Genomic DNA, 130,666 nt, shown 5'->3' with positions numbered 1-130,666 from the left:
CATCCGACTCAGGCACTGAAGAGACCCCCGCACCCGCGTGCTCGGGGGGCCACGGGGCTGCTGGCACGGCGCTCGCCCCGGCCCCCCGCACCGCGGGCGCACGGACACGGAGCGGCAGCAGCACCTTTTCCAGTGTCACTTGCCACCGAGGACGGGGGGGGGGCGCCCCCAGCAGCCCCCCAGCCCCGATTTTGGCTACGGCGAGCCCAGGGATGGGCACGCAGCACCGGGCAGGGACCCGGCCGACGGGGAGGAGGCGCACCGGGACCCCCGGGCTGCGCGGGGAGGGGGACGGAGTGGCTGGCGGGACCCGCAGCACGGGCATCCCTCCCCGGGGGCACGCGCCGCCCCGGCGGGTCCCCCCTCCCGGGGGCTGCGCCCGGGCGTTTGGCACGGTCCCAGGGCAGCGGGCGGCCGCGGGATCCTAGAAGACGTAGATCTTGTCCCGCTGGACGCAGTCCAGGTCATCGTCCAGCGTCAGCAGCACCTGCGGAGCGAGGGGAGTGGGGCGGCGGTGAGCCGGGGCGGCCGGGGGCCGGGGGGCAGCCGTGCCGGCGGCAGCCAGCGCCTACCAGGAAGGAGCCGAACATGGCGATGGAGGAGAGAAAGTGCCAGATGTCGTGGTCGTCGAAGAAGTCGAGCAGGATGCAGTCGCGGTTGTGCTCTCGGGATTCGGCCGGCGTTTTCTGGCGGGGACAGGGCCAGCCGTCACCGCGCCGGCCCGCGGCCCCCGCGCCACGCCGCGCCGCCCTCCCGCTCACCTGCCAGGTGCTGAGCCCCTGGAAGAAGAAGAAGAGGGCGAAGCCCCAGACCACCGCGGTGCCGATGATGCAGAGCAAGGGGATGAGCTTGATGCGCTCGCCGCTGCGGAGCTGCGGGAAGAGGCCGGGGTCAACGCGCAGGCAGGAGCTGGCAGGGGCGCCCGTCCCTGCCCTGCCCTCCCCGCCGGGCCGGGGGGGGGCCGGGGGGGGGCCGGGGGGCTCGGCTCAGCTCGCACCTTCATGATGATGTAGAAGGCGAAGTAGAGGAGGAGGTTGCAGATGCCGATGGCCAGCAGGTAGGAAGCGAAGTCATTGGGGCGCACAATGAGGCCGTAGGCAGCGCTGGGGAGGCGGGGACAGGCAGCGGGGTCAGCAATCCTGGGGCGCCCCCCCACACACACACACACCGTGCCCATGCGCCCCGCTGTCCCCCCCACCCCGGCACGCCGGCAGCCCCCCGGGAGAGCGGGCGAGGCACGGGCACACCGGGGCTGCCACAGCTATGGGGAGCGGGGGGGGGAAGTCGCCATGCTCGGCTCACAGCTGTCACGAGCTGGCTGTCCTCAGCCCAGCCCCAGCGGAGGGGACCGCAGCCAGGGGGGCCGTGCTGCGGGAGCGGGGTGGGGGCGGCAGCGGGGACGGGGCCGGCCGGCCCGGCCGGGCACTTACAGCGACCAGTTGACGATGTTTCCCATGACCAGGAGCACCATTCGATCCTGCGAAGGGCGAGGGGGGCTGTGAGGGGCGGGCGGGGGCTCCGCAGAGCCGGGGGCCCCGGTGCCGCCGCGGCGCCAGCACTCACCACGTACATGGGCCCGCTGCACTGCCGGACGCAGTCCGTGTACAGCACGTGCAGGATCCTGCGCAGGATGCCCGAGTCTGCGGGGGGCGGGGGGGGAGAGGAGACGTCGTACCGGGGGGCACCACCACCCTGCCCCGCTGGCGGCGGCGCCCCCCGCCCTCACCCAGCTTCCAGCGCCCCATGTAGTAGAGCTGGGTGCTCAGCAGGAGCGTGGCCACGATGTGGATGACGGAGAAGACGATCCAGAAGGCCGTGTTGCCCTTGCCGAAGACCTGCGGGGGCGAGCGGGGTGGCGGGCAGCGGGGGCGAGCGGCTGCCCGCCCCCTCCCCCGCCAGCGCCCGCCGTACTCACCACGCCGACGACGGAGAAGAAGATGACGAGGGCCAGGCAGGCGTAGGCGCTGTAGGCGCTGGCGTTGATGTCCGGGTGGCGCTTCTGGTAGAGCTTCAGCATGCAGAGCCCCGCGATCATGTACATGAAGGAGGTGTCTGCGGGGGGCGGGCGGCGGTGAGCGGGGCGGGGGCGGCCCCGGCGCGGGCGGCGGGGGGCCGGGGGGGCACTCACCGAACTGGAAGTTGGTGTAGTTGGGGCAGACGTGGTAGCAGGCGCTGAGCAGCCCCTCCATCATGAGGGCGGTGCCCATGGCGTAGAAGAGCCCGAAGTGCTTGGGGATGCCGCACTCCTGGGGGGGCAGGAGGGGAGGAAGCGTGGGGGTCCTGGGGGGGGGTTGGGGGGGGGCGGCGAGACGCCCCCCCTGGGCGCAGGCGGCCCGGCGGCCGCCCGAGCCTTACCAGGGCGTGGGTGTCGTTGCGCATGAGCGCCCGGTTGTAGTTGATCTCCCGCTGGAGGATGATGAGCAGGAAGAGCAAGCCCAGCAGGACGTAGCCCAGGTTGCTGAGGATGTTGTTGAAGGCGCTGCGAGGGGGCAATCGGGGCGCGGGTGCTGCGGACCCCTCTCCCTCCCTCCCTCCCTCCCTGCGGGCACCGCCGCAGCCCTGCCCCGCGCGCAGGGGACCCCCGGCGCCCCGCCGCCCTCCCCGAACCCACCTGAGGTTCCCCAGCGGGTGGGCGCACAGAAAGTTGTAGTAGCAGATGTCCTGGTTGCCGGTGACGTTCACCACCTGCGCGCGCGGGGGCACGGTGAGAGCAGGCGGCGGCGGGGCGCGGGGGCACGGGGGACGCCCAGGGGCATCCCCGGCGCGGCGGGGGAGCGGCCCCCGGGGCTCCCGGGAGCCCCGTTGGCCGCCGCCGTGGCCCCACTTACCGTCTGGTAGGTGATGACGAGCTGGATGACGGGGAGGGCGTAGAAGACGGCGATGGTGGCGATGTTCCTGGGAGAGGCGAGGGGGTGTCAGGGGGTGCCCGCCGCCCGCCCCGGGTCGGGACGCTGCTGCGCAGCCCCCCGTGCCCTCTGCCCCCCCCCCCCCCAGCTCACCAGAAGTAGATCTGGTACTTCTTCCGCAGCACCCGCTTGTCCTTGCGGGCCAGGTCGGCCACGCAGAGGTATTGCTGGAAGGAGAGGCAGGTGGAGGGGCTCGCCCCGGGCAGCGCGGAGCGGCCGGCGGGGGGCGAGGGGGCGCGGGGCGGGACGCACCTTGGTGCGGATGACGTTCTTGTCGTAGTCGATGTCGGCCAGCGTGTCGTAGTCATCCTCCTCGACGGAGCTGAGCGAGTCCAGGCGCGGCCGGCCGGCCACGTTCTCCAGCGACCGCTCCCCTGCGGCCGAGCAGGGGCCGTCAGCGGAGCCCCTCGGCCGAGCCCGCCTCGGCCCGCGCCCACCCGCAGGACCCCAATCACCCCCGATTAACCGCTCGGCCGCCTCCTCGCCAGCTCGCGCTGGGGACAGGCTCCAGCTCCGTGCGGAGCCCCGCGCTGCCCCTGCCCGCGCTGGCTGTGCCGGCGTGGACCGGCAGCGCCCCGTGCCCTTGACCCCCCAGCGCCGCTCTGCCGGGCTGGGGACAGCGGGGGTCCGGGGGGACGGCGTCCTCCCCCTGCCCTTGCTCCGAGGGAGGGCAGGAGGGAGCAGAGGGGCTCGGCGCCCCGGGCTTGCGCAAGCTCGGGGCAGGGCAGATTTTGGCTCGATTGGCCCGTCCCTGCCCGGTACCAGCATCTACCCATGGCAATGCTCAGCGGCCTCGTCGGGGCGGAGGGCGTGCGCCGCTTGAACTGCTCCTGCCCTTCAAAGGAAAGCGAGAGTTACTGGAGCAGGAGCGGGGCTGAGCCCCGGGGGGGGGGTTCCCCGGCACGTGTCCGTCCCGCCGGCCACCGGCGCCGATGGAGATCCCGCCGCGGGCTTGCACGGAGGGGCCGGCATCCCAGGGACCCTTCCCGGGAGCCGGAGCAGGGCAGAGCTGGGACGCTGCCGGCAGCGCGGCACCGTCGGGGCAGCCCAGCAGCAACGCCGGCCACCGCGCCGCTGCCCCGGCACTCACCCACGTAGCCGTAGGGGACGTCTGCCGAGCCCACGCTGTCCGTGACGCCCTCGGCGCTGCTGGAGGAGCCGTTCCCTGCAAGGACGGCCAGACGCGGTGGGCACGGCCGCCCGCCGACGGCCACGGGGGCGAGGGGACGGCGCGCGGCACTCACCGAAGGAGCCGTAACCGTAGCTGTCGTAGGGGCCGTGGCCCAGGAAGGAGTCGGGGATGCTGCGGGCGTGCCCTGCGAGACAGGAGGGTCCCCGTCAGCCTCCCCCAGCCCGGGGCCGCGCAGCCATTTGGCAGGGAGCAGCGCCCCGTGCCCGTGCCCCTGCCCTGGCACAGAGCCGGCGACGGCACCTACCCAGGAGAGACGCTGGGAGTCCCCGGAAAGGCGTGGAAAGAAGGAGACAGACTCAGTGAGACGCCCAAGCCCCAGCGCAGCCCTGCCAGCCCCAGAGCCGTGAAGCCCGAGGCCCAGGACGCCCCTGTCCCCCTGACACGCTGCCCCCCCCCGGGGAGCTGGGGGACAAGTGGGGCTCAGGGCGACAGCGGGGAGCCCCTGCAGAAGCGAGGGCTTTGCCACAGGCTCGAGAGGGGAAAACAACCGGGAACGCCCCAGGCAGACCCCGCCACGTGCCGCGGCCTCCAGCCCCTCACCCGTGTCCAGGCTGGGCGAGTCCATGGCTGCCAGGAGCCCCTTCCTCTTCTGCCGCCTGCCGAGGGAAGCGGCCGTGAGCGGCGCTGCGGCGAGGGGCCGCGGCACGTCCCCGCGCCGGGGACAGGGCGGCACGGCACCCCCGGGCTCAGCACCCGGTGGGGACAGGGCGGCCGGGGCAGCGACGCCCGGGAACTCACCGGCAGCTCTCCCAGCAGGCGATGAGCAGCGTGAGGACGTAGAAGGAGAGGAAGATGCCGAGGCAGAAGAGCACGCTGCTCACGTAGGCCTCCGCTGCGCAGAGCCGGGACAAGCCCTCAGGGGGGAGCGGCAGCCCTGGGGACCCGCCGCGGGGTCCCCTGCCGACCCCAGCACCCCCCTCCCCCCCCCGGCACCCCTCCCAGGCTTACAGGTTATGGCGGGCGACACCATCACCTCCAGCATCTTCTGCCGGTTGTGCTGATCCATGGGCTCATCTGGAAGAAGGCAGGGGCCAGGGGCTCAGCCGGTCCCCAGCACGCAGCCCACGGTGGCAGGGACGTGCTCCTGGGCGAGCGCTTCCCCCAGCCCCCCCCCGCCCCCGGCGTACCTGGGGAGGCATCTTTGGAGAGGGGGTAGTAGGGCAGAGCCCCCCCGCACGCCTCATCCTCCGTCTTCACCACCACCACCACGTAGAAGCTGTTGCTGGGGAAATCCTTCTTCTGCGGGGTGAGAGATGAGGGTCAGGGGCGCCCAGCCGGGGAGGGGCTCGGGGCCACCCCAGAGCGGTAACTTCCGCAGGGTCTCCGAGCGCCAGGCAGGGTCCGGGAGCGGCACGGCCCCGCGCCCACCTGCACCGTGATGGCCGCCTTCTTCGTCATGGTCTGGTACATCCCGATGAAGGCCACGTTATTGTCCAAGTCGTAGACGGGGCACTGCGGGGGCGGAGGGGCCGTCAGCCCCGGCCGGGCACCGCGGGTCGTCGCCCGGGGGGGCGAAGAGGCGCCGTGGCCCAAACCTACCAGGATGTCCTGGATGGAGATGACGGAGCAGGGGAAGGCCATGGCCGAGGTCACCTTCACGATCACCGAGTCGACTCCCTCGGGGAACTCGTACTTGAAATACTGCGGGGGCGGAGGACAGGGCCCGTCACTGCCGCGGCGGCCGCGCTCCCTGGGCGCGGACCCTCTCCCGCGCCGCGCCGCGCCATCTCCTCCTCACCTGCGGCTGGGCGGCCGTGGCGTTGAAGCCGAACCTTTCGTTCGTCCTGCAGAGAGCACGGCAGAGGTGACGGCGGGGCGAGGGGAGCCCGCAGCCCCGGCCGGCGGCGGGGCAGGCAGGGGAGGCGGGCCGGGGGGCGCGGGGGTTCCCCCTCACCGCAGCACGAAGTTCTCCACGCGGGTGACCCGGAGCTGGTAGGAGGCGTTGAGGGCCAGCGTGGAGACGTCGACGTAGAAGTGCTGGGTCTCCACCTCCGCCTTGGTCTGGGGCTGGCAGAGCGTGCGGCTCACCTCCTGGTACGCGTACTTGCGCTGGTACCTGGGCGGGCAGAGCTGCGCTGTGCCCGCTGCCCCCCGCCCCAGCCCTGCCCGCCGGGACCCCCGCCCGCCCCGCCGCTACTCACAGCCCCCGGAGGATGAGCGGCACCTGGAAGGAGACCACCGCCTCCTTCTGCCGCACCACGAAGAGCACGGGCAGGTCCTTGTGGTCGGAGAGGACGTTCACCGACACCCGCACGCCCTCCGTCTGCGGGGAGAGCGGGGCGGCGAGGCGTTGGCCGGGCACCACCGGCCTCGTCCGCGCCGGCTGGACTTTGCCCGGCCCTCGTGGCAGGCGCCGCGGCCGCCGCAGCCCCCCAGCCCCCCCCGGGGGTGACCCCGAAGGGCACGAGGGGCCCTTTCCAGGCGCCGTCCGGCCCGGCCGCCCCGCCGGCTCACCCTGTTCCTGCGGACGCTGTGGTTGAAGGCGTAGATGTTGAGCAGGTCGGCGTCCACCCAGTCGGTGTAGGTGGTGTTGAAGAGGGCCTCCTTCTCCGCCACCCACCGCGGGTGGTGGGGCAGGGGCTGGGGCTGGGGCTGGGGCTGGGGCAGGGCGGGCGGCAGGGCCAGCAGCGCCCAGGCCAGCAGCGCCCGGGCCAGCGCGGCCGCCCCGGTGCTCGCCATCCCGCGGGCATCCCCCGCCGCTCCGCGGCCGGCCAAGGTCCGCCGGGGCGGGACGCGACGCGATGCGACGGGACGGGACGGGACGGGTCGGGACGCGCCGGGTCGGGTCGGGTCGGTCAGCCGGGGCGCGCCCGGGCTCCCCGCCCCATGGCGAGCCCCGGGCCGGGCGCGGGGCGCTGGTGCGGGCGCTGCGGGCGGGCCCCCGGTGCCGGTGTCCGCGGGCGGTACCGGGTCCTGCCGCCGGAGCCGCCGGTGCCGCCGGTACTTCGTATCTCCCCCGGTCCGCAGGCGGCTGTAAACACGGGCCGGCGGTGACGTCACGCACCGTCACACGTGAAAGGGGCCAGCTCGGGGAAGTGACGCGGCGGCGGGCGGCGCCGGGGCGGGGATGGCGGCGGCGCTGGGGGGGGACGGGGACGGGGACCGACGGGACCGGCCGCCTCGGCAGCCCCCGGCTGGCCGGGGAACCCCCGCGGCGAAGCCCTTGCTCCATGGGGCAGCCCCCGCCCCCTATAGGAGCCCATAGGGAAGCCCCTGCCCCATAGGGGCGCCCCCGCCGCATTTAGGATCCCCCAGGGCGGCCCCCGCCGCATTTAGGACCCCCCAGGGGAGCCCCCCCAGCCTGCAGGGCAGTGTCCAGCCGCAGGGGCCGGGCAGGGACAGCCGCCCCCCGTCCCCAAACGACCCGCGGGGTCGCACAGACGCTGCCCGAGCCCCTGCGATGGGACGAGGCGCCGTCGCACCCACCGAGCCCCCCAGCCTGGGGAGGGGGCCGGGAGCGAGCGAGGCCGCCCCAGCCCCAGCACCGTGCCCGCCCCCCCCCCCCGCCGCCGCCAACGTCCTCGCATGTGGGGACACGGGAAAAAGTCACGGCGAGGCGGGGTGCGGCACGGCGACCCCCGGCCCCTTCCCTCGCTCCCCGCCGGATTTCTGCGCAGGGGCTCCCGCAGCCGCCCCTCCCGCTCGCAGCCCCCCTCAGCACCCGCGGGTCGAGGGCATTTCGGAGCGATCTGAAGTGTTTCCCACGGCTCCGTTCCCGGGGGGCGGGGGGGGGGGGAGCGGGAGCGGGAGCGAAGCCGCGCTGCGTTTGAGTCCCGCGGCCCCTACATCCCGCTTCGTGTCCCTGTGACTGGGTTGCTCTGGCTTTAAATCCCCCCGCTGGAGCAGCTCAGCCCCACGCCACCTCGTAGGAAGCCCCGTTCTGGGCCCGAGCCGCCAGCCGAGAGCTGCGCCGGCGGCTTCCCTCCGCTCTCGGCGGGACAAAGGTGAAGAGACAAGGGCGCTGCTGCTACGGTGCACTTTATTTCTGCAGGGCCCCGCACCGAGGAGCCCCAAGCGCTTTTCAGCCCGCACGCTGCTCCCAGGCTACGGGCGGTGACGCGGGCAGCAGGTGGAGCGACTTGCCGGGGGACAGACGGACGCCCATGCAGGAGCGGGAAGCAGGGCTCCCACGGGGCTGCCGAGCATCGCCTCCGCTGGGGTGACTGTGCGCTCCCTGGTCGTTCCAGGGCTACGAAAACCAAAGCGCCGCGCCGTCCCGCGCAAGCTGCCGTCCTGTCGAGGGCCGCGATCCCCGCCGCCTTCGCCGCAGACCCCTGCTGAACCGCTGCGGGCGCAGGACCTCCGCTCTGCACGGTGGAACGGGAGGAACAACGAACCCAAACCGGCCCCCAGCAGAGCGGGGACCAGGCCAGGTACCGAGCGAGGAGCCCCGGAGCGCGGCCGGCGGGAGGGTCGCGGGGCGGCCCCTCCCCGGCCCCCGCAGACAGGGAAGGCGACGCGGGGGCAGCGGCACAGAGGGCAGGCGAGGCGCGGGTGGGCACGCACGCACGCACACACACACACGCTGCGACACGGTGGGGTGAAACATTGACGTTTATATCGAAGTATGCACTAACAGAGTGAGCTCTACCAGCCGATGCATTTTTGCCAAAGCAGAATCACAACTTTTTTGGCCCGGGGAAGGCCCGGGGCGGTGAGCGGCGGGAGGGCAGCGCCGGCAGGGCAGTGCGGGTGGGGGGGGGGGGTGTGCCGCCCCGTTTCGCCCACGGCACGGGCTCTCCTCCTCGCGGGCCCCATCCTGCGGCCATCCTCCCGCGAGTTACCAGGGGCTCCTTCTGTCCTTTCACGTCTTTCGGTTCTTTTTCCTCTCCGCTGCGACGAACGCGAGACCGGCAACGCTCCCGCCGCGGAGGCGGCAGGCTCCGGCACTGGGCTGCCCACCGCAACCGGGCTCTTCCCTGGAGTGGAAGCCCCGCAGGGCCGGTCCTTTCCCGGCCAGCCCTCAACAACGACCCGGGCAGGGGGGCGGCCCAGCCCCAACCCCGAGGGACATCGGCCGCCCGGAGCTGGAACCGAAGCTTTTCCGCCCCCCTCGCGACGAGGCGCTCGGTTTCTAGTCCTGGCGAGGAGGGAGGGCCCCTCCTTGCCCGCCCGGAAAACCTCGCAGCCGTGACGGGGCCTGGCTCCGACCCGGCAGCGACCAGGGAGCGGAGAGGCAGCCGCCCTCGCCGCCCGCACGCAGCGCCAGCAGGAGCAGAGGCGGTGACGGGAGCTCCGAACCGAGCGCCTCGGCGAGCCGAGCCCCAGCCTAGGCAGAGCCGCCCTCGGTCACGTCGCAGGAGGCGCCGGAGCCTGCCAAACCTCTCGGTCCCCTCGGCGCCCTGCCCAGCGGGGTGATTCACAGCCGAGCGCGGCGTTGGAGCTTGTTACTGGAGAGCACGTTCCTGGGTGGCACCTCCGCGGCCCAACGCGGGGAGGGGCGCCGGGAGGCACAGCTTCAACTGGCCGCCCGCCCGCCCGCTCACGCCGGCCTCGGCGCCTGCAAGGCCCGCCGGGAGCGGAAGGCGGTTCGGCAGCCCGGCGGGGGAGAAGTCCTCTCCCCGGGAACCCTCGGCTGCAGCGCGTCGCGTTTCCCACCCCGCCTCGCCCCAGCTCCTCCGGCAGGCGTCCCGGCGGGAGCAGCGCTCCCTGCGAGCCCGTCCCGCCGGGCCGAGCGAGCCGCGGGGAGCAGCGCGTCCCCGGCCCGGGCCGCAGGCCCTCGGAGGCGTCCCGCTCCCGCTCCCGGCGAGCGCCACGCCTCGCCTTCCCTCCAGCCGCGCGCGGCTCACGGGCACTGCCCGCAAAACGCACACGCCGCATGCGATCCCGGCGGGAATCCTGCTACGAGCACGCCTACGGGAGGAGGGGGACGTGGCGGGGAGGGGACAGCGCTCCTCGACGCCAGGGTACAGATGGCATCGGACACCAGCACCCGTCAGCGCGGCCAAGGGCCGCGCCCGGCGCCGCCGCGCTCCGCCGCGGCGGGCCACGGCGAGCCGCCCGGCCGCCCCTCCTGCGGAACGCCGCGGGAAGCGCCCGCCTGCCCAGGAGCGGCCCGTTCCTCGCCGGTTTAGCTGCCGGGGAGGCGGCGTGGAGGCCGGCGTTGGCGGCTCTCGGCCAGCTGCCCGCTCCGGCAGGCAAGCCAAGGAGGAACGGGCTTCGTGTAAAAGCGGTTCATTTCTCTGCTCGGCTACAGCTCTGCCTTTTGGGTCCAAACCAGCTGCTTTCTGGACAAAAAAAAAAAAAAAAAAAAAAAGAAAAAAACGACAGAGAACCTTTTGCTTTTAAGCCAAAGGCTGTTTTCCTGTGATCCTCAGGAGGCTCCGAGCAGCCCCCCTAACACCAGGACCAAACCAAAGGCGAGGGGCGGCATCCAGGGTGGGGAAAGCGACACCTTGACTTCACTTTTTACTGGGAGAGGCTGGAGTCGCTCGACGAATAAGATGTTTATACAGGCAAAATGGGAGCGATCGGGAAACATACCCCTTGGAATCGATAACGCCTCAGGCTGGCTCAGGCCCTGCAGACAGGGGCTACTCGTCTGGGTTCCCTCAGAAAAGCAAGGATGGAACGGCCACACGCCAAGAACCAAAGACCAAGGACCAGCACTGCCGAGAGCCCTGCGGCACCGTGGGCACCCGGCGGGACGAAACGTCGGTTCCAGAGCAGCGAGGCAGCGACCGGGTAACTAAAATCCCGAACCGAGACACCGCTAAAAGCCAGCGACAGCGCGCGGGGGCGGGAGCAGGGAACAGGCGGCCAGCGCGCCCGGCCGGGACGGCCCCCGGGGGGGGTGGCGTGGGAGGAGGGCCGCCCCGCGAAGGAAGCATCAGAGGAGCTCGGCGAAGCGCTCGGCGCCCGCCACCGCGGCGTTCCAGTGTCGTGGCAGGAAAGGAGGAGCGAGAGGGCAACGCGTGCCACTTAAAGCGCCGCCACCCCCCGCCCCCCGCCCCAAAAGGAACAAAAAACCGCAAGCCAGGCTTTAAAAGGTGGGACCGAGTTTGGAAAAATGCATCTGTTCCGGCGTTTGCAAGTGGAATGTGACTCTTGTTGACGGGCTAACACACAGGGCGCGAGCCCCGCGGCCGGGCGCGGCGCGGCAGGGGCCGGGCGCGGTGGTCGGACAGGCTACGGGGGGGGGGGGGGTCTAGGACAACCACAGAGCAACGAGACACGAGAGGGGCACAGAGCGGCAGTCCTGATGGCGGCGGGAATGAGGAATGGTTGTACAGTAAAACTCTCCGTCAGCTGATCTCCTCCGGCGGTGAAACCAACCGCGCCGGCCCTCGGGCGCGCGAGAGCGGCGAAACATTCGCCTTCCCCCTCCAAACACTAGGGACGAACATCCGGCAACATTCTACAATGGAAAGTGCTTTAAGAAAGAAGGATTCTGTAGTGCCAGTGACAGAACGGATCTGATGGGCTGGGTGACGCTGCTCACGGCGGCGGCGGCGGCTGCTCAGGCCAGGGCCGCGCGCTTCTCCTCGGGGGTCTCCTCCAGCAGCTGCATGATCAGTTCGTGGAGGGGTTTGCAGATCTTGGCGTAGCCCCCCCCCGTCAGGTGCAGGAAGTCGAACATGTCGTGGTAGGAGATGGTGCCGTCCGAGTGCACGAAGCCGGCGTCCACGTCCAGCAGCTGGACGTGGGGCAGCTTGGGGAGCGCGGCTTTCAGCAGGTGGTTCACCTGGGCGTTCTTCTGCCGCAGCGGGTTGGGCTTCTCGCCGCGAGGTAGCAGGCCCTGGCGCGACAAAGAGCTGCTCAGGACCCCGACGGCACCGGCACGGCAGCGCCCGTGCTGCCCCCCCGACCGCGCCTGCCTCGCCCGAGCGAAGGCGGCCGCGGCAAGCGGGACCCGTCCCCCGCCTCGGGCCGCGTCCGCTCGGAGCCACCACGGATCCGAAGGAGCCAGGTGAGCCGCGAGCCCAACGGGAGGCAGGGCGCCGGCTTGCCCTTCTCCTGGCGGTTCGGCGTCTGCCTTAACCGCGCTCCCTCCCGCGGCGAGCCTGCAGCGGCACTGACTGCCGTCGCCCGGCTCCGCGGTAAGAGGGGCCCCAGCCGAGCTGCCGAGAGCGGGAGGCCCACCGGGACCACCGGGACCGCCCGGAGCCGGGCGCCGCCGCGGCCCTCACCCGCGCTCCCCGGCGGGACGGCCCCGCTGCCAACGGGAGCGGTGGCACCCGCCTCCGGGGGGGGGGCCGCGAGGGCGGCTCTGCGGAGCGAGGGGAGGCACGCGCCTCCCCAGTAAGCACCCGCCGCTCCCAGTACCGCAGGGGCACGGCACCGGGAACACGGGGCTTCCTCCCAGCCGCCCGCTTCCCCAGCGCTCCGAGACGTACCAGCACGATCACTTTGGCCTGTGGCTGCTGGGCGTTTATCAGGCGCACGATAGCCTCGATCCCACCTGCGACTTCCTCTGCCGTGTTCTCGTGGTTATTCGTCCCAACCCAAACAACGATGACCTACAAGGAGAAAAAACGGCGGGCAGCTCTTCCAGAGGGAGCTCGCTGACCCTGAAAACCCCGCGTAACCATCGCCTGCGGCCGGCGAGCTGCCGGAGGAGCCGGGCTGAGGGCGCAGCTCCGGCTGCCAGGCTTCTGCTCTCGGGAGCATCTGAGGAGCTTCTGCTTCGGCCCTCGGCACGCACGGAGAACGGCTGCTCCCGACGCCCTCCCAGCCAGCCCGAGAGGCGTCCGAGCCCGCCGCGCCACCGAGCCGCTGGGCCCGCGGGAGCCGGGACCGGTCGAAAAGAGGGGAGCGCAGGTCCGCGCCCCTGGGGGCAGGGACAACGGCACGGCCCCGCTTTTAGTGTTCGCAAAGCGCCACGTCTCCGCGGCTCGAACACGCGCGCCCCCGCCGCCGCCCCACCGGGGCGCCCGCCGCCCAGCGCTCCCCCGGGAAGGGTTTCGGCAAAGACGCCGGCGCGAGGGCTGCAAGCGCAGGGGAGGCCGGGGGGGCTGGTCTGCACCGCGCCTCCCGAACGCCTCCACCGCACCCTTCAGCCCTTGCCGAGGCCAGGAACGCGTCTCAGGCCCGAGAGCCGCGCTGCGGCTCCCGCCCGCGCCCAGCGACGCCCCACCACGGCGCTGGCGGGCACGAGGGGGGCGCCTCTGCCCGCCGACGCCCTCCCACGGCCACGCTCAGCAGCGGGGGCCGGGCGTACGAGGCGTACGGCTCTTCCCAAGCGTTGGCCAAACACGTCTCGCTGCCTGACGCGCCAACGGCTGCTCAACCAAAAAGTCCCGCTCGGAGGAGCGGCCCCAGCACCCCGGTCTCTGCCGGGGCAGCACGGCGTGGCCCGCCGTGGTTTTCCACTCCTACCTTCGGTTTGATGTTCTCCAGCTCGCCGTTCTTCAGCCTCCACAGGACGTGGCCCGTGGTGTCTCCGCCGATCCCGAAATTCAGCGCGTGAAGCGGCGAGAAGAGCTCTCGCCATATCTGCAGCCAGAAACCCATTTGCCATTTCGGGGCGGTCCCGGTGGCGAGAGGGAGACGCCGCACGGCGCAGCGACGCCTTCACGGGCACCAGAAGCAGCCACGAGGCCTCCCCTGACGAGCCCCTGGGGTAAAAGGCTCCTGAACACGGGGCGAGGCTTCACCCGTGGGGGGGGGTTGTTGCCCGAGCACTCGGTCCCGGCCCAAAGGACGGGGCAGCTCTCTCCAGCAGCTCTGGGCCCAACTCGTGAGAGACCCAGGGCGGGCTGGGTCTCTTGCGGACCACCGTGTCCCTACCCCGAGGGGTATCTCGGGACCCGAGGAAACCCTTCCATCACCAGGAACCAAAACCGGACGACACGGAGGCGGCTCTCGCGGGACGCCGCTGCCCCGGCGCCGCCGCGGCGGAGCAGCGGTTCAGCGGAAAGCCAGCGTGCCCGTGCCCACAGCGCCCCACGGGCGGGAGGGTTCAGCGCGTTCTGGCCCCGCAGGACACACCTACAGGGAATCCGGCGGCAGCCCGGACCAGGAGGGCCGAGGAACTAGTGAGGGGCTGCGTTCCGTGCCAAAACGGGGGCCGGCAGCGCCGGCTCCAGAGCAAGCCCACCATGGAGACCGCGGGGCAGGCTCTGCCCCAGCTCTGGGAAGCTCCGGGCGCGGGGCAGAACGAGCCGAAGGGGCGGCAGCGACGCCGGGACAGAGGAAACCCGCTGGTGTGGCATGCGGCCGCCACCCCCTCGGCCGGAGAGAGGAAGGCCCCAGCTCCTCCCCGCCGCCCTCCTCCCTCTGGGACCGTACCTCGTACTGCTGTAGCAACTGCACCATGGAGTCGCCCACGAAGAGCACGTCGGGCTCCTTGTCTTTGCAGTCCAAGACAAACCTGTTGTGCTGTCAACAGAGAGCAGCGAGGTCAGCGCCGGCCAACGGCTCCTCACCGCTGCCTCCGCCGTGGGATGGAGGGACGTGGCTGCCGAACCGGGCCGCCCCCTCCGCCGCCCTGCGCTCCCCCCGGCGACACGACGCCCGGCGAGACGCTCGGGGCCGGTCGGAGCAGCCGCCAGCCCCTCAGACGCCCCTTGGATTTGGGACACGGACGGCCGCGAGCATCCTCCGGCTGCTTCTCCCTGCCGAGCCAGCAAGGGACGGGCGGCCCCGCCGCCTCGCCCCTGCCGTGCCCAGCTTTGCCACTCCCTCGTTTCCCCCAGCGAACGGGCCAGCTGGGAGGGTTTTCTGAAACGGCTTCACAGCGCAGCGCTCGGGTCACGCCACGATGCTGCTTCATCGCGACAAGGCAGCCACGTGCCGACAGCCTCGGGGCAGCAGAGCCGCCACGGCCCCAGCATCCGAAACGGGGCCAGACAGCGCCCCTGCGGCCCCCCCAGCAAAGAGGATTCAACCTCCTACGCCCCCCGCCCGCCCGCCCGCCGTACCTGTGACATCCACCTGCCGTCTCCCTGGATATCTTCGGCGGCGTGCGGGACTGCCGCGGGGTTCGACTCGCCCCGGCTCATTCTGTTCCTGCGGGGAGAGCGGGTCAGGGGCGCGGCTCCCGCCGGGGAACGGGCCGACCGGCCGCACACCGCTCCCGCCTCCCCCCGCCCCGCGCCTCGGCTGCCGGCTGACCGCAGGTTACGGACTGACGGCGCCCCCGCAGCCGCCCTCCGCCCGGGCAGCCCGGGGAGCGACGGCCGAGCAAGGCTCACGGCAGCAGCACACCTCGGCTGTGCGGGGCTGCAACGCCGCGATCGGGAGCGCCGGGAGCCCGCGGATTAGCCCCTCTTAGTATCGAGATCCGCGGCTTACGGCCGCTGAGCTCCGCCGCGCAGGTGGATTAGCCGGCTTCAGGGCCCAGCGCGCCGCAGCCGTACTGATCCCGGGGGATCCCAACCGGGAGGCGCCCCGGGCGGCTTCCAGCGGCCGCCCTGCGCCAGAGCAAGGCCCGGCCCTGCCTCCCGCCGGCCCTGCGGGCCCGCCACAACACGGGCTGCGGGAGAGAGGCCGCAGCGACACCGGGGCTCGCCCGTCGGGCGGCGACCCGGCCCCTCCCGCTCCGGGCGGCGAGGAGAGGTGACAGCCACGGGCCCTCCGCCCACCTGGGCCCCCCGCGGGGCGGGGCGCCCCGCCCGCTCCCAGGTGGCGGTCATCGCCGGGCCGCGGTGATAAGGGCGGCTGCCCGCCGCCCCGCCCGCTCTCCCGGGGCAGCGCTGCCGCCGCCGCCGCTTCGGGCGGGGCCTCTCCGCTGCCAGAGCCGGCCCTGCCGCCTCCTCGCGGCCCTCCCAGCCATCGGCCGGAGGAAGCCCCCACCACCACCACCCGCTCCGGAGCCCCGCGCCAGCTCCGCCGCGGGGCGCGGCCCGGGCCTCCCCGCTCCGCTGCCGGCGGGGGGGGGCGGGATGGCGGCTGGGCCTGCCCGGGCCGCGCTGGGCCTGCCCCGGCCCCGCGGACTCACGGCGGCGGCAGCTCCCCCTGCGACTCCATGGCGCTCTCGGGCGGGCGCCTCCCTCCCCTCGGCCCGGGCTCCCACCGCGCCTGCGCCGCCGCCGCTTCCGCTTCCGCCCGCCGCCAACCGCCGCTCGAGACGCCCCCCCCCACCCCGTCGCGCCGCTTCCGGCCGCGCTGCCGGAAGTCCCGCCCAGCGCGCCGGCGGGGGCTAGCCTCTAGGCGGCGCACGGCCGCGGCGGCCTCGCGATGACATCATTCTCCCGGCCGTGACGTCTGCGGCGTCATTCTCCCGGAGGTGAGACGCGGGGGCGCCTCGGGGCCTGGTCTGTGGGGCTGGGCCTGCAGACCTCGGGGAGGGGGTGGTGGTGGGGGGGGGGTGACCGGAGGGCGCTGCTGGGTGACGTCAGGACGGAGCTGTGATGCCACCAGAGGAACAGGGCGGGGGGGGGGGGGGGGGGGGCGTGGTCCCTCCCCGCCCTCGTGTGGGTTTTTTTTTTTTTTTCCTTTTTGCCGGGTTTAGCCTCAAAAGTGCGTCCCGGCGCCTCCCGCCCGCCACGCGGGGGCGCCCGGCCCGGCCCCGCCCCCCTGCCAATGCGGAGCGGCGGCGGGCGCTGACGCGCGGGCGCGTCACGGCGGCGCTGGCGTCACTGGGCCCGCCCCCCCGGGGTTGCCATGGCAGCCGCCCGCCCCCCGCCCCCCCCCCCCCCCCCCCCCCCCCGATGAGCTCACGCGGTGCCGCAGCCCCGAGGGGGGGGGGGTTTGCTCCTCGCAACAAGATGGCGGCGGCGGCGGCTGCAGCGGCGGCGGCGAGCGGAGCGGGGGGGCCCCCCCCGGCCCCGCGGCTGCCCCCGGCCCCGCCGCCCCCGCGGCCCCCCGGCCCCGCCCGCATCGGCTACTACGAGATCGAGCGGACCATCGGGAAGGGCAACTTCGCCGTCGTGAAGCTGGCCACGCACCTGGTGACCCGCGCCAAGGTGAGGGGCCCGCGGCGCGCCGGGCGCCGGGCCGCCCCCCCCCGCCCCCTTCCCCCGGGCCTCTTCCCCCGCCGGGGCCCCGCGGCGCGGCCCGGCAGTGCGGGAGAAGCGCCGCCGCCGCCCGCCCCGCCGCTCCGGGGGCCGGCCCGCAGCCCTCGGCCGGGGCCCGGCGGAGCTCCCCGCGGCCTGCCGGTCCGCCCGCCCCGCGCTGGCGGCGCCGATGCGGGCGAGGGGCGGTTGGCGGCGGGTCGGCGGGGCAGCGCCGGGGCCGCTGTCAGCGGGCCCTCCGCCTCGGTGACACGGCGCCGGGGCGAAGCTCGCCGCCTCCCCGGGCGCGTTTTTCGGTCGCGGGCGGTCCCGCGGTCTCCGCTCGCCTCGTTTTACCTGGGCAAACATGGAGGTGGAGCGGCGGGGGGTTTCGTGGCCGTGGGGGTGCCGGCTGACGTCAAGGGCAGCACCGCCAGCCTCGCCCCAGAGAGGAGGCTGGGGCTCGCAGATCCCCCTGCCGGGGCAGGGGCTGGCTGGCGGTCCGGAGCGCAGGTGCCTCCAGGGACGGGCTTCACCCCCCGGGTCGGCGGCCTCGGCCGCTCCGTCAGCCCCTGGAAGGGGGCAGGAGGCCCGTGCGGAACCAGGACCGCGCTGCCACGGCCCTCGTTTTGTGTGTGTGACACCCCGCTGCTGGGGAGGGCTCGTCTGGCCGCCCGTGCCAGCGTGGGCTGGCGGCGGCAGTGCCCGGGTCTTCCCCAGAAAGCGCTGCGGGGTGAAAATCGTGGTGGAAGCAGAGCTGGGGGCGGGAAGGCAGCGGGCAGGCCTTAACGAACCCCCCCCCGGCCCCTGCGACTGCCCTGCCCCGGCTACCGTGGCAGCGCCGCGGCTGGGGGCCGTGAAGACGGTTTTGCCTCGCGTGCTTCCGTTGTCCTCCCGTGGATTTCAAGAGTCACGTCGTATCGAGACACGAGCGTAGCTCCACAGCTGCTTTCCTTCGGTGAAACGCTGGCCTTTTGCCCAGGTAACGAAATGAAATCGGTCTCGGGGGCTGTTTGAACGTCAGGTCCGTAACGCCTCCTGGACGGTTCGGTGCAGAACTGGGCTGTACCTGCCCGTCTTGCGTAAACCGCTGTCTCTTTCTGCGCTTTCCAGCGCTGGATGCTGCAGTTCAACCTGCGCCTCAGCTGCTGCTGTTTTGTGCAGGGCCTGGCCGCTGCTTCCCCCGTTATAAAGCTGAACTTGGCTGATAGAGGCAGGGGCGGCCAGTTCAGATGCTCCAAGCGCAGGAGACTGAGCCTCTTGAGCAGAGATGGTTCCTGTTCTCAGCCTCCCTCGTTGAGTCAAGGCCCCTTCTGAGCGGCGCGAGCTCTGCAGGTCGCCGGTTACCAGAGCGGGGGTTCACCTCTGCCTGGGAACGGTTGGTTTTTCTGACGGGTGGCAAAACGCACGCCGGTTTTGTCTGGAAATCCTCCTCCACGTTGACGGGGCTGCGGCTGGCTGTGAGGCGTTGTTTACGGATGGTGGAAGAGGATGCTGAGCCTGAAGGACTTGGGCTTTGCCGCGCAGCGGTTTACAGGTGTTTCTACGGCCGAGAAGGGACTGAGGGTGGCTTGTTGGCTTTAGGAGGCTCTTCTCTGGGGGGGTGGTAGGCTCGCTGGTTGCCTCTGCCGCTGCGCCTGGTCGAGCACGGTGGGTTGGGTGTGCTCGCGCGTTTCCCCGCGCTGCGGCGGGGGGGGGTGGGGGAGATGCACGCCCTCCGGACCCCGAACGCTCTCCGAGACCCGGGGGATACCTGTGCTAGAGCAACTGCTGGCTGCCCGGTGGTGCCGGTGCCGGCGAGGCTGAGCGGGGATCGCTCGGTGCTGAAACTTGACCTGGGAGCTTTCTCCGCTCTGGGGTCAGGCTTCCTTTCAGATCCCGGCCCGTGGAGAGGGGCGCGAGCAAACGGCCCGGGCTTTGCCCGCAACCCCCCAGCGCTGCGGTTTCAGGGCTCTCCCTTCGCTGTCGGGGCTGGCTCTGGGAGGGGAGTGGGGAAGGAGAGGAGAGCTCCTGGCTTCGAGCTCTGGGGCTCGTGAGGCTGGAGGGGAGGTCTCGAGGCAGAAGGCGCTGGAAAGGGGCAGAGTACAGAGTGCCGCTGCCCAGCGCTCGATTTCACCGCGGTGGCGCTTTTAGCAGTTCGGCTTCGTGGAAGCGACTCAGAAGCCTTGGCGAAATGGTCGCGCTTCGTGGTCCGAAAGGGCTCTTTGGTCCCACAACGCCAGCGCAGCCCCGTTGCGGAGCGTGCTGGCGGCCCCTTCCGGAGGCGATCCCTCTCCCAGCAGAGGCTGCACAGGCGAACCGGGCAGCGGTCAAATATAGCCACCAAATCCCTGCGCAGACCTGACCCCGTGTCACAGCCTCTTAGAGAAAAGCTGGTCCGCTTGTCCCTGCCCCTCCTCGGGAGCTGCGCCCGCTGGATGTCTCTGAAGGAATTCCAGCGCGAGTGTCTGTGCAAGCCTGAAAATACTTTGTACCCTGTCGTCTTGGGCCTCCTCAGGCAGGTGAGGTCAATAACTGCGTAGCCTTGTGTTCGTCGCCTGCGAATTTCGGGACAGGGTGGGGGGTCTGTCGATGAGGCATTGGAGCCCGTTTTCCTCCCCTGTGGACACTTGCCAGGTCAAGCGGACTTTGATGTGACATCTGAAGATAACAGCGTGAGCGTTCCTGGCTTGCGTCCCCTTTCCCCCTGAAAAAGAAAAGCAGGGAATAGTTCGGTGTCTGTTCTCGCCCTGAAGGACCGGGGTTTTTCTAGCGGTTTGGAAGCTGAGGATGGCGTTTTTTCCGCAGAGGGGAGGCGAGCGTGTGCTGCGTGCGCCCGGCTCTCGTGGGCCGGCGCGTACGGCTGACGCAGACCCTCGCCGTTTGCCCACAGCCGAGTTTCGCCGGTCGAATGTGGGTCGGCAGCGTTGGGGACACAGTAAGGAAAGGGAGAGTTGGTCGTCCCGGGGGGCGGGAGGCCTCTGTTCCTCACTGTCCGTGCTGGAACCGGTGAGGCACCACAGTCGGCAACTTGCGTACGGGCCGAGGCAGCAACGTGCGTCCGGTCCCCGCTTGTGCGGAGCGGGAGTCTCGCGCTCTGCCAGAGCCGCTCCGGCGGCTGGCGGGGAGCTGGAGCCGCACCCTGGCGGGGATTCGTGGGGCACCTGCAGGCCAGCTCGCTGCCCCCCTGTCTCCTGCCTTTGGTCCCCCTTCCCTTTGTCTCGCCTTTCCCGAGAACCCCTTTCTTGTCGCTGTTCTGCCAGTCTGCCGGGCGACCTACTGAAGGAGTCGTTTTCCACGTAGTTTCCACTTGGGAATCATCCGAGTGGCTTCATGAGAATTCCGGCTCCGTTCAGGCACTGGAGGTGGTGTGGACACCGCGGTTTTCCATCAGGGCCCATCGGTGTGCCTTAACGGAGAGGACGGCACGCGGAGCCTGTGCCTTGCGCTCCCGTGGTCTCTGCCTGTTGCGTTTCGGCCCTCGGGAGCTGTTGGGGGTGAGGAGGGAGGAGAGGGCCCGCTGTGGCTGCTGGGCAGTGCTGGAAGCTCGCTGCTGTGCTGGTTCCTTCCCTTGGCCGAGCTGCCCCCGGCGCTGTGGCGAGTGACGGGTTCCCGTGGGCGCTGAGCCCTCCCTCGCTCTGCGAGTGGGAGTCGCTGCGCTGCGCGGCGCTTCCCTGGGAGGGGAGTGTTAATTCTCACCTCCATTTTTCTCTTGAACTCGAGAGAGGAATTCACGGTCCTGGGAGAACATGGCGACCTCCCAAGTCCAGGGATCTTCCCGCTGTGCTGTCTTAACTTCTTCCAGGCTGGTTCTCTACTGAAGTTCCTGGGCGTTTTGAGTGGTAGCTCGGTAAAGGGCAAAGCCAGGAGCAAGTCTGGCTACCTGTGCCTAACGGCACTGCTCAAGGGGCTCGTGGCAGGCGCCGATTGTCCACGGACCCCAGCCCGTGATGCTTTGGACCTGGCAGAACGTGGCCCTTCTGCCATCACAGCTGGCGGAAGGGTAGAAGAACCAGGCTGGTTTTTTCCCCGAGGTTGTGAAGGAGCTGAGCCTTCTCTGGAGAACGGGAGGCGTCTCCGCTTCTGCGTGGAGAGGGTGTTCCCTTCCGCGAGAGAACCTGCTTGGTGTCTGTGCCTTGTCTTCGGGGGAGCTGGCGCCGTCAGCAGAGCAAAGCTGGCGCTGGAGCTCTGGGAGGCGGGCGCTGTGGCACTGAGCAGCAGGGTGAAGGTCCGGCTGGTGGGCTTTCCTGCTGCCCTGGAAGGGCTCGGGCTCGCCTCGGCCGCCGAACGCGGGAGGCTCCAGGAGCCGCGGCGACTCGTCGGGATTTCTGGCTCCTCCAGCGCGAAGCGCGCTCGGCCTGCGGGGTGCGAAAGCCTCGGCGGCTCCTCGGTCCTGCTCTTCCCGACCTGCCGCGCGCAGCAGCGAGGCGCGAGGCTGCGGGATGACCGCAGGTCCCTTCCTCTGGTGCCGTGGCCTCCGGGCAGGCTGCGTGCCGGGGTGCCCTCGTTCATCCCCCGTCACGTCCCGTGGGAGTTGTTTGGTACCGGCGCCGTGCGCTTCGTGAGGAGCCGTGCGAGGGCCTCGCGGGGTCACGGATCGTTTTCCTGCTGTGTTTCAGTGTGTGTTGGTGCCTCGCCTCTCCCGCTGCGTATTTCTCTTGGCCGTAAGAAAGGCTGGCGGTTGCGGATCACCGGTTCCTCCGGCGTCTCTCACGCTGCCGCTGCTCACGTGGCCTTTGGTCCCGTCGCTTGTGTGCGGTGGAAGAGCTGTGTTTTAGTCCCTGCTTGGTGGGGAGGTTTGGTAAAAGCCTAAAAGCTGGAAAGGGACTTTGGCTAAGCAGGGTTGCCACAGTGAGGGTAAGAGGGAATATTTCTTAAGGCCTCACAGAGGCATTGGCTGTCTCAGCTGCAGCCCAAAGTACTGACATTATCGTTTCGTTACAACATTTTTCTTGCTGCAGCAAATAACATACAATTACCGAGAGATTAATGCAAGAGCGCGATTAAATTTGAGACCAGGCTTCTTCCTGATGAGCCTGACGGTGCGAACGTGTAGGAGCGGGGCCAGGAGAGGCAGCTGACGGCGGTAACGTCCCTGCAGGGGCCTGGGGCACCTGTCCTGCCTCGAGCCTTTTCGGGCAGGGGGAGCAGGCTCAGAGAGCCCTGGTGACCAGGGCTGCTTCGCAGCTCTGTTGCCGGTAGCTTAGTTGAGGGGTGCGGCGGGTACGCCTTTTCTGCCTCTCGGGCCTGGCTGCCTCCCCCCTCCTGCCCGCTATCCCTTCCTCCCGAAGGCTGGCTCTGCCAGAGCCTGGGGGCTGCCAGGGCAGGGAGAAGCCGGAGCTTCGGAGCCTGGGGTCTGTGGGCAGGTCCAGAGCTCGCCCCTGCGAGGAAGAGCGGTGGCTGCTGACGGGAGCTGGCAGGGGCACGGCGGTGGCAGAAAGGGGTGGGGGGCGTCTCTGCGGTCGGTAGGTGCCGTGCAAAGGGCCGGTGAGTGCTGAGGAGGCCTGGCTGGGGTTTCTAGGGCCTGCCTTCTCCTTGGCGCTTGGAGACGGAGTCGCTTGAAGACGGAGTCGCGTTCGAGGGAAATGAGGGACTAGCAGCGTGTTGCTGGGAGACTGGGCTCCTCGGGTGTTGGGTGTTGTCGCCGAGAAGCAGCGGCTGAACTCCTTTTCCCCGCCACGCTCTCCCTGGGTCGTGCATCAGCCCCGGGCGGTGGCGGTAGGCGTGGGCTGGCCCGAGCAGCTCGCCCCTTCTCGCTCGCGTCGAGAGGGTCGCGGAACGACGGGAGGCGTTTTCCCCGGGAACGTGCCGCCCCAGGAAGCTGCTCCGGTGCTGCCAGCGGCGGAGAAGAGGTTACGGTTTGTCGTGGAAGGTCTCGCTGGCTGAGCCGGTTCCTGGGTGAATGGTGACTTCCCCCCCCACCCCCGAGCGGGCCGGGCTCTGTCTGTCGGTCCTGCTGTCTCTGCCCGGCGTGAGCGAGGGGCTGCTGTCAGCCGAACGTACGCGAGCACGGGTTAAACCGGCCCCAGCGTCTCCCTCTGGAGCTCGCCCGGGTGTAAGTGGAGCGGTTTGGAAAGGCTCTGGTTAAGCCATTGTACTCGTTTATTACAGGCAGGGCCTTTCTCCTGATCCCGGTCCAGGGGTTTAATATGCTGCATTAACACTTAAATGAAGAAACCACTGAAGGCTGATTCATTATTAGTCATTATGTGTCTTCTTCTAGTAGCTCTGACCCCAAGTCTCTCTAGTTGAGGCTAAACCTCGCCTTCTCTGTTAAATGGCCATCAAAGGGGTTCCATAAAAAGGGAATTGTGTGGCTTCAGCCAAGTTTCAAAGTAGTCGAATCATACTAGCCCACACAAACAAACTCCCACACCCAGTGGAACTGACACGTTGTGCTCAAAAATAGCACAGCGTGTGCGGGGGGAGCCTGAGCCGAGCTCTGCTCCGCGCGTCAGCCGCGCTCAGAGGGTGGGCAGGGGATCCTGGGGCCGCCCGAGCGCCTGCCGCCGAGGTGGATCTCGCAGGGAGCGAGCCCCTCGGCTCTCCCACGGAGCACCGCGACAGCCGCTCTCTCCAAGGCCCTGATTCTTGCAGGGCGCCTGTCCTGATGGCGCCGAACCGCTGCTGCTGCTTCTGGTCCTCCTGGCGCTCTCTGCGTCCGCTGCTGGGGCAAGTCCCAGCCTGGGCGGCTGCGGTTTGGGGCTGGGGTTCTCGTGGCACTGCAGAACTGCAGAAGAGACCCGCTCCTTGCCTGGCGCGGGCGTGTTGGGAGCGACTCCAGCGTCCCTCCGTGAGAGGAGCAGAGCTGTACTGCGGGAGGGGGCTGAAGTCTGCACTTCGTGGCCACGGTAGCTGCGATTATCGGCACAGCTTGGTTACCGTGTGCAGGCGGCGGCAGCGCGGGTCGTCTTCCTGCGAGTGCTTCGGTCGTGAAAAGTTCGAAGTGGAGTCGAAGGTGTTGGCACAAGTGTCGGTTGCGTGCCCCTTCGCTGGGGTGCGGGAAGGTGTCCCGCTGCCTGGTGCAGAGCGGCTGTCGCGTGGGCGCGTTGTGGAGGCTGTCGGAGGCGAACGCTTCGCTGGGAAAAGCTCCCCGCGGGCGTGGGGGAGCTGGAGCTCCCGAGGATCCGTCTGAGCGGGCTGGCGGGCAGGCGCCGCGGGAGGACAAGCCGGGGACGCGGCTGCGGGTGCCAAGGGGGGTGTGTTTCACCGGGCTCCGGATGGGGTCAGCCGGCGGGAGGAGGAGGCTTGCCCGCAGGGTGCTGCGGCGCACCCCAAAACAGCTCCGCTGCGCTGGGGAGCGGGGCCGCCCGTTGCCGTCCAGGGGAAGTGACTGGCCTGCGTCTCGGTGCGGTGTCGTGCGGAAGACGGCTGTGTTGTTGGCAGTCCGACCGAACGTTCCCGTCGCGGTTCAGGATCTCCTCCGCGTTTGCCGCTTTCACGTACGGTTTGGCAATGGGAAGCTCTGCCTTCGACTTCTTAAGAGTATCGGAGGCAGTTACGGCGCATTAATTATCGAGTTTTGAAGACCGTTTAGAAGAAAAGGAGTCTCTGTAGGGTATCGGCGTGCGACTGCGGGCCCGGAGCTGGAGGCTAGAGTGGTTTGACAGCGAGCCAGGCACAGGACGACTGTCAGAGCTCCATTAGGGGAGCGCACGCCTGGGCGCTACTGGGAATAAAAGAGAATGTGGGGCTGATTAAAGTATTTCCATTAAAGTCTGGGTTTGGAGGCTGCGTGCGTCTGCTGCCTTTCAGCAAACAGATGGATGTTTCACGTCTCCTTCCAATGACTTTTAGAAAACGGTTCGTCCTGCTGGAGGTAGTTCTGAGCGAGACGGCCCCAGTGAAGGGTTCAGGAGGCCGCGAGTGCACGTGGGTTTCTGCCACAGAAGGGAAGGCGATTTCTTTTTTTGGTTTTTTTTTTTGTTGTTCTTTAAGGTTTTCATTACCTAAACAAGTCTCTCTCGGCTTGTGTTTGCTCCTTGGCTGACTTGTACTTTCAGCTGTGTCCCTTCCTGGACGGCCTCTTCCCGTGCGGAAGGGCGTCCGTAACGTGTACAGAGGCATAACAGTGGCGGGGGGCGTGGAGGACCCGTGGCTGTCGCGCCGCGGGCACAGGAGTGGTTCCAAGGCTCGGGGGTCTGCTCTCGCGTAGCCTGAAGTGTTTCTGATGCTTTTTTTTTTTTCCAAGGCTCATCGGGTGGTTCCAGGTGTGTTTCTGGGCCCTCTCGGGGGACACTGTCTCTTAAAGGCTGCCGGAGTCTGGAGCGGTGCCGATGCGCCGGTTCCCCTTGCGAGGGGGGCGGGCGGGTGGGCGCCCAGGGGGAGGTGGGCACAGCTGCTTGGGTCTGCCGCGACGTGGGCCGCCTTGTAATGACAGGGAGGAACCGGTGGAGAAAAGGCCTCCCGTCATCTCTGTGTCTAAATTCTTACAGGGATGCTCGTCCTGCAGCTCGCAAGGGCACGTTTCATTGCGTGAAAGCGTTGTGTGCTTCTCCCCTTTGCTGTCTTTTCAGGAAAGGTTTTGTCCTCCCTCGGCCCTGAGGCCCTGTCGGTGAAACAGCCCGGGCAGCTGCCCGCTGAACTACTGAGCTGCGTTCCCAGCCGCTCTCTTGGCTGGCCGGATCGGGAGGTGTCCGCTCTGGGGGCTGTGCACTGCCACGGTGGGAAGGGGCACTGGCCCCCAGCCTCCTCTGAACTTACCTGTGCGCTGAAATAATTAGCGCTGCAGAAGCCCGTTTGCCTTTCGGCCGCTTGCCGTGACAGCGCGGCTGTGTCTCTGGGCTTCCTCGGTTGTAGTCGCAGCTCGGTAGCGCTGGCAGCAGCTGGAGCTGGGAAGCGTGAGCCTTTGGGCTTGCTCTTTCCCCTCCCGACGTGCCTGCAGGAAATCCTGGGGCCGTCGTGGCGAGGTGGTCGGCCGGGCTGGAGTGCCACAGGCCGCTGGCAGCCCGCGCGGCAGCTCCCGGCCTCTCCCCTGCCGGCCAACAGGGCCGGGGTGACGCGCCGCTCGCCTTGCGGTGGGTTTTCTCCAGACATCGGTGTTCTTCTGTGGGGAATCTTCTCTCGTACCTGGTATCTTCTGCGTCCCCGAGGCTGGTGACAGCAGTGGCGGGTTTCAGAGGTTTTGAGGTCACGGGGCTTCCCCCGGTCCCCACGGTCAGACCGAGCGTGGGGCGGCTCAGCCCCCGCTACCGTTCTGTTGCGCGTGCCAGTGTACCGTTAGGCGGATGGAATCATTGCCCGGTGGCCATTAAGGAGCATGTTCTTAGCTGCGCGGAGCCCGTCTGCGTTCTCCAGCAGTTCGACGCAGTGAGGTGGCTGTCAGTTATACAGCAACCCTTTGTTTTCAGGCACGGTCTCATTGGAAACGGATAAAAATCATCCCGACTCATTCTGCGCACCAGGGTTTCATTACTTGGCTGCTGGGGAGGTAGTTTTTCACCTGAGCCGCTTCGGGGAGCGAACGATAAAAAACCCAGAGGCTTTTCCTTTCGGCTGGTGAGTTCAGCTGGTTTCTGTTAGCAGCAGAACACAGAGTCGGCGGAGGAGAAGGAAATCACGGTAGCTACCTCCACGAGCTTGCTGCGGCGGGGGCGTTGCGTGCCCACTGCCCTGGCAGAGCTGCAGGGATGTGTGTTTCCCGCGGCAGCGGGGGTACGCGGGGAAACCTAGGCTTAGTCAGAACCAAATATTAGTGTTTTTTTCAGCCAAGCTGAAGTAGAAGGACAAGTGAAGACTGAGTGGAGGTATTTTCCCGCTCGGCAGGCGCTTCTGCAGCTTCTGAGTCATTTGCTGGAGAACGTGGGCCTTAATCTCCGCTTTCTGCTGTTCGCCTGCGTGCGCTGTCGCTCCCAGTTTGGTCGCGCAGACAGGACTGGGTCGTTGGTTTTGCTTGCCATGGGCCATTGGGACAGTCGGGTGCGAAGGTAGTTCCTTCACGGGAGCTCACGTGAAGGTGGTTCAGGAATCGGAGTGTGGGATGATCAAATCTCTCGATCTTCTGTGGGCCTTCGTTTCAAGGCAGATGGGTTTAGGATGGACGGTGAACTCTTCAAAACCACTATCAAATCCTGCGTGCCCTGAGAAAACACGAACGGGGTAGCTAGGCCCTCCTGATAGGGGTGAGACGAGAGGTTTTATTTAACGGACGTGTGACTAAAGCTGCCTCGCGAAATGCGGTGGGCAGAGTGGCCGGGCGAGGACGGCGCGTGGCAGGGTCCGTTCCCCGCTTGGGCGGGGGGCGGTGGGGCTCCGTGTCGCCGCGCCGGTGAGCAGCAGGGCGCGGAGCATCAGCAGCTTGTGGTGCAGCAGGAAATTCGTGGGGAAGGAGATGTGTCAGAGCTCTCTCCATGGCAACAAAGCCCAGCGCGACAAAAGCAGGTCAGGGCTGCGCGGGGCAAGGTGGGAGCCTGCTGGGGGCTGCGTGCCTGCGCGTCTGCCAGCGCCTGCCCCTTCGTTCCGGGGCGAGGAAGGCTGCCTGGGGGCAAAAGGGCTGGTGAGGTGACCGCCAGCCCCGGGATTTGGCGCGGGGGCCTGGGAAAGGGTTCTGCCGCTCCTGGTCTTGCTTCGGCAGAGCGTCTGGCCTGCTTTTGAGCGGCGGCGGTGGTTGGGAATGTTTTATAAACTCCAAGCAGCCGTTCCGCTTGTTTACCTTTCCTGGGGGGTTGTTTGTAAATACCGGAGAGCCCTTGCGAGACTCCTTCGCGCGACAGCGCCCGGTTTAGTTGTTCCGTTCTTGGGCTCTTTCTCTTCGCTTCGTCAACAGGCCGTGGGCTGCCCTGGCCAAATCACGTTCTGTTTGCTCGTCCGCCTTCTCCTTCCCTGCGTCCCAGCCCTTGGAGCTCTTCGGTGAGGTCAGCAAGACAAGGGTTGAGCAGCACCGACGTCAGCAGCGGCACGGGGAAGAGCCGTCTCTTCTCCCGGCCCCCCCCCCCCCGGCAGCGTCCCTGTGCCCGGCCTCTCCCCGCGTGGTTCGGCCGCCCGCAGCCAGGCCCCGGGCTGCAGGGCGAGGAACGGCAGCGGGCTCCAAACAGGGCTGCTGCTGCTCCGGGGTGGTTTGCTTCGGGATCGAGCGGGATGTCGGAAGGCTTACGGTTTACAGTTACCGGCGTTGCTCTGGCCGGAGGAGTGTCGGAATGGACGCGGCGGTTACCACCGGGCCCGTCACGGGCTGGGACTCCCGCATGCCTCGGGAGACAGAGGTGGGAGTCGCTGGAGGAGGGCCGCCAGCGAGGCGCTGGGCGGGCAGTCCCGCACCCGCCCGTCGCCGGCCCTTCGGGGGACGCGCGAAGCAAGCGCGGTCGGGCTGTCGGTTTTGCAGAGCACGGATATTAAGAGGGGGGAAAAAAAAAGGCAACTTCAGAAGTGCTGTGAGAGCAAGAATATTTTATGGAATTTGCCTATTCCTGTTGTCTTCTCTTTGAATTTGTCCTCAAGGCAAGAACTGCAGCTGAAGTGGGGTTTTTCTCTTTATAGCGCTGCGTTTTACCGGTCTGCTTTCTGTTTTCTACTCTTCAGCCTCACGGCGTGAGAACTGACCGTACTGCTTCATCGCAGATACCAGTCTTCCCCCACACAGCCTTTTCCAGCCACGTTTAGCGAGTACGTACGCAAATACTCGGTCAGAAGCCGCTCGTTCAGCGGCGGCTTGTAGCTGCACGAGCAGCGCTGCCTCGTGCCGTGCCCGGAGCGGCCTGGCCGTAGTGGCACGTCCTGTCACGCCACGCCGTGCAGCAGTGACCGGGTCTGGGTGTCTCGGCCCTCAGCGGGGAAGCGCTGCTTCCTGGCGGATTTGCATCCCAAGCCCTAAGTCAGCAGTTTGGGGTTTGGTGTGGTAGGGTGCCCGGGCTTGTTCCAGTGAGTCATCATTCAAATAGTCACCAGAGCGAGCGAGCGCGCTTGTCCGAACAAGAGGAGCTCTGCAGAGGCACCCCAGTGGGCTCTTCTACAGCAAGTTACGTGTCCCGGAGGTAAACGGCAAAACGCTGCTGTTTTACCGCACGCAGGTCTCCCCAGTCGTGAGCCTCGGGCCTCAGCCCGTGGGATCAGGCCGCCTGCCTGGCTGCCCGAACCAAAGCTTGCCTCCTGTCCTCCGAATTCGGAGCCTCTCAGGCCGGAGGGAAGAGAGATTGGGCTGAGCAGATGTATTCTCCTCGCGGGGTCCCCGAGCAAAGGCCACGCTGCAGAGAGTCTCCCACGGTGCCGCCGCCCCCTCACGGGTGGAAGCCTCGGCTGCGCCTCCCGAGTTGTTGGCGGTGACGCTGGGTGCCCAGGGTGCACTCCTGTCTGTCAGAGGAGGGGGATGAGCTCTCGGTGAAGGTGGTCGTTCAGGGTGCCGCTTGTGTTGCGCTCGGCTCTTTTTTTTCCGCCCGTTGGACGTGCCTCACGATCTCGAGCTGCAGCTGTGCGTTCTGCTCCTGTGGTTTCAGAGGCTTACGTGCGCTGACCGATGCCTTCAGGTCGGGGGTTTTGCCCTCCCTTCTGCTGCGCCCCTACCCTGTCATCTTTTAAGGGATTCCTCCCCAAAACGCCCTGCTGGGCTGCGGGGGGTCTGAGCGATGACCGGTGCCTTTGTGGTTCCCTTGCTGCGGTCTCTGTGCTGGGTGGCGGGCGCCACCAAGCCGCCTGTCCTCCAGCGCCGAGCCGAAGGCGTTGCGGTGACGCTGTTCTGGCTTTGGGCGCTGTTTTGCTCTGCCATGGGCCGCGCTGTCCTTGGGCTTCGTGCCCTTGTGTCTCCGGCTATCGAGGCGTGCGCCCCGGCAGACTCGGCGTCCGGGCAGGTGCAGGCCAGGCGCGGGGCTGCCGTACCCTGTTGGGTCTGCCGGCAGCCGCTCCGCAGGCTCAAGGTCGAGCGGGCTGCGGCTGCGGCGCTGCTGGCACGGCGACGTGTGGGTCCTGGTGCTGCTGGGGGGGGGGTCCCTGGGCTGCGGGGCTCGGTGGTGACGGGGCTGGCGGAGGATTGCGCGGCTGGTGAGAGTCCGGGGAGAGAATTCTGCCCTCCTCTGGGGCAAAGTCGGGAATAAGCTCTGGCGGGTGAGGTTGTGCTGCTCTGGCCCGAGTGTTGGTGACCATCGGGTGACCCATGAGCCGTGTGCTGCTGGAGTGTGGCTGGCCGCAGGCTGGGCCCCTGGGGTGGAGACTGCCCCTCTAGCAGCCCGGCAGCCACGGCGGGTGGCGTTCCCCTTTGCCTCTGTGGTGGGCACCGCTCATGTTACGGGAATCCTCCCGCGGGGTTCAGGGTCCTCGTGGTCGTCGGGAAACGGTGAGCCGAGTGCGTGGCCGGTTTAGTGCAACGGCTTCCTAGGGGCAGTGCTTTCAGGGTAGCTGCTGGTTACCGAGCGAGGGGTTTCCAGCTTGGCTTCCCTCCTCTCCCCGGTGCAGAGTAAGCTCTCGGAGCGGCATTTCTCATTTTCTGGCCGCTTTGATGGTAGCGGCTGGATTCTGTTCCGATGGTTCAAACCCACGGGCCGAAGGGAAGACTGAGCTCTGTGTTTGAGCTGTTTCTAAGCCTGTACGTGCCGCGAGTCCTCTGGGGCTGGATGGAAGGAAGATGGGTGGTGACAGCAGGTGAGCGAACGGGGAACGCTGAGATCTCAAGCTGGACACTTGGGGCCGGGCTCTGGGTGCGATACTGGCAATAGCGGAAGGGTCTTGGCACAGACAGGCTCTGCTTGTATTCTAGCTGGAAGAGAAATTGAGGGATAGGGAACCAAGAGGAGGAAAGGAAGGAAAATAACGCCCTGCTGTTGGGTCTGTAAGGCGGGCCGCGCGGCGCAGACAGCCCGGGCAGGGCCGTACCGCTGTCCTGTGTGCTCGGGCTCACGTCTCGGTTCCTCGACCCAGGTGCTGCGAAAAGCTTTTTTGGGGAGCGAAGGCCTCTGGGATCCGTGCAGCTCCTATCAAGCCGGTGTGTACAGAGTACCTTTTCATACCGCCGGCAGGGCAGTTGGGAGCGCGTGGCGGCGAGGGCCTCTCTTGGCACGGTTGGGCTTCGTTCCAGGGTGTTCCAGTCTCACGCACACGCAGGGGAATGCCTTAAAAAAAAAATTAAAAAAAATCCCTAAGCCTCCTCTGGTGATACTGCTGTCATTGCTCTGCTAGTAGTTTTCAGAAGTTACGGTTTAAGCGGTTCCCCGGTTCCGTCCTCTCCTGCGATGCGTCTGAAAACGCCCCCAGCGTGAACGCCGAACGCCGCGGTTGGCAGCCAGGTTGACCGACGCCTTCGGCAACCAGCTCCGGATCAGCAGGAGTAGATACAAGATACTCGGTTGCTGTTCAGGCCGATAGCGCCGGGGAAATATTTAGCACGTAGGTGACACCTCTAATCTTTAAAGCACTTCATAAACATTGGCTAATCCCGCGGAGCAGTTCTTGGTTGGCAACCTCTCTGTCTTCCCTGGAGAGAACAAATGGCTGAAGGACTATGTCAGGTTGCAGCACGAGGCTGTGATGGAGCTTGAATTTCAATTTGTGCTTTTTTTAGAGTATAATTCAGGCTCCTGGAGCCGCGGCCGCTGTAACCTGGAGCGCGTGAGCTGCGTGCGCTTTGCTCGCCCCTGCAGCGGGGGGTTCCCCGCCCTTGGTCGCGAGGCCCTGGCCCTGTAGTTGCTTTTAATTCCGGGGGGCAGGCGGGCCCTCCGCCCTGTTAGCTCTTCCCCTGCCTCTCCCGAGGGCTCCCGCCTCGGCTCTGGGGCCTTGCCGGCTGCCAGGCTGGCGCCGGTTGCCCTGCTGCCCCTGGGCAGCACGTCTTGGCCCCGCGGCAGAGCCCGGGGCGTGACTGGGCACGGGCGGGTGAGGTGCTCCGTGCCAGCCAGCGGCGCGGAGTTGCCACGAGCCGCTGCGGTGGGAGTCCCGAGAAGAAAGCCAGCGGTGGGCAGCCAAACCTGGCGCTGCCTTCCCAGGCGCACCGGGGGCTCCCCTGTCTGTGTGCCAGGGCCGGTTTTGTTTCCTCTTGGCTCGGGTTTCTCCGTGGACCGCAGAGGGTTCGGTGGGCTCGTTCCCCCCCGTCTGGCTGAGCCTGCCGGGAGGGGGGTGTGCGCTGGTCCCTCCGCGCACTGCGGCCCCGTCAGTGCGGGCTTCTGGTCGATGCAGCACCACCAAGGCGGGAGGAAGGGTTCGTGCGTGGAGACCGTGGCCATAAAGGCGTGGGAATAGCGGAAGCGACCTAGGAGTGGCAAGAGCAGCCGAACTTCTCCAGCTTCCGTGAGTTCCTGAGGTGTGGGAGGCTGGAGGAAAGCAAACCGCTGGAGACAGCTCAGCCCCAGGAAACGGGGTGGGAAAGACAGTAGCCGTGCGCGCGGATCTTGAGCTGGGCGGTCGCCACTGGGCGATGGGGTGGGAGAAGTCTGGAGCAGGACAGAATGTCGTAGGCGCTCGTGGTGTTAGGGCGGGTACGAGCGACCGGCAAGGTCGCTTTGGACGTCAGCAGTTTGCTTTCTAGGAGGCGGTTAGCTGCCAGCTTTTGAGTAACTCCGTAGGAGAAGGCGCCTAGTGAGAGAGCGAGCCCTTGGTTGTTGGCCTGGACACGTCAGCCCGCGACTCCTGGCTCCGTGGCAGATGCTTCCGAGGGCCTTGGGAGTCAGGCTGCCCGCGTGCCCCCTCCTGCGCAGCCTCCGAAAGCTGCTGCTTGTCTGGGGCTGCGCGGGGCCCGCAGGACGCCCCGAGGGGCTCGGCCGGAGGTGCCGTTTCGGCGAGGGCGACAGCCCGAGTTCCTGTAAGCTCCTGCTCGCTCTGCAGCCGCGACTCGGGTGCTTCTAGGAATTCACGTAGGCCGGCGTTCCGTCTGTCGGCCGGCTGCCTCGTGCGCCTGTGGTGCCCTTCAGGTCCACGTGCGGTAAGAACCAAACTGGAATCAGAAGTCTCATTAGGAGTGGCGGGGGAAGTACTCTGGAACCGCTGAGGTGGCTTTGGAAAACTCGTCCGTCGTTTCATGTGCCTGCGGAAGGCGTTGTCTCCAGGGAATCCTGCCGTACGCAACACAAAGGGTGGGTCAGCGGCTGAGGGCGCAGGACAGTTCTTTCCCCACTGGTGGTAGCTGCGAGGCGGGCTCAGCCACGGCGGTGTGCCCTGCTGCAGCCCTTGGAACGGTTGTAGGGGGGTTGCTGCGCTGGGGGGGACTCCAGATCCCTGCGATGGTGCTGGATTGCGTCTTCTCAAACTGCCGACCAGCAAGTTCCAGTCCCTGCGTGGAGGTGTTGCGTTGCTGCTGCTTTGAGATGAGCTTCGTTCAGGAAGTGCGATGGCCCTTTGGACCACCCTTCTTTCCTTCCCTTCCCTGCGTTTGGGAGTAGGGAACGGTAGTAAAAATGCTAAACCCTCGGTTCATTCCGGACCTCCAGAACTTGGGTGTTTTGGGGCTTAAAGCGAACCCGTCCTCACAGCACTGCTTCGTTTTCGTCTTCCTTGGAAAGAGTCAGGGTTCCTGGCGTGGTGTCGAGCTTGCTTCTGTTTCAAAGGACTGGAACGACGAGAGTTCTGTTTTACCACCTGCGTGCGGCTTCTGAGCGTACCTGGGATGAGAGGAGTTCAGTGCAACAGCTTGACTGCTGGCTAGTGGGTGGGTGGGGTTTCGTACGGCGAGAAGGTGTAGGTGAGGAGAGCTCTGGGGCAGCGCTGTCAAGGCTGGGCAGTGCTCAGGTCGAGGAACCGGTGGTAGTTTCTCCTCTGCAAATGAAATTTCACAGCCTCTTGGTTGAAATGGGTGATTTCCAGTAACACGCGGCCGTGCTTGTGCCGGCGCCGTTCTGTGCGTGCGTGCGTGCTCCCTCCCTGTGGCCTGTGCTGTTGGACGAAGGCGTTGGGGGGTGACTTGCTGGCCACGAGGGAGGGGATTCAGCAGGGTCTTTTCGTCTAGGTCTGTTCGTCTTCCCCGTGGTGGATCTTCCTCGTTTCCTCCCTTTTAAACTGGACTGAAGGAAGGGAGCTGGAATACCTCATCCTGACAGAATGAATAAATCTGGCGGCCGGCTCGGCAGACAGAGTAGTACCTGCGGGGAAGCCTGCTTGGTGGTGGCTTCGATGCTGGCAGCGCGCTGCGCGGCTGACTCCGAGACGAGTGGCTTTCTCCAAAGCGAACGGAGACCTGAGTAGCTCCGAGCTTCACCGGCCGTTGAAACGGTCTCCTGTAGCTTGTGAAGCTGCTGTCCTTACCTCGGGTTTCGGGTGGTCGGCGGCGAGACGCTCTGAAAACCCGGGTTGAAGCGGCGGAGGCGGCGCCTCTGGCTTCCTTGTGCTTGGACTGAAAGCGCTCACTGGTGAAACCTTCTGCCGCGCCCCCAGCACAGGGGGAAGCGGCAGAGCCGCTGCGTAGGCCCTCAGAGCGTAGGCGCGTGTTCGCTGCAAGGGTGCAAAAGGTAAAGGGTTTCTTTTGACTTCCAGATTTTGAGAGCAAGGCCAGCGTTCAGAAGTTTTGTGAAACTCTGAGGATGAGACACTTGCCTCAGAGACGCAGCTGACCTTTTGGCAGACGCTTGGGCGGCAGGATGCGAGGGGGGAAGCAGGCAGTCACAGCAGAAACACGAGCGGTACTCGCGTGCTTGTTGGACACGGATCTCTGTGCACGTCGACGTGCCTGTGTTGGCGAGGGGGTTTGACCGGTGGTGCGAGGCGGGCCGAGCTTCGTCTTGCTCCAGAATGTTTTGGCTTAAAACTTCATGCGTGAGACTCCTTCTCAATGTACCTGTTTTTTCTCTTGTTTGTTTATTTAGGAGCTGGCGTTTGAGCGTTTCCTCTCCTTTCTCGCGTCTCCTTCAGCAAAAATGCTGTTGTCTGGCTTTGATTTGCTACGAGGAAGAAAACTGAATTACTTCTGCTCTTAACCGGCTTGGCCCTCTTCCTCAGCGTGCCGCTGTCATGGGGAGAGCAAATCTACACGCCGGGCACACGAGCGTGCTCCGGGGTGTCTTCCAGCGCGGCGCTTGCGCGTGCTTCGTCAGCTGCGCCCGAGGTCAGCCGTTGTGGGTGAAGGCCGGTGCCCCGTGGGTGAGCGACAGGGAGACGGGAAATCGCATTTACTGCGATACCGGAGACGAGCCCGCTCCTTGAGCCTTGGGGCGACCGTGACTCCGGCTTCTGAGAGGGCCCTAATCGCGAAGCTACAGGCTAACGAGGGAGGGAATGCTCTGCCTCTCACGTTGAGGCTGGGGTACCGTGTAGGAAGGAACGTAAGATTTGTATCATCAAAGGCTGAGAGCAAGAGGGAACATGATCCTGCAGCCTAGTGGTGAGGGAGCTCCCCTGGGAGGGGATGGGCCTCGGTTTCCCTCGGCGCTCCGGGGACTGTTTGTGTATTTTGCGTTGAGAATTGCTGGGCAAAGCGCGGCCCGAGCTGCAGTCTCGCTGAGAAGCCAGCGAGTTTCTGAGGAGTAATGGGCGGGCGGGCTGGCGTGGCCGCCTGCGTTTCGCCACCCTTGTGGCCTGCTGCGCTTGTCTCGTTCCACTGTCATTTCTAGGGCCAGGACCTCGGTTACGGAGAGCTGACCGCCAGCGGCGGCGCTGCCTTAGCTTAGGGAGTTCCTACGTCTCCGCTGCGGGTATTGGCCCAAGACAGGTTGGAGCACTGCTGCCCTTCTGCGAGGGAGGTACAACGTGTTTGCCTGGCCGCAGGTGCGAAGGCAACGCCGTGTGCGAGACGGCTGTTGCCGGGAGATGAGGCGGCTCTCGGGAGCTGTGAGCTGACAAAGGGCCCGTTCTGTTTAGGTCTCGTGATTAAGAACCGTCCTTTCACTTCTAGCTTACTGTGCGGGTACCAATTGCTTGACGAGAGAGAGAAAGCGATACGAAACACTAGCGAGATGGGAAGCGTGGTTTCCAGCAAAGCTTAAACCACAAGGCGTTTGTCAGAGTCTTGGAGGGGAGCGGGGAATCCTGCTGTGTGTTTATTAGCAGAGAAACCGAAAAGGGGAGGCGCAGCTCAGGAGACAGAATATCTTTTAATTTTTTCGGGCATCGGTGTGTAGAAGGCGGAGAAAGGTAAGCCGGCTGGTGGCTCGGTGGGGTGTGCAGCGCTAACCGCTTGCTTGCTGTCGGGAGTAGGAGCTACGAGGGCGTTGTTGCCTAAAACAAGCCTAGTCCTGTAACATTTTGTTTAGATAAAAGATAGAGAGGGCGCTCGGCAGTACCTTGGAGTTATTTGAAAGTGCTCGGTAGGTTAATGAACCTCTTCTGCTCGGCTGCCTGGGCAGCCAGTTCGGTCGGTCGGGTGCTGAGGCAAAGAACGCCGCCTTACCCTCACGGCGGTAGGGTGGATGGCAGGAAAGGAGCACGTGGGGGGCTTCATGGTGAACGAGCTTCGGCTCCGACGTGCGGGTTCGCTGCCTCGCTTCGAGACGCGGGCTCTGCGGGGAGGCGAGGGTGCGGCCGGCCCTGGTGCGGAGCCCTCGGTCCCGGGCGCTGGCTGCTCGCCGGGCTGCTTGGTCCTTGCTTCTGCCGGCAAGACGCAGACGCGGATCCCTGGCAGAGGTTCTGCCCGCGGGCGCTGGCTGGCAAGGCCCGCTTTGGCCGGACCACCTGCAGGCTCTTGGACAGGGAGGCCGTTGTGATGGGGTGGCATCATCGTCGTCTGCGGGGGGAGGAATGCTTTCCTGGCAGACGCCGGTCACCCCTCGAGGAGAGTGTCAGCTCCTGCGAAAGAGGAGGGGTCCGAGCTCATCTAACCAGCTCCGTTGGCCCGAAGGCTTTTCAGAGGCAAATTCTGCGACTGCCCTGGAGGCTAATGCCAGCCACGTGCCTGCTGGCGCTCAGTCACGGATCGGGATATCCTGGGATCGATCCGTGCGCTCTCCTCGTGGCACGACTTCTCAACGGACCTGAGCGCGGCTGAGGAGGGCGTGTGGCACGGCAGAGGTCCCGGCCTGCCTCCCGTCGGGGTGGGCTCGCTGCCTGCCTCCCGGGCTGCCCGCGGAAGGGCGATGCGCCCAGCTTGGGCCGTGTCAGGAAGCGGTCCGCTTGGGCGCTCCCACCTTTTGGGTCGTGAAATGCCGCGGCCTCGCCAAGTCGCCTCGGAATGGGCGCCTCAGCACCTCGGTCTGTAAGCCCTAGTTAAGGAACGGGCCGTGTGTGGGGTTGCTGTGCTGCTTAATCTTCGCAAACGAACGTCCTTCGACAGCCCCTGCAAAAACTCCGCTCTGTAGCAGTCTAGCTGCGCCTCTCGAGCGTAGCTCGGGAAGCCTGGGAAAGGAGCGCGTGGTGCAGAATTCACGCTGCTTTCGACCAAGACTTGCAGCGTTTTCTTCTTGTCTCCTTAGGTAAAGAGCTATGGCACTTCAGCGAACCCTCCGCCGGCCCCTTGCGACGGGGGATTTCCTGTAATGCCGGCAGAAGCGTGCGGGTGCCGCCATTACGGGCACGTCTTTGGGCGCAGCAGGAGCGGGGTAGAGCTGAAAACCTGCCTCAAGTGTCGTCCACTCCGAGATTCGGTGGCGAGGAGGTGGCCCTGCTGCACAAAGACTTCTTGCGTTCGGGGTGGTTTAGGTCTTGCTTTAGGCTTTCTCTGCCTCTTGCCTGGGTGTTTTGTACCGCAGCTGCTAAGTTATTGATGCTGCTCGTCCTCCTTTCTCCCCACCTCTGCGGTGATGTGCAGCTGAAGCAAGGATGAGTAATGCTTTTAAAAGAAGTGTTACTCTAACCTTTTATGCTGGGTGCGTAGATTGAACACTTTAATCTCTAGATTTTCCGTTGCACTGGGATGACTGTACATTCCTATCAAGTGATTCATGTGATTAACATAACTTTTCTGCGAACAGAAATACCTCTGCAGACCCGCGGAGCAAAAGGGATCTTGCCCGCAAGCCCAGATGCGTTGTCGAACGCTCCCCGAGCGCTGCGTACACGCAGAGCGGAGCGCAAGGCTGTCCCCTTCCTCCCCCTGCCCAGTGCACGTCGTTCCCTCGCATTCCTTTTCAGTGACGTTGGAAAGCTTTTTTCTCTCTCTTTTTCCCCAGAGGGACTGAGCAGAGCTGTTTACCCTCAGCTAGCCAGCTTCCCCTCGGACAGCCGACAGCGAGACCTCGAGTACAGCGCGGTGCACGTGAGGGGGGGAGGGGGAAGGAGAGGAGAGGGCCAAAGCGGCGGCCCTCGCCTTTGCCCCTCGCCTGACGAGGCGCCGCGCCGCGGTTCGTGGTGCCTCGGCCGCTGCTCCGTCGGCTCCCTTTGGGTTTCCCGGGGCCACGCGCGCGGGCCGGTTGGGCGCTGAGCTCGGGGGGCCGGCCTCGGGCCTCTTGGGTAACTGCCTGCGTGACGTGGTGGGGATCGGCTGGGGTTTGCCCTCGATTGCGGTGGTGGGACAGCGGTGCAGCTGGCGAGACAGGCTGCCCAGAAACGAGGCCGGTTCCCTACCAGCAGGCGCAGCTCGGGCTTACAGCCGCGGCGGTGTCAGAGCCCGTGCGACCGGGAGAGGCTGCGGTATCCTGGAAGGTCGGCCAGGGGATAGTTCCAGGCGGCTCCCCGAGTCCTGCTAACGTGGGTTTTTCTCTTGGCTGTTGAGAAACCGCGCTCGACCTACGCCGCCGCTCCTCCGAGCTGCTTACCTGTCTCCATAGCAGCTGCCGCCTCCTGCTCGTGGAGCACCCCGCTAGCTCGCCGCCTGTTTGTGGGTGCGCCCCTTGTCTCTTGCCATCAGCATCTGCGCGCTGGCAAGCCGCGCTCCGCGGGCCAGTTGTTCCTCAACAGTCAGCCGGGAAGCGATGTCAGCTTGGCAGCGCTTGGATAGCCTGTGCCCGTCGGCGGCTCGGAACTTGCCGGCCCGTGGCGGGCGTTGCGTCCGCGGCGGGGAGCACGGCTCGTATCCCGCTCCCCTCTCTGGGGACGCTGAATCCCGTTACCTCCCCTGGCTCCGGTCGCTGCCGTGCCCTGGCGGTCGAACGCTCGTTGGCTGCACCGCTCCGGCTGGCCCTGAGGCTGCGTGCGCCTGCGTTCGGGTGTGAAACTGTATTACCTAAGCTTCAGCTCCTCTTAATGTGACTTTATACATTTTAAGCGTTTCCCAGTTGTTAATCCTGCTGGAATGTTAGGTCTGTCTGTTGTAGCTCCCCGGGATACGTGGGCCGTTGGGGTGATGCGGTGGTGCAGCTGATTACTTCACTTTATAGCCGGGTTTCGCGGCTCGACCTCTGAGCCTGGCGGCTGCGTCTGGGTGGGAGAAGAGCAGTGTGGTGTGTGACGAGGGGGAGCTGCAGCGTGCAAGGAACACGTTGGTGTCGAGCCTTGCTGGTGGGAGCGACTCACTCCCTGGCAGGCTTGTGGCTGCTTTAGGAGGTGCGCGTCCTGGCCCTAGCCCGTTACGGTTACCTCGGACGTCGCTGTTAGTTGTTCTCTAGGACTCTACCCCGTTCCACGACCAGGGAAAGGTTCTTGTTTTCCCCGAGGCAGCTGTTGCATTTAAGGAATTTTTGGTACGTGCTAGAGTAGAAACTCATTTTCACTTCGTACCTGAATCCCGGGAAGTCCAGCTGATGCGTCTGGAGAATCAAAGTCTTCCTGCGCCACCCAAACCTCTGTGGCTGTGCCAGCTCCGCTCGACTCTTCCCTCTGTTCGCTGCCCCGACTCCAGCAAACTGGTGACTGGCAAGCAGGGAAAGCCCCGTTGGGTCGAGGCGCGAGCGACTCCGTGAAGCTCGGCGTTCTCCCGGCTGCGGGCAGGGGGCAGGAGGCCTGGCGCGGCAGGCGCCTCGCCTGCAGGGCAGCGGCCTGGGGGCTTCCGCTGGCCGCCCTGGAGCGGTTAGCCTGTGCCGGGGGGTCTGGCTCGCGTGCCGCGAACGAGAGGCGAAGCGGCTGCCTGGCGGCGCGCCGAGCCGCTGGCCGCAGGGCTGGCTGACCTTGCTCGGGAAGAGGCTTCTGGAGTCCTTCACGGCTGCTTCGGGTGGAGGCCGAACGGTGTTGCGGTAAGGAAAGCAGCCGTCCCTTTTCGTGCGCTCGGCTCTTCCTAGGCCGCGAGCAGCCCTTGGGGGTGGCGTTTCCCAGCGCTGGGCCCTGGCAGGCGAGCACAGCGTGGCTGGCTGGGTGGTGAAGGGCGAGCTGCGTTTCTGCTGAGAGCCCCGGGTTGAGCCTCCCGCGCTCTTCCATCCGGGCGGGAAGAATGCCCGTGTGGAAAGAGGTTTTCCTGGAAAGACGGTGGCAGGCGCTGTGGTGGCAGGAGCGGCGCCTCCTCGCACCCGCTTCGCCTGAGCAGAGACAAGATGCTGCACGTTTGGTGCAGGCGTGCGCGGACGAGGCTGCCAGCCCGTCGCGCGCTCGGGAACGAGGTCAAAAGTCATCTTTAGGCACGTCTGGTGTCCTCCTCCTCCTCCTCCTCCTTCTTCCCAGGGCTGGCGTCCTCCTGCAGCCCGCTGCTGGGCCAGATGGTGCTGGGATTGAACTGCATAGGCCCCAGGTCTGCTCTAGCCCTACCTTTTCATCTTGGCTGGTTAGGATTTTGATGTCTGGTTTTAAATTTTCTTGGGCCTGTCTAGAGGGTGAGAGATTAACTGGTCTGCCTGGGAATCAATTTGTTGGGATTTGTGGAGGCGGAGGGCAGAGGGGGAGGATTTGGGGGTGGAGGGAGGAATAGCGTGTTGCCTTAAAGGCTTCTTCGCTTGCCTGGATGTTTCTCTGGATGTTCTCTGTCTTCCCAGAAAGAGGTATTGCGGCTGAAATGCAAACTCCGGGTTATCTGGTTTCTAGCATCGAGGGCAGGGATGATTGTTAGTGTTACCAGTCTTGCAGTGGGTAAATAAGCTTTTTTTTTTTTTTCATCTACATTTAAGGAGAGAAAAAATAATAATGGGCCGTGTCGGACAGTGCCTTTCTTTTCTTGCTGGTATAGTTTGAAGTGAATAGAAATCTCCTGTACCTCCTCCTGGTAATGCGTGTCCCTGGAGAGCAAGGTCACCGCAGGCGGTGCAGCTGAATGAGTAGGGGAGATGGGAAACGCGAGCTGAAATTCCTGCAGGCTCGCTCATCTCGCACCCTCCGTGTGTGTCAAGGGAGGCTGCATTTGCGTCACTGTGCCTTACATAAGGCTCTGTCCTGTGACAGCTCCTGAGGTGCTGCGGCTCTGCTGAGGCTCCCGTCCGACCGGCTCGGGATGTGCTCAGCAGAGCCACACAGCGCTGGGGTTCGGCTCCGCAGCCGCGCGGGCGGGTCTGGCTGTTACGGAACCCCTGTGCGCCTCTCGGTTTCTGGTTTTTTCTTTAATACTGCCGGTTCCTCTGGCATTACAGCTGTTGGGGGCGTCTCGGACTTCTAGCACGTGCGAGGTTAAAGGTGTTCAAGAGCAGAAGAACGCAGTTAACTCGTGAGTGGGCTGCCCGAAGGCCAAGGAGGCCACATTTGGGTGAAATGTTGATGTCGGGTGTGGATAAGCAAGATTCCGCAGTTTGGATTGCTACACTTCTTCCCTGCTTTCTTGTAGGGCTGCCTAAATGTCTTGCTCAAGACCGGTAAATTGCTTGTTAAATCCACTTGTACCTTTGTTGATCGTGCGCTTTGGAAACGCCTTGACCGCGGCGCCTATCGCCAGATCAGCAGGGCTAGGAAACGGAGCAACTCGATGCACAACGCTGCTTAGCTGGGAGTGCGGCCTCGTGCGTAAAACCAGTTCTTACTCTAACTGGGTGAAGTCAGAAGTGTCTTAAAACCAGACGCGGTATTTGCTCACGTGTGGGTTGTGGGTTTTTTTTTTTTTATTGAGCTAAAGCTTTCCAAGTTGGTCAGAGCGCTGGAAAAAGCGAATTTCAGAAATCCCTTTCGGAAGGAGACGCCTCGCGCGATGGTCCTGCTCAGGCCAGGTGCTCTGTGCCGAGTGGTCCGCAGGCCTCGTGGCACGGGCTGCGCTCAGGCTCCCCGAGCAGCTGAGCGCAGCTCGCCCCGAAGGAAGCGGGGCGCTGCGCCCGCTCTGCGCCCGGAGGCCGGCCAGCCCGCAGCGAGGCAGCTCGGGGTGCTGCTGCTCCTGACGCTCACGTAGCGGTCTTGTGATACGCCGGGTTTAGAAGGCGAGCGGCTTGTTTTGCTGGCCGTGGCATGCGATCCCCGTACGGTACGAGCCCCTCGCCGCCACCCGCTCTGCACAGCGCGCAGGGGGCGAGCGCTTCAGAGCGCTGGAGCCCAGGGGCTCGGTAGCGCGTAAAATCCTGCCGGCCTTGTTCTGGTGGGGACGGAGGAGGCTGGCTGCGGAGCGGAGATCCTGCCCTCCAGCTGGGACTCGGCTAGTCCTTACGGTAAGAAAGAATCACTTCCAAGCTTCCGTCGGTACTCTTAAGTTTTGCTGTGCTTCGCGGATGTGCCGGAATATGAAAAACCTGCTTTCTGCGTGGCGCAGGGGTGAATGAAGCACTTGGGTAGGGCTGGCCTGTATGGGAAAAGCTTTCTTCCCTGGAAAATACCGGACTGAGCCGCAGCCACGCAGGCGTGCCCGCATCTCCCGTAACGTTCCCAGCTCTGGGAGGTGTTTGTCCTGCAGTTCACAGGGCTCGCGCCGCCGTTCTTGGGTGTGGTGCTGGTGGTTTGTCCTCTCCCCATCCCCCAGGAGGTGCGCGCCGCGAAGGACAAGGGCTCCTTCTTGTTGGAGCGCTCTGACCCAGTCCCACCGCCGCCCGCGGTCCGTAGCATCAGAGGGCGATGCGGGAGAGAATTCGTGTGCGCTCGGCACCAGCAGCTGCTGCGCTTCCAAACTGGATCGGCGCGGATCTCTGATCCGCTTTCTGCGCTGGCGCCGTCCTGGGCCCAGTCCAGCCCAAACCGTGGGAGCCGCCGTGCTGCCTCAGCCTGGGGCTTCGCTTCCCACGGCGTGCTGCGCTTTTTGAAATGGCCCGTCCTGGCCGTGGCCGGCTCTTCGGTCCCTCTGTTCTTTCCCGACGTGGCCGCGGGAAGGCCGGGCGCCCTTCGGGAGCGGGCGCGCGGGAGGGCTGCGGAGGCTCCGCTGCTGCGCGGGTGGCACACGAAAGCCTTGTTCTCTTGCCCTCAACGGGTGCCCGTGGGGGCACGGCGCACCCGAGGTGAAACTCCGCTCCTGAAACGGCTCTTTCCGCAGGCTGGTGGGAGGGGGACCGCGGTTTTCTCTGGGCTGCTGCCGGGGCGGCGTGGGCTCCGGCCGTGCGCGGCGAGCGGGGCGCGCTCTGCTCGGGGGTCTTAGCTTGCAGCGGGGCAGGCGGAGACCTTTACTCGAACAAGGCGGGGGTGATGGGGGTCTGCTCCTCTTCCGTCTGTGGTGCCTCTGTGCTGCCGTTTTCAGTTGAGACTTCTTTAAAAAAAAAAAAAAAAGTCTCCCAAGGAAAATCAGATCCGGACTTGGCAGCCTATCCATCTAATCTCTGGTAAGTGCAGATGTGCATCTTGGAACAATTTACTCCTGGTTGTGTGCAGGGCTACCAGAGTGACTGTTTGTTCCCACATATGGAGCATGGTTCCAGAAGGTAATTTAAACAAATGGAGTGCCACTTCCAATTTTTCAGGCTTCTAGTTTAGGAGCCGAAGCTGTTCTCCTGGCTCCGGCTTGCCCTGCCTGGCTGTGTCTGTTCCCACGTGGCCTGCCAAGTGTGTGGAGGACTATCTGCGGCCCCCTGCCCCTCCTGGGGAGGCCGCAGTCCCGTGGCCGAGAGCGGCCGGCACGTTGTTGGGGCACGAAGCGAGGGCAGGGGCGCGGGCGCTGCGCCTCTGGGCGGCCCGGGGTAGCCAGCCGGCGGGCCGAGGGGAAGGCCCCGGCGGGGTGGATGTGCCGAGCGAACCCTTGCAAGTCGCCGGCGGTGCCTTCCGCTCTTGCCGCGGCTTGTTGGGGTGGCTTTGAGGCGGCGCTGGGGCCGGGTGAGGGCGGTAACGGGCGCCCCGGCGCGCTGGGGTGCCTTACGCGGAGGGAGCCCCGCGCTGCGGGTGGGCGTCGTCGAACGGCGTTATTTCCTGGTGGCGCGCCTCAGGCAGGTGGTGGGGCAGCAGAAAACGCCTGTTCCCTGCGTGGGGTAGGGACAGGGAGAATTTGTAGGAAGTGCCCGCGCCTCTGTCGGGGGCTGCTCCAACTGGAGAGTTACCTCGATGTAGAATTCTTCCGCTTGTACGTGCATCTTGCTGCGCGGCCGGTTCGGGGATAAGTGAAGTCATTCAATAGCTGCATCGGTTTGTTCTGGTGGAAGTAAGTGTTTTCAGTCTACGGAAAGGAAAAAAAGTCAAAATGTGTTGTCAGTTACTGCTGACCTGTTTGTGGTATGAAATCGGCAATACTGTGGGATGGGAAAGCCACTGGGTAGTTAGATTGTTAAACGTACCGGGCGGAGGGGAGCCGTGCTCGCTGTACAGAGTCACCTCCCCAGAGATGCGCGCTAGCTTGCTGGACGGTTGGAGCGGTCGCCACCGACCCAGCTTTTCGTCTGTGCTGCTGCTCTGCTGGGTGTCTCCCTGCCTTGGAGGCACTCGCGCTCTGCCCGCTGTGCCTTCTGCGAAAGGACGAGCTCCGATACCGACCGGTCAGACGCACGCGGAGCTGTGTGTTGCGGACTTGCTTTAAGACCCCCCCAACGGATCTGTAGATTGGCTTTATTTGTTTGGGTTTTGTTTTCTTGCAGTTTCTGCGCGTATGAAAGAGGCTTTGTCCTCTGTCGGGCCCCGAATTTCCCGTGTACAAGGAGAGGCATTGAGCGAATTCCAGGCTGCGGCTTTGCTTCCACGTGCCCCCGCTGCATTTACCTGTATTTAGTGCATGTCTCTGACTCAGTGTTTACTCTTCAGTGTTTAAACATTCCCTAGAAATTAAATCTTTTGAGAACATTATTCTTCACACCAAGTGCCTGCAGAAGCCCAGTTGTGCAGCGCCTACGCTCGTGTATTGGCTGCTGTCTTACTCCCTCAGCACAGGATTTACGGTGGCAAAGCAAAGCAAAGCAGCAGCCACAATTAGAACTTCGGTACTACCGCGCTGAAGCCGGCTTTCGAAATAGCCGTGTCTCCGTGCTCCAAAAATAGTCCCGCGTCCCTCGCTTTGAGCGTCAGAGCCGGGGTGCAGCCGTGGCTCTGTCGCCCACACGAGGTCTGCCTTGGTGCCGAGGGCAGGAAGCCCCCTCCAAGCTCTCGGCACGCCTGAGCCCCTGGTTGCTGCCAGCCCCCCGTTTTGCGGCCTGCTGGAGCCTCTCGGGAGAGAGGAACGGCGTCGAGTCGCGTAGACGGGGCGGCAGCGACGGGGCCGGGACGCCCGTGGCTGCCTGTGGGCTGTGGCCCCCTTGCCTGGGGTTCGCGGGTTGCCTGGGTGTTCGGCGTGGAGCTCTGGGATTGTCCCGCCCTCGCCCGAGTGAACTCCTCTGAGGAGCTGCCTGGGGCTTCAGCTGGCACCGGGAGGTGGCTCGTGGACACGAGATCTGCTTGCCGGCTGCTGTGCTGGCTTGGTTCTCTTCCGAGAGTCCAGGTGATGGTGTTGGCCCTGGCTTGCCAGCGAAGCTGGGACCAGAATCTCCGCTCAGTCCCTCACGCTACCCCTTGATGCGGGCCCGTTCCTCTTCGCAGAGGGAGGCTTCCCTCCTTTGCTGCTTGAGCTGCTGGGAGGACTGCCCGGCTCAGCCCCCTTCGGAAGGGGAAAACACGCGCCTTCAGGGCGCTCGCTTGCTGCGTGAGCGCTGCGACGAGGCGCTGCCCGTGGCGGGACTGAGGCGTCCTGCGGGACGGGAGGCTTGCAGCAGTGTCCGTCGTCTCCGGGGCTCTCTCCTCCGCGGTGAAGTAGCAGCCGGCATCTGGCACGGGTGGAAGCATGCCGGGCTGCCCGTGAGCCGCTTCCCTCGGGTGGCCTCGGCAGCCTCGTGGCACAGCGCTTGCCCGTCCGGGTGCCGGTTGGCTCGGGCCGTGCTGTGCTTCCCCGAGAGGCTGGCGCTGGTGTCACCTTTTGGCTCTGGGGAAAGCTTTCAGCTCCCGAGCGTGTGCTGTGTGGGCTGAAGTCGCTCCTGCCGATAAGGGCAATCGGATGCTAGCGCTGGAAGCGGCGGGCAGGCTTCTCCAGCGCCGTACTTCAGCGCCGCACCGGAGCGGAAGGCGACTCTTCACAGAGCGGGTCCGTGCAGTCGCTGCTCTGGAAGCATCCTCTGTCAAGCTTGCTTTGTTACGGAGCACATGTACATTTTAAGCTGGTCTTTCCGGTTGCGTGTTTTGGGGGAGAAGCAAGCTTCCTCAAGCTACAGGAGGCGCGTACCGTGTCCTGATGTCACTGGGGCATCTTGGTGGAAATAACGGCAAGGGCGTCTTTGTCCTCAGCGAGCGGCGAGCTTCTCGCTTGCTTAGAGCGAGGAAATTTTTGACTTGACTTAGGTATTCCCCCCTCACCCTTTGGTGGAAATACCACTGCAGAACACGGGTTATTTTAAGCCAAACTTTACGATCAAGCGTAAGTTGCCAACCTCGCGTCTTCCCTTGTACTTTTATAAACCCTGCTGAAAGCAGAAGCCGCCAGTAGTTCTCCCACGTACCGGGAGCTCGGAGGAGGCCGGGGAAGAGCCGTAGGCTGTGAAGGTCGGACACGTCGAGCTTCAGCTTCGTTGTGCCCGTAGAGGCTCTCGTTTTCGGCAGCGTCCCACACAGGTCCCTTGCGGGGCCGGGTGACCGATGGCAACGGTGGCGTGGGCTCCCACCGGGCGGTGCCCCGGGCGCGCTGGGCGGCTGCTGTGTCCGGGTTGAGGTTCTAATGTCACCCGTTGTAACGTACCTCGGCGGCGTCTGTCTGAGTCGGCGCATGTGGCGAGGCGTAGACGGAGCAGGGGCACGGGGGAGGCGGCTTTCCCGGCGCTGGCGCGGCTTGGCTTGCTTCTGCCGCAACGTGCATGCGAGAGTAGGGCGAGGAAGGGGCGACCCGGTGCTCGGGTTTGTGGTCTTGGTTGGTGAGGGTTAATGTGCCGAAGGCTGCATTCCTTCCAGTTTCGCTTTTGGCTTCTCTTCCTAAAAAGTTCCACTTCGTTTCATAACAGTTTGGGAGCGAGGGGTGGCGATACTCTGGAACCTTTGCTGAGTCTGCAAATGGTCTTTTGTGCGATCGGGGGGGAAGGAGGCAGTCGTGGTTGTTCTCAGGCCCAGGGGAATGTGGAGCCGGTCTTCCTGACAAAAAAACACGTTAACCCTCCCTAAATCAGCTAACGGGGGGATCTTCAGTGGACCTCAGGGGTGCAGGTAGCAAGTAGAGGCAAGGGCTCTGAGAAAGGTCATCGCTTTCTGCTGTAGTCATGTGAGTGAGGAGAAGTCCGATGTTTCGCTGGTTTGATCCTTTCAGTCCGCATTTGCCTCCGATAAGGACAGAAGTTTGCAGGCACGTGGTCGATGTCATCATTGGTGGAGAAGTCTTTGGGGGGGAAGCCGCAGCCTCGCGGGAGCTGTTCCGAGCAGGCGGTAGTCGAACTGACGAGTGAGAGACCCTGCAGCGGAGGCGCTGTGGTTGCCCACCCCTCGCTGCTGGCTGCGGGCCCCGCTCCCAGGCTCGCTTTGCCTCAGCACACGTTTGCCGTGGCTCGGGTCTCCGCTCGGGGGGTGGCAGGTCTGGCGCACCTTGACTCCGGCGCTCGTCGTTTGGTGCCGCAGGGACCGGCGCCTGTGGGCGCGCGAGTACCGGGCCCTTTTGAGCGTAGTGACCCCGCTGGCAGCGGGCTGAAAGCACTTCTGGTCGGAGCTCTGCCGCACGAGCCGATCACCTGCCCTGGAGCATCGTTGCTAGGCCGCACTGCCACACGAGAAATTTTCCTGAGATTCGGGCTTTAATTGGATCAGATGCTTCATCAGATGTTCAAGTTCAGCCTGTAGGTCTTTGGGGGTGTTTTTTGGGGGGGTGAAGAGGGTGAGTCACCTGAAGAGAAGCCGAGCTCTAACACCCGGCATGGCGAGGAAGAAACGCTCAGCCCTCACGGTGCTTTTTGTCTCCAAGTAGCCGCGCCTGTCCCAGAGGTGGGCATCTTCTCTTGGCTGGTCCGTGCTCGTTGGCTCGTGGCACTAGCGCGCCGCCGCCGCCTGCCTTTCTCACAAAGGGCCGCTCCCAGGATATACAGGCAGGAGAAGCTGCCCCAGTGCAAGCAGATGTGGAACGGGTTGGGTGCCGCGGGGAACGCGCTGGTCCTGTTGGCTAGCGCGGACATTCATCCCCGATGCAGGCGCACGCGGCGTTCCACGCGCGATGCCGCGGAGGGGCCGGGGAGCCTGGCGCTCTGCACCGGGGGGGATGCCGCGTTTCTGCTCGGCTGCAGGAAGGTGCCGGCTGCGAGCCGCCTCGCGCGGGGCCGCCGCCTGTTTGTTCCCATAGAAACTGCCGTCTGATGGTGGCCCACTGCATCACGGCCGCTGCGGGAAGGGCAGCGTCCGAAGACTTCTGAGTGCATCATCTAGACCTGGCCCTTGGCTTTATCCTTCGCTTTCCTGTCAAAATCCCGTCCCTTCCCGCTCGGTGCGCTCCACACCCCACAGTGTTACCGCATTCGGCACCCGTAAAAATAATCCCAGAGACAAAGGCGCTGCGGCCGCCTTCTGATGGTGACCTCGGATGTCTGGGGGAGGGAGCAGAGCTTCCTCGCGTCCGGAAACGGAACGGGGAGCGAGCTCACCCCCAGCAGCGCCCTTCCCCCTCCCCGTACCCCGTTCGAGCAGCGAGGGGGGCGCTTGGGCCGGCACGCCGGGCTGCATGCCGACGCGCGGAACGCTGGGCTGCGTGCGCACCGTCTGCTGCGAGCAGGAGCTGCGGCTGCAGGCGCCCCGGGGAGCGACTGCTGCGGGTCGTACGCGGAGCCTCGGTGTGCTGGTAGCCAACGGCTGCCGCGGGACCTCGCCTGGCGGGTGCGAGTCTTCTGGCGGCTCCGGTGTCGTCGTCGTCGTCTTCCTGGCCGTTCGTAAACGGTGCCGTGCGGGTGTCTGTGCTCCTGGCAGAGGCTGGCGATGGCCGGGCGCCGGTTCCTCCGCGCAGAGCGTGCGGCGTTTCCCGCTGGCGTCGTGGGAGCGGCGCTGGCCGCAGACCCTCGGAGAAGTGCTCGTGATTCACCGGGGCCACCCTGGGCGGGGAGGTTCTGGTGTTTGGCAGTCACGGACTTGCAGCGATACGCCGGCGTAGCTCCCTTTCTGCCAGCCCGTGCTCCGGCCTTGGCTACTGCTTTTGGGTGGTTTTGGCTGGCCGGGTGGATTCACTTCGGTCCGAGGAAGAGCTGACGCTTACAGGCTTAGGGAGGTGCCTGCAAGGCAAGGTTGCATTTCAGAGCCCGGAATGCCACGTGCCCAACGGGACTCTGATAGCGTTGTGACCCCGGTGTGACGTTTGATGTTCTTGCAGCCTTCTTCCTTAACCAGGAGCTAGTACGCTTCTGAGCGTACCGGCCCAGAGCGTGGCTCCACGTTAACAGTTCTGCGGATGCCGGCGCTGCTGCGGAGCCCGGCCCCCTCCCTCCCTGGCATGCGGGCGTAGTGCGGTGTGGTAGCTCAGCACGGAGCCACCGCCGCCTGGCTGCGGCGAGGCGAAGGCAACGGGCCGCTGAGGTTGAGTGAAAGGGATTGTTATACGGGATGACAGATTCCTCCGGAGGTTGTTGCTGTTTGCAGAAGGGAAGCCAAGACATCAGTGCTTAATATCTTCCAGAAGTCCTCTGCTTTAACCCTTGAGGAGCCCCAGGAAAGAAAGTGGAAGCCGGTGCAAAGGCTCCCTGAGCCTCTGCTGCACGTCCTGCTGCGGTGCCCGTTGTCTTTCCCGGCTGCGGCTTGCGGCGGTGGGGTTTCGTGTCTCGTGTGGAAGGCTGGTGAGCCAAACCAGAGGCGCTCTTGCTGCGTGCGTCTTGCTCTTGTCGTTAAAAACCAGCCCGCTGCTCCTGACTTGTCGAGAGAGCTGTTGGGGCGCACCAGTGCCGGCCGCGCAGTCCGTCGTTCCGGCACGAGCGAGGTTAAGGATTTTCCCTTTTCTCACTGGAGACCTCTCGATCCGAGTAGCGCTCTTTGCGTTGTAAGTACGGCTTGGAATCCTCAAACCCCGAAGTTCAGTATGTTTCTTAACACTCCACGTCATGCACGCCACCTGCTACCTTCCCTTACTTCTGAGCCTTGGCTTTTTAACGCTCCCATCCACTCGCGTTCGAAGCTGCGTCTAATTTTAAGCCGCGTACCTGAAAAGTGCCGATTTTCCTTGTCCCTTGCATTTGTAGGTCACGACGGAGTTAGAGGAAAATGCCGATCCGGGGAACATCCAATAACGGTTTTAAAACCCGCTTGCTCCAATATCCTGGCGGGTTTTGTAGAGAGTTGCTGTCGAGAGGAGACAGGTCTTACCCTGGAGGCCCCGGAGGTACGCTGCGTGTCTCGCTCCCCATCCGCTCTCCAGCGAGGTCTCTGCCTTGCTGCAGGCGCGGCTCGGTTTCGCGGCAGGCGGACCCGCGGCCGCTGCCGCGCAGCGATCTCGACGCGTGGCCCGCTGTGACGGGCTCCTTCCTGCGTGCGACGGCACCTCCAAAACTCTGCTGCTAGGCAGCTCGCGCCGAGAGTCTGGTGTGGCTCGAGCGCAGCGCCAGCGAGCCGCCGCCTCGCAGGGCTCCCTCCGGCCCGGCTGCCTGCCGGCGAGAGCGCTAGCGGCGGAAGAAGCGGGCTCCTTGGGGTGCAGGCGCTCCTGCGGGCAGCTCCCGACTCTGGTGGCCGCTGAAACGAGCCGGCTGTGTTCGGTAGCGTGCTCGCCGCTTCAACCGTGCCGTCGTTCTGGGCAAAAGCAGTGCTAGGGCAGCTGCAACGTCACAGTTTGCCTGTGGGCTTCTGCGAGATGCTCTTGCTTCGGTGCGATCCGTGGTAACGCAGCCGTGCTGGCTGGACACCCGTGGGCTTGGGCAGCGCTCCGCCCGGGGGGGAAACGCGGCCGGTGAGGGCAGGAGCTTTGTCATCTCGCTTTCCCTGACCCTTCCTCCGTTCCCCTGGATTGAAAACGGGGTCGGTGCCACGTCCCGATGGCCGGCGCGGTGCAGAAGTGGCCCCACCTTGCCGGTTCTGTGCTCTCGGACAAAAGCTCTCAGCCGCTTCGTTACCGTGCGGGCGGAGAGCGATGAAGAGAAGGGCTTGAGCGCGGGGCCGCGGGCTGGAGGGTAACCTGTGTCGGAAGGGGCCCAAGGGGAGCAAGCGTCCTGCCGGACTGACTCGCCTCCTGGCCTCGCTGGCGCGCGGGTTGCCGGCAGGCCAGGCTGTAGCGTAGGCGAGAGCCTGGTCAGGCCCAAGCAGAAAAGCTGCGCTCCCGTCCGCTGGCCGGAGCGGCTGGATCGGAGCCTCCTCTACGGAACAGCCGAGCTGACGTGACCGGGATCTGCTTTTTCATGTCGTGTTTGACTACGTAACTGCTTTAAATCAGTTTACACGTAGCTCCGTCGGGCTCTGTGCTGGTTTAAGCTCGCCCAAAAACCGGTTTTAATTAGCGAGCGCGGCCTTTGTGTAGCCAGTGCCAAGACAGCTTTGGATTTGCGTGGAGCCCGTGGAGGCAGCGCTGCAGACCGCCGGCAGGTCGCGCGGCTGAACCGCAGCGGCGCGCGCTGCTGGATTCTCGTTCCTCTCGCCCCAGCAAACCCAGGCAGCGCTCGCCTGGCCACCGTAGGTCCCCCCCGTCGTCGCTGCGGGGCCGCTGCTACGAGCAAAAGCTGCTTTCCCCCTTAAATGTCTGCGTGATGTGTTTTACCCCTGCAGCTCGGGATGGGTTTGACCAGGCAGCGGCCTAGTTGGCAGTTTGGGTTTCGTGCGCCAGTTACAGCACACGCTGGTTTGGGAGATGTGAAGCTCTGTCGTAGAAAGACTCCGGTTGCATCAAAGGTCCTGAGGCGGAAACAAGGCTGAAAGGAGCCAAGGAGGAGCTGGGCTGGAGGCCCAGCGCTGGTGGGGAGGGGGCCTTCGCGCGGCCGTCACCAAAGCTTTTTTTTTTTCCCCTTAAGCTAACGTTTCATTCCGGTTCTTAGGTCGTCTGCGTTTCTCGTCAAGGTATGAAGGAGCTCAATTAAATCCCGTAACCAGGTGTTGAGTTTTGGTGCCTGCGACGCGTGGGCGTACTTAAGCGCAGTCGTACAGGCCGTCACTGTAGGCTGGCGTTTGTGGGTGCGGTTGGGGCTTTTCCCTCGGCTAGGCTAGACAGATAAATAAGTAGTTTTCGGTACCCCCTCTAATTCCTCGTTCTGGCTGCTGTGAAGTTCTCGGGCTTGCATCTGTTAAGCATTACGGTAATTTTGTAAGGCTCCTGAACTGAAAACGCATCGCTGGCGCGAGCGTCAGCTGAAGCCGTGGAGCCGGCGGGTTTTTTCTCCTCTTGTAAGAGTGCTGAGTGAAAGGGTGGGGAGGTCACTCGTACTGTAAACCTGGTGCACTTTAGAAGAGACCAGAATTGGGTGAATATACCCTGCCTGTGCCTGAACTGCTTGGGTGCGGCTAGCTGCAATCCGGTGTGCTAACGCTTGCTCTGCCCTCCCCTCAGCCCCGTGCAGCCTCTTGCTGTAGGGAGAAAAGGCAGCAGTGGCCGGGGCCGGGAGATCCAGCGTCACACCAGAACCTAGAAAAGATCCTGGAGGTCTTGCTTTTGAGGAGGGTCAGGGCTGGAGGTAGATGGGGTATAGCTGAAGGGGTTCCTGCGCTTTGCCTACCGAACTGGCGTCTCCAGTTTGGTTCCCCTTGCCTTTCTCTGCGGTCTTGACGCCCTCCACGCCGTTCAGCCAGCCAGCCTGCCGTGCCGGCAGCCGGTGAAGGGGGCTCAGAACCTCGCTGTCGTTGCCTGCCGTTACCCCGGGTGGTGGAACGACGAGGAGAAGCTCTTCAGGACTGCACCGAGGCTGCCCTGTGGCGCAAGGGAACTGGCAAGCGGGGGAGGACGCGGTGCCTGGAAGCCCGTTTGAGCAGCGCGGTGGAGCTTGCTCGTTGCTTGCAGAGCTTCGTTCCTCCCTCGCTGTGTGCAAGAGCGTCCCTCGCGTCTCTCTGAGGGGGAAAGGGAAGAGTTTGCATTTGGGCTGAAGTCCCCGCTCGGCGCTGGAGCTCGTGCTGCGAGGGGGTGTGTTTCGGGCAGGGGCATTCGCCTCTGGTAGGTGTTTGATAGTTTCTTTGTGGAAAGAGAAGGTGCGGCTGCTGGTGTGGTGTTAACGCGAGAGTGGAAAGCGAGGGATCGGTATTTTGGCTGTCAGCGTGGGTAGAGGCTGGGCTCCTAGAGGCTCTTGCGGGTGGGTTTCCTGCGGCAGCTCCAGCCGCGTTTGTAGGCTCTTGTTCACGCACTAAACCAACGGGACTTTCTTAGCTGGCTTTAGCTGGCAGGCTGAGCTGTAGGCCCGAATGCGGGGTTTGTGCTCCCGTCGCCGAAACGCCCGTTCCGTTCCCCTGGGGACAAGGAGGGGTCGTAGCGGGGCGCAGCGTCCACGCAGGCAGGGTGTAGCGCCGCAGCGGGCCGGGCAGGTCTGGGCCTATCGACTTTTCTCCAACGGCCGTCAGCGTCGTCTTCACCTCGTGCAAGACGCGAGTCATCGCGTTGGTTCCGAAGAGGGCTGTGGACAAGGTGATAACTTCCTTCCTGAGCAGACACGGCTCTTCTATGTGCGTCTGGCTCCACGGTTTCCTGCTTTCAGCTGCTGCCGCCAGCGTTTGCGTTTGTGCCGCCTCCGAAAGCCACCGGTTTTGCTGCAGAACGGCCTGGTTGTAGCTGCTACAGCAGTTTCCGTTAGGTGGATCTGCTACTTACCTACCCCCGAGGAGGAGACGCCTCCCTTGCCCAGGCGCTTGTCAGGAGAAGTCTCGCCGGTTCGCTAACGAGCCGTTGTCCGGGTATTTAGAAGGTCAGAGCGCGTCCCTTCTGCCGAGTGTTTTCTTACGGCTGAAAATGGTACGAATCGCCCGGTTTTAGTGACCCTGAGCGCACCAGCGGGCTTGTGATGACAGCTTGCCTGAAAAACACGGGCCTCTGCCATCCCGTTGCCCCGACGGGCGCGGGGCGCTGCTGTGGAGCGACACCCGCCAGGCTGAGCCCCCGGAAAGGCACGGGACCTGCCGCAGCCTGGAGCTCACGTTTTGGTCTTGTGGCGGCCGGTGCCCGCCGGCCGGCTCAGCGCTGCTCCGCGTCGCTAACGTGCCTGGCACCTCCGGGGTGAGCGAGCCTGCGCCTCGGCTCTGCCCGGCTCTTCTGACGAGGCGGCGGCGGCGGCGGAGCCTGACCTGCGCCAGGGGAGACGTGGCGGCACCGGCGGGCGCGGTGTGGTGCGGGTCAGCCGGGGAGAGGGAGCGCCCAGCCGCAGCCCACCCACCCCCCCCGGTAGGCGCGGCGCAGCACCGCCGTGCTCGCCAGCCCGCTTGCGGCAAGGAGACGGCGCGGAGGGTGCGTGCTCAGCCCCTGCCGCGGGTTTGCTGAGGCGTGCTGCGCCGTCGGCGCTGCGCTGGGGCTGCCCTGCCTTGCAGCTCGCCTCCGCTGCTGCTGGCGGGTCCTTCTCTCTTGGTTTTTCTGGGGTTTTGCTCCCCCCCCCCCCCCCCCCCCCGCCTTTGCCGTCTTAATTCTGGTCTCTGCTACCGGGGTTCTCCTGAGGGTCCTGCGCAGCTTCGGTGCCTGCTTACTGGAGTGATTTTTCACCCCTCCAGCAGCTGCCTAATCCAAACAGGCCGCGCTCCCGAGCTTCCCGAGTGTTTCTGGCAGGCGGGAGCAGCTGGAACGAGAAGTCTTCTCCGTCCGTCCCTCTGACAGCTCACCTCAGCTCGGGGAGGCTGTGCCTCGAGCAGGCGGAGAGGAGCGGGCCTCCTGGCTGGCACAGCTTGCCCGCGTGGGAGGAACTGAGGTGCCTGCCTCTGCACTTAGGCTGGCCTTCTCCTGGCCCCTTCCTTGACTAGCCCAAGGACCCGCACCGCTGGCAGCCTTTCGCTCAGGTGCGCTCTGCCGGGTGCCCTCACGGGGCGCAGGCGTCTGCCTCTGCAGGAGAATACGCCCAGGGAACGTTTAGCGAGGGTTTTCCGGGAGGAGCGTGGAGCAGGAGGACTCCTCAGGACAATCGTAGGAAACGTTTCTCCTCAGTAAACATGGTGCCTTTCTCCGCGCAGCCCGTTTGCCGGTGCCATCTGCTGGCTCTTGTTACGCTGAGGAGATCAGGTGCCGACTTGTGGGAGCGCGTACTGGCGCGATTGTGCTTTTAGCACGACTGCTGATGCGACCGGTCACCTGGCCGCGTCCCCAAAGGGGGCTTTTTCCTGGTTCTTAACGTAGGCTGCTGTAGGAACAGCCGAGCTGAAGTGGAAAAGGTGGTTTCGTTATGGAGTGGTCATCCACGCAGGAAACTTTAATTACAGTTACAATTGGGTCTAAGCAAATGTGTGGCATGAAGTCGTAGCTGTTAGCCCGGGACGGGGTCTGTTCGCTCCTTCCTTTGTTCACGGCGCAGAGGGGAAAGGAAACGTTCGCTGTTCCGTGGCTTCTTCCCACTGGGAGCAGACTCTTTGCTCCTGCCTTCCCCCCCCCCCCCCCCCGTTTGCTTTCCCGGAAGCTGGCGCAGCGCGGAGCGTGGTGGCTGTCCTCTCCCTGCCCCTGGCCTCCTCCGGCCCGGCCGCCCGGGCAGCCGGCACTTCGTTTTCCTTCTTGCTGGCAGGGCAGTTCTGATTCAAGGAAGCCTGCGTGAGTATTGGCCACGCTCGGCTGATAAACAGGATGTCTGCGGAGGTTTTGATTCCGGCAAGCAGGGATTCTCTCCGATCCCGAGAGCTGTGCCTCCTTTCGGAGACACTCGCCCTGGGCGTGACCTTCCAGCGCTTGTGGCTGCCAGACTCTAAACTCTGGTCTCCCCGGTCAAAACAGGCATTGACAGTTTCGGGGTGCTGTGGAAGCAACTGGCTGGCTGGGCCTGAAGGGTAGTTCCTGCCCCTCTTGGCTTCCCGCGCGATGGGGGGGGACACACGACACGACACGTGGAGATTGGGGACAACTGCTCGTGCCCTTGCGGCCTTCCAGAGTTTCGGTACCTCTCCTCTAGCTCCCCAGCTCCCCCTCTTGCTTTCCGGGCCAATCTGTGCTTGAAACTTCCACTGCTTCTCCCAGGGCTTTTGCCCGGTGTGCACACATACTCTGCACAGCTTCGGAGCCGAAAAAGCGCAGAGCAGCGTTCAGCTGAAGCACACTGGGAGAAGGAAGACCTGGAAGTTCAACGGACGAGGCTTCTGGCTCCAAAGAGCGACTTGCAGGCGTCACTTTGAGCACCTTGCCTTCTCTCTCTCAACCAACTGTTGGTTGTAGCCGCTTACCGTTTCTTCCTCGCCTCAGTAGTGCGAGTTTTACTCGGATCCAAGAAGGAAGAAATGAAGCGTTTGGAAACGGAGGGAACATTTTGTTAATTGGGAGCAGCATGTATGCCCTAGACTTGGCGTGTATCCTGCTGCCTGTAAAGCTTCATTAACTTTTGATAAAAGCATCGGTAATTTTTTTAGAATCCTTTTTTATAGCGTTTCATTGTTTAAGAAATTAGATCATGTTTTTTTCTTCCGCTCCTGCTCGCGGCTGAATTTGTGCTGTATTGAATGACATTGAGCCTTGCGCTCTCCTCTCGATTTCGTGTGGCGTTTGTGAGCGTGAGAGGACGCGCTTGGTTTTAGCTTCGGGTTTTCCTGCTGTTCCGTGAGACGCCCTGCAACCCATTCTTTCCGCATGAACGACGCTACCGAGCGCTGGGCCTGTGGTGCCGGCACCCTTGGCGTTGCCTCCGGCCTGCGCCTGCTCGGTGCTTTCTGCTGCTTGGCTGACGGCAGCGGCAAGGCCCCGCTAGCCGGAGGAACGGCGACCGAAACCCGCGCGCTTGCGGGCACAACCTGCGTCGGCAGCTTGGAGGATGGAGCAAAGCCCGGGAGGAGGAGGAGGAGGAGGAGGAGGAGGAGGGCGGCGGCGGGGGCGTGCAGCTGCAGGGGCGCTCTCCCAGCGGAAGGGAAGCGGGTGCTTAGCGGAGCAGCAGCCCTTGGGGCTGTTTCCCTGCGCCTGAGTTTTAGATGAAGCCCGTCCGGCTGACTTCCCCCCCTCCCCCCCAAGGGAAGGGGGGATGTCGGCCAGCTGGGAAACGCGGGGATGGAGAAACCATCTCGGTCTGTTCAGGAGAGCCTTCAAACCGCTCCTTCCCTCGGGAGGGAAAAGCCACGCTCCGAAACAAAGCGAGCGAGGCACCTCTGCGAAGGTGGAACGCAAGCCCCCCGCCCCTGAAACTCCCTGCCCTTCCCTTTCTGCGGCCAGCACGGAGGGGGTTTCCTACTTCCACCCTCGCACGTCCGTGAGGAAGTTCTGAATTTCCTGAAGCTGGAGCACAAGGTGGTTTCCCCAGCCTGTGTCAGGAGACTTTTGCCTCTTCTGTTACATCAGCTGCTGGAGGCATTTGAATGGAGTGAAAATGCTTTGAAGAAACCCCGTCAGAAATGCCGGGTCTCTCCTCCTCGGGGTTTTTGGGGACGGGTTTAGCTGCGCTCAAGGGCCACCCGTTTGGCCGAAGGCGCAGTGGGATCCTTCACAAGAAGACGTCTTCTGGCCGGCGCTCGCATTCCTTTGCTGCCGGTTCAGGTACTGTGGGTCTTGCGGGTGTGGAGTTTCAGGGCAGCACGTGCAAAGCCCACGGCGAAGCGAGGCGAGGAGCGCGGGGCGGGCGAGCAGGTGAGGTGGCAGCCCGGTTCTCCCTGGACCCGTGTTAGCAGGGAAAAAAGGGAGTAACGCGGCTCTCCTGTCTTGTCCGGCTCTGCTGACCGAGCGGTGCTCAATCAGGTGCTCCGCGTACCTTGCACTTGGCCAGGAGTGTCGACTCGGGCCGTGTGATGAAGCTGGGAAATGAGATTTCCTTAGAGCAAACGCAGAGCTGGGAAATGAGTGAGGAGCTGAGGAGTACTCCAGATCTGTGGATTTTCACTTAGGTGTTTGTGCCTGAAAATGACTCGGGTCTTGGTAGACATCTTGGCTTCGCTCTTTGAGGAAGCTTCTCTTCGCTTTTTGTGTGTGTGTATGTAGGTTTAAGCTTTACAAAAGCTCGTTGCTGCAGGGAAAGTCCTTGGTGAAAAGCGTGTAGCGAGTGCTTTCCAGCCCTCCTCTGGCTCTCTTCAGCTTTTCCACTCCGCTCCTGAGCGTTGCCCTCGAAACGAGGCGGCGCGGGTCTGCCAGAGCCGGAGCGAGCGAGCGAGCCGCGCGCTGCGAGCCCAGCTGCTGCTCAGCCCAGGGCGAGCCGCAGCCCGGGGCGCTGCCAGCCCCCGGCAGGACGGCAGCGGCTCGTCACCCCGTTAATCACTGCCGCTTAGCGCTTGGCAGCCTCCCCGAGCGGGCACCCCTTCTGCCTTTCCACCCTGTGGCTCTGCTCTAGCCCCGTTCCTGCCAGCAGGTGCTAGTGCCAGACCTGGCTGCCTTTCAGCTTCTGTTCCCGCTGGTGGAGGCGTGCTCGGTGGCTTAGAAGTCTGGGATCGTTCCTGCGCGCTGAGTTACAGGCTTCAAACGGAAGAAACGGCTGGCTGTGCTGGCTGCCTTTTCGGGGCTCTGCTCTCTTCTGCTTACGCGTGGAGCGGTTCCTCCCCCGGCAGGGATTTTGTCGTGTCGTGAAGTACAAAGCTTGATATTCTCGTGCTTCAGGTGGTTCCCTTAAAGATCCTGAAGATCCTTCGTTCGTTTTTCTCTAAACAGCGCCGTGCCTGTTAGAGCACCGTTCAGCGTGGCGCTGGGGGGTTTGGCACGGGAAGAGCCGTGCACGTGGTTTGGGTCGCGGGGGTTTTGTCCGCGGGCGCGGCACGCCGCCGTGTGCGGAGCACTTGTCCTTGTCCCTGGCGAGCGCTGGGGCCCGGGACAAGCTCAGCGTTTCTGCAGTTGGGCCCTGGGCTCCTGGGTCAAGCCTCCCTGGTCGTGCATCATCGGCGTTTCTCACCGCAGCGCCGCTTTGCGCGCCCTTCCCCGTGTCTTTGCGTGATTCCGCAGGCTGCCTTGACAGAAGCTGTGTAAATTATGCTCCAGCAAAGCAACCCAGGAGAAGGTTTGTGGGAGCGGCGCTTTTCCCGGGCAGAGCGCCGTCTCGTCTCTGAGCGAGAAAACCTGCTGGTGGATTCGGGCCCCGGGCCTCCAGCTGGGCTGGCGTGCCGGAGCTGCTCGCTCGCGCTGCTCTGCCTTGCTGCGGAGGAAGGTACTCGTGAACTCCGGGCTCAAGTCTGACTGAGAGGCAGCGCTGCGAGTGCTCCTCCGCCAGCAAGAGCGGCCCTTTCCCTCAGCCGTTTGCTCTGGCAGGGGTACCCCACTGGCGGCCGCCTCTTCTGCCCTGCCAAACCTGGCCTTCTGGGAAAAGGTTCCTTTCCTTATGATCTGTGTGGGGACTTTTCAGCGCCGAAGCGTCTCCGCGTTTGGAGTCTGGTGGCTTTGCAGGCCGTGCCCGAGAGAGCTGGGAGCCGCCAGGGCCGGGGAAGAGACGCGGGGAGCTCTTTGAGGCTGGGAGTTCCTGGAGAGCAGCTGACTGGAAGCTCTTAGACTTGTTTAAACTGCGTTAGCGTAGCATCATGGAGCACTTCTGTTTCAAAACAGATAAATAAATACCTCGATTGTCAGGAGCCCGAACCCCCCCTTTCCATCCCCGCTCGTATTTTATCGGCGCTGTTACAGCCAGACGTCGTGCGGGTAAGGCAACAGAGTCCGTTCCCCCTGCGTCCGGATTCTGGCCCCCCAGAGCTGTCCCCCCCGCTCCGCGGGGCTCGCTGGCACCTTCGCTGTCTCGCCGCTTTTGTGCCGAAGCACCGCGGCTCTGGGGCTGGCGGCCGGGCGCGTCCTCCGGCGGCGAGCGAACGCGACCGTGGCGAGCCTGAAGGGCGAGGCTGGCTGGTGCGGCGGCGGAGACCGGTTCCTCCGAGCAACCCCAACAAGCGTTCGGGCTCGCTGGAAATCTCCGCGGGAGTTCCGAAACAGCTTGCCCCTCCGCGCGGCGTCGGGTGCCTCCCGGAACGGGCTGCGCTGCGGTAACGGGCAGCAGCCCCAAGGGCCCGCTGCCGCCGGCGGCGCTGCTCTCTGACCGAGGTGCCCTCCGGCTGGGAGGTGGGAAACAGAGCTGCTTCCTGCGCCCTTCCCGGCGTCTGGGAGGCTGCTCGGAGATCCCCGGCTCTCGGAGGCAGGGCCGGGTGTTCTGCCTTCCTACGGTGTTTGGCACGGCAGCCCTTCTGTGCAGGTTCTGTTTTTTTTTAAAAAAGCTTTTCCCGCTGTGCCGTTGGGTCGATAACCTCGCTCTTGCTTTCCCCTTCCACTAGGTTGCTATCAAGATAATTGATAAGACGCAGCTGGATGAAGAGAACCTGAAGAAGATATTTAGAGAAGTTCAGATCATGAAGATGCTTTGCCACCCGCATATCATCAGGCTGTACCAGGTAGGAGCACTCTGCCCTGGCTCTCCCGTCCCCCTGCACCACAGCTTGACGCTCCGTCGTGCTTCCTCTAGGGTTATCCCTCTGTTCCTCCTGTGTGAAATGCTGGGAAAGTCCTTTGTGTTCTCAAGGTCTCGGAGTACTTTGATTAAAGGGGGGGGGGGGGGGGGAAGGTGTGGCTAATCCTTCTCTTCTTCTGGGAGACCGCGGTTCTGCTGTGGGCTGGCCTCTTGCCATTTGCTTATGGCTATTGTGTGCTTTTCAGTTTTCCCACCTGAAACCGGTTGCAGGCTCCCCTTCTCGATTTCGGGGAGAGAGTAAGTCTCACCTGCTGGCAGGACTGAAAGGACGCGGCGGGGGCTCCCTGGCTGTCCTCCCCCTGCCCGGCTGCCCGCTGGCCCCGGGGACTCGCTGGTCTGCTCCGTGCTTTCCTAGAAGGGGATCGATAGGAGCGGCAGAGCCCCTTTTGAATAACATTTGCAGGCTTTTTCTCCGGGCCAGCGCCTTGCTGAAGTGTGAAACATCGTTTTGGAAGCTGTGGGGCAGGCAAAAGACTCCCACCCCGGGCCTTTCTGATGCCGGGGGCTTGAGCAGTGACTTACGGGCCAAGAGCGCTAAAAAAGCTCGGTGCAAGCTCTCCTCCGGTGCTTGCAATCCCAGTTCTGGGCAGCTGTGGGACGGAGGCTGCTTCCCAGCATTCCTGCCAGAGCTGAGCACTGCCTGCCCGGTTCACGCAGACCCACCTGCCCTGTGCTGCAGCGGTGCGCTTGCCGGGGGCTCGTGCTCACGGCCGCCTCCGGGGAAGCAGGGGGCTTCCCTCCGAGCCGCGGACGGAAGGTCAGCTCCGCTTCGGGCTGGCCCACGCGGTGAGAAAGGGCTGCCCAGCGCCCTGCGTCCTGCGGAGGCCTTGAGGGGCAGGAGGCTGAGGTCCCGGTGGGTGATGTCCCTGGGGGCCTGGCGCGGATGGCGGGCGTCGGAGCGTGAGAAGCTGCCGTCCTGGGGGCGGCGTGCCGGGCTCGCGCCCTTCTGCAACGCAGCGGTCGTGCCCGCACTTGAAGGGAGAAGTTGTGGTAACCCTCAGGAGTTCCCCAGAGCCGACTGTTCCAGCCCGGTCTGCTGCTGCTCTCTGCCTGCTAGATGCCAGGAGGGACTTGGACTCCAAAGAGTTAAAACGGAGTAGAGGTGCCAGGGGGGTTACTGTTTAACCGTGCGAGGGGCTGGCAGCAGAGCTGAGGTGCTGACAGCAGGCGCTGCAGGACTGCGGCGTTTTTGAGGTACTAAGGGAACGCTGCTTGGCAAACTGACTCCTCAAAGCTTGGGGTTTTTTTTTTTTCTCTTGAGCCGAACCCACCTTTTTCAACCTGTTTTATTCCCTCTCAAGTTTGTGGTATGATACGGAACAGGTGACGCTTGTGGCTCGGCCTTGCTGAGGTGAGAAGAGAGTCCGGCACCGCCGTGGCGGGCACGGCACCGCTCCCCGCGAGCCCTCGCTGCCGTTGCCCGCGCGGGGCCTGGCCCTTCCGGGAGTTCCCACCTGATGAATCGGGGGCCCTTGGCGCGTGGGGCTGCTGCAGCCCCGGGCAGTCTCCCAGGCGGCTGGAACAAGACGAGGCCGGGGGGGCGAATGCTGCGGGGAGGGCGGCAGGAGGGGGCGCGGGTGGAGCGGGGCGTTAGTTAACAGGCCAGCGCTCCCAACTGGCTGTTGGGCTCCTTCCCCGGTGCCTCTGGGCTCCTTCGCGTCGCCCTGCAAAGCCCGGGGGAGCGGCACTTCTCCCTGGAGGAAAGCGGTTAGGGGCGCTACGGGCGGCGGGGCGGCCGCCGGCCCGCGACGTGGCGGTGTGCCCACGGCAGCGCCCTTACCTGCCGCTTTTCTGTCCTTGCCTCCAGGTGATGGAGACGGAGAGGATGATTTATCTGGTGACGGAGTACGCTAGTGGAGGGGAGATATTCGGTAAGTACCGTTACCGCGTTCTTCAATCAGACAATGCGCGTGGTCGGCTCCGGTAAACGGGAAGTAGCTGCCGCGCTCCCGGTTGAGTTGAGAGATGCCCTTCAGCCTGACAGCTTTCCGTTGGCGGGGGGGGTAAAGAAATAAATGGTGCCTTCTTGATGGAAAAGTAACGTGTCCGTCACCTCTGCTGCCTCTTTGGGTTTAGTTGACGGGTGGCGCCGCTCCTCTCTCGCGCTGACTTTGGGATCAGAGGCGCGGGGAGTAGTCGTCCGGTCGGGTTTTCAAGCGTTGCTGGATGCTTGCTTCCCAGCCAGTTACGGGAGACTCGCTGGCGACAGCGCAAGTGCTGGGGGTCTGCGAGCCGCTCTCAAGGAAACAGGCAGTCCTGCGGTTCTGTCCTGTTTTGTTCTCAAAACCGTGCAATTTCTTATCTTTCGGTGGCTGGTGCTATCTTGGCTTGCCTTGGTTACGTCCATTTTAAACTCCGCCGTCTGCTGACGATGTCCTGGCTGAGCGCTCCTGACCACAGAGGCTGTTCTTTAAAGGGAAAAAGAGTATCTGTGCAGCACAACGGCAAGAACTGCCGGCCGATTTACTAATTTGTTCGTTTTGCTGCCGTGACCAATGGGAGGACTTGCAGAAATGGAGATTTACTTGTACGCTGGAATTGTGCGCCAGGTGACAGAGTCAGAGTTTGGCAAGATGGGGCTTCGCTAGCTGAGCCAACGTGAGCCTCGGAAAGGCGGGAGGACCCTTTGTGCTTGAAGCAAGCTGGCTGGGATCTGCTTGCGGGCCGTGTCCTTGTGAGGGCAGGCGCAGGCAGCCTGTCGGCTACGGGAAGTGCTCTCCTTCCGTCCTGCTCAGCCATCGCGGAAGAGTCGCTGGTGATGCGCTTTGCCGCAAGAGAGGCGGCGGCGGCGTGAAAGATGAAGCTCTTGGTGAAGCAAGAGAAGCCCCAGATTAAGGAAAATGAGACAACTTGAGCTGCAAAATGCTGGTTCCCAGTAGCTACAACCTAACACCAGCTCCTCAGTACCTTCGTGGGTGGCTGTCGTGCTGCCTTCTCGGCGTAGTCCGTGTCCTTTGCATTTCTCCCCTGAGAAGGTGAGGGCTGAAGGAAGCAGCAGGTAGCAGCTGGTGTGTGCAGAGCGTGGGTCGCCTGGTGGGAAACGTGGCTTCCTCCAGCTGGGTCTTCCCGTGGCTTCCTCGCGAGAGTCGTGGTGCTGGACGCTCGGCGGTTCCGGAGGCGCGCGAGACTCCCCGCACCTTGGGCAGCGGGGTCGCTCCAACGCCTGTGAGAGGTCTCTTGCGTGTGGCTCGCCACGGAGAAGTACAAAGCACTTTGCTTTTTCTCCCTCTTCTGTTGAATTTGGCAGAGACGGGCTCGTCTTTTTTTTTTTTTAAATCCAGAGCTATGCGCGAGCTCCTATACAAACTTGGAATGAATTCCCTTGGTTACAAAAATAGCCTCCTACATGAGCCGAAGTGAAAATGTAATTGCTTTCTGAAGTAGTTGACGCTGTAGTAAGTTCAGCTCGTTAGCATGGCTCATTTCCCTTCCGCCGCCCGGCGTTTCGTCCCCCTCGGTAGCTGGGCGCAGCCAGGGGTGCGGCGGCCGGGAGGTTGTTGCCCCCGCTCGCTGGTTCTGGGCGCTGTCGGGCACCGCACGCGGCCCCGCGCGGGTAGAGCAGAGAGCGGGGAGCTAAAGCCTCGGCCGCTTGTCAGCGGGGCTTCCGAGGGCTGGGATGGCCGCACGCCTGCAAACCCTGCGTGGGCAGGAACGTAGGGTGGAATTTTTACCCGGGGGACCGGTAGCTTGTCCAAACGGCCCCAGTTTAAGCCGGTCAGTGTTGGACGCTCGCCTTTCTTGTCCCTGGTTGGCCTGCGGGCTTTCCCGGCTTAGCGCCCAGGAGGGGCTCTGCAGCCTGTTTGCCCGGGTTTCCAGTAGAAGGGCTGGCGGCTCCTTTGGCGGCCAAGCTGTGCCGTTAAGTGTCTCCGATTCCTCTGCTCCTGGGAACGCCTTGGTAATCCACTCTGTCTGTGTCACGGTGCGTGGGGGTCGGGGAGAAGACCTGCCGCTGCTGTGGGCCTGAGCAGCCAAATGGAAATGGTTGTTCTTGGGCCCGTGCGCGTTTGGCGCGCGGTTGGCTTGCTGGTTTGCACGAATGAACGTCTCCCTTTAAACAGAGCGTGCGCTCTGCTCCGGGTCCCTCGGGTGTCCGTCCTTGGAGGTCACGCGGAATACAGTCGAAAAGTCCGGTTTGATTTCAGCTGTTTACTGTGAGTGCTGTAAACAGTCCGCAGCCCTCGTTGACGAGAATACGCGCACTTGGTTGATTAAGAAAGATTCTGCGAACGCTTGACAAAATTATGGCGTGGTTAACGTGGTTAGCGTGTCTGCTGTCTCTGCCCTGTCCCCCCCATCGCCTGCCTGCCCGCCCTGCGCTTTCGCAGCGTGAGCTGGCTGGACACGTCGCGCAGCGCGGTACCAGCCTCCAGAAGGTCAGGCTGCTTCCGAGCTCACAGGTCACCAAGTGCGCTGGAAAGGGGACTTAATCCGCCGTGGAGGAGGTGGGAAGCTTGAGCAGCCGTTTGCTTTCCAGACTGAAAGCCGCTTAAAAGCACGAGGAGTCTGTCCAGAGGCGAGAAGTGGAAACTTGCCTGTCAGCCCTGTCTCCGAACCCCAGGTAGGGTTTCAGCGTTTTTCACGCAGAGAGCAACATCAGGTGCTTCGTGGGAGTACGGAGAACTGCGACTGATGTTTTTAAGGGCTGCGAAATGAAATCACGTGTTCCTTCCTCTCCGGAGAACTCTCAGAGGAGCCACGCCGGACGCCTCTCCAGCTCCCGAAGAGCGCGCTGACGTGCCTCTGACCCAGCGGCCGGCCCGTGCTGCGGGGCTGGGTGCCCCCAAGACGAGCGCCCTGGCTCCCGGCGGAGCGGTCGCGTCATCTCTGCGACCGCCGCCGCGTGAGGGGTTCGTGCAGACTAAGCTTGCGATGGTTAATTTTGGCATACAGTTGCCCTTGGTGGTATGTGAAGTATTCTGTAGCTTCATTGTTTCTGTCCTTCCTCTGGAGCTTGTGCAGAAATGCCAGCCGTCTCCCAGTGCTGGGCCGACGTGCGGATTAAGTCCCCGCTCGCGGTTCTTCCCGAAAAGTGACACTTCACGCCGGACCTGTGAAGGCTTCTTGCGCAGCCCGAGCAGGACTGGGGGCGGCAGAGTTTTTCCTGCGGGAGGGGGCGTCTGGCAGGGCAGCCCCTGCGAGGAGCAGGACGCTGCGAGACGCGCGGGACCGACCAGCTCGTGCCCCTGCGGGGACAGCGAACCTGCTCTGGGCACGAACGCCCTCAGGAGGGGCCTGGAGGGATGCGCCGCCTGCAGTCGCCGCACCGGTTTCTTGCCTGCAGGAGGATCTCCGAGGCCCCTTCTAAAACTTGGGGGGATCGGAGCCTCGCGCTTTGCTTGCAGAGCTCGTGCTCCGTCGGCAGGCTGTGCTCCCGAACTCCAGTGGAGCAGGAGACGTGGATGGCGGTGACTTGTTCAGGAGCCGAGCTGCTCTGCTGGTCAGTGGTAGCGCTTCGCCTGGAGCAGGCCCTTGCTTAGCTCCGCTCCTCAGTCTCCCAGCTCCTCAGAGTGGGAAAAAAAAAAGAGTTTGGGCCGTGCAAGTGACTTCCTGAAATCCGATGGGGCGCTTCGGGGTACTCCATTTTGCTTCTCCCAGCCAGTGACTCGAGGGTCCTGTTGGAATTGGTGGTGCATTTCCTTCCCCAGCCCTGGTGCCGGTTTGCTCAGGGAATCAAGTTTCTCCGGTGAGCAGAGCTTCGTCGAGGAGGCCGCTGAAAACCGCCTCCACCCTGTTGCGCAACGCGAGCGGTCGGACGCAGAGAGGCGGGTGGCTGGGCAGTCACAAGCCAGCAGAACTGCCTCGACGGATCTTGGTAATTAGTATTTACTGCGAGTCAATTAGGTCGCAGGTATTTTAATTGACGGGTGACTGGGAAAAACACAACCACCTGATGAGAAACCTTCGGAAGGGATTTAGTTTTGTTATTGTCAGGAGCAGGTACCTCTCCCCAGCCCTCCGGTTTAAGGGAGGTTACGGAGTGGAACAAACCCCCCCCCAGCCTGGTCCTGGCCAGAAGTCTCCTGAGGTCAGCTCGACGGCCCCGCTGAGATGAAGCGGCCTCTTGAAACGGGCAAGGAGACAGCAAGCCCCCGGGGTGTGGCTTGCCTGGCGCTTCTGCTGACCCGCTCTGGAGGCCCTCCGGAGCCTTTCCCGCGAGTTGGGGAAGCTCGGGAGCCCTCCTGGCCCTGCGTGCGGCTGCTGGGGGCTCTCCCGGGTGCTTTTGGTGGCACGGTTCTCGGCTCCACGATCTTGCCAGCTGCCGTTCCTGCCTCTGTCTCTTGTTGGGCTCCATCGGGTTTGGCCGATTCGCTTGCAGCGTAGGGAGATGTGAGCGAGGGGTAAGAACTGTATTTCGTAGCGGAGCCGCCGCGCGCTTCGACTGCCACGCTTTTCCTGGCGGCGTTTTGGGGCCTGTTCTGCTGACGCTTCAGGGGAGGGGGATGCTTTTCCTCCTCCTTCCTCTGCCGCTTCTCCTGCCCCCGTCTCCTGCCCATCCGTCCCCGCGTGCGGGACTCCACGATGAGCGGCTTCCCTAAGTCTGGTGCTTCCAGGTTTTGGTGGCTTGCCCTCGGCCGGGCTGCTGCTGTACGCCTGCCTTCGCCATCTCCTGGAGACCTGTCCTCTCCGTGCGTGCGGCGCTGGCTTCCGAGGAAAGCCTGCCTGCCTGGCACCAAATGCTGCCTTTGGGTGGGAGCGTGGACTTTCAGCCAAGTGCTCTGGAGTTCTCAGGTTTCCGTAGTAGAGGCAAGCTCCGCTTCTACAGTGAAGCGCGTCGTGGAGCGTGGCAAGTACGGGTTCGCACCCGAACAGCAGCAGGTACCCAGAGCCTGGCTGTGGGCGTCGGGAGCCCCCCCGCACGTGTCCCGAGGCGCGTGCGAGGACTTTCCTTCGCTGCGTGGCGGAGGCCGAAGCTGTTCCGTGACGTTGTGCCTCAGGACCGAGCGGCGGCGTTTGTAACGGGAGCTGCTGGGCCTCGGGAGCGTCCCGGCTGGCTTCGGGTGCGCCGCGTGGGAGGGCGGGGGGCGGCGGCGGGGGTGCGGGCTGCTGCCGCGGAGCTGGCGCCAGCTGCGGCGCCGAGCGGGGTTCCGCGCCGGTCTGCTCGCGAGCGGCTTTCCCTCGGAAGAGGGCTGGTGTTCGGGACCGTCTGGTGCGTGGGCTGGAGGAGCCGGCTGTCCCTGTGGCTGGCCGGGACTGCAGGGGTTGCAGCCGGAGTTGTCTCTGGCGAGGCCTGTGAGAGCGAAGGCAAGTTTCCTGCGCGAAACCGGAGGGAAGGGATGGCCCGTGGCCACGAACCTGCCCCTCTCTCTGTCGAGGGGGCACGGTGCGGCGCCTGGGATTTGACTGAGGGAAAAGGCTGGAAAAGCTTTATCTTTACGTATTGATGTAAAAGAAGGTTTTAAAGCGTTTAGGCTTCTCACAAAACAGTTCTCGCTTTCCATCCGGCCCCCTTAGCTCTGCTCTGAATAGCAGAAGGTTTGTAATGTTTCAGCCTGTCACTTGGAGACAGCCCAGGTGAGGGCTGGCGGGGCCGCAGCGTGCCCGAGCCCCTTCCCGTGTAGCTTCAGCCGTCACCCCGTCCGGTGTGGGAAGCGGGAAGACCCGCTGGTCGTTCCCCATCGCCGTCGTGCCGCGTCGCCCGCCGCGAGCGCGCGAGGAGCCCCTGTGTGGGCAGAGCTCCCGGGGTCGATGATAACCGCTCTGTTCTTGGCTTCGTCCCCTACAGATCACTTGGTGGCCCACGGCCGGATGGCGGAGAAGGAAGCCCGGAGAAAGTTCAAGCAAATCGTGGCTGCTGTCAACTTCTGTCACTGTCGTAATATAGTCCACAGAGATCTGAAGGCAGAAAATCTGCTCCTGGATGCGAACCTTAACATCAAAATAGCAGGTGAGCTAAGGCGAGCGGTGCGGGAGGAAGGCAGCTGCTTTCAGAAGTCCGTCCGCGGAGGCACTGGCTGCTTCCAGGTATTCAGCAAGAAGGAAGCGCAGCGCAGCTAAAGGAAGCTTTGGATTTCTGTGTGGCCCGCTGCCCGGAGCTGAAACTGCCAGGTTGCAGCCAGGAGATTGATGTGTCCCTGCAGAGTCCCTTACCGTCGGTTCCCGGTGTTTGGCTGGGCCGTGGGGACTTCGGCTGCCGCCGGCCCTGGCAGAGAGCTCGCGCCCCGGCCCGCCCTGCCGCCGGCCCGCGTGTCCGTGCGGCCGCGCCTCGGCTGCTGGCGCGCCGGCTGGGCTTGGCTCAGTGCGACGGCTTTGCGGATTAGGTAGCGACGGATTGAAACAAGAGGATTGAACGCTGCCCTCGTCGTCTCGTCTCGCGGCCTTGGGAATCGGAAGAGCTCCTACTGGCCGTCGAATTCTGCTGGAGCCTAAGGCGTAGCTGGGCGGGTTTGGAAAGCCCTTTGTTAATAGACTTCCTGGGAGAGCTCGTGGGCTTTTGCAGGGCTTTGTAGCGTGATTGATAAAAGGAAAAAGTGCTTAGGGCCACAAAACTTTGCAGTCTGAGCAACTTCGGTACTACCCTTCTAGCTTGATACCGTCTTGGAGAGGGGAAGCACTCCTGTTTGCTGTTCTCTTACGTGCCATCCGTGGGTGTTAGCGGTCAAGGTTTGACCTGTAGTGAAATGATCAGTAATTCCCTAGGTTTCTCTCATCCTCGCTTTGCGAGGAGGGAGTGGGGAAGGAAAAGAGAGGAGCGAAGGCCTTTATGAAACTTCCTCCGGAGGCTTGATGGCGTCAGCCGTGGCCTCCTTGGCACAGGGTCGGTGACCTGCTGCTCCTCGCCCTGGGCGTGGACGATGGGCGAGAGACGGGTCGCGGGTGCGGTGCGAGTGCTCCCGTGGGTGAGGCGGGTCCGTGGGGCCAGCAAGAGGCCGGCCAGCCGAGAGCTCGCCCTTCCCCGCGCCGCGGGGCGTGCGGGCACCGAGGCACGTACCGGCAGCACAGTACCAGCCCCCCGCGCCGAAGGAGGGCGGCCGCCCGCGCCGGGCGCCGCCGCTGCGCGGGGCAGGGCAGGGCAGGGAGCTGGTGGCAGGTCCCGGAGCTGGGAGGGGAAGGGCTGCTCGGGAGGTCTTGGTGAGCGGCGCTCTCTGGTATCTGGCTGGGGCGAAGAGACGCGCTAATGATGCGAGGCCACCTTGCGTTCGCGGGGTAAAGTCTGACCCGTGCGCAGCGGGGAGGGTGCCTAGCGAATGAGGAGAAAGGAAGGAGGCAGAATCTGAGGTGGGAGCTGGAACACGGCTGCGTTTCCTAAAGAAGCGCCCGCCTGAGCGTGCCGCCAGGCGCTGCGCGCGTCTGAAAAAGCGTGGAAACTCGTTTTGTTTTGGGTTTTTTTTAATCTAAGGGAGTTGGAAACTATTTTCCTTCCAAATCTCTGCTCCCAGAGTGGACTCTAGAAGACAGTTCCCACTGTCCCTGGTGGTGGCAGTGTTTTACTTGGCAGGGAGATGGGGTAGCGCTTTGAAAAGTAGCCTGGAAAAGCTGATTTATGGTATAGAATTTTCCAAGTGCTAAGTCTTGTCCCTGTAGCTCGTCAGTTGCAACTTGACGCCAGCTCTTCCATTGTTTCGAGAGCAGAAGAAGCCGCGATAGCAACGGCCCTCTCCCGCGCCAGACCTCCCGGGATAAATGCTGCAGAGGTGCACGCAGCCCTGCCGCGCAGGGTGGGCGGTCAGCCAGACCTCCGCCGCTCGGCCCCTTGGCCGTGTCCCGCGCAAACCCCTTCGGCGGCACACCGGACCTTCGGCTGGCGGGAGCTCTAGGTGCGTCCCGCGTGTCCTCGGAAGGCTCCGCTTGGGAGGTCTGGTCGCCTGGCGTCTGCCCAGCAGCAGCTACGCAGGTAGCCCGAGGGGTGCGGCGAGCCGGGGTGTCGCGCCAGACGCCCAGAGCCGAGGCTGGGGCTGCAGCTTTGGGGTTCCTCCGGCTCCCGTGCCTTCAGTGACGTGCGCCGCGCCGTCGGCTCCTGGAGCTTCCCGGGCTCCCTCCGGTGCGGGTTTCGTGGCGCGTCGCCGCCGACCCCCGTCGGCCGCTTCGCGCCCCGACCGACGCGGCGGCAGCGAGGCGGGCGCAGCCGTCCTGCGGCGGGTCCGTGCCGCCGCCTCGCTCGGTTGCGACTGCCGGCGCGCTGGTGGGCTTTGGGGCGCTGGGATCGCCTGCAGCCCCGCTGCTTTTCCCGAGGCAGCAAGGCGCGGGCGCTGTCGCCCTCGCTCTCGCTGCTCCCGCGGCCGCCTCTTCCCCAGCGCGCCTTCCCGAGGGCTGAGCCAGTAGCTTCTGGCACCGCGTTCGCTTGTGCTCCCAGGCGGAGGGTTCAGCCAGGAGTTGAGACGATTGCGAAATACCCCGGCCTTCCTGGGGTATGCTTTCCGAGAGGAATCCGATCTGTGCGTCGCTTTGCGCTCCTTCGCGGGAGCCTGCTCGCTCTTTCGCCTTCTGAGGACAAGAGTCCCCGTTGTGCAGATCCGAAAGCCGCCTCCCTGAAGCTCTGCTCTGAGGAAACCTGAGGGGCTGGGCCCGCTTCTTGGCGGAGAGAGATGTCTCTTGGGTATTTTCCCTGTATCACAGCGTTAACTTTTACCTTGCGCTTTAAAAATGCCCTTGTCCCTCTGCCTCTGCTTGTGGAACGAGACCTGGTTGCTCCCTGGGGATCTGGATTGATACGTCTCCTTGGACTGGGGTGACTTGTCATCGTTTTGGGGTTGGTTGGTTGGTTTGTTTGTTTGTTTAAGTTGTAGCGCGCTTTGGTTGGTTGGTTTAGGCTTTGTGGTGGTGCTTGTTTGCTTTGGGGATTTCAAATCCGCCCCCCTTTTCGGGGAGCTTTCGGAAATCCTGCTGTTTTCCCCGGCCTTGACCTCGGTTCGTGCAGCAGCGCAGGTGGGTTCTGGGAGCTGCTTCCAGCCTTTGAGCAGCGCTTCGTGCAAGACGGAGCCATCTGGCTCCAGCTCCCCGCGGAGACGAGCGGCGTGACTCACCCGCAGCCCGGAAGGCGCTGGGCAGAGCAGCAGCGCTCCGCGGGGAGAGGTTTTTCATCCCGAAATCCGGGCAGCTGGGGGGTGACCGCGGGGGCGCCAGGACCTGCCGGTTGAACACCGGCGTGCTGGCGGCGCCGTCTCTGCCCCCCTCGGCCGGCTCTCCTCGGAGAGGCTCGGCGGGGTTGCCGTCCGTCTCTGCCCGCCTCCGAAAGGAGCTGGGAACCCGTGGGCTGGTCCCGCCCGATGCGAGAGGGGTGAAGTTCTGTGCTGCCGGCGCTTCCGCAGGAGCGCCCCGCGCTGGGTTCTCTGCACGAGCGTCGACCGCCTCCGCCTTGAGAATTCTGCCCCCGCGGAGGGATGGGGAGGAGGGAGGGGGGCTGTGCCCTCCCGGAGCTGCGCTCGGCGCTCTGCTGAGTTCTGCAGAGGCTGTTGGAAGGAGGAGAGGAGAGGAGAGTCGCCTGAAAGGAGGCCAGGCAGGATCCTGTGAAAGTCCTTGCCTTTTCAAAGAGACATAAGCAGGTAAAAACGGAGAGGAATTTCAAGACGAATGTGTATTTCAAGAAAGGAGAAGAGAGCGTTTGTCCTTTTGCATCTCCAGTGTTCCTTACCATTTGTAAACATGCGTTAAAACACGCTTTTTTTTTTTGGCCAAATTCTCCTTGCACAACGTTGGGATCTTGTGTTTCCCTGGCAGGGGGGCTGCTGGCTGTGCGTTACCCCGGACAGGCTGCCGTTCTGACCCCCGACAGAGTCAAAAATTAAGCTTAAGCTCTTTATAAGAGATTTTTACTCTCTGCAGCCGTGCTGTGTATTTTTGTCACAACGCTCTTTGGCTTAATCCGTTAGATTTTGCAAACCGAGTGCTTCTGGCCCTCCTTGGGTTTCCAGCGTGGCTCCCTCGAGCCCGCCGCGAGGACCCGCTGGCGGTGCCAGCGCCGGGGAAAAGGTCCTTGTTGCTGCGGGTCCCTGTCCGCGTGCGTTAGTGTCACCCGCCCTCCTGCTGGGGCACCTCTAGCGGGAAGGCAGGCGCAGCAGTTTGGAGGACACCTCGCTCAGGGGCCCTGGGGGCGCCTCTCCGGGACTGCGTGGCTGCCCTTGTTCAGCGGGGGCGAGAAAGGGAGGAATTGTTAGCGAAGATTCTTTCTTTCTGTACGAAAAAGCTTGTGCCTCTTGAATCCAGCTGCGTGCCGGGGGGCGGCAGGTTAATTAGCAGGGAATGCCGTTGGTGCCCCCGTAAGCTGACGGCTGGCTGCCCGTAAGGTTAAGCCCTCTCTTTTAATTTCTCTTTCAGATTTTATTATTTGCTGTTGGCTGGTTTGATTCTGGTTGGTTTGTAGAGCTGCCCGCCGTAACCAAAGTCGCCAGCCCCCGTCGTGCTTTCTGGGACGCCCCAGTTCCCCGCGCTTTTCCCCTTGGTCCGCATTCCGCCCTTGCTGGCGGCTGCCCCGGCCCTAACCAAGTCGTGAAACGTGCCGGCGGAGCAGCCGAAGGTTGGACGTAACCCCCGAGATCGGTGTGGGCTTTCTTGAATGTACGGTGGGGGCCTCGTTCCAAGCGACCAGCCCGACTCGCAGCGGCTCCCGTCCGCCCGGTGCCCGTGCATCAGCCGTCCGTTACGTGGCCGCCCGCCTCGGCACGGTCCTTAAGCGCCGCTGGGTCTGGACGCGGATCAAATCCCTCTAACCACTTCTCTCTGTTCTTTCAGATTTCGGGTTCAGCAACATCTTCACGCCTGGTCAGCTGCTGAAAACCTGGTGTGGGAGTCCTCCCTATGCTGCTCCCGAGCTCTTTGAGGGAAAGGAGTACGATGGGCCCAAGGTGGACATCTGGGTACGCGCTGAGCCTCTGCCTCTCTCTCTCTCCGTCTCTTTCTCTCCGTGCGTTTGGCTTGGCTTCCTGAGCACAGAGTACATGTCTCAGAGACAAGGCCCTGAAAGGGCAAAAAGGTGTTTTCCGAAGAAACGCTTAGAAAACTTATCCTGGCTGCTATGTCGCCGGTTTTCTTTATTGGGTGCTAAAAATATTGGTTGCCCAGAGATGCGTTTTAATTCGGCTTCCCAAAACCACGGTTGGCCTCGCCGCTGGTGAGCGGCAGAGTCCCTCCCGCGGTAGGGCTGGACCTGGCGGGGCTGAAGGAGGCAGCTTCAAGTGCTGCTCCGTGAGGCCCGTGCCGAGAGCAGGCTGGCGCGGAGACGCGGGGCGGGCTCCTCCGTGGCGCGGCCGCCCTGCCCTCCCGCGCCGCCTCGGTCCCCGCTGCCCTGCCTCTCCTCCCTGAGCGGTGCCGGCCGGGCCGGGTGGGCGGCAGGGAAGGGTGGCGGGGCGCCGTTTGGGACGGCGGCGTTGGGTCGGCCGGAGCCGTTCATCTGGGCCCGCGGGGTGGCCGGGGCCTCCTGTGGCGGCGCTGGGCTGCCTCGGGCAGGCGGGGCTGTGGGTTTCCTGATCCGGGGGCTTCTGAGGCTCCAAAGGCAGTTTGAAGGAGGAATTGAGCTGGCCTGGGACCGAGATGTCACCAAGGCCTGTCCCACCGGGACTGGCTTTTTTTCCTCTGTATTGCTGCGTTGTTGGATTTAAACACTCGCGGTGGCGAGCTGCAGCCTCCCGGTCCCTCACGCCGCTGACGCGACCTTTGCTTGGACGCAGAGCCTCGGCGTGGTGCTGTACGTGCTGGTCTGCGGCGCCCTGCCCTTCGACGGGAGCACGCTGCAGAACCTGCGGGCCAGGGTGCTCAGCGGGAAGTTTCGCATTCCCTTTTTCATGTCCACAGGTAAGGGGCGCGGGCAGCGCGGCGCGCCGGTTCCCTGGCGAGTGCAGCAGGGCCCTCGGTTCGTGCGCCCGTGAAGTGGCCTGCCAGGGTGGTGCTTTGTAACAGAAGCTGAAACCGGGTCCGAGTCCGGCGTTTGGAAACCAAAACACTCTTATTTTGAGTCTCGGCTGCCACGTGTAGAGCTATGCCAAACGCTACCAAACACGCGCTCTTCCTAAGTGTTGGGAGATGTGAAAGCTAAAAACGGAGTAGCGATTCAGCACTGCAGAGGCTTTCCCTATACCTGTTTTAGGCAAGAAGCTTTTTACGGCGTCGTGGCACGTGAATTTCGAGCCACAGCCCCCTCTGAGGTGAACGTCTGTGGCCTGTTTCTGCACAAATGCTTCTGAATTCTTTAGTAATGAATCTTGGCTTTGACAAGCGCGTTCAGTTCTCAGATAAAGCCGACTTCGCTTAAGAACAAAGTCGTACGGTTGCCCGCGCTCGGGTTAAGGAGGAATTTTGCATGGGCTGCGTGGGGTTCCCCAGCTGAGAGCTTCCTTGCCTGCAGCCTGACTTGGGGCAGAGCTTCTCCTCATGCTCCAAACGCTCGCTAAAACGCGTGGCGTGTTCAAAGCAAGCTTAGCTCCCACCCCACGTGGGGGAGAGCCTCAGCAGCTCCCCCGCGGCAACAGCCCACGTGTAACACGGCGCAGAAATACCGCTCACAGCCCGCTGCTCCCGAGCGGGGCACGTTCAGGGCAGGCTTGGCCCTTCAACCCCCAAAACCAGTCGTGCCCCCTGGCCGGTGCCGGCAGGGTGGGGAGGGACAAGGGTGAGTGTGCGCCGCCTCGGGGCTCCGGCAAACGGCGCAGGGGCCCGGTGGCCTGGGTGGCTTCCTCCCTTCCTAGCCGAGGGAATCGAGCCGCCTGCGGGCGAGGGGCGCGTCGCAGGGCTGGGCGGGTGCGGAGGAGAAGCCGGAGGAGAAGCGACGTTTCCGCTGCGCGCGGCTTCCTGCGGAGGAGGGGAGACGCGCGGCCCCCCGCAGCCCCCCGCGGGTCACCCACCCTCCTTTCCCCCGCAGAATGCGAGCATCTCATCCGCCACATGCTCGTCCTGGACCCCAGCAAGCGGCTCTCCATGGAGCAGATCTGCAAACACAAGTGGATGAAGCTCGGGGAGGCCGACGCGGAGTTCGACAGGGTGAGAAGCCGAGGCGAGCCGGGGGGGGCGAGGGGGGGCTCTGCTCGGTGCCTGCTGACGGGCCCCGCAGTGCTGCAACAGCCGCTGAGCTCCGCGTCTGTCCTCCCGCAGCTGATCGCCGAGTGCCAGCACCTGAAGACCGAGAGGCAGCTGGAGCCGCTGAACGAGGACGTGCTGCTGGCCATGGCGGACATGGGGCTGGACAAGGAGCGCACCGTGCAGGTAGGACGCCGCAGCTGGCGCCCGCGCCCTGCCCTGCCCTGCCCTGCCCTGCCCTGCCCTGCCCTGCCCTGCCCGGTGGAGGCCAAACGGCCGCGGTTGGTGCCTGCCGCCCCCGGGAGCTGGGCCGCCTCGGCGCGGGGCGGAGCGGGTTGTACCGCCTGAGAAAACGAACTGACCGCCGGTTTTTTTCCCCCCCTCTTTCAGTCACTAAGAGCCGACGCTTACGATCACTACAGTGCGATCTACAGCCTGCTCTGCGACCGGCTGAAGAGACACAAGAATCTGCGCATTGCGGCGTCCCCGAGTGTACCGCGGACCATGCCCTTCCCGGCCTCTGCCAACATCCAGGTAGATGCTGCTCCTCCGGCCCTGGAAGGGCAGCCGGCCCCTCACCGGCTAAACGCGGGGTGTCCTCGTCCTGGCAGGAGCGTCAAAACGTTCCTCGTCTGAGGACTTCGCGTGTGCTTGGGGTGTCGTAGTCCCGAGGTTAGGAACAGCTTCGTCGCTGGCTGTGGACGTAGCCAGTACCCTTCGGGCGAAGGCTTGTGTTAGCGTGGTGCCCGCGGGGGAGGCGGCGTGAGGGCGGCTCGCTGGGAGCCGGCGTCTACGGACCAGGGCTGCTGCGCGGGGCCGCTTCCTCGGGTCGTGCCGCTGCCCAAGGGACGACTCTTTGCTCTGAGAGCCCAAGTCAGCAGGGAGGCAGAAGGGACGCGGACCCTGCCTGAGCGGAAGGGAGGAGGGGGGAAGCAGCGAGGCAACCCCTTGGGAATTCAGAATAAACAGATCTTCAGTGGCTCCGGGGTGACCTCCCTGTTCCCAAGGGCCTCGGTCTGTGCCCTGGTGTAAATGCCGCGGTGTGTGTGAAGGGCTTGTAAGAGGAGCGACCTTCGTGTCTTCTGACTTTGATCTCTCTGCTCAGCAGACAGAGCAGACAGGCAACGCCATGAGCATCAATGTGCCCCAAGTCCAGCTCATCAACCCCGAAAACCAGATTGTGGAGGTGAGGTACCCCCCGCCGTGACCCCGGCAGGTTCTTTTCCCAGGCTGGTGTGGGAGCCTTTCGCTTGATCCTCACGTTGTGTTTCCACACCTCCGTTGTTTTCCCTGCTCAGACTGACGGCACAATGAACTTGGACAGTGACGAAGGGGAAGAGCCGTCACCCGAAGCTCTGGTCCGTTACCTCTCGATGAGAAGGCACACAGTCGGAGTGGCTGACCCACGGTTAGTGCTGGGCTCCAGCGCCCTGAGGGAGCACTGAGGGAGCCTGAGCATTTACTCGTTCGGAGATGTCACAGATTGATTCGCGTGCTGCGTTGGCAGATGAGAGGCTCACGCCTTGAGGGGACTTCTGGGCGCTGCGGTGTGTGGGAATCGGTGCCTTTTGGGCTGGCCGCGGTCTCCGGTTTCTGGGCTGGCAAATACACCTCACAGCCTGCCCTTCGGCCCCGGGCCTGTGCCTCCCTCTAGCCGGACCAGGAGGCGATAAGCACGTGGATCTGTGTCGCGGCCGGTATCAAACCTTTGGTTTCCTGCTCCTGCCCTGCGTGGCTGGGAGTGACTTCTACAGACTTGGGTTTTGCTCGGTGGAGGAAGAAGTGCAAGGTGTCTTTTTGGCAAGGGTGTTCTCTTGAACGTCCTAGTCCCGTTGCACAGCCTGGTTAGCGTTTCAGCTGAGCTCTTCCTCCTCTTCTTCCCGATCAGCTCAGCGTAAGCTACAGTGGTGCTCGCTGGTGCGCGAGCCAGTTTCCCGCCGAAGCCGCACTGCGGCGGCGTCCTCGGTGAGGTTTGTGCGTGAGGTGCCATCGAGGGCACCGCAGGGAGCGAGGTCTGGCTTGGAGGGCAAGAAGGGACAAACGAAAACCCCAGAGGGGCTTGGCTACTCTCTGCGGCCGTTCTCCAGGGCCTTAAGAAGCCTTTAGAGCGCCCCGGGCCCGTGGGCGGTTCCCTTCCCTTCCCGCCGCCGCTAACGCACCTCTCTGTCCCTGTGGTTGCGCAGGACGGAAGTGATGGAAGATCTGCAGAAGCTCCTGCCCGGCTTCCCGCGCGTCACGCCTCAGGCTCCGTTCCTGCAGGTGACCCCGAACGTGAACTTCATGCACAACGTGCTGCCTAGGCAGAACCTGCAGCCCACGGGCCAGCTGGAGTACAAGGTACTGGCCAGTGCCCGTGCTCCCCGCGGCAGCCTGGGCCCCACCAGCAGGCGGGCGGGGGGTGCTCCCGCTTGCTCGCTCTCTTTGCCGGTTCCTTACGCTCCCTGAGCTGCAGGATTTACCCTCTTGCTGCCTCTTGAGGCGTGATTCCAGCTGGTTCCTTAAGCAGCTGAAGAAGGAAAGGACGCCGCAGCGTGACAGGAGTTAGTGGGCTGGGGGGAGACAGGGCTGTGCCGCCTGGCTGTGCAGCCGCAGGTCGCGGCCTGCCTGCCTGGCGGCCAAGGCTGAGCACGGGGGGGGGGGGGGGGTCGAACGCTGCTTTCCCACCGGCACGGCCCCCCCCTCTGCCCCCCGCCGGCTCCGAGGTGTGGGCGCGGTGCCTCCGCCTCCCGTCAAGCCCTGGAGGCTCCTCTCCTCTCGTGCCGCTGGCTGGTGACCGCGGGGCCCGGGGGTGGGCAGGATCCGGCACGGGGTCGGTAACTGCACCCTCTGTGCTTCCCAGGAGCAGTCGCTGCTGCAGCCCCCCACCCTGCAGCTGCTGAACGGCATGGGCCCGCTGGGCCGCAGGGCGTCGGACGGCGGAGCCAACATCCAGCTGCACGCGCAGCAGCTGCTGAAGCGTCCTCGCGGTCCCTCTCCGCTCGTCACTATGACGCCAGTGAGTAGCGGAAGGGAGGAGGAGGAGGACCGGTGGCGTGCTTAGAAATAGCTTCTCCCGCAGGCAGCGGCGGCGCCTGCGGGTCCTGGCGCCGGAGGGGCAGGCTCGGGCTGCAGCGCGCGGCGGGCGCCGCGGGGAGGGTGCCGCTGGCTGCCGAGGGCTCCCCGCTCCCGAGCGGCGGGGGGCTCTGTCCCCGTGGCGGGCCGTGCCTGGGCTCCCCTGTGGCTGGCAGCGGAGCTGGGGTGCTCCTCCCTGGAGCGGGCAAAGTGCCTGGGAACTTGTTGGGTGGCGAAGGCTCGTTTGGGGAGGTCGGGCGCCCGCTGTGCGAGCGGGACCACGCCGCCTGCTTTCTGGCACCCATGGCTTCCCTTCTCTCTGCAGGCTGTCCCGGCTGTCACCCCCGTGGATGAGGAGAGCTCCGATGGGGAGCCGGACCAGGAAGCTGTGCAGAGGTAACTCCCAGTCCGTTAACGTTCCCCTCGCTCCCTCCGAGAGGCTCACCCCGTGGTGAGCCACCTCATCGCAGGCAACGATGTTGGTTACAGCGAAGGCTCGACGTGGCTCTCCTTCCTGGGGGTGTTGATTGCCGTAGGCGCTTACTCCTCTGACACTGCTAGCTGCTTCCAAAGCTGGATTCCCCCCGAAACGGGTAGCTAATTGAGCAGTAGGTGCTCCAGAAACTCCGAGGCTGCTACACTCCTTTGCTTAGTGCGCGCCAGCATGCAATCCACACTAACCCGCAAGATGAGTGCGAAGTGATTCACCCCTCCCTGCTGAGAGACGGAGGCGGGAAGATCTCGTCCGTGGCCTTGGGTGTCGGTGCAGCTTTTGTATCAAGACGTGCAGTAAACATCCAACTCTGATGCCTTAAAGAAAGTGAGCTCGCTGGAAATCTGGGTACCTCTGGCTTCTAGTTTTAGCCGTAGGCCTTCAAATAGTCTGCTCCAAGAAGGGAAGGATTGTTAGATGGCGGGCTGGCAACTTCTGTTCTCTTTGTCTGCTCCAAACACGTACTGGGAAGCGGGTAGGGTATGCTTGTACTTCCTCAATCCGTGAAAACACTAACCGTGGCCTTGCTAACACTTTCTTAGTAGCTTCTGCGTAGTTTCTTCTCTGCTAACCAGCTGGTGCACTACACGTGGTGGGTGCGGTTACGGAGTGCTCCTGCTTCTTACCTCAGGCTTGGAAAGCTTTCTGGTTTCTAGTTCCCCCCCACACCCCGTTTGTACAGGCCACCACCTCGAGTAAGGTAGCATTTCCTCAGGGGCCGTGCTCGGGAGAAGGGTTCAAAGCGGGGGGCGGCCGCAGGCAGAGAAACACGGGGGCGGGTGGAGGTCGTGCTCCAGAGCCTTTGCCAGCTCTCCTCCTTCCCGTGCTCCAGAGCGAAGCGGGGACCTGAACAGTGGGCGCGCGCGGTGACTCCTTTCGCCCGCCCCAGCTGAGAAGGCGGTCAAAGCCGCCGCACGCGCGAGGCCTCCCGTCCAGCCCTGCCCTCGAGCTGACCCAGAGCGCGTCTCGCGTGTCCTGCGTAGCGTTACGCCTGGGTCTTCCCCGCCCTCGTCTCGGTGCTCACTCTCACGGTACTTTCCGGCCTCGTGAGCCGTCCGCCCGCCGAGCCGCGGTGCCGGGCAGGTCCGTGCTCGCGCCGCGCCCCGGCGGCGAGGCGGCCCGCTGGAGGAGGGCAGGCCGAGTTGCAGCAGCGCAGCCGGTGGAGAGCAGGCACCTCCCGGCGCTGCAGGCTGCCTGCGGCCCCTGCTGAGCTGCCGCACCCTGCCTGCGCGCGCTCCTCCCTGGCGGGGCTCGGGGACGCGGGCTCGGCGCGCGGCCGTGCTGCCCAGCCGGCCGCTGGAAGGGGCGCTTCGGGGCCCCTGGTCTCCCCCGGCTGCCCCTCGGGTGGCGGACGGTCTTTCTGACCGTGCGGATTGGATAAGGCTGGTTTTTTTTGGCAAGGGGCTGCGGGCACGCCTTACCTGGGGACGTTGTCACCCCCCCCCCCCCCATTCGAAAACCCAAGGCTTCAGTTGAGCCTGCGAGGCAGAGCATCAGCCCAGCTGGCAGCGTTTTGCGACCCCCGTGCAGTGCTCTGTGGGCTGCGAGCCCCTGAAGCGCTCACATCCCGCCGAAGGGCAGGTCTCCTTGGACCCACAGGTCGCCTTGCTGCTCTGGACAGGGCTGCCCTCAGTCCTCTCGTGCCACGTGGGCTGCTTCCACCCGATGGCCCAGAAGGAGCCCCGTCCAGGTGGCGTGTTCACTCGCTCTCCACCCCCTGGTGTTGCAACGTGTCAGCAGTCATCAGAGGAGAGGGGTAAACAGCACGAACAGTCAGGGACAGATGCAAATATTTAGCTTCTCGGAACGCTGCTCCGAACGCTCCGTAGGCAGCCGCTAGCGGAGCAGTTTTTTTGCCCTTCTTAATCTGACCTTGAAAACAGAGCGTAGCTTTTTTTTTCCTCTGTTCCAGGGAACAGTCACATCTCCTTTGAGCTTTGGGAAACTTTCTTCCGCCCGAGGTGCTGTTAGAGCTCACGATTGGATTGTTCCCTGGAGGTCTGAAATAAAATGATCTTAGCAAACCGCAGCTGTAAAGCTCTTCGGGAAACTTTCCCCGTCTGCCTCAAACGATTCTTAAACAGCTAATGGCACGGGCTTTGGCAAGTTACCCCGGCGCTAAGTACTCTTCATTCTGTTCACTTGCTGTCTTCTGCCCGAGCGGCTTCCCGAGGTGGCGAGGAGAGGCAGGGCTGGGAGCGGGCGGCAGCGCGGTCGCTTGCCGCTCCTCCGCGCTCCGCCCGTCGAAGTGGCAGGGAGCCTTAGCAGGGGAGAGGCGTGAGGGTGCGCGTTCCCCGCCAGGGGCCCTGGCGTCCCTGGCCCAGGGCGCTCCGTCGCGGTTACCGCTGCTGGCTCGCAAGAGGAGAAGGAGCCAAGTTCATAACGGGGCGTTCATCCTGCCTGGCCTGGGTGGGCTGAGCACCAGCCCCCCCCCCCCCCCCCCGCCCCCCGGCTCGTCACAAGCCGGGGCATCCTGGGCGCGTGCCGCTGCGTTGCCTTTTCGGGCCCCCTGCCCCCAGCTGCTCCGAGCGGGGCCGCAGCCAGAGCGAGCGGTTCGGCGCAGCGGCCGGCAGAGCTGCCTGGCCCCTCGTTCGGCAGCACCTCTTGCCCGAGCAGGGGCTCCCCGCTCGGCCCTGGCGCTGCCCCGCTCGCCAGAGGCTCTGCCGGAGCGCCGCGGCCTCTCGGCTCCGGCGCAGCGGGCGCCTTGCAGCTGCTGCCCCCGGGCTCGGGCGCTAGAGGAAGGCTCCATTTCCCTCGCATCCATCCTCGGGCCGTTCCCCGCTCCCTGGACAGTGGAGCAGGGACTAGATGGCGCACTTGGACCGGGCTGGGTGGCAGCCCTTCCTCGCCCGGGCGCCCTTCCTCACGCTCCTCGGGCGGCCGGAGGCTCTGCCCGCGCCCCCGTAACCTCCGGCGGGGTGGCCCCGGTGCGCCCTTGCCCGCTGTGCCAAGCCGGCCGCTGCTCACGGCGAGGCCCGCGGCGTCCCGGGGCCGCCCTCGCTCTCCGGCCCGCCCTGCAAGGGGGCAGCTGAGCAGCAGCCCCGCTCCGCGCCCGTTCTCTGCCCGGCTCCTGCGGGGAGCATCTGCGACTCCCCTCTCGGCTCCGGCGCGCGGCAGGCTTCCCCGTGGCACGCGGCCGCCCTAGCAGAGGGAGGCAGACCTGCTGTAGCGCAGCGAGCCCCCGCGGCGGGCAGGCGGGTGTTCCCAAAGGGATATACCAGCGTGCCCCTCGGGGTGAAACGGGCTCTCCTGCTGGGGAGAGCAAACGGGCTCTCCTTCCTTCCGAGGCTGGCGGTAGCCGGCGAGCAGCCGCAGCCGCGCTTGTCCCCTGCGCCCTGAAGACTCGGTGACGTGACGGGCACGGGCAGCGTGTCCGTGGCGTGCCCCTCCCCGGTTGGTTCTGAGCACTGCAGCGAGCATTCTTCCTCCCTGTTTGCTCTGGGTTGTCTAACGCTCCTGTTTCTGGAGTACTCCCGTCAGTCTCTTATAAAATGTGCTCCTGCTTGTTGCAGATACTTGGCAAATAGGTCAAAAAGGCACACTCTGGCAATGACCAACCCTACAGCTGAAATCCCTCCAGACTTGCAGAGGCAGCTAGGACAGCAGTCCTTCCGACCCCGGGCTTGGGCTCCACACCTGGTACCCGATCAGCACCGGTGAGTAACGGCACCGGCCCTTCGGGCAGCTTTGCGCCAGGAAACCTGCTCAGGTGTCACCTGGAATGGAGCACTGAGGACGTCCCGCTTGGCAGGGAGGGGTGAGGAGGAGGAGGAGCGAGTACAAAGAGCAGACCCACAGAGCAGAGGGTGTCCGGCCGCGCCGGGGGCGCTGGAGTTGCGCGCTGGCACGGGCCCCGCGCCCGCCAACGCAGCGGCAGGAGTCGGCTGGCGCTTCCCCTCCAGTCCCGCTTTCGGGGCCGGAGGTGACCTGCCAGCACGGCCGCCGTCACAGGAGGGTTGGGAATAAGCTATTCCTCTTGGAGAAGAGCTGGTCGCTGTTGTAATGGTAGGTGTCGAGCTAGCAGGAGGGAGCAGACTTTCTACAGAGCCTTTCTGGAGGCAGATGCAGGCAAAAGACTGCACCGAGAGTCACGTGCACCAGAGCTGATGAAAAACCTCACTGTTCTGCACCAGAGTTGTGTGTTTTGACTGCAAGGTCTCTTTGCAAAGCTCCTCAAGAGTCGTGTTGTTTCTGAGCCGAACCCCTGACGGGAACGATGTGGGGAAAGGCAGCTGGGGCGGGAAGAAAATCCCAACGTCTGGGAAGGAGGGAACGGCTGCAGCTCGGATCCAGGCTCCCTGGAAATTATGTGTGCGGGGGTGGGGGGGTGGGGGTGGGGGGTGCTCCTGACGGAGAGGGCTGCTGCTTTGACACGGAGCCCTGGGCGCAGCAGCGAGCTGGAGACGCCAGTGCCACCGAGGGAGCTCAAAACCCGCGCTCCGACCCCCTCGGCGGCGCTGGGAGCGCGAGCCAGCAGCGGACTGCGGAGTTTGCTGCGCGTCGGGCTCGGCTGCTGAGAAAGCAGGCGCCTGCCGGGCTGGGCCGGGGCTCGTGCTCAGCCGCTGAGCCAGCTCACACTGGCGAGCTTGACAAAGCGCTTTTTATTGTGGCCAGATACCTGCTGAGCTGAGCACTGATGTAATCAGCAGAGACAGGTGAACTCTGAGCAGACTGAGACAGTGCTAGTGCCACGCTGGAACTCCGCAAAACCGAGATAAGCACCTCTCTGCCCTGAAGTTAACTCCCTCACCGAGCTGCTTGGGGGATGGGAGGAGCAGGAGGGCAGAGATTTCTGGGGTCACAGCACAGCTCGTTAGGAAGAGGAGCGCAGCGTGCAAAACCAGCAGGAAGCGCTGGGTCCTGCTCTAGGGATTGCCGCGAGGTGAGCGGGGCCGCCCGTGCGCTGCGGGGCTGGGGCCTCGTCCCAGGACGGTGAAAGCCCACCTACCCTGCCCGCGTGTTGGCGTCGCCCCCGCCTCGTGCCCGCGGAGTCCTGAGGCCCGTCAGCTGCACCAGGAGCAGGGTGGCCTCTGCTCCTTCCCCCCCTGCAGCGTGGCACCGGGCTGCGAGCCCCCCCCCCCCCCCCGCCCCGCCCCGCCTGGCACCTGCGGGGTCACGGGCTTCATCTGCCCGTGGCCGGGATGGATCGTCCCCACGGCGGTCTGCGTCACCGCCCAGGCAGACCTGGGCCACCGCACGGCGGCGGGCTTCGGTTTTAGCACCGAAGGATTCTAAGGCACCTTCCCACGCGGCGCCCGGCTCCGGTCACGCTGACCTGGTGCCTGAAGGCAGAACCGAAGCACAGCGGTTGTACGAGGCGGCGCAGTCGTTCTGCCTTGGCCACGTGGGCTTGGGAACCTCAGCGTCGTTTTATCCACGGCCTCTGCCTCCCGTCAGTCCACCAGGAGATCAAACGGACCGGGATAGTGGCATCAAAAGGCAGGGGCGCAGCCCAGTCCTTGGAAGAGGTTCGCGTGGGATGCGTAGGAACCGCAGGGCGTCCTGCGAAGGCAGAGCCAGGGCCGAGTGCTGAGCCCAGCGTGCCGGACCTGGGCCGGCATCGGTCGCCTTCTGACACGGGGGAGCCCCTCCAGGAGAAACCCTTTCCCGCCGTGGAAGAGGCTCCAGGGAAGAGCCGCGTTCAGAGCAGGCACGGCCGGAGCTCGCCTGCGGCGCTGTGGTTCGGGACCGCGCCGGCGTGCCGCCCGCTGGGCGCCTGCCCCGGCGGTAGCGCCTGGGGGCTCGAAGCGGCTGCGAGGCCCGGGGCTCCGCGACCTCCTCACGGACGAAGGCGGCCCAGGGAGCCCGTGGTGCGAGGCAGCGTTTGCTGGTCTGGCGGGTTGCATCTGCAGAGAAACCTGGCTCTTGTGAGGCGCAGCGGGGCGGGAAGGGAGCTTCGCCCACGGTGACCAGGGCACGGGCATGGCAGGGCGGGAGCTTAGCGCTCGGGAGCCCCAGCTTCGGGAGAAAACAGCTCCTGAAAAAAATCTGGCTCCCTCTGATGGCGAAGCAGCAGCCTCATTGTGAAGGGAACGCGCTTGTGGCGCCTCGGGCCCGGTTGCCTCGCTACCGGCGGTGTCTGCTTGTCAGATGCGCCCGTCGTGACTGCCCGGTGCCAAGCAGCCGGGCAACTGGGAGACTCTGCACGTGAAGGGGCAGCTCGGTTAGTGCGTGAGAGAGATTCCCCCCTGCTGTGCAGAGGTACATTCCTGCCCTCTTTTTAACTGGGTGCGTCTGCGCGCCTGGAGGCCACCCCCCCCCCCCGCCTTCCTCCTCGGGGGCTGCTGCGGAAGAAGGTGTCGGGCTCCTTTCTCCAAGAGCCCCCTCCTGTTTTCCCCAGGCGTCAGGTGTGGTCAGGGGCCCTGGGGAGCTGGGAGGCTCAGGCAGGGGCTACCGAAGAGCTGAATGCTAGATTTTTGGGATGGCCAATGGTTTCTGTAAACCTCTTCCGTCTGAGGGGCAGCGGCGTCTGTAAGGACGGACAAGGAGTCGCTGCCCGTCTGGAATCTGGTCTGTGGCCGAGTCGGTCCAACCTTACAACGCAATTTCTCGGCCCAGGCACCGAGGATGTTTGCTGTTCACGGTGGTGACGGCACTTTACTTCTTCATTTAAACCAGGGTTTGTTCTGGGCGAGTGGGCAGGTAGAACCTGGCGTGGCCGGTGTAAGTGAAATGTCTCTGTACCGCAGTTCAGTTCCTGGCCGGCTTCGCTAACCCGCTTCCCCCCGTGTTCAGTTCTATTTACAAGGACTCCAATACTCTGCACCTCCCCACCGAACGCTTCTCCCCGGTTCGGCGCTTCTCCGATGGTGCTGCCAGCATCCAGGCTTTCAAAGCCCACCTGGAGAAGATGGGCAATAACAGCAGCATCAAACAGCTTCAGCAGGTAAAAGAGGGGTGGGGGTCCTCCGAAGAGCCTCTGCGAGGGCTGTTTCCTCCTCAGCCTGGCGGCCGCAGGAGGCAAAAGGCGGCATCTTGGCGGCGGGTGGCGGAGGGCGCGCAGCGCCGCGGCGTCTCTCCGGCCGAGGGGCTGTTCCCCCTCCGTACGCGTGCCGCGGCCCTCCTGCGCGTCCTGCTCGCCGGGAGCCTCGGGGCTTCCACCCCCCTCTTTCCGGGGAGCAGCGCACGGGCTGTGCCCGTGCCCGGGCTGGCCTGCCCGCCTGTCCTCGCCGGTCCCTCCGGCGCTGTCGGGCTGCGGCCGCTGCTCTCCCGCGCCTTCTGCGGCAGCGAGGCGCGGGGCTGCTCCAGGGTGCCCCAGGAAAAGGGCAGGTCCCACCGCCAGGGTTTGGAGCTTCTCCCCGCGCGGCCAGCGCGCGTCTGGCCGGTGGCTGGGGCGGGCTTCGGCCCCGGGACGGGGCTTTCGCCTTGCGCCATGGTGGAAATACGAGGTGCTCCGTTCGCCTTGGAGCCGCCGTGACTAGAGCTTCGGGCCCGGGTTCGTAAGGGAGCGCAGCGGCACCAGCTTGGTGCCCCGTGCACCCGTTTCGCTCCCCTTGTCGAAGGCTTGAGCCGGTCGTGTTGTTACGCGCCTGGTTCTGCCAAGTGAAATGGATGAGGCTTTCCTTACTGGCTTTTTCCGATGGAAAAAGGCTGCGGAGGCGCCTTTGCCCAGCAAGCGTGCTGTGCCCCGAAAAAGGTGGCTGACAGGGCTGACAGGGCGTTGGGGTCGTTACAGGAGTGCGAGCAGCTTCAGAAGATGTACGGCGGGCACATGGACGAGAGGACGCTGGAGAAGACGCAGCAGCAGCACATGTTGTACCAGCAGGAGCAGCACCACCAGATCCTCCATCAGCAGATCCAGGTACGGGAGCCTGAGGCAGGCCTGCCGAAGCCTCGGCGGCGCAGGTGGAGCCGCCGAGCGGCTCCCGGCGGGGTGGAGGCGGGTGGGTGGCTCGCCTTGCTGCGGTGGGAGGCAAGGCTGGAGGCCTTCAGCAGCGGGGGTTTGCTCCGTTGCTGCGCCAGCCAGAGCTGCGCTCAGGGCTGGAGCGCTTGGTGGATCTGGATGCGTCCTGCTTCACCAGTCAGCGTTTCCCGAGGCGCGGAGACGCCGGTTGCAAACGCTTCTTGTTTCCTCCCGGTGCCTGGCCCAGGACTGCATCCGGCCCCCCCAGCCGTCTCCACCCTTGCAAGCGCCCTGTGAAAACCAGCCAGCTCTGCTCACTCACCAGCTTCAGAGGTAAAAGCACTGCCTTCAGGAAAGATCTGGGGAACGGGGTTCGCTCTTACTCGAGCCCGGGGGCGATGGCGGGGTGACCGTCCTTGGCGTCGGGGGCCCGGCTGGTGGCCGAGGCAGGCCGGGTCACGGGAAGGGGGGCGGGAAGGGGTCATCCCGGGCGCGGCGAGCCTGCGGAGCCCTTGTCCCCAGGGTTCTGTTGCAGCCACCGGGTTTTGCTCGCTGCCTGTGCGCCTTAGGCAAGTCAGGTGGCTCGCAGAAGAGAGGAGCCAAGCTGTGAAGAGCTTGGGATCCCGAAGGAGGGCTTTGTGGTGTTTATTTAAAACAAGAGAAATGCAGCGCTTGGCCTCGGCTCTCACGGTTGAAAAGGCATCTTAATGAGGAGCAGGCGGGTTGAAAGGATGCTTGTTTCCCTGCGTAGGTTACGGATCCAGCCGTCCAGCCCGCCCCCGAACCACCCCAATAACCATCTCTTCAGGCAGCCGAACAGCAGCCCCCCTCCCGTGAGCAGCGGCGTGCTCCAGCCCCACGGTGAGCGCTGGCCGCGCGACCGGGCCGCCTGCGCCGCGCAGAGCCGCACGGCCCTCTCCGGCCCCCGGGGAGAGCAGCGCGCGGGGGTGCCGGGGGCTTCGCTTCCCCCCCGGCGGGCCCGGTCCTGCGCGCTTTGCTGCTGATGTAAGAGATTTTCCATCTGGCAGCAAGGGCTGGTGTCAGCGAGAGCTCGCGAGGAGCTGCCAGCTGGAATGCGCTGTTGGGTTTCTTGTCATGAGATCCTCGCTTACCGCTCCCGGGGGTGGGGAGGAAGGGCTGGTCCTCATTCTGGGGTTTATGCAAATCGCCCTCCGCTCCGCTTCGTCTCCCTCTCTGCGCAAGGGGCTCTAGCTGCGGCCTTTGCACGCTGGCGCGGCGTGACGGTGCCCTCCTCGCCGCCCCCAGGCACACGCTGGGACTCCCAGTGCGGCCCGGAGGAGCGGCAGCTCCCGCGCGGGGCAGCTCTCGCTCCCGAGCCTTGCCGGGGGCTGGCGCGGGCGCTTGAGGGTCTCTGTTCCTCGTAGGTGCCACCTCCCAGTCCCAGTTCCAAGGGATGCCGTCCCACAACGCCATCTTCCCGCAGTCCGGTAACTGTTCCCCTCCCCCGAGCATGGGGCTGACGTGCCTGGGCCTGCAGCAGCAGTCGCAGCCCCAGCAGGTCACGATCCAAGTGCAGGAGCCCGGCGACATGGTCGGCGGCAGCCTCCTGCCGGGGCCCTCGGTGGCCGGGCAGGGCCTGCCCTCCCACGCGCGGGGCATGCCCCTGGGCCCCGGCGCCAACCAGATCCAGCTGCAGCACCGCGCCAACCTGATGGCCTCCCTCACCTACGGCCACAGGCAGCTGTCGAAGCAGCTCAGCGCCGACAGCGCCGAGTCGCACAGGTAAGGCCGCCCCGGCGCCGCTTCCCCCGGCTGGGAGCGGGGAGGCAGAAGAGAGGGCGCGGATGCCGGGCCGGGACGTGGTTTCCTCGCCGGCCCGGGGCCGCGCTGCGCTGGTTTCGGGAGCGAGCTGTCCGAGAGGCTGCAGGGCTGCCGCGCCGCCTGCCCGCCCACCCGGGCACCCCCTGCCCAGGAGCAGCTCTGCCCGCCTCCTGGCGAGGGCAGGCAGCCCGGCCCGCCTCGCCGACCGGCGCGGTCACCTGTTGCCTCCCGTCCTTTGCAGCCTGACCGTGAACAGGTACCCCCCCGCCAACTACGACCAGGTGCACTTACACCCCCACCTGTTCCCGGAGCAGCCCCGCGTTTCCCCCAGCAGCTACAGCCCCTCGGGAGGAGTTGGCTTTCCTCCGGCTCAGCAAGCTCTGAAAGTCCCCCAGCTTGACCAGTATCCCAGCTTCCCTCAGAATGCACATCAGCAGCAGCAGCAGCAGCAGCAGCAGCAGCACTACACTGCGTCGGCACTACAGCAAGCACTGTTGTCCCCCACGCCTCCCGACTACAGCCGACACCAGCAGGTACCGCACATCCTCCAGGGACTGCTCTCTCCCCGGCACTCGCTCACGGGGCACACGGACCTGCGGCTGCCCCAGGCAGAATTTGCACAGCTCATCAAACGGCGGCAGCAGCAGCAGCAGCAGCAGCAGCAAGAGTTTCAAGAGTTGTTCAGGCACATGAGCCAAGGGGAGGCTGGGAACATGGGCGCCAGCGTGGGACAGAACCTCTCGGAGCGCCAGTCGTTGTCGTTGCCTTACCAGAGCGCCGACGCCTACCACCCGCAGAGCAGCCCCCAGCACCTCTTAAAAATCCGGGCGCAGGAGTGTCTCCAGCAGGTACCGGCGGCCGTGCCGCCGCACGGCTACGCGCACCCGCCGGCGGCCCTGTTCCACTCGGAGAGCATGGAGGAGGACTGCGCCTGCGAGGGGGCCAGGGACAGCTTTCCCGACAGCAAGGGCTCGAGCCCGCTGACCAAAGGTTGCCACGAGACCCCTCTGCTGGGAAACGCAGGAGGGCACGGGGACCCCGAATCCCTGCTAGGAACTGCTAATCCCGCGCCGGAGCTGGGGCCGCACCAGTACCGACATCAGCCCGCTGCCGGATTCGGACGGAGTAAGGCGCCCAGCAGAGGTAAGGCCGCCGACGGCGCCGCCTCCTGCGCCGGCGGCACGTCCGGGCGCGGCCGGCCGGGGGGGGCGGCCGGCGAGGGCTGCGTGACATAGTTCGCATAGCACGGCGTTGCCTGCAGTTCCTCGGGGCTTCGGGGGCCTTAAGCGCATTGCGGGCATAGTCCCTCTGATAAACAGCGTTGAATAAGAGGGGATCCCGCTCGGCCGCCCCGCGTTGGAGCCTGACCTACTTCTGGGGGCAGGCGCAGACCGGGGCCCCGAGCACTGCCCTCTTTCGGGGGCGCTGCGTGCCGGCGGCGTTCCCCGGCCCCCGCACGCGACGGGCTGGCATCGGCTGAGGTACCAGCGTAGCCCCAGCTGCCGCCGCCTCCTCCCCCTAACCCCCGAGCCCGGGCGTCGCCGAAGCTCCCGCGGACACGTGTGGCGAGCGGTGGTCAGGGCCTCGCGGCCGACGCCGCCTTGCAGCGGCGGCAGCAGCCGGGCTCGAGCCCCGCTCCAGCGAGCGGGGCTTGGTGCTGAGGGGAGGGGGCTCAGCCTGGCCCTGGGCGCCTGGGGACCTTTCCCGCTGGCTGGATAGCGGTTGCTCCGTGGTGGCTGCGTTGGCAGCGAGCGCTGCGAGAGGCGTTCCTGCCCGAGCTGCGACGGCAGGCCGCCGCCGCACGGAGAGCGCCGTCCCGGCCCCTCGCGCGGAGGGCCTCGGAGAGAGGCTCTGCGGGCTGAGCCGGGCCCATCAGCATGCGCCGCGGGGCCGAGCTGCGCTGGTCGGAAGCCACCAGCTTGCCCTTGGCACGGAGGGCCCTGTGGCAGAGCGGCAGCGTCCTGGGCACGGGAGGCACGGCTTTGTCTGGGGGCGCAGCACGGGTTTGCTGGGAAAGTACTGGCTTGGAACAGCGTGGCTCCGAGGGCAGAGCGGGCGCGCCAGGGCCGGGCCCCCCAGGGCGCGGGCGGGGGGAGGGGGGAGGCACGGCCCTGCTGAAGCCGTCTTGAGTTTTGGGGCACCGCTGGCGTTGCTCTCGGACCCCGGCTTCCCCGCCGTGCTTGGGTTGCCCCGCGCTAGGCAGGGTTTGGGAGCTCGGGGGGGCGCCTTTTGTGCCGAATCACGAGGCTGCACCTTAAGAGGGGGGTGGACCGTTAGACCGACCGCGAGATGCGGTGGAGCCAGAAGGTGAATTTCTGCCCCCCGCGCCGACGGCGCTAGAGCCGGTTGCGCAAGGCAGAAGGACTTTAGACGACAAGACTTCGTAAACGAGTAAAAGCAAGTAAGCGTTTACAAATAGCGTTGCGTAAGGCCGCCCGGCGAGCTCGCGTAGTAAGCTGTGCCCCGCGCTGCGGCCGCTCGCGCGGCGGCCCTCCTGCCTTCCCTAACCCACTTGGAACCAGGCCTCTGCCTCCAGGCAGGGCCCGCAGCTCGGCCCCCGCGCGCCCTCGCCCGCGGTTACGCCCTGCGGCACCCCGGCCTCCGTCCCGCCGCCGCGCTGGCGCTACGCCCGCCCCGGCGACCCCCGGGGGCGAGCGGGGAGGCTCGCCGCGGCCGAGCGTGGCTCCTGGGCGCGGGTGCCGGCAGCCGGGCTTTCTCAGCCGCGTCCCGGGGCGTTCCTGTTAGTTTCCCCAGAGCGTGTGGCGAGGCTGCGGCCTCCCTCGGGCCGGGGGGCGTCTCCTCTTCTGCCCCGGCTCTCCCAGCGCCTTCTCCCTCGGGCGCAGCGCCTCGGGAGCCTTTGCGCCTTCCGAGGCGGCGTCCTGCCCCCCGCCCCGGGAGAGCCCTGGCTTGTCTGCGGAGCATCTGCCGGCGCCGGCGGCTGGAGCCGGTGAGAGCGTCGACCGAAGCCGCGCTTGGGCTGTGACTAAACCGCCTCTGAGCGGCCCCGCGCCGGTTTTGCTCCAGCCTCGCTGTCACAGGGCTGGGAAGGCTGCCCGTGGGAAACCTGCCTCGCCTCGGCACCGAAGGAGCCGAGCTGGCGGCGGGGGCCCTGCCCGCAGCGCCAGCGTCACGTGCCGCGCCGGCACAAAGGCGGCCTGGCGCGGGAGCCCCGTCCCCTGCGGGTGCGGGGCTGGGAGGCCCGAGCAGGGCCGGGGCGAGGGAAGGAGCGCGACTTCAGCCCCCCACCTCCCCGGGGTCCCCCAGGCCGGGGGGGCCTCGTCGCACCGCGCCTCGTCCCCCGCAGCGCTGGGGCTCGCGGCCGGGCCGGGCCGCGGGAGCCCTTCCGCGGCGGGGCCGCTGCTGGTGGAGCCGGGGCGGGAGGCTGCCGGCCCCGACGACCCTTCCCACAGTTGGAGCGGCGTCCCGAGCCGTGCGTGGGTGGCACCGCGCCGCCGCCAACATCTGCTCCCTCATGTTTTCCTTCGCGCTTTGCCGGGAAGGCTGACTCTTAACCGCGCGTAACCCCGCGGTTGTGCAAAGGAAGGGGGAGGCTGGCTTCGCCTCCGCCTGCCCCGCGGCGGGGTTACTGTAGGACTGCCGCGGCTCCGAGGGACGGGGGGGCGTCGGGAGCGGCCGGGGCGCTCGGGCCGCACGCTGCGCCTGGGCCGGGGTCTCGCTGGGGAGCCTCTTCCCGGCAGCTCGCGGTTGCGGCCCCGGCCGGGAGGTGTGGTGTCCCGGCACAGCCGGGCGATGGCTTCCCGCCTCCGCGGGGCGATAGCTCCGGCCGGGGCATCTCCCTGCGGCGGTGTCACTCGAGGGCGGCCCCCTCGTGCTCGTGGCCACGTCTGCATGTTTGCGCTCCGCGGGACCGCTCGCTCGCCGCCAGCGAGCTGTTGTTGTGCCCCGGGGCCCGGCGAGAGGCTCCTCCGCGCCCCGGGACTTTATTCAAAACACCGTGTACTTGGTGACGGGGGGGGGGTTTGCTGGATAGGAATGTAGCCTTTACCCTCGGTCACAAGAGCGTGCGGCGCAGATGGACTTTGCCAGGCAGAGCACTCGTGTCCTCCTGCAGCCAGATTGTAGGAGGGCAGGGAGAAGTCATCTGATAAAAGCGAGCATCCCGGCCAACTCTTCCAGCGAGATTATTTGTTTACAACTGCCAAGGGGCCCCGCTAAGACATCCCGGGTGGGGGGCCGGGGAGCCGCTTCTCCCGCCGCTCTTGTGTAACGGAGAGCGGGCAGCGCAGGGAGGAGGGCGAGCCGGGGGCTCGAGGGGAGGCGGCAGGCGAAGGGCTCCGGTGCCTGTGCCGGGGCGCTCCTGCCCCCGTCCCTCCCGTTCTCCGCTGCTTTTCGGGCCCCGAGCGGAGGCAGGTGGCGTCGAGGCCGGTGGGGTCTCGGGGCCGGAGGGCGAAGCCTGCCCGCGCGCTGTCTGGGGGGGGCCCTGCCGCTGCCTCCCGTCGGCCGGAGCAGCCGGGGGTCCCCTTCCCGCCCGGCCGGCGGCGCGCTGCTCCGCCGGCCCCCCAGCGCCTGCTCCCGCCGTCGCGCCCGGTTCCGCGGTGGCGCCGCGGCGCGGCGGGGGCCTCGCGCTAACCCGTCGCTTCTCTGTCTCGCCTCCTTCGCCAGAGTCCGTCGTGCAAGGGAACTGCATGGACAGGAGCTCCCCCGGCCAAGCGATGCAGGTGCCTGACCACAACGGCCTGGGCTACCCCGCGCGCCCCGCCTCCAGCGAGCACCCCCGGCCCCGGGCCCTGCAGCGGCACCACACCATCCAGAACAGCGACGATGCCTACGTAGGTTGGCAGCAGCCCGCGCCCGGCGGGGCGCGGGGCAGCGCAGGGCCCCCTTGGCGCGGGCGGGTCACGCGGGAGGCGCCCCGCAGGGGAGGCGGCAGCGTCCCGCTCCGCGGGGCCGCTGCGGTGAGCGCGTCCCCTCCGCCCGCCGCGGCGTGGAGGTGCTGCCCCTCCGCTCGGGGCCTGCCCGTAGGCTGCCCCGGGCCGGGCTCGGGCTCTGGCTCTGGCTCTGGCTCTGCGGGCGCGCCGAGCCCAGCCTTCGGCGCTGCAGGGCGGCTGGACGAGCCGCCGGCGGCCAGCCCGGCCCTTGGCCGAGAGCAGAGCGCGGCTGCCCCGCTGCCCCTGCGCCCTGGGGAGCTGTGCCGCCCGCCCCAATCTCCACGCGCTCCTCGCCGCGGCTCCCTTCGGCTGTCGATGAGACGGGCTCTTCCCTGGGCCGGCGTCGCTCTGGAAGGGACTCGGAGGGTCCGGTCCGGTCCGTTCCCGCGTTGAGGCGACGTCGGCCGCGCCCTCGCTGAGGGCTTGCGGGAGCTGCCTGTGGAGAGCCGGGGGAGCAGCAGGGTGCCTCCTGCCCAGCCCCCCTTGACTCGTGCCCCGCTGCCTCCGCAGGTGCAGTTAGATAACTTGCCTGGAATGAGTTTAATGGCGGGAAAAGCGCTCAGCTCTGCTCGGATGTCCGATGCCGTCCTCAGCCAGTCGTCGCTGATGGCCAGCCAGCAGCTGCGCGACAGGGAGGGCGAGGGTGAGGAGCCGGCCGCGCCGCCGGGACGCGGCCCGGAGGGCGTGGGGCGCCGTTCGGTGGCTCCGGGCTGGCGGGGGTGGCAGGCTGCCGTGCAAACCCCTCTCCTCCAAGAGCCCGCGGGGGAGCGGGGTGCTGGCGGGGTGGGAGCCTGGGCGGCGGGGAGCGCTGGTCCAGGCTCCCTGGAGAAGCCCGGGGCGGCTCCGCCTGCGGCGGGGCCCTCTAGGCCGCGGCAGCCTGCCGGGCTGATGCCGCGCCGGAGCGGGCGCTCCTTCGTGCTCCCCGTGCAGAGGGCGATGCTGGTTTTTGGCCTTGCAGAGTGCGGGGAGAGCTTGGAAGGTCAAGAGCATCCCAGCCTGGGGGATGGCAACCAGCATCTAAACGCCTCCTGTTACCCGTCGACGTGTATCACGGACGTCCTGCTGAGCTACAAGCACCCGGAGGTGCCCTTTGGGATGGAGCAGGCAGGGGTGTAACCAGGAGGGAGTGAGTATCCCCGTGTCCCGCGCCGGTGCTTGCCGCCCTGCCCCGGTCCGGTCGGGGCCCGCACCCCTCCGGCCGGCCCGTTGCTGCCCCTCGGGCGGCGGCAGGGCCTCCCTCCCGGGGCGTAGCTTGCGGGGCTGGGCTGGGAAGGCGGCGAGGGGCAGAGCGGCCCTTCGCCGGTTCCCACCTGACGCCGGTGCCGCTCCTCTCTCCCGCAGGTTCTGTGTACAGCTTTGAAACGAAAAGGTCCATTTTAAACCAACAGTATCTAGCAGCATCGCGCCAAATTGCCGTAGTATTTCTGACTAACCGGAGTACCACGGCCCCTTTCCTCCTCACCCGGTCATCCAGCGTGTTGTTCCTTTGGTTTCTTTCGGTTTTGCCACGTTTGCCTGTAACTCCAGCGCTCGCAGAACAGCCCGAGGACCGGAGTCCTACACGTCGGCGGAGGATCCGCGGAGCCCGAGCACTGAGCCCGGCCTGGAGGGCTCTGGCCGAGCGGGGGCTGCCCCGGCCCCCCTCGGCACGGCGAGCCGACGGGCCCGACGCCTCCCTGGAGCCTGCCGCCGCCGCGGCGGGGAAGGGAGCCCGCGGGGGTCCCGGCCGCTCCCCGCGCCCGTGCTGCCCCCCGCCCTGCCGCCCTTCGCGCCGGGGAGGGGCCCGGCGGGACCCCGGCCCAGTGGCAGGGGCGAGGACGGTGCCAGCGCGGGCCCCGGTGCAATACGCTGCTTGTCTCATCCTCGCCCGCTGGTGGTGGTGGTGTTGTTCCTCCTCCTCCTCCTCCTCCTCCTCCTCTCCCTCGGCCTCGGCCGGCGCGCTGGAGGGGTCCCCTGCCCCCCGCCCCCCGCCCAGCTTTTCTGTTCAGGTCCGCAGCCGCCGCCGCCGGCGCCGGGGGTTCCGCTGGTTTTCCCGGGCTGCCCGCGGGGGAGGCAGGTTTTCCTTGGTTTCCTCGGCTTCCCCTCCCGAGCGCGTAGGAATTGTTTTTCGGTAAATGTTGTTTTATTATTATTGTTATTAATAAAAGGCAAGAGGAATTTCTGTTGGAGAGAAATTTTTAACTAGATTCTGTTCTATATGAATTGTGACTTGCACCTTTTGTTCAAAGTATTTTATTTCTTTTAACGGCGTCGTACTTGTGACTGGTTTTCTCTCTCGTGCCAGTGGCGACAGTGGTCTTCTCCCCGATGCAGTTCGGGCGGGCGTAGCGCTCCCCTTTGTCCTCCTCCCCCCCATCCTCCCCGGGCCGGGGCTGGGGGGTGCTTGGTGTCACCATTGCCTTTGGGACTGGACAAGCTGCAGCTCAAATCCTTCGTACTGACACTTTTCTGGAATGTTTTTAGAAAAAAAAAAAAAAAAAAAAAAGGAAAAAAAAAAAGAAAAAAAAAAAAGAAAAAGAAAAAAAGGAGAAACCGCCCCCGCCCTCCTGAATTTGCACAGAAGGAAGCGCGGAGCCAGCGCGGCAGAGGTGACTTTGCCCTCCCGGCCCCGGGGAGCACGACCCCCCCCCCCCCCCGGCTCTGCGCCCCCCGACCCGCGGAGCAGCCCGGCGGGGAGCCGGGGGGGGGGGGAGCAGCGCCAGCCTTTCGCTCCGCTCCGTACCTTTGCTTTGTTTTCCTTTCGTTTACATGACACTGTATTTCTGGGAGAGTCGGCGGCCGCCCCCAGCAAGCATCCGGACAGCAGGGACTCGCTTAACCGTGCCATTTCGCAGTCTCACACTTTTTTTATCATTGCTTTGTATTGTAGTAATCAATACGCGCAGTATATGTTGAATGTATATTAATATACTTTGCTATTATTTCTGTTTTTTGGAAATGTCAGAAGTATTTTTTCTTCCTCATTTACGTTGGACTAAAACAGGAGAGTTTCGGTAAAGCTCCGGTCCGTTTTTTTGTGCGTCACTTGCAACTAGTCAGTTAGTTGGACAGTGGGATCATGACAAATAAAACCATGATTATGATCTTCCCCCGCCTCCTGTTTGCCTTGTTGCTCAACGCCTGCTCGGGCACGGGAACAGCCTCGGCCCGAGCCCCGGCCGGGGCGAAAGCTCAAGGTGCGGCAGCACCCGTGGCGCCCGCCCGTCCCCCTGCGGGGCAGGGTCCGGCGCCTCGCGCGGGGGGCGCCTGTGCGGCTGCCCTGGGTGTCGCTCGCAGGCCCACCCCGCGTGGCCAGGCGCCTCCTTCGAAGCCGGGCGCCGGGCCCCCCTTCCCCCACCCCCCCACCCCCCCGGTCCCCTCTTGCCGGGCGGCTTCTCCCGTGCTCAGCCCCCTGCGCCCGGTTCCTGCGGGTCCCCGGGCTGGCGGCCGTGGGTTGGGGCAGCACCTGGGCCTGGCTGCAGAGCGGCTTTGGGGTGGCCGTGCCGGGGTGGCGTGCGTGGGGACACGGCTCCCGGGCCCTCCGCACTGGGGACACGCTGGGAAAAGGGGGCAGCGGGGGGCTCACCGCCCCGGGGAGGGGACCCGCAGCGGTAGCAAGGGGCCTGGGTCCAGCAGGCCAAATCTCTGCGGGGATAAACCCTGTGCCCGGGCTGCCGGCCAATTCCCGGGGGCTGCCGAGAGGCCCCGGTGGGGCGAGGCCGCGGTGGCGAGCTGGAATCTGGGTCACCGGGAGCGTAAACAGGCTCCTTGGCCAGCGAGCCGCGTCCCGCGGGGAGCTCCTCTTCGCTCGCCGGCGCTGCCAAGCCGGCGCTCCTCGGCGCTGGCCCTCGAGCGCGATCCTTGAACTCTAACGCGCCACATCGCGATTTCTTGGCCCGCAGCGGCGCTGGCTTATCTCCGGCGGGAACGGCCCCCTCCTGCATAAATAGCGGCGGCGGGGAAGCGGCCGGCTCAGACGGGACGAGCGGCGGCACGGCAGCGGCAGGAGCGAGCTGGTGAGAGCCCGGGCTGCTCCGAGGGGCTCCCAAGCCCCCGGAGTCCCGCCGCGGCGGGGACGCGGTGGCACGGGCAGGGAGGCGGCACCGGCGCCCACCCTGCCGGCTTCGCCAGCGGGGACCCCTCGTGCCGGGGCGGGGGGCTGCCTTCCCGCTGGGGCTGCCTTGGCCCCGGGGCTCCCGGCACCCAACTCTCTTGCTCTGCCTCCAGGTTCAAGCGCAAAGATGAGAGCCGTGGTGGTGGCCCTCGCCCTGCTCTGCCTGACGGGTAGGTCCGAGCGGGGCTGGGGCTGGGGCTGGGGCTGGGGCTGGGGCGGCAGCAGCCGCAGATCCCCGCGGGACGGAGCAGGAGGAGCCGACGCCGGCGCTGCTGGAAGCGCCTGGCTTGCGAAGCGCTTTGCGAGTCAGGCTGCGGCTGAGCAGCTCCCCGGTCCGCCCCGAGCCGGGGCAGCGACGGGCAGGGTGGCGGGGCCGGAGCCGTCCCGCCGGGCAGTCCGTCCTGAGCGCGCCGGGCTCTCCTCGCAGGCACCCAGGCCCGCTACGTGTGGCAGCACGATGAGCCCCAGGCGCCCCTGGACCGCATCAAGGACATGGTGGAGGTGTACCTGGAGACGGTGAAGGCCAGCGGCAAGGATGCCATCGCCCAGTTCGAGTCCTCCGCCGTGGGCAAACAGCTGGAGTAAGTGGGGAGGCGCGGGGCAGGGCGGCCGGGGGGGGGGGGGGGGGGTGTCCCGGGCGCCGTGCATGACCCCCGCGCTCCGCTCCCTGCTCCCTGCAGCCTGAAGCTGACCGACAACCTGGACACGCTGGGCGCTGCCGCCGCCAAGCTGCGGGAGGACATGGCCCCCTACTACAAGGAGGTGCGGGAGATGCTGCTGAAGGACACGGAGAGCCTGCGCCAGGAGCTGACCAAGGACCTGGAGGAGGTGAAGCAGAAGATCCGGCCCTTCCTGGACCAGTTCTCCACCAAGTGGACGGAGGAGCTGGAGCAGTACCGCCAGCGCCTGGCGCCCGTGGCCCAGGAGCTGAAGGAGCTCACCAAGCAGAAGATGGAGCTGGTGCAGCAGAAGCTGACGCCGGTGGCCGAGGAGGCGCGGGACCGCCTGCGCGGGCACGTGGAGGAGCTGCGCAAGAACCTGGCGCCCTACAGCGACGAGCTGCGGCAGAAGTTGAGCCAGAAGCTGGAGGAGATCCGGGAGAAGGGCATCCCCCAGGCCGCCGAGTACCAGGCCAAGGTGGTGGAGCAGCTCAGCAACCTGCGCGAGAAGATGACGCCCCTGGTGCAGGACTTGAAGGAGCGCCTCACCCCCTACGCCGAGAGCCTCAAGACCCGCTTCATCACCCTCCTGGACGACCTCCAGAAGAGCATGGCCTGAGCCGCCGGCCGGCGTGGCCAGGGACTGACCCCGGCCCCGCTCCCGCAGCCGCCCCGGGGCTGCTCCCTGCCTTGCCCGGGGTGCTTCCCCCCGGGGCGGGGGCTCTGAGGGTGGGCTGCAGGAGCCAGCCCCGGGGCGTCCTCCCTGGGGACCCCCCTCCTCCCCTCCCACCACCTCCCCTCCCCGAACCGGCGCGGCTCTCAGCTTTGCCTTCCTTTTGTCAAATAAAGGTGACGTAAGTTATTGGAGCTCGCCCAGTCTTTGCAGTGGATGCTGGAGGGGGGACAGCCTGCGCCCGGAGCTGGGGGCGGGGGGTGCTCCGGGCAGGGGGTGCCGGGGCCACCCAGTGGGAGCTGGGGGGATGGGGACCTGGCTGCAGCCGGGCTTGGCCCCACGCGCGGCTCTCCCCGCACGAAGGGCTGTGCCGGGGCGGCGGGAGCATGGCGGGGGCTGGTTCGGCAGAAGCTGGATCCTCCCCGGCTTGCGGGAGCTGCACCCGGCTCCGGCCACCCCGGGCACGCGTGTGCGGGGCGATGGGGTGCGGCGCGCGCCCCACGGCGAGGGGTCCCAGCACCACGCGTGGCCCCGGCCCCCGCGGGAGGCAGCAGCACCCCGCTGCGGGAGTCCGTCCCAGCCCTTCCTCGCCCCACCGTGCATGCTCCTCCTCGCCACCCCCCACGGACGCCGCCACAGCCGCTGCCTCAGCGTCGCTTTATTGCAAGAACCGTGACAGTGTGGGGGGAGCCGGGGGGGACCCCAGCCCGGCCGGCCCCCGGCCAGCCCCCGGCCAGCCCCTGGTGGGGCTACGCGGTCTATAACCCCCGCCAGAGGTCCGCCAGCCGCCCCTTCGGCCAGCCCAGCCCCTGCTTCGCCAGGTGGGCCCTGTCCTCCAGGGGAGGGGGCTCGGAGCAGGGCACCAGCCCGCGCCGTGCTGAAGCTGGTCTTGGCCACGGCCGTGGCTTCCTGGGTGCACTCCCGCACCCTCCTCGCCAGCTCCTTCGGCTCCTCGGGCGTGAGGACCCCTGCAAGCACAAGCCTTGTGGGACTCGGGGGGACGGGGCCACGGGGCTGTGCCCCCCCCCCCCCCCGCCCGCCCGGTGCGTGCACCCCAGCACCCTGAGCCCCGTGACCCTCCTCCTGCCGCAGCCCTCGCCCGCCCCTCGCTTGCTCCCACCGCCGGGACGGCCGCGCGGGCGAGCGCGGGCAGAGCGACGCCTTCGCGGCGGGGGAGAGAGCAGGGCACATGGCGCTGCGGGGTGGCAGGCGGGGTCCCGGCCGCGACCCCGTCCCCTTCCCGGCACGACCCTCGCCGGGGGCCTCCCCACTCACCTGCGCCGGGCTCTGCTACGCGGGGGCAGCCGTGGGGCTCCCGCTTTATACCCCCCCGGCCGCCCCCTCCGGGGGGTGCTTGTGCAAAGGTCGGGGCGGTGGGGCTGGCCGGGGAGGGGGCGCCTTTGCGGAGCCCCTTCCGCTGCCAGGTTTGCTGCGGAGGGGCTCGGCCCCCGGCCAGGAGTAGGGAAACCTGCCGGGCACCAGGGCTGCCGGGGCAGGGGGGGGGGGGCTGGGGCAGCTGCGTGCTTCTGCGTGTGCACGGTGGGCACACGCGTGTGCACGCTGGTGGGCGCTCAGCCAGCCCGGTGCCCGCCGCAGGGTGAGCACAAGGGAGCCAAAGGGCTCCCGGTTCCTCGGCACCGCCGGCGCCTGGCTGACCCCTACCCCTGCCAGCCGTGCCCTTTGCCCGTGCCGTGACACGTCCCTGCCACGCCGCAGCCCGGGACGGGTCCACCGGGGCGCGGGTGGGCCGAGCCGGGGGCTGCACCCCCGGGGCGTGCGCCGACGGCCCGATGCCCGCGGCCAGGGACGCGCGGGGGTCCCAGCCCCTGTGCCAGGGCTCCCTCCGGGAGTCGGCGCTTGGAGGGTGCGCCACCACCGCCCCGCACGTCCGCGGCCCCCCGCGCCCCCACGTGCCGCCACCGCCGCCCCCAGCCCCCGTGCCCTGCTGCACCCGGGCACCGCGCGGCCGGCGGGGCCGCCGCTGAGCCCCACGCAGCTGGGGGCTGCCCCCTCATCCCTGCCCCCGGGAGGGGCTCGGCCCCGGGGTGCCCGTGCGTACCCCTGTCCCCCTGTGCCCTGGCCCCTGGCACCCCGCCGGGAGCCGGCAGGGCCGCGGGCGACGTCAGGGTGATGCCCGGGCGATGTCAGGGCTGAGCGAGCGTCAGGCGCTTCCACGTCGCGACCTTGCTAAAGTCCAAGCCCGGGGCTTGTGTCACAGGCCTGCGTGGAAGCCGCTGAGGGTGCTCGGGCTGCATAAATAGCGCCGGGCGCTCCCCGGCACGCAGCAGGTACCCGCACCCGGCGGCAGCGCAGGTGAGTGAGCGGCTGCCCGGAGGGGCGGCGGGAGCCGGCGGCGGGGGGCAGGCGGCGGGGGGCTGGGGGGGGCCGCCGGCCCCCGGGGCTCCCTTCACCTCCGCTCTGTGCTCCCGCAGGCATCCCCCGGCGCTCAGGATGTCTCCGAAGGCGGCCGCCCTGGTCCTGGTGCTCCTCGCGGTCTCAGGTGAGGCGGCGCGCGGGTCCCCGGTGCCGGGAGGGTGCTCCTGCCGCGGGCACAGGGGTGGGGACCCGACGTCGTGCCGAGCGGGGCCGTGCCGGCGCTGATCCCGGCGTGGGCTTGCAGGGGCGCAGGCTGACGCCAACCCGGACGAGGTGGCCAGCGTGCTGTGGAGGTACTTCACCGAGCTGGGCAGCGACGCCAAGGAGGCGGTGGACCAGCTGCAGCGAGCCGAGATCACCAAGCAGCTCGAGTGAGCGGAGCCGCCGGGCGGGGCGGGGGGGACCCGGTGGTGGCCGGGGGGGTCCCGGGCCGGGGAGGGGGCTGCGGGCACGCCGGGGCGCTGAGGTTGCGCCCTTACCGTCTCCCCAGCACCCTGCTGAAGAGCAACCTGCAGAGCCTCAACTCGTACGCCGAGGACCTGCAGCGGCGGCTGGTGCCCTTCGCCACGGAGCTGCAGGCGCGGCTGGCGCAGGACTCGCAGCGGCTGAAGGAGCAGATCCGGCGGGAGCTGGCGGAGCTGCAGGCCAAGCTGGCGCCCTACGCCGACGAGGTGCACCAGCAGATCGGCACCAACATCCGCCAGCTGCGCGCCAAGATGAGCCCCTACGCCGAGGAGCTGCGCTCCCGGGTGGACCGCGGGGCCGGGGAGCTGCGGCGGGCGCTGGAGCCCTTCGCCGCCGAGCTGCGGGGCCGGCTGCAGGACAACGCCGAGAGCATCCAGGCCTCCCTCAGCCCCTACGCCGACCGGCTGCAGCAGCAGATCGACGGCGGCGTGGAGAGCCTGAAGGAGCGGCTGGCTCCGCTGGCCGACGAGCTGAAGGCGCAGGTGGGGCAGAGCGTGGAGGAGCTGCGCCGGGGGCTCAGCCCCTACGCCCGCGAGGTGCAGGACGGCCTCGACCGGCAGCTGCAGAGCCTGGCGGGGCAGATGGAGCGGGCGGCGGAGGAGCTGCGCGCCCGCCTGGCCGCCAGCTCGGAGGAGCTGCGCGCCCAGCTCGACCCGCTGGTGCAGGAGCTGCGGCAGGCGGCGGGCGGCGACGCCGAGAGCCTGCGGCAGCGCCTGGAGCCCCTGGCCCAGCAGCTGGACGAGCGCGTGGGGCGGACGCTGGAGGCCTTCCGGCAGCGGGCGGCCCCCTTCGGCGAGACCTTCGGGCGGCAGCTGGTGGAGAGGCTGGAGGAGATGCAGGGCAAGCTGGACTCGGGCGCCGCCGGCGTGGAGGACCACCTGGAGCTGCTGGAGAAGGAGCTGCGGGAGAAGGTGGCCGCCTTCCTCAGCACCGCCGCACCGGCGGAGAACTGAGCCCCCCCAGCGCCACGGGGCGGGCCGGCCGGCCCCCGCCCCACCGCCCCCAGCAGAAATAAACCGGCCCCTCGCCATGCACGCGCTGGTCCGTGTCCTCCTTCTCCGCCGTGCCCCACCGGCCTGCCCCGGGACGGGCCGCGGCCCGGCTCGCCGGGGCAGAGCATCGCCCCCCGGTTCGGCTCCCAGGGCGCCCGCGGGAGAGGGAGCAGAGCTGGGGCCGGGCGGGCGGGGGGCTCGTCCGCACGGGGGGACGGGTCTCGGCCGGCGGGCAGCCGGCGCGCCTCACGGCGAGGAGAGCCCAGCGGAAGACGTCGCCGGCGGTTTCTTTCCTGGGGGAAAGGCATCGCGCCAAGGAAACGCACCGAACCGTGGCATGTTGGGCCGCCCAGCGGGCGGCGGAGCCGGCGGCGGCCGTGCCCTCTTGCCAGGGCTGCCCACGCGGCCACCGCGCTCGTCTCACCCTTGCCTGGCACAGCCGGAGCCGGGCTCGTCCTCCCGCACCCACGCTGGCCCCAGCCCGGGGGTCCCGGCTCCCTCTCCCCTCCCGTGTCCGGGCCACCCGGCGCCCCTGCGCCCCTGTCCCCATCCTCCTTGCAGCTCCCGCCCCCCTGTTTGCGCCGCGCCGCCAAGGTCGGCTGCGAGGGCGGGGGTCAGCCTCGCCCCGAAACCTGCCGGGCGAGCAGCGGGGGCGGCCTCAGCGCTGGGGAAACACGGGCAGCTCCGGCGGGAGAGCCCTGCCCGGGAGGTGCCCGCCGAGGGGCCGGCGGACCCGAGGGGGTGAAGGCCGCCCGCGGCCGCAGCGAGGTCAGGCCGGCCGGCCGGCCCACAGGAGCGTCCCCCACGTCACCCCTCCGGCACGCCGGGACCTCCACGTCGTGTTTACGGGGAGGGAGGTCCAGCGAGCCCACCCCCCGCCGGCGCGCCTTATCGCCCGGCGCCCGCTATAAAGGCCGCCGGGGGCCGGCGCCCGGCAGCCACCCGGAGGCAGGTGAGGGGCGAGGGGCAGCCGGACGGAGCACCCGGCGCCGCGTTTGGCTTCGTCTGGCCGGAGCCGCCGGGCGCCGCGAGGTGCCGCCGGCCCGCGGGGGCTCAGAGGGGCGACCCGCGCCGCGGCGCGGGGTAACGCGCTCCTCCTCCTCCTCCTCCTCCTCGTCCTCCTCTCTCCCCGCAGCACGGCAGCACGCCGGCCCCGCAGACCATGCCCGCGAAGGCCGCGCTGCTCCTCGCCCTCCTGGCCGCCTTACCGGGTGGGTGCCGAGCGGCGGGGCCGGCCCGGGGGCAGCGGCCCGGGGCAAAGGCGGGGGGGGGCGGGCGGGCGGCACCCCCGGCCGCCCCGCCAACTCCTGCCGTGCTGCCCGCAGCGTCGGCGGGCGAGCGGGCGCGGGGCGGCCTCTGGGACTACCTCGGGCAGCTGACGGGCGACAAGGCCGGCCCGGAGCACGGCCGGAGCGCCAAGCTGGGCTGGCACAGCGCGTGAGTACGCCCCTCTGGGGGCGCAACCCCTCCCGGCTCCCTCCGCCCGTGCCCCCCCCCCCGGCACACGCCGGCCCCCGTTTCTCTCTCTCCCCCCCGGGGATGGCGAAGCTCACGGGAACGGGCCCGGGGGCTCGGACAGTTTTTATTCGGGGTGTGGGCGGGCCCGGCGGCGCCGCTGGGCTCAGCCAGGGGGGCTCAGCGCCTGCGCCTGCCGCAGGACCCTGAAGGGAAGCGTCCAGGACGGGGTCAGCGCCGTGGGGACCTTCCTGGAGAAGCTGGCGCCCCTCGCCGGAGGCCCCCCGCCCCGGCTGTACGGCGACTCGGACAGCCTGCGGAAGCTGGTGCGGAAGGAGCTGGAGAGCCTGCGGGTGAAGCTGTCGCCGTACGTGGACGAAGCCCACCACCAGGTGGGCCGGCACCTGGAAGACCTTCGCTCCCGGCTGCGGCCGCTCACGGAGGAGCTCCTGGAGCAGGTGTCCCTGAAGGCCCGGGAGCTGCGGCGGCACCTCACGCCCAGGCGGGCGGCGGCGGCGGCGCAGCTCCTGGAGGGCGCCGGCGAGGTGCGGCGGTTCCTGGCGCACTACGGCGACAAGCTCGCGCTCCACACCGAGCAGGTGAAGGACATCTTCCAGCCCTACGTGGAGAGGCTGGTGACCGAGATCCACCGCAACGTGGAGGAGCTGCACCGGAACGTCGTCCCCCACGCCCAGGCCGGCCCGGAGCAGCTCCACCGGTACGTGCAGGAGCTCTCGGCCAAGCTGACCCAGAACGCGAGGGACCTCCACCAGCAGATCCAGGGGAACCTGGAGCAGCTCAAGGCGCGGCTGAGCCTCTACCCCGGCGGCGCCGGCGAGCCGCCGGCCCCCCCGGAGGAGCTGGCCCGGGAGGTGCAGCGGCGGGTGGAGGAGTTCCGGAGGGACACGTACCTCCAGATCCAGGCCTTCACCCGCGCCCTCGACCACGAGACGGAGGAGATGCGGCTGAAGCTCTGCTCGCGGCCCTCCCCCGCCCCGGGGGACCCCCGGGACGGCGCCCCCCACCCCGCCACCGTGGAGGACCTGCACGCCCGCCTCGACGCGCTCTGGAGGGACCTGGCGCGCAGCCTGAGCGAGCGGGGGGGCGAGGCCCGCTGACGGGCCGGGGCCGGGGCCGGGGCCGGGCGGGGCCGCGCCGAACCCCAATAAAGGAGCCGCCATGGCGGGCCGCGCCGCGCCGCTTCCGCCTCCTCCTCCGCCTCACGTGACCGCGCCGCCTCACGTGACCGCGCGGCGCGCAGGCGCGGCGCGCGGCGCTTCCGGCGGCGGCAAGATGTCGGCGCTGGAGGCGGCGGCGGCGGGGGGGGAGGCGGCGGCGGCGTTGTTGTTCCGGCCCCTCAGCGCCGAGGACGGCGAGCAGCGGCCGGCGGAGATCGAGTCCCTGTGCATGAACTGCTTCCGCAACGTGAGGGGGGCGGCGGGGGGCGGGCGGGCCGGCCCTGCCGAGGGCCGCGGCGGGGGGGGAGCCGGGGCGGGAGCGGGTAGGCCAGGCCCGGCGGGGGGGGAGAGGCGGGTGGGCGCCTCGGGGCGTGGGGGGGGTGGGGGGTGTGCAGCGGCGCCCTGAGGGCTCGGGTTCCCACGAGGCCCCCTCGCTGCCGCAGGGGGTGACGCGGCTCCTGCTCACCAGGATCCCCTTCTTCAAAGAGATCATCGTCAGCTCCTTCGCCTGCCCCAGCTGCTCCTGGTCCAACACGGAGATCCAGTCCGCGGGCCGCATCCAGGAGCAGGGCGTGCGCTACACCCTGGCTGTCGCCTCCCGCCAGGTGAGCGGGGGGGGGGGGGGGACACGACGACGACACTCCCCTCGCCCTCCCCGCGGCGGCGGGGAGCCGCCTCGCCGGCGCTTGTGTCCCTCCCGAGCCGCTCTCGCTGGAGCGGGAACGCGTTTGTCTTCCGCGCCGGCCGGGAAATAGCGGGGTTTGCTCGGCTGTAGCCGTTTCGGGCCCGAAACGTAATCCCGCGCGAGCGGAGAGGCTGCTAAAGCTGGGCTGGAGCTGACGCCGCGGCGTTGGGGGGCGCTGTGCCCCCCCCGCCCTGGTGCGGGCGCCTGGGAGCTCCCGGTCCCCTCGGGGCTGCTGATGCCGCTCCGTGACTGTCGCCTGCAGGACATGAACAGGGAGGTGGTGAAGACCGACTGCGCCACGGCTCGGATTCCGGAGCTGGACTTTGAGATCCCCCCTTTCACCCAGAAGGGAGGTGGGTAGGCGGCCTGCGCCCCACGACGCGGACACCCGTTGGGGTCCCGGCCCCCTGTCCCTTGCCAGGGAGCCGTGCGAGCCGGCAGAGCGGGCAGCCCCGCTGCCGTGGCCTCACCGGCGCTTCCCTGCCCTTCCCAAGCTCTCACCACCGTGGAGGGGATCATCGACAGAGCCATCGCGGGCCTGGAGCAGGACCAGCCCGCCCGCAGGGTGAGCGCTGCGGCAGGGGAGGCCCCGGGGGGACGCCGGCGGGGCCAGCGCCGCTTTCGGGCCCCCTGCGCCCCTCGGTGCTGGGGGGGGGGGGGCGCCGGGAGGAGCGCTGGGCTCAGCGCCGGGGGCTGCCTCCCCTCCTGCAGGCGGCGGACGCGGAGGTGGCGGGGAAAATCGACGAGTTCATCGGGAAGCTCCAGCAGCTGAAAGAAGTCCGGGCCCCCTTCACCCTGGTGAGTGCGGGCGGGAGCGCGGCCCCCCTCTGCGGCGAGGGGGGTGGGGGTTGGGGGGGCTGCCTCCCCACCGCCCCGCGCCCCCGCAGGTCATTGACGACCCCTCGGGGAACAGCTTCGTGGAGAACCCTCGCGCGCCGCAGCGGGACGAGGCGCTGGGGGTGGCTCGCTACCGGAGGACCCCCCAGCAGGCCGCCATGCTGGGGCTGGAGGTAACGGGGGGCCGCGGGCGCCGCTGGGTGCTCGGTGGGCGCGGGCAGCAGGGCCGGCGGGGACCCCCTGAGTGAAGGGAGAGAGGTTAACGCTGCCTCCGGTGTGGGGGGTGTCCCCCTGGCAGGGAGAGGAGCTGGACGAGAAGCCAGCGGATGCCGCAGAGGACCTGAGGGACGAGGTGGGTGACACCGTGGGGCGGGGGGGGGGAGGGGGCTGGCTGGCCCCCGGGCCGGGCTTTCCGGGACTCTGGGCCTCTCCGTTGCCTCCCCGCGGCCCAGGTGCTGCAGTTCAACACCAGCTGCCCCGAGTGCAACGCTCCGGCCGCCACCAACATGAAGCTGGTGCGTATCCTCGGCGGGGGGCGACTGGGCCTGGCGGGGAGGGAGGGGGGTGTGTGTGTGTGTGTGGGGGGGGCTGCTTCGAGATTTGGGTGAGCTTTCCTTGACGGGCAGCGCCAGAGATCCCGCACTTCAAGGAGGTGATCCTCATGGCCACCCACTGCGAGTCCTGCGGGCACAGGACGAACGAGGTGAGCGGGGGAACCGGGGAATGGCCGGCTCTTGTGCTGGGGGGGGCGGTGGGAAGGGGGAGGGGGGGGGGGGGGGGGCTGTGCCTTCGCGGGGGGGTGGAGCTGACGGCCGGGCCCTCCCAGGTGAAGTCGGGCGGAGCGATCGAGCCGCAGGGCACCAGGATCACCCTCCGCATCACAGACCCTTCCGACATGACGCGGGATGTGCTCAAGGTAGGGCGCCTCCGTCCCCTCCCCCTCCTCGCGTGGCGGGGGCCGGGGGCCTGGCCCACCCTCCAGCGGGGGGCTCACGGGCCGCTCGCCCCTCGCAGTCGGAGACCTGCAGCGTGGAGATCCCCGAGCTGGAGTTCGAGCTGGGCATGGGGGCGCTGGGGGGGAAGTTCACCACGCTGGAAGGGCTCCTGAAGGACATCCGCGACCTGGTGAGCCCTCCCCTCCCGCCCCGCCGCCCGCCGGAGCGCGGCCCCAGCGTGGCCGGGGGTCTCGCAGCTGGCTGACGAGGGGGGGGGCGGGGGTCTGCTCCCGCAGGTGGAGAGGAACCCCTTCACCCTGGGGGACAGCTCCACGCCCAGCAGGGCGGCCAAGCTCCAGGCGTTCCTGGGGAGGCTGCAAGAGGTGAGCGTGCTTCCCCTGTTCTCCCGAGGTGGTTTCCTGCGCTGGGGTGGGCTCCCCGGTCGTGCCGGGGGTGGGGGGGATGGGGCCCTGACCCCCGGGCGCCCTCTCTGCCCGCAGGTGCTGGAGGGGAGGGCGGAGGCCCACCTCATCATGGACGACCCTGCGGGCAACAGCTATCTCCAGGTGCAGCGCTGCCCCCCTCTTCTGCGCGGCGGGGGTGGGCTTTCTCCTCTCTTCCCCTGCCCTGGGCCGGCGGGCAGGGGTCCCTGCGGGGCGCTGGGGACGAGGGGCTCGCTGCGGGCCCTGCCCGCGCAGGGGGAGCCGCGGGTGGCTTTGCGGGAAGGGAGAGGGGAGCGGTGCCCGCTCCCCGGGATGAGGGGCGGGGGGGCTCGCTGTGGGGCGACGGGCCAGCCTTGCCCTCGCTGGGTGGGGCAGTGACTCGGGGCCGAAGCCCCTTGCCAGGGCTGGGGGGCTGCCGAAGGGTGGCCCAGCCCCTGAGGAGAAGGGGGGTGACGGAGGGCTCGGTGTTGCCCCCCAGAACGTCTACGCCCCGGAGGAGGACCCGGAGCTGCGCGTGGAGCGCTACGAGCGCACCTTTGAGCAGAACGAGGAGCTGGGCCTGAACGACATGAGGACGGAGGGCTACGAGGCCGAGGGACCCTCGGGCCGGTAGCCCCACCCAGCTGCCCCCCTTCCCCCGGGGCGCTGGGGACCAGGACTGGGGGGGACCTGCACCCCGCTAGGCCCTGCCCCTGGGGGCCGAGTCCTCCCCGTGGCGCATACAGAGGGGGGCGTGGGGCGGGGGGGGCCGTGCTGGGGGGCTGCGACCCCCAAATAAAGGTGTGAATAAACGGGAAGACTCTGCCCGCTGGCGCCGCCCCCCGCCCCGCCTCCGCTGGCACCGCCCCCCGCCCCGCCTCCGCGCCCGCTGGCCCCGCCTCCGCGCCCGCTGGCACCGCCCCCCCGCCTCCGCGCCCGCTGGCGCCGCCCCCCGCCCCGCCTCCGCGCCCGCTGGCGCCGCCCCCCGCCCCGCCTCCGCGCCCGCTGGCCCCGCCTCCGCGCCCGCTGGCACCGCCCCCCCGCCTCCGCGCCCGCTGGCGCCGCCCCCCGCCCCGCCTCCGCGCCCGCTGGCGCCGCCCCCCGCCCCGCCTCCGCGCCCGCTGGCACCGCCCCCCGCCCCGCCTCCGCGCCCGCTGGCCCCGCCTCCGCGCCCGCTGGCACCGCCCCCCCGCCTCCGCGCCCGCTGGCGCCGCCCCCCGCCCCGCCTCCGCGCCCGCGGGCGCCGCCCCCCGCCCCGCCTCTGCGACGTCACTGCCGGCCCCGCCTCCGCGACGTCACTGCGCGCGCGGCGCCCCTGCGGCCCGCGTCAGTGCGCGATCGGCGCCGGAGCGGCCGGGTCCGCGTCCCCGCGTCCCCGCGTCCCGTCCGGGCGGCGGCGCGATGGCGGCGCAGGGGCTGTCGAAGGCCGAGTACCTGCGGCGGTACCTGAGCGGGCCGGCCGCTGCCGAGGCGGCCCAGCCCCGCCGCCGCCGCAAGAAGAAGCCGCCGGTCGGCGCCGGCAGAGGCGGGTGAGTGGCGGGGAAAGAGGGGGGCCCCGGGTGTCCCCCCGCGGCGGCCGGCGGGAGCCGGCCGGTGCGGGCCTTGCTGGCGGCCTGACGGCGGGACCCCCCTCCGCGTCCTCAGGATGCGCATCGTGGATGATGACGTCAGCTGGAGTATCATCGCCGCCGCGCCGGAGAAGGAGGAGGAGGAGGAGGATGAAGCGGACATGCCCGTGGTGAGCGGCGAAGGGCAGGGGGCTCCGTCAAACGCGGCCTCGCGGTTACCCCCCTTCCCCTTGCAGCCCCCCCCCCCCCGCGTCTCGTCCCCTCCGGAGGCCCAGGGGGGCGGGAGGCCTCGCTGCCCCGTCGGCGCCGTGACCCGGGGTTACCGCTGTCAGGGGGCGGCAGCCCCCCCCGTTCTCCCGCCCTGAAGCCCCGCTGTTGGCTGCCGTGTCCTCAGGTGGCGGAGTTTATCGATGAGCGCCCCGATGAGGTGAAGCTCATGGAGCAGTTCCGGACGAATGCGAAATGGAAGCTTTTAGGAGGTGAGACCCGCCCTTTCCCCGCCCTCCCCCCGAGGCGCTTCGCTGCCCCGAACGAGGACAGTGCAAGTTACAAGTAGCGCAACCTAAAAGCCGCCTAAAGCCCTCGAAATGGCAAAGAGCTCACGAGCTGGCGAGGACCCTGGCGATGGTGACCTTCTGCTTGTTTATTTCCAGACCAGACCGAAGACTCTCAAAGTTCGGATATTTCGGCGCCTGCCACGAGGTACGGGGCCGCGACTGGGAGCCCTTCGCTGGGTGAACTCCTGCCTGCTGGCGTGCGGGGGCTCCTTTTCCCCTGCGGGGTGGCCGCTGCCTGGCGGGGGGAAGCTGGCAGCCAGCGCTGTCTGCGGGGCCTGTGACGACGTGCCGAGGAGGGCAGCGGGGCCGCACGCTCTCTCTTTGGAAGCAGCTGCGGTCACACAGCATCCCGGCTCTCTGAGGGGGTGCGGAGGGGCGTTTGCTCGCGAGAGGGTGCTTACGCCGGGGCGCAAAACGGGTTCCGTAGCCCGAGTGTCACGAGGGTCCCTGGAGACTTTAAAATTACAGGTTTCCTGTGGTGCAGGTTGCCTGCGAGGAGCTTGGGCAGCTACTTTGGGAAGTCTGCGGCTCGGGGGTGCAGGTTGCTACGCAGAGGGGGCAGGGTCAAGCATCGGTTTGGTTTCAGAAAGGCGGTTTCATCCTCGACGCCTGCCGCCAGCCTTACGGGTCCCGCTTGGGGTTCGTGTGCCGTCTGCAGGCACAAAGCAAACGAAATCTCCTCTCCACCTTCTCCTCCCCACCCAGGCGGCAGCGCCACGACTCCCCGGACCTCTCGCCACCGAGGAGGCTGCTCGATGAGTCCTCGGGCAGATCATCGCCACGACAACAGCGCCACGACTCACCGGATCTGTCCCCTCCACGGCGACAGCGCCACAACTCCCCGGATCCGTCACTTCCACGGCGACGGCGCCACGACTCCCCGGATCTGTCCCCTCCACGGCGACGGCGCCACGACTCCCCGGATCTGTCCCCTCCACGGCGACAGCACCACAACTCCCCGGATCTGTCGCCTCCCAAGCGACAGCGCCACGACTCCCCGGATCTGTCCCCTCCCCGGCGGCGGCGCCACGACTCCCCGGATCTGTCCCCTCCGCGGCGGCGGCGCCACGACTCCCCGGATCTGTCCCCTCCCCGTCGGCGGCGCCATGACTCCCCGGATCTATCCCCAAAGAGGGTGAGTAGAGCCGCGGGGAGGAAGGGCTGCGGGACCCTTGACGCGTCCCAGTCGGGGCGAGCGCCAGGCGAGCGGTCTCAGCTCGGGCAGGGCATCTCTGACGACCCTTCTCGTGCCAGAAGCGCCAGGCTGCGCCGGACCCGTCCCCTCCGCGGAGGAAGACGGGCAGCTCTGACGCGGGTCTGTCGCCGCCGCGGAGGAAGAGGGCCGGGTCGCCCGCTCCCAAGGCGCAGAGCAGAGCGACAGGTGAGCGCGGGGAAGGGGCTCTGCCGCTGCCTGCCCCGTGCCGCGCGGGCAGAGCAACCTTAACCCTCTTCTGTCTCCTCCGCGGCGGGCTCGGCCAGCCGGCAAGGACCAGCGCCGCTCATGGAGCCCCCTCGACCTCTCGCCTCCTCGCCAGCGCGACGCGAAGGGCTCCCCCCAGAAGGTAAGCCCTTCCTCCCCCTGCGTGAGCTGCAGAGGAGCTCCTGCTGCGGGAGAGCGGCCGCGGTGCGGCGGCTTGCCCTGGGAAAGGCACGCAGCGAGCGCGGGAGGGGAGCTCTGCCTCGGGCCCCTCTCCTTCTGGCGGTTTGCGGAGCCGTTGGCGAAGGGGCCGGCAAAGTGGCTGCGTCACGCGGGTGGCTCTGCGGGCGCCGCTCTCTGGCTTTCGGGCCGCCCCTCGGCTGGCCGTCAGCATGGCTGGTTTGGTGGTTTGGTGTGCAGGCCAGCGCGATGTCGTCGGGCGTGCGAGCGGGCTTGGTGTCAGCAGACGTGCTGCGGAGGGAGCAGCAGGAGCTCCGGAGGCAGGCGCGGGATACCAAGCACTTGGCAGGTAGGGGCGTCGCCGGGGGGGGCGAGAGGCTTTTCCTGCGCCCCGCCTGCCAGGCTGAGGCGGCACAGCGCGGCCCGAGGGGGCGTCGGTGTTCGGCGGCGGGGGCAAGGCAGGGCTGCGGCCCTGCCCGGGCTGGACGACGAGCTCTCTCGGAGGGCGGAGCGAAAGGGAAAAGCGTTGAGGTGGAGCTGTTTGGAGACGGTGGAACGTTCCCGGGCGCGTGACCTGAGGCGTCTGCCCTCTCCAGAGGAATCCCAGCACTCCGAGACTGTGTTCCGGGACAAGTCGGGCCGCAAGCGGGACCTGGCGCGGGAGCGGCTGGAGCAGAGGCAGAAGGCGGAGGCCGAGGCCGAGCGCGACGAGCAGTACGCCCGGTGGGGGAAAGGGTGAGCTTCTGCGGAGCCCCCCAGCACGGTCCCGGGGCCTCGCCCCGCACCAGCGGCCCCCTCCCTCCCTCCCTCCCCGCTGCTGCGCCCGGTCCTGCGCGGGGCGCTGAGCTCCGTGCTCAGCCCCGCGGGCCGGGCGGGTCGCGGTCGGCCCTGGCTCGGGTTCGGAGCGGAACTCGGTGTCTGCCCCCAGGCTGGCGCAGGGGCGGCAGCAGCAGCAGAACGTGGAGGACGCCCTGAAGGAGATGCAGAAGCCGCTGGCGCGTTACATCGACGACCGAGACCTGGATGAAATGCTGCGGAACCGGCAGCGGGAGGGGGACCCCATGGCTGACCTCCTCAAAAAGAAGGCGGCCAAGGAGGACAAGGAAAAGAAAGGTTGGGACCTCGGCTTCCGCCGGGCCGGGGCAGCTTCGTCCCCGAGGGTCCTGGGCTGGAGGGGGCGCTGCCTCGGCACCGGCGGCACCGCAGCCACCCGTTAGCCCAGCGAGCGCCGGCGGGGCGCTTACAAATCACCAGGCCCCCCTCGGGTTGGGGGGCGGTGGCCCCCCGCGCGGAAGGACTAACGGGCAGCGTTGCTCTCCCTCTTCCTAGAAAAACCGAGGTACAGCGGACCGGCGCCGCCCCCGAACCGGTTTAACATATGGCCCGGGCACCGCTGGGACGGCGTGGACAGGTAGGTGGCCGTGCCGCGGCGCCGGGGGGAGCACCGGTAAAAACCAGCGAGCTCCTGCTTCGGAGGGTTGGCAGGGCCAAGGCTCCCGGGGGCCGGGGGCGCCAGGCGGTTGGCAGCAGCCGGGTGGAACGGGAAGGCTCGTCGCGCCTCCGAGAGGCTCCGTTGCCTCCGAGGGGCTGCGGCGCCGCGGCCCAGCGCCGTCTCCGTTCCGCTCCGCAGGTCCAACGGGTTCGAGCAGCAGCACTTCGCCAGGCTGGCCAACAGGAAGGCGGTGCAGGAGCTCGCCTACAAGTGGAGCGTGGAGGACATGTGAGCGACCCCGAGAGCCGGGCGAGGCCGCGCGCCCGGGCCGGGCCCGCCCGGGGTCACCGCCTGCCACGGCCACCAGGGCCGGCTCGCTCCGCCCGGCCCAGGCCCCGTCCTCGGCGTCCCAGCGGGGCCGTCTGCGGCGAGGCAAGGCTGGATTTCGAGGAGAGGCGTCTCCTCTCAGCGTGGAGCGGCGCCAGGGCTGAGCCCTTTGTCCTCTGAGGGCGCTTCGGGAGCCTTCAGGCGTCGGAAATCTCAGGTTTTTCTTCACGGTGACGGCGGGCCGAGCGCCTGGTCACTGGGGTTATCCCCCCGCTCTGTGCCAGCGGCCGCCTCAGTTTACGCTCCAGTGCTTCCAGAGAGCCACTGGACCCTCAAAGGGCCCGGCCCTGTGAGCTGATGTGCCTCTGGGCTGCCGTCGGATCCGCCCCGGTCCTTCCCGCTGCGCCTCCTGTTAACTCGGCGTGGGTCGCGTTCCCTCCGGTTCCCGGGGCCGCCGGCTCGCGGCGACGTTGGTGCTTTCCTGGCTGCGCGGCGCTTCCCGCGGCCGGTGGCGCGCTGTAAATAACAGCTTGGTTTTGTACCTGGCTCGGCGTGGTGGCGTCTCGTCCCCCTTCCCTCCGCCGAGCGAGCGGCTCCCCGCAGCCTCCTGGTGACCGCCCGGGTGGGAAGCGGGAGCCTGCGGCACCCCCCCTGCGCCGACGCTCCCGCCCGTATTTGCAGGGCGGTGGGTTCAGCCTTGGCGCCCCCGAGAGCGGTGGGGAGCTGGGCACCCTTTGTGGGTCTTGGCGGGCCCCCGCCTGGCTGGGTGAACGCTGCTGGGTACGTCCTGGGGTGAGCCCTCGCCCCTCGGGGGGAGGGAGCAGTTCCAGCTGGGGAGGCATCTCCCCCGCCCCCCCTTTTTGGATCGCTGGCCGGGCAGGGCCCGTGCTGGCTGGGGAGCGGGGAGGCCGCTCTGTCCCGTCCCGCGGGCGGCCGAGCGGTGGGGAGAGCCGGCGGGCTCCTCGGGGGCGGGAGGGGTGGCGGAGGTGAAGGGAGCGACCTGGGGTCCCTGCCGGCGCTTCTGGGGGGTGGCGGCCCCCGTCCCGGCGTCGCGCGGCCGCTTTGCTTAGCTTTACCCGAAAGAAGGGGGTATTAAAATCTTAATTTAATTTAAAACACCGTTGTTCCCAGCCGTGGCAAACACCGAGCGGAGTAATTATTATGCAAATTAGGCAGATAGAAAAATGATTAATAATTGCGCAAATTAAAAATTATTGTAAACATCCTGCGAGCAGCGATAAGTCCGGGAGGAGGGTGGGCGGGCGGGCGCGCGCAGGGGGCGGCGCTGCTCAGCTCCCCGTCTCCTCGTTAGCGGGATTTAATTGGCAACCGGCGCGGGAGCCCAGCGGCATTTGGGGGGCGGGCAGGTCGAGGGTGGGCGCGGGCCCGGGCCCCCTTTTGGGCGACGGCAGAGAGGCGCCAGAGCTGGCACCGGCCTCCAGCTCCCGCCTTCCGACTCGGCGACTCTGCGGAGAAGCGGGTTTCGGAGCGGGGGTCCCCGTTTCTGGGGCTGGGGTGCCCCTCTTTGGAGGAGCCGCGCTGCTGGGGCGCCCGCCGCCTCCTCCTGCCGCTCGCTGCCCGTCCCTCCCGGGGCACCACCGGCACCGCCGCCCCTTCGCCCCTGACCAGCCGCCCCCCAAGGGGCACGCGCGGGCTCAGGCGGGGCCTTGCTCGCGTCAAGGACGAGCCGTTACGCTCGGCCTCGCGCACCAGAATTGGGTTTTTGCGGCTGAGCTCGTGGGGGACGTGTTCGGTGAGGATCGAGAGCTTCGTTCCCGGGGTGTGGCCCCGCCTGCCCCCCAGGCCCCGTGCCCCCCGGGGCCGGCCGCAGGGGGGACCCTCGGAGGGGGACGGCGAAGGGCCGCCTGGGTCCCTCCCGGTGCGGCGGCCGTGGCTCTCCCCACTACCGGCCTCTTGCTCGGCTCGTGGTTTCTCTTTCCCAGCTCCGGCTCTGGCGAGCGCCGCGTTACCGCGCCGCCGTCCTGTGGCGCCCGCCCAGTGGCTTGGGGGTGAAAAGGAGCCCCAGACCCGTCGTCTGGATTGGGCTCCGGCGGTGGCGGCGGCGGCTCCGAGTCGTGGCTGCTCGGCAGAGCCCGGCGGGTCGCCCGGGGCGTGCGGCGGGGGGACGGTGCCAGGGCAGGGGCCCCCCCGACGAGGTTTCCCCGCGATTCTGTCCCGCAGCGGGGCCGGGAGCGAACGTCCCCGAGACCGCCGGGTTAGCGATTGTGTATGCGTGCGCGCGCGTTCCCTAATTACGGAATAATTAGGGACGCGCAGAGGTAAAAATTACTAATAATATTTACTCTAGGCTCTTATTTTTTTAAATAACCTCTCTCTCTCTCTCTCTCTCTCTCGCTCGTTCGCCGAGTCTTGGTGGAAATAACTTTGCAGATCCCAGTTAATGAATATTTGTAAATGCAGGAGCGTTCGGCGCCGGAATATCCAGAGGGCATCCTCTCTCTGCCTTGTGATTTTTTTTTTTCGCCGGGTATTTAATATTTATGGTTCCGCAGCCTCGCGCGTAAAGAGCCACCCGCAAACCCCCAGGAGCTCGGGGGCTGGGGATATTTATGGCGCTTCCTCTTTTCCTTTTCAATTACAAAGACACCTCACATAATTAAGTGCTAATAACCTTGTTAATCTAAAATTGATGCTCTTTCTCCTGGCCATCCCGTAATGGAATTAAAAGCAGATTAATAATCGAGGGCGGGAGCCGCCGCGCGCCACGGGGGCAGGAGCCGGCGCCGGGCTGGGACGGCCGCTGGTGGGAGCAGGGCGGGCGATGCGGGGGTCGGGGGTCCCCGGCGAGGAGCTGCGGTTCCCCCGCGCTCTTCCCGCAGCCGAGGTTTTTAAGACGAGCAGCCGTGTAACGCCACCTCCTAATGAAACTGTTTTATGTTAATTAATTATGTATCAGGGCTCATTTCCATGCGCAGCCCAGCTCCGCTTCCCCTCCGCCGAGCCTTTGATCTGTCAAAGGCTAAACGGGAGATAAATAATCAAATTAGGGAGCAGCCTGGATGGAAATAAACACATTTGAGATGTGTGATCTGGCAGTTGGAGCAAGGCGCTGAGCGGCGGGCCCGGCGCTGGGGCCGGGCCGGGCGTGGGGAGTCGTTTCCCGCCGTCCCCCCAGCCCTGCTGCCACCCCGGCAGCACAGAGGGGTCTTGGGGGAGGTGGTCTCACCTCCGCCTAGATGCCAGCGGAGGGATTTCTCCTCCGAGGGCTTAGGGCAGCGAGGGGCCCCGGCGGCTGAGCGCCGCGGGCACCCAGGGCTTTGCCCACCCACCGCGTCCGTGGCGCCAGCGCCGCTGCGGTCCTCCGCCGCGACCCCTTTCTGCTGAGGACGTGGCCTGGGGGCTGCGGGGGGCGGCTGCTGGCAGAGGGCACCCCGCTGCCGCCTTCCTCGCCCTGCTCAGCCTGGACGGAGCGGAGCTCTGCGCCCCCGGCCGCGCTCCTCGCGCGCCTGCCGGGACGCCAGGGAGGCCGTTCCTGGAGGTGGGTCGGTTGGCAGCCGAGGAGGGAGTCGATGGTCCCGCCTCGGCTCCTCGCCGGGGCGCTTTGGTGGCGATGCTGCTGCTGCTGCTTTCTGCCCCGGTGCCCTGCGAGCAGAGCCGGGCCGGCGCTGCGGTGGGCGAGCGGCGCCGTGCCGGGACGTCGCCCAAACCCAGCCCCGCTCGAGGGCTGCCCCAGCAGGGCTCCAGCCGGCAGCAGAAGAGCCCCAGTGCCAGCCCTGGGCAGCCCGGCTCCGTCTGCCACCGAGCCGCCGCTGCCGGCCCCGCGGCCGGGAGGCGAAGCCATCAAAGGGAGCGCGCGGAGAGCGGCGTCCCCTCCAGCCTGGCCCCGGGCCCTGCCTTTGGGCTTCTGAAGGCTGCGCTCCAGCGCCGTCGGTTCCCATTAATCCGCCCATCAAAGCCGGAGCTGCCGAACATCCCGGAGAGATCGTGCCGCCTTCCCGAGCGCCGGCGCAGGCAGGGGAGGCCGAGGGGCGAGCCGAGCAGGGGGGCTCGGAGCTGGGCTCCGAGGAAAGGAGGCAGAAGGCGAGCAGAAGGCGCTGCTGCGGCGCGCCGGAGGGCGGTCGTGGCCCCACCGCGGTCCTCTCCGCTCTGCGAGACCCCGTTCCCCCGCTCCGCTGCGCCGCGGCCCAGCCTCCCTCCGGCGCGCTAATCGGGTCGATGCGTTTTTGACGTGGCGGGGGAAATCTTTCTGGTTTTTTGTCAGACTCATTCTTCTCCCCGCTCTCTCCGCAGGGGGCTGAATTGTTTAATGCTGAGTATCAAGCAGAGCTGCTTTCCCTTCGCGGGGCTGCTGACGGCGCGCTTTGGCGGGCGGCTGCTCTCCGAGGCGGGCGGAGGGGGCGGCCGTCGTACCCGGCAAACTACCCGCTTACGGCCGGAGTGACGGAACCGCTCGGGTCCCGCTTCCAGGCACCGAAACGGCGGCGCGGCGAGCACCCGGCGCCTCCGCCGCTTTGGGGGGTTCCTTCCACCCGGGGCAGGGGCTGGAAGAGCGCGGAGCAGGAGCGGCCGGGGGAGTCGGCCACTCCGTGCTCGGGGCCGGCAGCGCCCACCGCGGCACGCGGGGGTGACCCGTAACCGGGTGACGGTGCCCGTGCGCTGGCGGCGATTATGGCACGGCAGGTGAGGGAACACAAAGGGCTGGTTTGTGTATCGGGGTTTATCTTTCCCATTAATGGCTTTCTAAATTGGTGGCAGTGGAGCAAAAAAACCCAATCTGAACTTGGAGCATGCATGATTACTATTGTAATAACCTTGGCTAATAAGAATATGATGTGGTGTTAGGCTGGGAAGGAAAACACATTTCTCATTAGCTTTTTGATTAATTACTCCACATAATTTCCTAGGGGGACATGCCTGGGACTGATTGCCTTTGCTTTCGACGCGTGGAAGTGGTTTACCTTAACTTAATAATTTTCTCGGTGACATTTTAATGGCAGTCCTCAATTAATCTCCGGTCGGCCGCGGGCAGCGCTGCCTCGCCGGGGCGGAGGGCAGGCCCGCGCGCTCCCCTCGCTCTGCCGGGGCTCCGGCGCACCCCCTTTGCCCGCCCTGCCGCCGAGCAGGGGAGCCCAGGGCAGGGGCCGGGGCGAGCGCCGCTCCGTCGGCAGCCGTCGCGGCAGGGCTGCCCGGCCGAGGCACCGGGGTGCGCCGGGCCGGAGCCCCCGCTCCTCCCCTTCCCCCCGTGGTGACGCCGGGCCGCCACGTGCTCTGAACGCCTGGGCGGGTGGGCGGCCGCCGCCTCGCCCGGCGAGCGCTGCCGGGGCTCCAGCTGGTTGCACGGCTCGGAAGCGACCGATTGCCTGCCTTGTGGTAAATATTTTACAGGAGCTCAGATATTCGGAGATCGTTTGATGTTGCCGCGTGGAGCGGTATCGAGCGGGGGGGAGGGAAGGAGGGGGAGAAAGGAGAGGGGAGCAAGCAGCGCTTCACGCCTTTCCCTCGCCGAAAACGGGGTTACGCTGCGTGTTTCTGAAGTCGAAACCCACCCAGAAGGGTGGAGCAGGTGCTTGGCTCGCAGCGCCGCACGGGGCCGTGTCCCGGCTGGCTGCGGCGGGAACGGTCCCGCTCCCCGTGGCACGTCCCGCGGCTGCAGGGTGGAGGGACCGAAGCGGGCGAGCGACGGGTCCCCGCGAGCGGGGATGCGGCCCCCGACAGCGGAGAAAAGCTCGACGGCTCGACGCCAGGGGCATTTGCTCCGGCAGCCGAGCCGAGGGGCGCGGAGCCCGGCGAGGAGAGACGGGGTCACTGCCCAAATCCTGCCCCTTCTCGCGCTCCGCAGCGGCGGCTGCCGCCTCCTCCCCTGCGGGAGCAGCCCTGCGAGCGGCGGCCAGGCCCCCCACGAGGGCCTGCGGAAGGCGAGGGGGTGACAGAAGGTCACCGGCGTGGGCTTGGCCGGGCGGGCACGGCCGGGCAGCGCCCCTCGGCGCGGCGCCGATGGGAGGGCGAGCGCTGGCGATGTTTCCGTTTCCGTCCGCAGGCCCGGGTCAAAGCCGACACGTGCGTCTGTTCGGCAGCGCCCCGGGGGTGACGCCGGCGCAGGGCAGGCGCCGCCCTCCGTCGGGAGCGCCCGCCTGGCGTGGCAGTCGGCGCGTGGCTTCACCAACCCCTCCTGCGGGCCCTGGGCTTGCCGGTTCGGGGTGCCCCGACCTCCAGCCCCCCGCGTCTCTGCCGCTCCGTCGCGGGGAGGCTGGCTCGGAGCGGGGCTGGGCAGCGGCCGGCGGGGCCGCGGGCTCGTTGCCTTTTCTCCCTGGCCCAAACACGCGTTTCTTTTGTTGCTCTTCGCGGCACGGCCGGCCCCGGCCCCCCCGCGGTGGCCAGGGCGTGCGGGCCCTGCGGGTGCACGCCGCCCCGAGAGGGGCCACGGTGCCAGCGGGGACCCTCCGTCGGCAGAGAGGCACCGAGGGAGGGGACGCCGCGGGGCCGGGGCTCGCTCCGGCACCCGCCGGGCGACAGCCCTCCTCCCTGCGCCGGGGACGCAGCCTCTGCCTTCGCCCCGCGACGGCTTTTATTTACCGGCGTGTTTATCTTTCAAACAGAGTAGTTACTAATTAATTGGCGAGGAGCTTTAGTCCTAATCCCCCGGCTGACGGGAGGGAAATCTGGCCGTTTCCGCGGGCATCGTTCTGTTTGGATACACGCGGCGGCTGGCTGTAAAGCCCCCGCCCGGCTGCTCCCGCGGCTTCGTCCTTCCCGGGGCTCTGCCCGCAGCCGGTGCCGGGCGCAGGGAGCGCCCACCCGGTGCCAGCCGCGGCCCTGGAGCAGGCGGGGGGGTCCCTGCCAGGCGTGGCTCGGAGCGGGGGGGAGGCGGCGCTCGATGCCAAGGGGGTTTTTGGCATCGGCTGCTTTTTGTTGTGATTCTTTTTCTCTTCTCTGTCTCTCCTGGCCAGTGCCAGGCGAGTTGATGAATTATCCCAATATATATTCTGTCTGGGAAGAAAACACATATCATATATATCTTTGACAAGTTATTATTCTTCCTTATCAGAATACGTGTGCATCCAGCCACGCCGTAACTCACCCTTTGCGCCGCTCGTGTAACCAGGCAGGAGCATCGCGGTGGCTTCTTACCGCTCGCACGGCCCCGTCGGGGGGCGACCCCCTGGCCGGGGCGCGATGGGGCTGGGTGACGGGCAGGGGGGGCCTGTGCCTCCGCCGCCTGCCAGCTGGGGAGGGGCCCTGGGAGGAGGCGAGAGCATCACGTCGAGCTAATTCGGCGCCTGCCTCACCTCCAGCTGATTGCTGCAAATTAAATTTCACGCCGATGAGCTGGAGGAGCCGGCGTGCGGCGCGGCGAGGGGGGACGAGGGCCGGACGGCGGAGGCAATCTGCAGCGAGCGATTGCCGGCACAGCTTCCCCGCCCCGCCTCGGCGGGCACGTACGGTGCCCGGCCATGCCTGCGTGCTCCCCCGGCGCCTGAGCTGCTCCGGAGCCCCTCTGCGGCTGGGCACGGGTGCTGCCGGCACCCTCTGCCCCGTGCCCCCGTCCTGCCCCGTGCAGGGGGCACGCGGGGTCGGGTGGAAGTCGGCGCACAGACGAGCGAGCAAACGCTTTTGTGGGTTTTTTTTTCTCCCCGTAACGACAGCCTCGGGCTCGGAAATGAAGCCCGGCGGGGGACCGGCTCTGCCCGGGCTTCAGGAGCGAGGAGAGACGTGCGCTGCGGCAAGGAGCCGACCCCCGGGATGCTCGGGGCGCGGGGTGGGGTCCCCCAAAGGTGGAGGCGTGCGCAGCTGCGAGCGGCAGGAGCGCTCCCCGTCCCCAGCGCCAGCCCTGTAACGTCCAGCTTACGGCGACGGTAGCGGTTCCTCGTAGCAGAAGTTGCTGAGCAGCTCGGGCGTGATTTACCGAGAGACCCTGGACGTGCCGTAACCGCGAGGTGGAGTTAACTCGGTGATGAGGAGACGAACGCGTGGAGCCGAGCCCGCCCCCGCCTTCGGAGGCCGGGAGGGCCTGTCGGGACGAGGCGCGCCGGTGGGGCCGCGCGGAGCGTGCCGGAGCTGTTTAGTCCCTGCTGACGCTGGGGGCGAGGCTGCCGGACTCCCCGTTAAACACCGTACCCTTCCCAGGGCGTCGGGGGTCGGCGTTGCTGGGTTGGCGCAGGCACCCGAGCCTGGTATCCGGGGAGGAAAATCCCTCCTGCTCGGCGGCGGCGGCGTGTGCCTGGGGTGGGGTGAGAGCTGCCCGCTCCCCGTCTCTGCCCGCGCCCCTCTGCCGAAGCTGGGGTGCGAGGCGGGGAGCGAAGGAGGATGAATCTCCAAAAGCCGGACCCGGCAGCGCTTGGGGAAGAGCGGGCGAGGCCGGCACCAGGAGGGGGGTGCACGTGGCCGCTTTCTGGCACCGACGCTCGCAGGCACCGGCGCGCCCCGGTGCGAGGGGTCCCGGGCTCCGGGGGGCGCGTGGGCACGGTGCGAGGGCACGAGGTCCCCCTGCACCCCGGGTGGCCCCGGGGTGGGGGACGGGCCTGGAGACACCGCCTGAGCCGGCGGCTCCTCTCCGCCTTCGGTGGGCGAGCAGGGTGGCGTTTCCAGGCGGCAGAGCGCGAGCTCTTCAAGATGCTGATAAGGTTTCTGGCAGAGGGCGGGAGTGTGAGGCGAAGAGGAGTGTGTGCGTGCGCTGCTTCTCCCTTCTCTCCTTTTTTCCCCCCGCTCCCGTAGCCGTCTCCGGCGCAGCCTTGCAAGAAGAAAAGCCTGTGGGCATCTGTGCTCCGCTCCTGCCTGCCCCAGGGGGCCATCAATATGCAGGGCCCGTTACCTGGGTACGGGCCCTGCGCTGCCGCTGCCGCGCTGCCGTCAAGGTGACTGCAGGAGCTCCTCGCCGCGGAGGACGGTCCTCGAGCAGGGCAGGCGGCCGCAGGGCTGCTTGGGCGGGATGGAGGGGGAGGAGGAGGAGGAGGAGGGTGGGTTCCTCTTTGGCTAGAGTTGCTGCTCGTGGCGTCACGGGGTGCAGCAGGAGCCGCTCCCAGCAGGGGAGCCACGATGCCGCCCTCGAGATTTGGGAGCGAAGGCAGGCGGGCCGGCAGCCCTGCCGGGGCCGGGGCCGCCGCGCATCCCCGCTCCCCGCCGCGCCTGCTCCTGGCGCCGGGGTGGAGGCAAATATTTGGAGAGCGGCAGAGCCCAGCCTGCGCGGCGTTTCGGTCGGGGTCGGCAGCCTTCCGGAGGCTGGGATTAATTTGGAGGAATTTGCTGGTGGAGTCTGCGGCAGAGAGAACAGGCTGCTTATTTCACACTGTACGGCCACCTGCTACGAACTGTTTGTTCAGTTTCAAATTCTTTAATTAAAATCAACATAAAACAGATTGAAAACATCCCAAGAAGGGGATGCTTGATTTGCTGGAGGATATTGCAGCAGATGAGCCAAAGCGCCTACGAGACGCTTTACCGTCGGGAAGCCGGCGCTCGGCGCTGCAGGTCGGTGTCTGCCCTGGCCACCGGCCCGGCGCCGAGGGCAGGGGGCCCGGGGGCACCTCGGCCCAGCTCCTCGCCCGGCATCGCCGGGGCGGCGCGTCTGGGCGCCTTGGCCTCGTTACCGGGGTGCCTTTCCGGCGCGGGCGCGGGCGCGGTGCGGCGTCGCCGCCCTTGGCGGAGCTGATTCCCAGGCCTCCTCCGAGGCGCATCACGGCTCCAATTAACCGGGGCCGCTCGCGACCCTCTTGCCGAGCCCAGATAAGAGCAGAAATTTCCCTTGGAAAATGGGTTTGCGTTCGGGTGCGTGCGCCGGGCGGTAAATGGCCTGCTCCGCGCGGCGCCGGCGCGGGGCCGGGGACAATTAGGGTGCTCGTTGGGAAGCCGGTTATCTGAAGGAAACAGGCGCGCTGCTATTTAGCTGTCTAATATCCCCGTGGGAGGGGAAGCAGAATTAAAACCCATCTCTTCTCAGAGCTCTTTCAGTCTGAAGGAGGAATCTTCCTTTATGCGGTGGCTTTTCACTTGGAGGGCCTTCTGCCTCTCTGCCGGCCCCGTATTTGCGTGTGGCCGCCTGCAGCCGAGAAGCAGGGAGACGGGAAGGAGGGCTGGCGGGGTGGCGAGGGCCGGCCAGGTCCGCCCGCCGGCACGGAGCCCCGGCCCCCGGGCAGGGGCGCCTCCGCTGAGGCCGCGGTGGACGGCCGGCCTCTCCGCCGGCGCGGCACCGGCGGCTCCCGCTCCGGTGCGGGCGAAACAGTAACAGCGGAGGAAGTTCGTACGAGCGTTTTAATAACTGGAAAGGTTAAAAAAAAAAGGAACCCAAACCCCTCTCGGGCTACACGTGGGCTCCTGCCAGCTCGCGCTCCTGCGAGCCTGGGAGACCCAGAGTACCATGACTGTATTGATTCAATTATTCTCTACAATGTAATACTCTGCATTTCTGTGATAGCAACAAACAGAGTTGAAAGACATACAAAAATAAATGATCTGAAAGTTAATATGGCTGAATGAGCAGCTCTGAATGAGAGGAGAGCGCGCTTTGGTTTTACATTGTAAAATCAATAGCGTGCAGAACAATGTCCTGCCTTCCTCCAGGGACCCGGAGAGGACCCGCCTGAATCGATCACTATGCAAATTAATTGAATTCATGAAACCCACATCGCCGGGTAATTGATGCTTCTTATAATTACCTCCGAGTTATGAGCTTTTAGAGGATTTCATTGATTCCTGCGCAGGCAGGGAGAGGGCGAGGGCAGGTTCCTGGAAGGAGCGGGAGGCGACGGCTGCGGCTCCCCGGGACCCTCGGGCGTGACGGCTGCTGCCGGCACCCCCGCGGGCGTTTCGGGAGCCCGGCCGCTGCCCTGCGAAAGGCGGGGAAGGTGGCTGGGGTCTCGGCCCCGCCGGCCCAGGTGGGCTGCTCCCGGGGGGGTGAGCTCCGGCGGGGATGCAGCCGGCGCCGAGCAGCCCCCCGGCATCCTAGGCCCGGGCCACCCCGAGCCTGGCGTGCCGTCGCGGTGACATACCGGCCCCTCGGGAAAGCGCCGTGCCCCGTCGCTGGGGGTGACGGTGGCGGGCGCGTGTGCCGTGGCCGCACGTGGCAGCGCCGGCCGTGCCAGGCGGCCGGGGCCGCGCCCGGCTGGCGGCTCCCGTGAGCGACCAGGTTCCGTCCGAGGGGAGGACAGGCTGGCGTGGCGCAGCGGGCAGGGAAAAGGGCCGGGCCATCGAGCTCTGCAGACTAATTGGGTTAAGCTGATGAGCTCATCGGTAACTGTGTCATTAAGATCAGGAGCTAATTGCGGGCCGTTTGGTGCCCCGCGTTAACCGAGCTGTCCCTTGCGGAGCGTTGGGCGGGCGGGGGAGCGCCTGGGCTCCCCGCGCTCCTGCTCCCCCCAGAGCCGAGGAGGGGACACGGGGCTGTCCCCAAACCCGCTCCTGGGTGCCTGGGCGGGAGGTGACGCCGCACGTGGAGCCAGTTCCCAGCGCCGTCACCGGCCCGTGACGTGGTGTCCTCTCCCCGCTCTGCCTCGCCGCTGCTGCTTGCGAGGGTAGAAACAGCCCTGCCTCGGCGCAGAGCCTCAGCCAGCCCGGTCCGAGGTGCCCCTGCCGTTGGCCACCAGCCTCAGGCTGGCGGTGGTGGCAGGCGGGCGGCAGATGCTGGGGACCCCGGGGCTTCCTCTGCGAGAGGCTCCCTTGCTGAGCGTGGGGGCAAGCGGGAGAGAGGCTGGGGGCTTGTGCAAGGGGGGTTTGTGGGAGGGCCAAAGAGCGAGCGGGATGGGGAGGCTGGAAAGTAAGACCAGAGGAAGCCAGCCCAGGCTCTGAGGGAGCGGCAGACCTCGCTTGCTCTGGAGAGACGGCGTGCGAGGGTGGTGAGGTTTTGTCAGAACGGATCCGGCGCCGAACGAGACGGGCAATTCCGGCTGTCGTGGCGTGCTGGAGCGCCGGAGCAGCCTCTGTGCGGCTTTTATCCTCGCTCTCCCGTATTTCATATCTGATCTTTTTTCTCCTCTCCTGCATCAACGTCTCCTCTCCGCTTCGCTCCCTTTATTCTCCCACCTCGCTGCTTTCTCCTTCCGCCATCTCCTCTGCCTCACCCTCCCGCTCCCTCTCCGCTCAGCGGCTCCTCTGCAGAACCGCTCCGTGCTCCTCCGGACCCTCCGTGGGCTCCGTTCCCGGGCCCTCTGCCCGGCTCTCCCTCGCCGAGGGGCAGCTCTGGGGAGGGGCTCGCACCCCTCCTCGCCCAGCCCCTCTGCGGCACCGCTCTCCCTCCGCTTCGGGCTCCTCGGCTCCGTCTCCAAGGTTACCCCAGCTGCTTCCCTCTCCTCTCCTGAGCTCCCGGTGGGATTTCCCGGCACCGTTCGCCGTTTGGGGTTTGTTCTCCGTTGCCTGTCCCCTTCGGGCGGAGGCTGCCTGCTGCATCCTCCCCGGGGAGAGCATCCCTCGCGCCCGCCTGGCGGGAAGGCAGGACTTTGCGTCGGCCTCTCTCCGGACGAACCCCCCGGTAACTCACGGCCGAGCAGCCGGGACCACGCTGGGGCGCCCCGGCCAGGCTGGCGGTTCTCGGGGAGACCCCGGGCTGCTCCCCTCGAGGCGGTGCTGCCTTCGGGGAGGCGAAGCGAGGAGCTGCTCGTCCCGGTGCGAAGCGAGGGGCAGCGGGAGGGCGAACGCGGACACGCGGCGTTCGTGACCTGCCGGCAGCTGCGAGGGTGGGTGGGCAGCAGGGCACAGCTCTGCCTTTCTGCCCGTCCCCCGCGCTGGAGGGGGGCTTCCCCCGGGCTAGAAGGGGGCTCCGGAGACCTGCCAGGCCTCCCTGCTGCACACCCACCCCTTCAAGGCGAGGACTGGGGGAGCATTGCCTGGAAACAGCGACGGGCAGATTGGACGCTCCAATCCTTTCTGTTGTTACAGCTCAAAAAGTGATGGGGGGCGGGGAGGGGAGCAAAACAAACCCCAAAACCCCTTCCCAGATGTACGAGAATCTGAAATATCTTTGGCTTCTCTCTCTGCAATAACTGGAGGGGAACGTGAGCAGATGTTTATAGGTCACACTCTGCCTTTTTCTTTTTTTTTCCCCCTTTCTTTTTGACGGAGAGTTTGTCTTTCTCCGGTTTATTTTGCTAATTGAGGGCTGCGTTGCCGTTTCCCCGTTCCGTGCTGGGCCGGAGGAGAAGCTTCCCACTGGCCACCCAAACCCCCACCGGTCCCGGGGTGCCGACAGCCCCCCGCGCCGCAGAGGGCTCTGGCGCGGGAGCCGGACACGGGGGTGCTCCCGGCGCGGGGGGCAGCGGCGAGGGGCAGCCTCCGTGCCGGCAGGAGGGAGCTGGGGGTGCAGGGGACCCCCTCGCACAGCGGGGGCTGCGGGGGGCTGCCACGGGTGGGCGAGCCCCGGGCTGTCCCCACGGCGGCGTGGACGGGAGATGGCAGTGCTGCACCGGCGCAGGGCCCCGCATCCCCGGCCACTCGCCGTGGCGAGCTCTCGGGTCGCCGCCGCCGTTTTCAGTTGTTCCTCGGAAGAAGCTCGGGGCTACTCGGTGCCGCAGCTGGCACCCGGGATCGCTCCCTGGCTGCCACCGGGCTGGCACCGACAGCATCACCCAGCCGGTGGCTGCAGCGAGGAGCCAGGCGGGGGTCCCAGAGCAGCCCGAGGGCCCCGTGGGTGCTCCAGCCCCCCTTGGGTGCTCCAGCCCCCCTGTCCCTGCAGCGGGGATGCTGGAAGCGCCGGACGCGTGGGCAGGGTTGTCCGCAGAGCCGCGGCTGTGGGGGTCCCCGAGGAGCTGCAGGAGCTGGAGGTGTCCCTGCAAAGTCCTTTTATCCCTTTGGAAATCGAGGCTCTTTGGAAATAAAGGCTCTTTCCACGCACTTGCCGGGTGCTCGGCCCGGGCACGCGGCGGGACGCGGCAGGTCGCCGCGGTCCGAGGGCCTTTGGGGATCTCAGCGTCCAGCCCTGGGAAGAGCCTGGTCCCGGCTCCGCTGCCGGGGGGTGACGGCGGCTCCGTCCCCCCCGGTGCTGGTGGCGGGGGAGAAGGGCAGAAGGGCCGGTCCTCAGGGGGCACATTCGCGAGGGAAAGGTCTTCAAACAGGAGAGATTTCTCTCTCAAGGCTTTTCTTTTTCTGAAAGCTCTTTGGAAGGGGGGAGTTTGGAGTAGAGGCGAGTTTAGACAGATCTGATTCCCCTATCTCAGACAAACACACTCGCCTTTCCCTGACTGCAAATCAACAGGACATGTTCAGGGAAAGATCATCTCGAAAGAAATGGATTTTCCCCCTACTGCTTTGCCATTTTTGCTTGTATTTCTGAAAGCCGGAGTGACGGGTTGTGAACTTTAAGGAGCGATTTCTATTCTTCTCTCTCGTCTGACATGTAGGCAGAGGGACCGCGAGCCTCAATAACGAGACAGGGCTGAAACAGCTTGGGGGGGGGGGGGGGGGAGGGCGCGCTGGCGCCGAGGCAGCCGCCTCCTGCCTCCGAAAGCAGCTTCTCCTCCCGGCCTGCGGCGGGAAACTTTGTTGGGGGCGAGAGGCGGCCGCCGGGAAGGGGCCGGCCCGGGGGGCTGCTCTCACCCGTCGCCCTCGCCGGCCGCCCGGCCCGGGAGCTGCGCGCGGGGCGGCAGCGCGGGTCTCTCGCCTGCTGATTGCGGCGAGCAATACGCGCGGAGCAATCCCGGCAACGTAGCGGCAGCGCTTAATTCATACCGGCCGACTCTGGAGCTCGTATGGATTTCTGCATGAGAGCCACGTCGGCGTGAGACGCTCTGATCGCCAGTAACGTTAAGTCGACAAGTGCTTAAGGATCAGCACGGGCTCCCTCCCCATCGCTGGGGACGGGGACGCCCCCGTCGGCGTGCCGGGATGGCCCCCGCCACGGCCTTCCCTGCCCGGCTGGGCTGGCCCCGGAGGAACGGGGACGAACTCTCCGAGCTCCGCCCCAGCTCGGCGCCCTCCACGCAAGTAGAGCCCCCGCCGCGGCCCCGCGTGGAGCTTTGCGTGGAGCACTTCGGTGCGGCGAGCGCTCGGAAAGTGTCGCTGGAAAGCTGAGCTCCCCGTCACGCTCTTCCCTATTGTTTATTTGCCAGCTCCGAGCGGGTTGGCTGCCAAGGAAAGTAGTCAGAAGGTAATAGCCTGGTGTCGGACGAATCCCCAGGGCTGCCAGCGAGCCGGCAAGCCGCGGTCTCGGTGCCGCCTGCGGTATTCATGCGCCGGAGGTAACGGTGCCAACCAGCGTAGCCGGGACCCAACCTGGGCTGACGCCTCGCGTCGCACGGCTCGCCTTCGCTCGGCGCGGCCTTGGCGGCGTTGTTAGTAACTCGCTCGGGGGCGAGGCGGCCGCGAGCGCCTCGGGGAGGGGTGCTGCGATGCCTTCTGAGGCGGCGCCTTCCCCCAGCGAAGCGCGTCCCTTCCTCGCTGGCCGGCCGGCCGGCCGGCCCCTCCCTCCCTCCCCGCGTCGCCTCTCGCTCCCGCCTCTTGCCGCGATCCGTGCGAAGCGCTGATTTTATTGAGTGTGGCAAGTGGCAGTTCATTAAAAAGTGGGAGCAGATGGGGAAGGGATTGTAGGAGAAGATTAATGATGCGCACCGACAACTAAATCGGCCCAGGTTTTGGAGTAAACACAATCACGCCGGCTTCCTGGGAGCGGGTAATCCTCCTCTGTCAGCCCCGCTCTCGTTAGGCAGGGAGAGCTAACGAGGAGGGATGCCGGGGCTGCTGCCTTCGCTCCGGAGCCCGGCGGCAACTGTGACGCGGCTGCTCGTGGCGGGGGACCTCGGCTCCGGTGGCGCCGCCGGCAGGGGGCTGCGGGCGAGGGCGGGGAGCGGGTGCCCTCCTCGGAGGCGGCAGCGCCGTCGCCGGGTGCCCGAAGGTCACCGGGGCTGCCGCCCTGCCCGGGGACCGGCCGTGCGGACAGAGCAGCGATCTCACGGGGGCTCGCGGATGCCGCCGGCTCCGGCTCCGCGCCGGCGCGGGATTTCTCCATCCCCTCCTGCCAGCCCCGCTCGGCCTCGCCCGCCGCTCCCAGCGGTGCCGGCCGGTGGCACGGGGCGGCCGGGAGGCACGGCTGCGCCGCTTGCCTGGGAAAACAGAGATGTCAGGGCTGACAGGGAGGAGCGGGGCTGCTCGTTAAGCACGCTGAATTTCTGTCAGCAGCCTCTTCTCGCCGCGGGTGACAAAGTTCACCTTTCCCTACCTGCTCGGCGCGTCCCGGCCGCGCGTCTCCTTCCGTTGCCTGACAGCGCTGACCTATCCGCCAGGCCTGGCCGCGCGCTAATCGAAGGGCCGTCCACCAGCGAGCCTCGCTGCCGCTGGATTTAAATACAGGGTACATTTGTCTTTCAGCAGGACGGCGGGTTCCTGCCAGCCGCTCCTCAGGAGGACAAGCCTTTCGTTATTGACGCGACTGTGATTTCGCTGCCATTTACAGAAAAGTGCCCGACACCTTGTTTAAGCGCCAGCGGGGAGGGGAGCGGGACGGGGCGCGTTCGCGCGGCGCGTTCGCGCGGCGGCGGGGGAGCTCCCGGGGGGCTGCCCGCCCCACCGGTGCCCCGGGGGGATGCCACCCCTCGGGGGGCCGCAGAGCGGGAGGCGGGCGGGGTGGTGCGGACCCGTCCGGGCTGACGTCCCCACTGACGGGCTCGGCCGAGGCTGTCGCCGCTGCCGTCCCCGCCTCGCCCACCGCCGCAGCCGCCCGGCGCAGGGGGATGCTGCCGGGGAGGGCCGCTGCCCGGCCGAGCCACTGCCGAGGGCGTAAATAATTTAATAAAGGAATGCTTGAAATTATATCGCCCTAAATAATATAATAAACCCTAATTTACTCACATTTATCTCCCGGAGTTTTTTCTGAAAGCAGTAATCTTGCATCTTCTACAGTGATGGATTAGCAGGAAGGAAACTCCACTGGGGAATAAAAACCCACATCGTGTAGTTTTTGACATGTTATTATTCAGTTTTATCTCGGGTTGCTCATTCCTGGGCCATTACTCATGCTCACAGGGATTTTTCTCCCCCCTTATTTATTTATTTTTATCGTGACCAGAAGCAAGGACGCTAACAAATCATCCCGCCTTCGCCTCCTCCGTTTGGAGGGGTGGTGGGCCCGGGGACCGGTGCGGCGTGCCCACGGGCATCTCCCGCCGGCGCCCCGCGCGCCGGGGCGCTCTGCAGAGACCGGGCAGGATGGGCACGGCGGAGCAGGCGGGGAGGGACGCGGCTTAAGTAGCCCACG

At 66.6% G+C, this 130,666-nt stretch overlaps 8 protein-coding genes across 11 annotated transcripts; 6 read left to right on the top strand and 2 right to left on the bottom strand.

The window, feature by feature from the left end:
- Window positions 1–374: 374 nt before the first annotated feature.
- Window positions 375–6,777, bottom strand: SIDT2 (SID1 transmembrane family member 2). The gene is made up of 28 exons (XM_086476907.1): window positions 6,553–6,777; window positions 6,240–6,361; window positions 5,993–6,154; window positions 5,837–5,882; window positions 5,638–5,739; window positions 5,467–5,550; window positions 5,226–5,337; window positions 5,047–5,112; window positions 4,837–4,930; window positions 4,639–4,694; window positions 4,343–4,354; window positions 4,151–4,222; window positions 3,997–4,071; window positions 3,679–3,741; window positions 3,159–3,280; window positions 3,000–3,073; window positions 2,829–2,895; window positions 2,612–2,685; window positions 2,356–2,479; window positions 2,129–2,246; window positions 1,916–2,052; window positions 1,727–1,835; window positions 1,564–1,640; window positions 1,431–1,477; window positions 998–1,103; window positions 762–872; window positions 573–686; window positions 375–487 (listed from the first exon to the last, which is right to left on the bottom strand). Exons 1-28 carry the CDS (start codon window positions 6,775–6,777, stop codon window positions 425–427), a joined length of 2,634 nt encoding a protein of 877 aa, XP_086333033.1. The 3' UTR covers window positions 375–424.
- Window positions 6,778–11,544: 4,767 nt separating this feature from the next.
- Window positions 11,545–16,011, bottom strand: PAFAH1B2 (platelet activating factor acetylhydrolase 1b catalytic subunit 2). Of its 2 annotated transcripts, none has more exons than XM_086476913.1 (6): window positions 15,980–16,011; window positions 14,961–15,048; window positions 14,329–14,418; window positions 13,417–13,533; window positions 12,435–12,557; window positions 11,545–11,836 (listed from the first exon to the last, which is right to left on the bottom strand). In XM_086476913.1, the coding sequence occupies exons 1-6, from the start codon at window positions 16,006–16,008 to the stop codon at window positions 11,558–11,560; spliced, it is 726 nt and encodes a 241-aa protein (XP_086333039.1). In that variant the 5' UTR covers window positions 16,009–16,011; the 3' UTR covers window positions 11,545–11,557. The 2 variants fall into 2 exon arrangements, with proteins under 2 accessions (XP_086333039.1, XP_086333040.1); XM_086476914.1 differs by having other exon boundaries at window positions 15,983–16,008.
- An 843-nt stretch (window positions 16,012–16,854) lies between these two features.
- On the top strand, window positions 16,855–94,887 carry SIK3 (SIK family kinase 3). Of its 3 annotated transcripts, none has more exons than XM_086476985.1 (25): window positions 16,855–16,946; window positions 60,090–60,206; window positions 62,091–62,154; window positions 68,007–68,168; window positions 72,950–73,074; window positions 73,885–74,008; window positions 75,072–75,190; window positions 75,302–75,412; window positions 75,617–75,760; window positions 76,335–76,412; window positions 76,525–76,634; window positions 77,410–77,563; window positions 78,066–78,221; window positions 78,603–78,673; window positions 82,283–82,426; window positions 85,506–85,656; window positions 86,446–86,571; window positions 86,861–86,946; window positions 87,365–87,474; window positions 87,999–88,356; window positions 88,637–89,538; window positions 93,019–93,185; window positions 93,795–93,927; window positions 94,243–94,410; window positions 94,626–94,887. In XM_086476985.1, exons 2-24 carry the CDS (start codon window positions 60,165–60,167, stop codon window positions 94,398–94,400), a joined length of 3,795 nt encoding a protein of 1,264 aa, XP_086333111.1. In that variant the 5' UTR covers window positions 16,855–16,946; window positions 60,090–60,164; the 3' UTR covers window positions 94,401–94,410; window positions 94,626–94,887. The 3 variants fall into 3 exon arrangements, with proteins under 3 accessions (XP_086333111.1, XP_086333112.1, XP_086333114.1); XM_086476986.1 differs by having other exon boundaries at window positions 76,332–76,412; XM_086476988.1 differs by lacking the exon at window positions 82,283–82,426.
- A 2,617-nt stretch (window positions 94,888–97,504) lies between these two features.
- On the top strand, window positions 97,505–98,655 carry APOA1 (apolipoprotein A1). Its single transcript, XM_086476926.1, has 3 exons — window positions 97,505–97,547; window positions 97,805–97,958; window positions 98,058–98,655. Exons 1-3 carry the CDS (start codon window positions 97,505–97,507, stop codon window positions 98,653–98,655), a joined length of 795 nt encoding a protein of 264 aa, XP_086333052.1.
- A 2,505-nt stretch (window positions 98,656–101,160) lies between these two features.
- On the top strand, window positions 101,161–102,503 carry APOA4 (apolipoprotein A4). Its single transcript, XM_086476953.1, has 3 exons — window positions 101,161–101,209; window positions 101,330–101,456; window positions 101,576–102,503. Exons 1-3 carry the CDS (start codon window positions 101,161–101,163, stop codon window positions 102,501–102,503), a joined length of 1,104 nt encoding a protein of 367 aa, XP_086333079.1.
- Window positions 102,504–102,879: 376 nt separating this feature from the next.
- Window positions 102,880–105,115, top strand: APOA5 (apolipoprotein A5). Its single transcript, XM_086476766.1, has 5 exons — window positions 102,880–103,011; window positions 103,104–103,625; window positions 103,678–103,753; window positions 103,868–103,979; window positions 104,200–105,115. The coding sequence occupies exons 1-5, from the start codon at window positions 102,880–102,882 to the stop codon at window positions 105,113–105,115; spliced, it is 1,758 nt and encodes a 585-aa protein (XP_086332892.1).
- A 175-nt stretch (window positions 105,116–105,290) lies between these two features.
- Window positions 105,291–108,725, top strand: ZPR1 (ZPR1 zinc finger). The gene is made up of 14 exons (XM_086476827.1): window positions 105,291–105,422; window positions 105,619–105,780; window positions 106,123–106,213; window positions 106,355–106,425; window positions 106,572–106,658; window positions 106,748–106,870; window positions 106,996–107,049; window positions 107,150–107,216; window positions 107,330–107,400; window positions 107,524–107,613; window positions 107,712–107,822; window positions 107,929–108,015; window positions 108,133–108,198; window positions 108,554–108,725. The coding sequence occupies exons 1-14, from the start codon at window positions 105,291–105,293 to the stop codon at window positions 108,686–108,688; spliced, it is 1,347 nt and encodes a 448-aa protein (XP_086332953.1). The 3' UTR covers window positions 108,689–108,725.
- A 730-nt stretch (window positions 108,726–109,455) lies between these two features.
- On the top strand, window positions 109,456–113,510 carry BUD13 (BUD13 spliceosome associated protein). The gene is made up of 12 exons (XM_086476765.1): window positions 109,456–109,583; window positions 109,699–109,792; window positions 110,017–110,101; window positions 110,276–110,324; window positions 110,648–111,374; window positions 111,434–111,554; window positions 111,644–111,741; window positions 112,017–112,125; window positions 112,373–112,511; window positions 112,705–112,889; window positions 113,106–113,187; window positions 113,407–113,510. Exons 1-12 carry the CDS (start codon window positions 109,456–109,458, stop codon window positions 113,498–113,500), a joined length of 1,911 nt encoding a protein of 636 aa, XP_086332891.1. The 3' UTR covers window positions 113,501–113,510.
- The last annotated feature ends 17,156 nt before the right edge of the window (window positions 113,511–130,666 follow it).

This window comes from Leptosomus discolor, chromosome 22, assembly GCF_034619465.1.
Source record: "Leptosomus discolor isolate bLepDis1 chromosome 22, bLepDis1.hap2, whole genome shotgun sequence".
Classification (NCBI taxonomy): domain Eukaryota; kingdom Metazoa; phylum Chordata; class Aves; order Leptosomiformes; family Leptosomidae; genus Leptosomus; species Leptosomus discolor.
The sequence above is the reverse complement of the archived record's forward strand: the minus strand, read 5'-3'. Positions and strand labels throughout refer to the sequence as shown.

Excerpts from the sequence above, each read along its gene's own strand:
- APOA5 (XM_086476766.1), top strand. The coding sequence starts at position 102,880 with ATGTTGGGCCGCCCAGCGGGCGGCGGAGCCGGCGGCGGCCGTGCCCTC. Across the intron at positions 103,012-103,103 it reads GCTCGTCCTCCCGCACCCAC|CTCCCGCCCCCCTGTTTGCG; the intron begins GCTGGCCCCAGC and ends TCCTCCTTGCAG. Across the intron at positions 103,626-103,677 it reads GACCCGCGCCGCGGCGCGGG|CACGGCAGCACGCCGGCCCC; the intron begins GTAACGCGCTCC and ends CTCTCCCCGCAG.
- BUD13 (XM_086476765.1), top strand. The coding sequence starts at position 109,456 with ATGGCGGCGCAGGGGCTGTCGAAGGCCGAGTACCTGCGGCGGTACCTG. Across the intron at positions 109,584-109,698 it reads GTCGGCGCCGGCAGAGGCGG|GATGCGCATCGTGGATGATG; the intron begins GTGAGTGGCGGG and ends CCGCGTCCTCAG. Across the intron at positions 111,742-112,016 it reads CGAAGGGCTCCCCCCAGAAG|GCCAGCGCGATGTCGTCGGG; the intron begins GTAAGCCCTTCC and ends TTTGGTGTGCAG.
- PAFAH1B2 (XM_086476913.1), bottom strand. The coding sequence starts at position 16,008 with ATGGAGTCGCAGGGGGAGCTGCCGCCGCC. Across the intron at positions 15,049-15,979 it reads CAGGGGGAGCTGCCGCCGCC|GAACAGAATGAGCCGGGGCG; the intron begins GTGAGTCCGCGG and ends CTCTCCCCGCAG. Across the intron at positions 11,837-12,434 it reads AGGCCAAAGTGATCGTGCTG|GGCCTGCTACCTCGCGGCGA; the intron begins GTACGTCTCGGA and ends TTGTCGCGCCAG.
- SIK3 (XM_086476986.1), top strand. The coding sequence starts at position 60,165 with ATGAAGATGCTTTGCCACCCGCATATCATCAGGCTGTACCAG. Across the intron at positions 78,674-82,282 it reads GACCAGGAAGCTGTGCAGAG|ATACTTGGCAAATAGGTCAA; the intron begins GTAACTCCCAGT and ends TGCTTGTTGCAG. Across the intron at positions 89,539-93,018 it reads GAGTAAGGCGCCCAGCAGAG|AGTCCGTCGTGCAAGGGAAC; the intron begins GTAAGGCCGCCG and ends CTCCTTCGCCAG.
- SIDT2 (XM_086476907.1), bottom strand. The coding sequence starts at position 6,777 with ATGGCGAGCACCGGGGCGGCCGCGCTGGCCCGGGCGCTGCTGGCCTGG. Across the intron at positions 4,695-4,836 it reads GCCTGCTGGGAGAGCTGCCG|GCGGCAGAAGAGGAAGGGGC; the intron begins GTGAGTTCCCGG and ends TTCCCTCGGCAG. Across the intron at positions 1,836-1,915 it reads TCTTCTCCGTCGTCGGCGTG|GTCTTCGGCAAGGGCAACAC; the intron begins GTGAGTACGGCG and ends TCGCCCCCGCAG.
- ZPR1 (XM_086476827.1), top strand. The coding sequence starts at position 105,291 with ATGTCGGCGCTGGAGGCGGCGGCGGCGGGGGGGGAGGCGGCGGCGGCG. Across the intron at positions 105,781-106,122 it reads TGGCTGTCGCCTCCCGCCAG|GACATGAACAGGGAGGTGGT; the intron begins GTGAGCGGGGGG and ends TGTCGCCTGCAG. Across the intron at positions 106,426-106,571 it reads AGGACCAGCCCGCCCGCAGG|GCGGCGGACGCGGAGGTGGC; the intron begins GTGAGCGCTGCG and ends CCCCTCCTGCAG.
- APOA1 (XM_086476926.1), top strand. The coding sequence starts at position 97,505 with ATGAGAGCCGTGGTGGTGGCCCTCGCCCTGCTCTGCCTGACGG. Across the intron at positions 97,548-97,804 it reads CGCCCTGCTCTGCCTGACGG|GCACCCAGGCCCGCTACGTG; the intron begins GTAGGTCCGAGC and ends CTCTCCTCGCAG. Across the intron at positions 97,959-98,057 it reads GCCGTGGGCAAACAGCTGGA|CCTGAAGCTGACCGACAACC; the intron begins GTAAGTGGGGAG and ends TGCTCCCTGCAG.
- APOA4 (XM_086476953.1), top strand. The coding sequence starts at position 101,161 with ATGTCTCCGAAGGCGGCCGCCCTGGTCCTGGTGCTCCTCGCGGTCTCA. Across the intron at positions 101,210-101,329 it reads GGTGCTCCTCGCGGTCTCAG|GGGCGCAGGCTGACGCCAAC; the intron begins GTGAGGCGGCGC and ends GTGGGCTTGCAG. Across the intron at positions 101,457-101,575 it reads GAGATCACCAAGCAGCTCGA|CACCCTGCTGAAGAGCAACC; the intron begins GTGAGCGGAGCC and ends CCGTCTCCCCAG.